The sequence below is a fragment of the Macrosteles quadrilineatus genome, unplaced genomic scaffold, assembly GCF_028750875.1.
Source record: "Macrosteles quadrilineatus isolate MER2022 unplaced genomic scaffold, UCM_ALF_1.0 Scaffold_3__2_contigs__length_128488019, whole genome shotgun sequence".
NCBI classification, from domain to species: Eukaryota; Metazoa; Arthropoda; class Insecta; order Hemiptera; family Cicadellidae; genus Macrosteles; species Macrosteles quadrilineatus.
Window position 1 is genome coordinate 65508336 of NW_026542596.1, and position 144179 is coordinate 65652514.

Sequence of the window (144179 nt, forward strand, 5' to 3'; positions counted from 1 at the left end):
AACTTCATAAGCATTCGCATGGCTCAATCACGTCCTGGTTGAAGTTCGTTCGCTACGCTCACTCACCATTTGGTTTCAAATTAGCTGTTGTCATAAATAAAAAAAATAATAGTGCTGCACCCTGTTGGTAATCCTTGTAACTTTAATGCTATTGAACTTCATAGAACAGAACCAACTTGTTTAATTGAAACAGCTGTTAAGATTCATTAATTTCTTTTAAATATGAAAAATCATAAGGTTAACATGGGAAACTCCAGAGCCACTGGGTCGGAGCCCGAAAGCCCGATCAGAATAAAAACTACTTAGTTTTCCTATTTAATGCCCAAAGAATCGGTGTACTGAATGTCAGCCTCCTAAGTATGGGAAGTGGGAGAATTAGCGATGGGTGAGTGAGTCAGTCAGTCACCAGTCAGTGAGGGCTTTGCCTTTTATATATTTAGATAAAAACATGGTTACTTTCATGCCAGTGACGTAATTTTTTATAATTACGATCCATAAAATTCTCTTTCTAAATTAGAATTCCTAATATTCGTGTTACCAGCCGAACAAATATACTGCACAGTTGGTCTTTACGTTAAGCCCCCGATAAAAAAAATACATCACATCTTTCACCTTAATTCGTCTACAATTGAATAAGGCAGAAGCCGAATTGGCATTGGCCACTTTTGCTCAGTAAATTAAATAAATGAACGGTGGCGTCACAAAAGATAATAATCATTAGAGTTGTTTTAACGAACTTTGAGTCCGGAGGGGGAAAGATAATTCTTCGTCGGCTGCGCATTAATCTGCGATCTCTGCATTCAGCTGAAGGGCTTTATGTATTTACCTGTGTTCATTAACAAGTGTTTAAGACAACGAAGATTACAGGCTCAACGAACAATTAATTAGTTCTGATCTTTCAGATTTTCTTCGGGAAAACGTTGAGTTGAGCCGCGTTTAAAAATATCCCAGAGGTAGAAAAAAGTTAAACATTCTTATTTTTTTTATTTTTTCCTTTTTGATTCGTATCATAAATTAATAATCTGGTTGTGAGCCAAAGCAAATTTGCTGGTCTTCTTCACCAGAAACGACACTTTTGATCAGTGTTTGTATAGGCTACATTTGATTTTTACATAACTAATTTTGTATAATATGAGTAGACTTTTAAGTTATTGTTTAAAAGCTGAAGCTTATTTTGATGCGTGTTTCATCTGATTAAATAATCATGTGATGACCAAATGGTTCTCACTTACTTTAAAGTACTTTGCAGTGTGGATCTCGTTCTTTGTTTATAATGGAAAGCAGAAGTTCACAAACACTGATGAACATTTTATTCCGTCGTTTCATAGTTCAAAACTACACATTCCTCGAAACAAAAATCCTTTACGGTAAAAAATGAAAAATAAATACTCCCGCCTCAACAACCCTGCAGACTAAGTGAACTTCAATTTGGCTGTTTGGTTTTTTGCTTAAATATCTTCTTAAGCAATAAATGTATTCCCCAATCAAATGACATTAAATTTAACCGTTGCTTAGGTTTGTTGCCATAGGAAAAGTCAACTGTTTTTTTTTACCAAACGATGGTATAGGATGAAATAGAAAATGCCATATTTGACCAACTTATATCCATAAAAAGGAAAACTACAACAGTTTTTATTTTCTCCATAAGAATAATGTGGAAATTAAAATTTACAGATTTTAGGAATTTTCTGTGTTACCTAATTGTACCAATATACAAAATAGTTTTTAGGCTATACACGATGATTACAAAACCAATTTTTTGAAAATAATACCCCCGCCACAGCAAACCTGCAGACTAGCGCATTCCCATATGCCTTATTTGATTTTCGCATAGTAAAAATGTAAATAACATTAGGTTTAATGAGTACCTAGGTTTGCTACTACAGGGAGGGTAGTAAAGTGTATTTATTTATTAAATATTAATAGCTTATTATAAAATGAATAAATTTGAAGGTGTGATAAAAATGTATCCATAAATAAGCAAATTACAACAGTTCACTTACTCCTTAAGAATAACATGGGAATTATTTGTCTAGAGTTTTTTTTCTCCATAACCAATACTCGTACAAATACACTCCAATAAGCTTAATTGTTTGTTTTTTATGCTCTTCAAATTAGAGATAAATTAGAAAATTGTATGTTTTGAGGGTAAAAAAATGGGAAGAAACCATTTTTACCCTTTAATTCTTCCCCCCCCCCATAAAACCTTTATCCCGTGGTCTGTTCATGCTGGTTTGCGAACTCATTCAAATTTATCCTGCCCTACATCTTCAAGCCAAACTTAATCAAAATTGGACAAATGTTAATCAAAGTTATTGCGTTCACGGACTACCGTGCCACAAACGGTAATAGCTATAGGAAATTAGAAAAAAAAAAACATAATACCCATGATCTGATCTTGCTGGTTCAAGCAAGATTTCATTCAAGTTTATCCTGACCTACACCTTCAAGCCAAATTTCATTAAAATCAAACCAAAATAACTCGGGAGTTTTCGAGTTCACGGACTCACACACATACAAATTTATGTATAGGACATACAACAATTTTAACAAATAGTGGTTTGGCCTGGACGTCAAAATGAAAAATTATGTCGGTTTTAGTTATAGATTTTACCGTACCAGCTAGGGCAATACCACTGACTATAGGACTTTAGAATCCAAATTTACGTAATTAGCTTGATTGATCTACCAACAGAATAGATTAATATCAATCACTAATTGCGGTAAACTTTTTCAATCATTCCAAATCAAAAGCATCACTTTCTGTTATATCAAATCTGTAACCAAAAACTTGAGAAGAAAATCGGATTTTGGCAGGATCACACTCAGTAAGTGGAAAAGAATCAGTTGTTGCCAGTTTTCGTTATAATCAGTTTACTAATTGCTATGAATTATCAATAAGGGTCAAGAACAAAACAAAACTGGTAAGTGTACACAACCAAGAACCTGCTTTAACGGCAAATAATACTTCTGACCTGCCTTGAGGAAGTTCATAGATACACCCATCCGAAACGTCCACACGTTTTGGACTTCCATTCCCGACTAAGGATGGTCTTAAATTTCCCAAACATTCTAGGCGATAAGTAGGTAATTATATTGCAAGATTTTTTTAGTTTTAAATTCTCATGAATGGGTTAATATGTTCACTATATTTATTTAGTATGTATATATTAAAGCGTATATATTACAATATTGATTACATGACACATATAATGCAAACCAATAATTGGAGAAACATGAAAAAAGCTCAAAATAGAATTTGGAAGAAGAAAGTGATGTGAATCAATGTGTACAACAAGGGTTGAAAGAATGTTGATAATGTGCAAAGAAGGCTATAAGTAAGAGAGATATTTCACTAGAGATACATAAAGACACACGACTGTTGGGTAAGAGGGGGGGGGGGGGGGTAGTCTTGGGGGTTGTGGCGAAGGCGCGCCCCAAATAATAATATAAAGCTAGAAAGCTATAACTCACCGCCTCCAACATTAAGATTACTAATCTTTAATCCTGGGGAACCCCTTCGTCTAAAAGTTAAGATTTACTGCTCCTTGGAATTATATTGTTACCGCTGCAGAGCGGAGTTATTATGATAGAAGACTTAGCAATCGTTATTATATGAGAGCGAGCTTATCTCCGCGGTCTGTGTATGAAGCTTTATACACTGTGGCTTTCCTTTTTTGGCGGGAGAATAAAATATGGCCCTCAGTTTCGCGCGCTTTTCATGAATCTTATTACGAGATAGGCGAGAAGAGAAGTTTATGATAAAAAGCCACCCTTAATCCATCACACCTCGGAGTTATTAATATAATATTTCATAGTTTATCTCCTAATAGTATCAACTACCCGGGAATAAATTCTAAACAAAACATTTCCCGCGTCTTTATCTCGGCAACACGAGTTTCCGCTGATTTATACGGCTATATACCACGCTGCGCTCTGCCTAGTATTTAAATCTCAGCAATTTTTCAAACTTAGAGAAAGTCTTTCTCCTCGGTTACCCGGTAATAAAGGATTGCAAGTTATGAACACTTTTATCACCTGTTACAACTCTCAGCTGGAAATGGCGGTAATATTTCGCGGGATTGTTTCACTATAGAGTCAATGCTTCATTATATCGGGAGAGGGTAAAGTAAGTATAACGCGTTGCTAAAAGTACTTTGCATAGTTGAATTTTTTAGGTACAAAATAATAATTTGTATCATTGCATATAAAATGTTCTAGATGCATAACATACTGCTTGAAAATATCTTACAATCCATTCTTCACTAGTTGATAGTAATCTTTTTTTAGCTACCACAATGGTAAAATATTTTTGCTTTAAGAGTTTCCTTCAATATAAACCATTTTTTTTTTAATTGGATATGGAACCAAAAATGTATACGATTATAAAATATTTTCAATTGCTCTAAATATTTGTGTTATATAATTACAATTCCTTAATTTTCATACTATAATTTCGCCAATCGTCTAATTCTTTACACAGCAGTGCGTAAAACAATCTTAAATGCATCAACATTCATACAAAAGTGGTAGAAACCAAATACTTTTGTAATATTTTGATTTGAAATACATTTGGCACTGTTATATTCGATACAACGTGACCTAACTTTCCACATATAAATCCCTAAACATAACCTAAATAACTCTAAAAACCAGCAGAAAGCCAATTAGAAGGTAATTTACCAATAAACCCACCTTAATGAGGTTCTAATTTATAGGTAAAGCATGAAACATTGCCTCCATAAACCTATCCAGCGAGAGGCGGCCGTTAAGTTTTTGCCCGTTATTAATCGTTGTCTTAAGACCACGGTGCGTCTTCATAGCTACGATAATCTTCAATAGACATAAATAAAGGTACCGGAGCCCCAACTAACTTAGGGAGTCTTATAAGTTCCGGAAAGGTCTTAGAGCACATTTTATTTATTGCGTAAGTCCCCAAAAATGATTGTTTACCGGTATACTGAGCCGTCTTACCCACTTTAGCAATATATCGATTCCCCAAAGCCCCTCTTAGACAGTTTTGGGGCAGGTGGACTTCTTAGGGTAGTTATAGTCCTTAGGTTATTACACGTACGTCGCTTAAGGTGGTTTGTTTTATGGTCGGGATTATTATATTAGTTCGCTTGTTCGTCGAGTGTAAGAGTCTTATAATGTTGTGTTTAGTTAAGCGTTCCTATTATTTTACTTTATTTGGAAATATCTGGAATATGAAGAGTTATATAACACGATTGTAATTAATTTCGGATGTCATAGTAATTCTTCAAACTGTTCAGCGAAATAAAATACGAGGGCCTAAAGTGACTCTTTTTGACCAGAGGTTAAGTTTTACGATCAAGGCGAAGCCGAGGTATATACATGTATAAAATAAATATACATGTATAAAATAAATATACATGTATAAAATAAATATACATGTATAAATTTATGTATATGTAACGATGTCTCGTATTTATTTTTATCTATCACCCCCGTCTTAAGCTAGGAAACCCCTCCCTCGTTTATGCAAACAATCCAATTGTTTTATGTGCCGTACATCACACCAATAAGACTAGTGATGCCTCTGAATGCACTCAAACTGTTGATAATTAAACATACTTACTCCAGTCATTTATTGAATCCGTTATTACTGAGGGAGGTTCGCCCCTCTGGTAAAGAAGTGGCTATCTCGATTTTAAAAGAGTCACAAGAAGTAAATCCAACCATCGTTGGGGATAACTTCACCTGCGTTCGTAGCATAAGTTCTTTTAAACGCTACCGATATCCATTGGGCGTTGCTAAACTACCAACGATTTTGGTAGCTGGACTGCCACAACTATTTAAGCTGTATCAGGCACCACATAATAACTGAGGGGTCTTTTGAACCCAGTTTATAAATTCAAGATCTCTAGCCATAAGATCAGTAACAATGAAGAAAATCACAATTGTTTCCGTTCCCGATTTGTACTTATCATGTAAGGAATTACATACATTCTACTGGGACCACACTACTGAGGTCTTTCACATTGTTTTCCTATACACTGAACTAATTTAATTGGTCCAAGCACCGTCTATCAAGAAAGCCGGGAACCCCAAGCCCCAGTTATAATGGGCTACTTCTACTTCATCTCAAAGAAAGCATTACACCCGGATAATGAACGTAATCCGATTTTTCCAATTAAAAAATATAAGAACATTTTTGTCAAGAAGTTATCGTAAAGCTTAACTTTTGTTTATTTCAATTTGATCTTTTCAAAGCAAATTTAAATATTGTATTTTAATGAACTTACAGGTGTTAAGTGTCCAGTATTGGACTTAATGCTTTGCGAATAAACGCCTTTTTGTAATTCGTGTTTGAATATTCTCCTCTCATTATATCAGTTTGAAGAACTTTCCATTTTATGTTAATTAAATGTCATAAAGCATCTTTTTATTTGAAAGTTTTAATTACAAAGTTGTTGAAGATTAGTTCTATTTGACTTCAAATTGACAGTTGGTTTTATTTTCATCAAATATTTTATGTATCAATGTTAAAAGTGTTTAAAATAACGTTTCCACAATTGGCACTTAAATACAACCATTAAATATTGCATGACATAATTATTTTAAAAAGTCATCCAAGGCTATTAACCAGTTTTCCATTGGTTCGGGGTTGTAATATTACAAATTGCACTGACAAACAACGGGATTAAGCTATGGCAATCGTGTTTTATATGAATATATATGTATAAATGCGAGATGAACGTGTACCTTGATTATGATTGTAGCATTAAACATGTGTTTTTACTTAGCCCATAAAAATAATCATCCAACTAGAGTCAGCTTGGTCCTTTCCGTAAGCTTCAAGACTTTTCTGCCTGAAAAAAAACAAACTACGACCTTTCAGATAGGATCACGATTATTACCCAGCTATCCTTAGAACTCGGCCTGACAGAATGGATTTGAAAAATATTTCTTGCTTTTGGTACTATTTAATAATATAATACGTACATCTTGTACCAGAATGGTGAATTCCTCGAAGCGTGGATAATTATAATTGATTATCAACAGCAATAAGGCACTCCCGGACATTAATGATAAAAATACCAAACTATACATAAAGATAGAGAGACGTTTGTTATATTTCTTGGAGAATGTTAAATTTAAATATAAGACTCTAATAATTTAACAAAGTACAGACTTGTTTTGTTGTAAGCTTGCAGTTACGAATACCATGTTTAAGCACCAGGTAAAAAAATATAAGATTCTCCTTTAGGATTGTTGGAATCACGAATGTGTACTTTGAATGTTGTACTTCACAACCTCACCCTCAATTTTCAAGAATAAAATCAAACACTTTTTAAGAGGGCGAATCGAGTCTTAAGCCCTGAGTATCTTCGGAGAAACGTCACTAAATACTATATTTCAACGTAAATTCCATTCGCTTCGCAGAGTTGTTTCCCATGTTATGTCTTGGGTTTAGCAGAAGCAGAGAGTTTGAACGAAAGAAAAGAAGCGAAGCTTTCTTCAATCCTGTTTGCAGTGATTTGCACTCTGCGATGAAAAATCCAATTTGAATGCGAAGGTTAACAGTTAAAACCTCGGTGAACTCCAGGTATCGTTGTTCAAGACTCGACACGAATGTATTTAACATTTATGTACACTCGCGCTGCTTGTTGAATATCAGAACATTTTTTTACACTTGCAGCTTGAGAGCGTTTGTTGAATGCAGTTTTAGCCTGAATGACGTGTAGAAAATTTAGTTTTTCTTTATCGTTGCTGATGTAATATCAAAGTATTGTCTGCCGTACTTTTATTTTATCATATTAACAGATAAAATAATTCTGGAGAGGGAAATATTTCATTTGATACGGGAGAAATTCATTACAAACACCACTTAAAAAATAAGCCAAGTTTATCGTAATTTTGGTAGAACATTTGCACATGGAAAGTGGAATTCGAAAATGAACAGTACTAAAATGGACGTTCAATGTCTTAATCTTCAATACCTGCTGGAGACAAATCAGATCAGCCGAGTCAAAAATCTGAAAAAAAACTAGTTGAGTGACTAAATAACCATTTCCACACATGCATGAATGCTCTATAAATGCTATATTGTATTTTGCGTCTAGGGTAAAACATCAGTATCAAGAGATAACATCATGTTTAGTTTTTTTAAAACTAAAATAATGAAGGTTTGATATTCAATATTTTTCACCTGTTATAGTATTATTTTCCAGTGACGACGACGACGGAAGTGGATTGTGGAGGCAGTGGTGGATCTGGCGGGATACCACGTGACAGTTCCGACGTCTGTTTTCGTCTGTTCTGCTGTCTGTCAGATTATGCGACTGCTAATTTTTTTTGTTGTACTGGAAAAACTACTGACCAAATGTTATTTTCTCACAGAAAATGCAATCTCAATTCGATTTAAGCACAAAAAAGATTGGGTGATTTCATAAAATTTAAAAATATCCATGAATGAGTGGGAACAATGAAATTGAGTTTAAAATAAGAAAATGATTATAACGTATAAAATACAACAATATTTACTTAAGTGTGGGACGAGCACTCTTTTTTCAAGTTTCGTTTCTGTAAACGATTAGTGTGATGCTCTCGACTGATACCTAAGAAGCCTCATGACCTACAAGGCTCGTCTTGGGGTTGAAAAGTGAAAATAAAATGGAGGGGAGTGCGTGTTCCAGGCGGATCAGGGGGTATACGGCACGTTTAACTAATTCCAGTGTAATGAATATGTAGGCAGAAGATGCAATACTTCATAGCATCACCCTTACTCGGCTATCTCCTTCACCGCGGGAACTGGCAGGGGTGGAGAAACAAGGGAAACACCCAAACAGCTTTGATTTTCAACTCTAAATTATTCAGATAGTTCTAAAATTTATGTAATTATTGTATAATAAATCGTCCAAATAATATTATTCTCCACTGTGGCAATAGCTGTTGCTTAGTTAGACTAGAATGACATCTCCACTCTAACCTAAATATAGAACCCAAAATAATCAATTAAAGTTTAGTTCGTTTTTCATCCCAATTTCTTCGGATTTCCATATTTGAATATAGTTGAGTCAAAGCAAAATTCATGCACAAAATTAGTTTGACTTTTCTTTATACAAAAGGCGGAAATGATTTTAATATCAAAAATAACATTGTGGACTAATTGTACTAAAATAATATTTTATATTTACAGTTTAGTGTTGCTTCAGAACAAACAATATTTAAAGGAAATTGATTATTTGTATAGCGTAGGTTCTAGTTAATTTTCGCGGTAAGCCAATGTTACTTTACCAATCCAATAGCTAGTCAATTGGTTACTTCCCGAGGCTCACAAGTCTCGCAACATTAGGTAGAGGCGTAGAGGGTAGGAGCACACAAGCGAAAAAAATATTATTACCTCGAAGTTTAAAGAAGGGAGAGCAAACAATTTATAATTTTAAAGTTAAATTAAATTAAAATTAAACAAAATTAAAACAATATTTTGAACCTTCAACATTGTGTAAACAGTTTTATCTTAGAGTATACATTTAGTTCTTAATCATTTTGTTGTTTGTCGTAACACCAATGCTATTTTTCCTGGTGTAATGAAAATAGAGAAGTTTGTACATTACATATTTTTGGTAGAGTTTTCGTTCACTGGACGACATCTAGTATTATTTATTGCGTTTTTTCAAATGATTACTTTTAAACCACGTTGCTTTACAATGACTGTATTTTTCGTTAGCATTTCCCCAAGACAATTACATAGATTTACATTGGTTTAGTACAACTTTGAAGGTCTGCAAGGGTTAGTTAGTAGCGAAAGACAGGCGTGCCATTTCATTTATAACTAAAAGATAAAAAGTAAACTCAACAAACGCACACGATATTTTACAATCATTATGTATACCCGCATATTTAGACACATAAAATATACTTATGACAAGATTAAGTGCACACACTTAAGAAGCATGTACGTGAAGACAATGAGAAAATCAGTTTGAAAAATACCATGTGGACAGAGTCCAAATTTACACCATACTCAATTAGTTTTACTTTTTAACAATAATTACAAAGTGACCCGATTTCCCGCGGTTATGTCAGTATTTTCGCGGCAAACTTTAAATTAGTTCCCGCATTTCTCCTCCCTTCCCGCGGATAAGAACGACAAGTAGCGATGTGGAAAATGAACATCAGCTGTTAAGAGGATCCTGAGAGTGTGAGAGCGTTTATCACTGCATCTTATACGTCTGCAATCTTCAATTAACTCTGATTGTCCACTATATCACGTCCGTGGTCTTTTAAGCTCCGTGATTTCCAAGATGATGATTGTCCGACCCTCGCTCTGGCTATAACTTTTAATTTACTGTTTCTCATCGTAGGAGTATTTCTCATCCAAGAATTTTTGGTGTTTTGGTATTTGGTAATTCATTGAGCTTGGTTTAGTGTTAGCCTATTGAGAGTATCAATTAAAATTTAGACTTGATGCAAGACTGGTTTGATCCCTAGTATGTCCAAAGAAATTTTAGGGGTTTGAACCACTACCACCCAAAGTGCTTACATGTTTACAATTGAGTACTGTTATTTATCACAATTTTAAGAAACAGTTTCAAGTTAAATCTTACCAGAAAATGATTTATATAAGGCTAAAACCGTTCGTTAATCGTTGTCTTAACTCATACAAGGAGGTAATACCCCCGCCGCAGCAAACCTGCCGACTAAGAGAATTTCCATTTGTCTTAAGTGATTTTCAATTAAATCCATTTAAATAACACTAGGTTTAACGAGTATCTAGGTTTGCTACTACAAGGAAACTAATAAAGTGTTTTAGTAAAGTATTAATAGCTTAGTATAAAATAAATAAGTTTGCCAAGTTTGGTAAAAATATATACATGAACAAGCTAAATACAACATTTTACAATATTCTCCATAAGATTAGGATGAGAATTTTAAAATTATATTTTTTTAAATTTTCTACGTAAGCTCTTAAAAAGGTTTAGAGATAAATGGGAAAATTTTATGTTTTGAGGGTCACAAATGAGAAAAGCCAATTTTAACCCCGTAAAACCCCGTTCCCATGGTCCGATCATGCTGGTTCACGAACTCATTCAAGTTTATTATTCCGCCTTACACCTTTTAACCAAATTTCATCAAAATCAGACAAACATTACTCAAGTTATCGCGTTCACGGATACACACACACATACACTGTGTTTTTGGCCTCTGGGGACATCATAATGAAAAAGTAAATCGGTCCCGGGCCTAGATCTTACCGTGCCACCTACGTAATAGCTACTTCGATAGGGAAATTCGCTAAAAATCGTAAATTGTAATGGATTTGACTGAATCTCGAATACTATCAGCTGTTGAATAGAGCTTGAGTTTGTTTATAAGAACGCACTACAGCGTACACAGGAGAAACATCGGCTCGATGATTATTACGTCCACATTTCATAACCCTGAACCGCTTAAGTGATCCTTTGTGTCTATTATCTCTTAATGTTTCACATAATATACCATAGAGATAGGTGAATATACTAATAGACAATAAGTATTGCATTTCACATATAGATGATATTCGCATAAACGTTTTTTAACATTCATTCACTTAAGGCGCGTGTTACGTGGGTGGTCACGTGACCAATGATGTCTGGTCACATAACACATAACCGATTACACGTGATTGTGCAACTGAACATCACGTGACCTTTGACATTAGCATCGGTTACTTGTCACGGTCAATAGTTAGGGCCTACATCTAAATGAAATTGTCTTTACATATGGTGATCATCTTATTTCGTAAGGCGATAAGAGTGTTGCGTAAAATTTATTTTGTTAAATATAAGGAAAAATACATAGTAAATTTAAATATCTATACTAATCCCTGTTAACCATTAACTCACGTAAAAACCTAGTCGTAACTAAAACTCGTCTTAATTTTAGTTTAAATTTGTTTATTTTCAATTACCTTCAAGGAGATTGTCCAAAACCACCAGGGCCATCCTAAGAAGGTAGTTATGCCATGCGGCCTACGTTTTGAAGCTGGTGTTAAAAGTAGTTACTGTAAATAACAGTAAGACAGTAGTACATCCTAACACGACTGACTTTTCCTATAGTAAATAACAATATTATACCGTTAGTAGCAAATTCGCACAAGAATAGAAAATAATGCCACAATCAAAAATTTCAGATAACTTAACAAAATTTCACATGCTAAAAAACACTAATAGGTCCCTGCACGAATAGGACATGGGAAATCTGCAAATCAAATCGGTACAGTACGAGTTAAGAGGTGTTAAATGGGATTTTTTTTTAACTACAGAATTAAGAAAACGTGTGTATGAGAGTGGTGTAAAACCTGTTAACGTGATAAATATCACTTGTTACAGTATTGTTTGGCAGTGTCGACGACGACGGAAGTGGATTGTGGAGGCAGTGGTGGATCTGGCGGGATACCACGTGACAGTTCCGGCGTCTGTCACCGCCTGTGCTGCTATCTACCAGATTATGCGACAACTGTGCTGCATTGTCAACTGACGAGCATTATTCGTTGACAGCTCAATTTTCGTCATCCCTCATGTTTTAATCAACTCACTTGAGCTTTTTTCTTGAATGGTGTGTACCTTTTAAACCAAAAGCTCTATATATCCCTATATTTTCTACAGTGTTACTGTGCGATATTATTTAATTAAAATATAAAATATATAATTTTTAAACATTAGTACATATGACTGCTAACATGGGTGTCAAATGTATCATCATAGTTTTTCGTGTACCTCAACAGTTTAGGATTGTGTAACACTGATTTGACAATATCTCTAAATACCGTATGTATTTTAATTTGCAGTTTATGATAATTTGTATTAATAATAATTAAATATTATTGGTGTGGTCTGAGTAGAGATGAACATAATTCGTCTTAAAATTCAACTTATTATCAAGAAATGCAATTGTATCCTGGGAAATAAATAATGAACAACATATTTTTTATTTATTACACGCCCGTAGTTTGCAGTGATTACATTTTTATAACAAATCCTGAAAATGATATTTAGAATAAACAAAAAAGACAGTACCTACCGAAGCACTGGGAACCGTGCAAGAATACCTTCTTTTCAGTGTCGCATTTATATCTTAGATTAGTGAAATGGTACAATCCACTGTCAAAATATTTTTAGTATTTTAGTCAGCACACTACTTGAAAGATAGTTGACACCGCCTAAACGTGAAGAACGGGACGAAAACCCGCTAGAAGCATTTTTAACTCTTATTTGTGTACAATAAAAAATATTGTGTGGTAAAAAATTGATGTTTTAAGATAGGGTTGCATTTACTTTGACATTTTAGCAGGAGGTATATAATATATTGTAGTTAGTGTACTCTATACTTCCTAATAACTAACTAAAGTAGTCACAAGTACTTTCTTTTGCATTAGGGAGTGTTGCACGCTGTGCTGTATAAAAATATGACCTGTCAAGTTTACGTTATAACGCGTTATTTGGAAGCTTATGTAAATCTCGCCAGTTAGATTACAAGTGACAGATTCTCAAGAAGCTATGAATGTTAGGTTTAAGATTTGATTTGACGTTTTTATTAAAACGTGTCCAAACTAACCAGACTCTATTGGCTTTGCATTGCATAAAAAGTCACATATTTAAACAAGCCCAAAACTTGCTGTTGATAAAAATATAGCGTGGAAATGGTTTAGATAAAATGTTTGAAAAGTTCATGAAATACAGACTAGAGATGATAAAGCGTTTCCATGATCTCTTGCTGTACTGTACTTGTACCGACTTTTTCATAGACTCATCGTATTATGAATCAACCGATGAAAATCTTCAGCTTAACTGTCAATGAGTGTAGAATGTTTTTATGAGATTTACTCTATACTTCTGATCGTTTCATGTACTTTATAACGTTTAACAAGAACGATTTATTTGTGGACTATTGTTTATCCTCTGTGCAACCAAGGAGCAAAGTGCGCCCTTTAATATGAAAAATGTGCAACAATATCAGTGCTTTTGTGATCTGTCATGAAGAACACGTCAATAAGAGCCTGCAATTCAGTAAATTGAGAAGTACAAATTTCAACCCTTGCATCTGATTGTTTAAACATGATGGATTTATAAACCAATAAACATACTCTTAAAAAAAAATATGGTTCACCCTTCAATACATTGTATACTTTTTGTTTAAAATAGCGCAATTTTTACGATTTTACGTGAGTTATATCATTGTTTAATCATTTTCTCTTATAGATGACTTGTTCTTATGCCCCTAGAGTTGTTCTTATGAGAGGTTTTGTTGTTCACCAAGAGCCGATTTTATCAAAATAAAATAATATAACTATAAAATGTCGTTTCCTCTGCTATAAAAATAGAACAAGAAAGCACAAAAATCCACAGCGTACAAAATCCACACACAAAATTAGCATGGTGCTTAAAATATCAGCAATGAATATTTTATACATTGTACCGATAATTGTAAATATATCTCGAATAAGTTAAATGCCCGCAACGTCCTTAAGAATTAATAAATTCTTCCCACGAAGTTACTGAGAAAAGGAGCGATAAAGAAGACGACTATCTATGCTGTTACGCCTCAGTTTACTTAACAGCTGGCCAGATAGAGTTTTCCGATGGAAGATAACAACCAATACGGGGCTGTACGTGATATAGACCCGCCCAGGCCGCTTACAAGACATCAGGCTTCTTTTAATTAAAGTCTTCAATTAAAAGAAATCGAGTTATCGATTAAAAATGCTACTCAAACAAGCAGAGCGGGTGTGCTCGTTTTTAAAATCAAGAGGCTTAACTCTAAGAACAGCGTCTTTTCGAAGAGATTTAAAAATTGTAAAGAGGGGTTTTGTACTTTTAAATATAAGCTTAAAGATTCTTTGTTAATTGCATGAAATGTTCTTCTTCTATGTTATTTCAATTTATTAGTCCTTCGCGACCACCCCCTCCCCTCTAACCAAATCTGGTCAATTCCTGTAATCACATTCAAGACGTCGAATGTACAGTTATACACTTGGGGCTGTAGGTGGTTGTATCGAAAACATAAATCGAATTATCGTTCCTACGGTTTTTTCACTTTCATATTAAAAATAACAATTTAAAAAAAAATATTAGCTACTCCAAAAGTGTACAATTCTGAGTAAAACAAAAAATTATGTCGGGTGAAGCATAATCGGGTAACAGCAAGTGGAAAATATATAATGAAAAATTATGATTATTTGTTATACCAATCAAAACATATAAAATGTCTAGCCTTGTGTTCTTTAAATTTTCTTATTAGTATAGTATTGTTGTTTACTGATACATACGACAGGTAATTCCAAAATATACTACAAAGCTATTTTTATACAAATTGTTATGTGGATCACAAAATAATATTTGCCCAAGCTAAAAAGTATGGCGGATATTCTTTAAGTAATTCTTATAAATTACAGTAGGCTTACGAATATTACAAATAGTTGGTCAATAGTTAAACCACAGATGTGACTAATAGTTCCAGTATAGTTTAACATTTTTATTTGATTAGTAAACAACTTAATGACATGATCACTTACATTTGCTACAAGGACGTTTTTCATAATAATTAGAAGTGTAACGATTCTGGCACTATTCGTGAGTTATGTGGTTATCTAACAGGTGACCTGCATTCACAAAACTCAAGGTCTGTGTGCCAATCAACATAGCATTCTGAGGAAGTGTTAGTGATGGTCCGGTGCTCAGGATGTTACCAAAGTTCTTGTATTAATACACCGTAGAACTGAGGAGCCAGCAGTCAGTGTGTGTGTAGCATCAGTGGAAGACATGGACTATCAGGTGAGTAATACATTGTTGCCATTGCAGTTGTTTTGAGTGTTTACATAATTTGAAAATATGAGCAATGTTTGCTTGTATGTATGCTAAGTTTATGTATCTCCAAAACGAATTCGACGATTTCCTTCAAATGTTCAAATAATTATATCCGGCCTAAAAACATGTTAACTGCAGTTAAAACTGCCAACAAAAATCTAATTACGTAAAATATTAAATTGAAAGTCAAAACAAATTTACATTTGCCTTATAGGTTGCCAAGTAAACATGTTGGTTGAGCAACATAACAGGGAAATTAAACAAAAGATTTGTAACACGAGTTTATAACAAGCCATCAACAGTATATTAACAAATTACAAAATACAGTGAAAAGCGAAAAACATTAGTTGTTACTATTGAATAATGATTACACTATTATTTACCGTACTTTTATCGATATAGGGGTACAATGGAAACAAACTATACCGAACCGTGGCTCCGTACCGTCCGTATATACCGTAATACATTTTATTGAACTGAATAGGGCCAACATATTTAGCACTTTAAATTACTATGCTTAACTTTGTTTTTTTTAAAAAGGTTGTATTTGTTTTGCTTTAATTGGATAAAGTTGTGAATAAAGACTTGTGATTTGTATTTATTATTTGAAAACTAAAGGACCTTTTTAATTTTAATTTATCAACAAGTATTTAGTTTAATTATTAAAAGAAACAAATAAATGTTGCACAGAAAATGTTTACTCTGGTATCATAAACCTGTACAATTCTTGAGCATTGTGATGATAATAAATTCAGTTTTATGAATTGGTATATTTCAAAGTATGTCTGCCAAATAATGTTATATAAAAACATCACCACTAATAATAATATTTGTGAAGCAATAAAAAATACTAAAAACATTGGTTTGTATCGTAAATACAATACGGATATGTATTGTTACAATTGTACTTATTACTGTAGTAGTAAACACAGTTAAGCTTATTCAAGACCAAATAAACTCTATTAAAATTTTTAATCTGTGATGACTATTATTTTTGTGTATATGTATGATTAACAATTTGTTTCCATTTCAAAACATATTTCCTGTGCGAAAAAACTTATTTTTGATCGAAACCTTATGTTTTTGTTTGGATTTTGTATGAAAGAATTTGTTTGGTTTTCAAAATCAGTTTGAATATAACCAAACGTCTTCTTCTTTAAAATATCCCTTAGCGATTACTCCATTTTTTTGCTATAATTTGTTAGGGGAAAATAAGTAAAAATAATAATTGTACTAATACATACTTTTCAACGTACCAATTAAATTAGTCAGTGAACTAAACTAAGCCGATCAAGAAATACATTTTAATATCAAAGTCCAAATCAGGGGAGGAGAATTTGGTTTGGTAAAACTAAGGTCACTTATACATATAAATACGTAAATAACACACATATTTTCGTAGGAAATATTCTGAAGATGTCTTGTTAAAATATAATGTGTTAACAATATCTTCAAAGATATCAGGATATTGTTAAACTAAATATTCTGTAGCATTGTTAAAATACACGCCTAGTTCAAACTGCATACATCCACAAATTTTTAATAAACAATTGATAAAATTTTGAAATAATTCAAAATAACAAAACAGTGGGTTTAATAAATTTCAACCATAGAAGTTTTCTAATGTTTTTTTTTTTACTTCCAGACATTTTTCTTGACTGTCGCTGCAGTGCTTGTTCAGCAAGCTGTATGTGCTCCAGAGTTTTCACTCTTCCATCCTCGACCTCTACACCATGGATCTCAGCCTCATCATCACGCTGTCCCTGTGGTACAACATAACGGTTTCCTAGCAGACACCCATGAAGTAGCAGCAGCGAAGAGTGCTCATCTGGCAGCTGTGGCAGCCCACGGTCATCATCAGTATCCAACTCATCATCAGGAATACTCTGGTCATCAGGAATACCCAGTTCATCATCAGGAATACCCAGTTCATCACCAGGAGTACCCAGTTCACCGTCAAGAATACCCAGTATATCATCAAGAATACCTAGTTCACAACCAAGAACTCCCAAGCCATCATCAAGAACTCCCTGTTCATCATTTTGCAGAGGAACACGTTCAGAAATACCATGGCCCCTTTGCCATTCCTATAGTCCTGCACAACGGTCATCTCGCTGACACTCCAGAAGTGGCAGTTGCCAAATCCCATCATCTTGCTGCCGTCGCTCAAGCTAAAGCCGACAAGTACTACAGCGGCCATCAAGAATACGGTTATGGAGGAAGTTACGGATACAGCGGATCTCACCACGGATATGGTATCCCTGTGGTCCTACCAAACGGTCACATTGCAGACACCAAAGAAGTCGCTGCTGCCAAATCTGCTCATCTCTTGGCAGTTGCCAATGCTAAGGCTGAAAAATACTATGCCGGCCATGGAGATTACGGGTACGGAGGTGCTTATGGATACAGCAGCTCACACCACGGCTATGGTATTCCAGTTGTACTACCCAATGGACATTTGGCGGACACTCATGAAGTGGCTGCTGCCAAGACTGCACATATGGAAGCTGTAGCTCATGCTAAGTCCCAATCTCATCATGAGCATGAGCATGAGCCGCTGAGTTACTATGTGCCTCATCATGCAGCTCATCCTTCATACGATCATTCCTATAATTATGCTAGCTTTTTCTAATTTATGAAAAAAATATCTAGTTGATCTACTGGTTACTCATAAAAATATTTATTAATACTAACATTTGAAGTTTGAATACTTGTAGAAGATCAATTTGAAATTATATCAAATTATTTCATTGCTCAATCCAAATAATCTAGTTGTATGTAATGATCAATATTGTGTTTTAATCTATATTAACTGATTGTAAATAATGTATATTTTGTACTGTGAATAAAATAACATCCCTTTGTAAAATTATTGTCTTTTGGAGAGTTTACCTAGTATTTGAAAAGTGTTTTCATTCGAAAGTTTCTGAAATGTGCCTTAGCTATAGGACTACCATTGACCAGAAGATGGTGGAAGGCTATGTTGTTGCAATGTGTGAGGAAGCAGCATGGTTGGATAGGCATGAGTGATAAGATGTTGTAGAAGTTGTGTACATTGCACATCTCTGAGCAATATACACTGGTCAGGAGATGATGCAATTCAACTTCCTTCTAGTTTCCTTACAGAGCTGCTTATTCTATTATAGAAACACTAATTTAAATACTTAACTTTGAGAGATAAGAAATATGACTTTAACCTTCTCCAAATCATTGGAACTGATACATAAATGCAAATAAAATATCTTCATATACAGTATATAAATCTACAGTAATTTTACGAAATAATAATTGTCGTCCAAGATAGGCCTACATAAGTGCTTGAGTGCAAAATATCATCTTAAGAGTTCTTTTTCTGGTAAAACTCATAAAACAGTCACTATACAATTTCCCCTATATGCAAAAAGCTATTTCCTATTTTGAAGGCGGCAGGGGCCGAAAGCACTATTCAAATTCATATATTTGCTCACTCAAAGTGATTTCTCAATGTGAACCATCAGATTTTTATAAAATTTGGTCAATTTAAAGATTACATGCAAAGCTGTTAAACCTAATGTTCTTTAAATATGGAATGGATCTAATAAGTTTAAGAAAATATTTGTCATAATCTTTTTTACTCTTCATATTTGTTGTGGGAATAATATAATTTTAAATTCGTTTTGTCAAGGAAAAGATTACATTACTAAACATAAACTTAACCTTATATATTTCATAATAAAATTTGTATATTAATCAAAAAATGATTTACAAAAAATTCCAATGTAGTTCTTTTGACCAATAGGTATTACCATTGTATTTTGTTACAAGTTCTTATTGGATAATTCTACCATTGACTATATAGTAAATGATTCTACTTTCTACATTAAAAACACCCTATTCAATATTCACTGTAGTAAGCACCCTATTGATCATTTTGATATTAGATTCGGATCCTAAATTTTGACAACCCTTATTAATTTATTTTGGTATTTCGAGTAGTTTAAAAAAATTTAATGTGATTTTCAGTTATTAACATTTTATAAGATCAAGGTCCTGTTACTTTTACCATCTCAAATTGTTGATTTCATTTTCTTAAGTCAGTTGAATAGACCTGAAGCAGAGACAAGGAGTGCCTGAAGTCAAGTTGGGTGGATGGTGCGTTTTAAATTTAGTTATAGTTTTAAAATTGTATTAGCACTTGAAAACCTAAATAAAAAGAGACAGACCTACGAAGCTATGATTTTTCCTCAATGAATAATTCTAAATTGATTTATGGTAAGGGTGAAAGAGCATAACACAATTAACTCCAAATAACTTTACTGTATATGTACAACATGTAACCATCAATCGTGTAGATACATTAACATTCAGGTATGGTACAATAATTCATCTAATTCTTGCATATAAAACAATCATCGATAAAACAATCAGCACCGTAAGGTGTTCTGCGATACTAAACATAACAAAGATACATAATTGACATTGACTCGTAAATTACACTTTGTACACTAAGTGATATCACTCTCAACAAGCGTAGACATCATCTTTGGTTTTAATTTGAACACAGTAATTAATTACAGTACATGTTTGCAAAGTTCTGATAAAATCTTTTAAGCGCCTAGTTCAAAGTTTAACACAAGCTAACTCAAGTAGAAAAACAAAACACAAACAAAAGCATAAAACTAAGGTACTAAAAAATCAAAAACAAAACATAGAATTCATAATGAAGCAATCTCACAATATCATCCATAAACGTGTACATTAAAGGACACAGCACAAAAACGTATTGTCTCCATGTATGTAGGTTTCCTTTGTACAAACTATGAATATACTGGCAAGCATTAATATTTGGCTTACGAGATCATTAAACAGTAAACCTTCGGTTTGGGAAATGTTACAAAGCTGGTAAAGTTTGTGCTTGTAAGATTTATGTTAACAGAAAAAATATATAATTTGTTTAATAGTTTCTTTTGGAAAAAAAATATATTGTAAGAAAGTGGTGTTATTTAAACCACACATATATATGGAGGTGGAATAACTAATAGAATCAAAGACTTTTTAAAATAATTGAGTAAATAAAATTAAAAACACAGCAATAAAAGCTCAACAAACAAAATGTGTATGTAGTTAGAAATACTATAGATCTTCGTCATTACACAAAAAATCTATAACACTTTGAAAAATCAATAATTTTCTTACAAATTAGTTGGAATGTTTATTTAGAATAAATTAATAACAGTATTTCATTGTAGTCCAACAACCAGCTTATACCAACATTTAACACAGTCGGTAAGTACGAATATCACAAGTTTTTCAAAATAATGTTTGATACATATTATTACATAGACGGAATGTATTTAGTCCATAATACTGTGAGGTATTACCAAAATTACCATTGACTCTTGGAAACTGAAGTAGACATGCCATTTATATGGATCAGTAGTAGCTAATTTTTTGTTTAAATAGAACATAGTTAAACGAACAGCTTGTGTAACGGCATTGTAACACAGTCTACAGTTTTTCTTACTGAGGTTGTTTATGTGATGTTAAAGAAGATAGCTTAAAATGAGTTTTCCTTTCATTTTGGTTGCGTTAAAAGGTTCCGTATTTGACAGAAACCAGTAATTTATATCGGCAATCTGCAGTGGCCCGATTCAACTATGTCCTATCATTCAAAAGCTAGCTACACCTTTACCATGAGAATGGAATGTCTACTCGTAGTCAAAGGTATCACATTCTCTTGGCTGAGAGCTCAGTCTCTGGGAGGGTAGTTTTCCCCAGACAGAGCGGCCGCCAAGTGTAGATGGTTGTAAGACTGTTGGGAAGCTAGTCCACTCTCGGGACTGTCAAACAGTGACATTTTCAGTCTTTTACACTTTGCTCGTCGGTTTTTAAACCAAAATTGAACATTCTTTGGTTCCAACCTCGGAAACTTTTGCCGGTACGGCATTCTGTTCAGATCATCGGTATACTTGAGGATGAGGTTGTGGGACGGGTGAGTGTTCATCGCGAACCACTGCTCCAACCGGGGGACTTCACTCACAGGATCAATGAAGGTCCTGTTACGTTTCCTTCTCTCGTCAGCCAAAGCGGAGAGATTCAATCCTTGTGGAGAACTTTGTGCGGGGTTGTGACCGGAGTTGAGGTTGGGCATGTAGTGGCTCATGTACATGATGCTGTGGCTGAACCACGGAGGCGGAGTGGAGTGAGGCATCATGGGGAAGCCAGCAGTGGATGTCCTCGGGATCAGCGATAGGTCCGGAGAACCTGGGTTTCTGAAGGCTTGAATCCTGTTTTCTTCATCGGGACTTTGGTTTTCTCCCGCCTTGCTTCCATCCTCTCCTTCAGATCCGACATCTTCCATTTCATCATCGTCTTCATTTGACATTTCGTTGTTCAAGTCCTTGTTGTTGTTGTTGTTATTGTTGTTTAGGTGGTGGTTGTTTGGAGACTGTCGGGAAGACTGTAATTCCTGGTCTGGGGGTTCTTGTTTAACTCCTTCTACCTGTAATTTATACATATAATTAGATAAACTTATTTTTCTAGACCAGCTTATATTGTTTAAAAGATTTTCAATTTTTTCACGGTTCTGTGCTAAATATTACCTATGATGAATCAAACTGCTCATCCACCGTCTCTGTGTAACTCATGTATTAAATCATTGAAAACTAGAAGCCTATTGTTAGAAGTTTACAGAAAATGTTTCCAGTTCATCCAAGAGTATTCCAAAGACTGAGATTGAAATTAATTAAAAAAAAACATATAGCCTATACAAGGGACAAGGGTATATATTAACAAACCAGTTTTTAAGGTTGAGTATTTTGTTTTTATTAAGGAGGAAAGAGAATTTTTTCTCGTTCCTTCAATCTATCCTCATCCCCTCTGGCTTTACACGATATTCCTCATTCCTTTCTTATTTCTTCCACACAACTAACAGCTGTTACCCCAACTCACCTGGTCAGTTGATGCAGGTCGCTGCAGTCGTGGTGAGGGGGAGGGACTGTTCCGGGAGGTGGTGGTCAGTGACAGAGGTCCTATGGGTGAGGATCTATCCTGGTCCTCGTCATCCTCATCCTCATGGACACTTACGGGAGACTTCATCATGTACACAGGAGAGCTAGGACTCTGACTGCTGCTGTTGTATCCGTTTAATGACAGGTGACAGTGCATACCTGATAGACCAAAAGAGTTAGAGAATTTGGAGCAGTAAAGAAGCATTACTACCACAATTAGTACTAGATTTTCTGTATAAATTACGCATAAAATCACAGGATGATTAGCCAGACATTGCTGTCTCAAAACTGCAAGTTACACTGCATTTGTCTCTGAAGGTACCGGTACTACTAGCTCACCCATGTCACAGTACTTTACTGTCAAACCCGTGGTGAATAGTAATAATGCAATAGAGCTAAAAATCAAATTGAAACCTCATTTATCTGCAGGGGTGGAGAAAAATAAATGGGGAGAATACCTGAGAATTGAAACCACTCAATTTTCACATTTACTTTGTCAATTTGCACACACAAAAAATACTAGTCATTCTAGAGGATGAAAATACTGAAATGTTGTTACACTCCTCAACAAAATGGAATTTTTTAACTTGTAAAATGCACTTGTCCTACATCTTATGAGAAAATATGGACAACTTCACTGGATGGTTACTCATATTGTGATAAATTTTGTAACCCCAAAAATATATAAGCTGATTGTTCTTACAATTCACCAAAGAAACTGATTACAAAAGATCTGTACTGATTGAGAAGTTGGGGTCAAGCTCATTCATTCTGGTTGATAAATTTACATGTGCATTTCCCTCATCGCAGAAGAGGTTACTCATTAAGGTTAAACCATCTAAAAAAAAATTTCCAGCTTTGACTGATAACTATTTTCCAATTTTCAATACGTTTATTCTAAACTGATAATCTTATAATGTTGTTGCAGTCTTTTTATTGATAGTAATAATAAGCTTTACTATCGATAATATTTGTAAAACTTTTATATTTTGTTTCTGAATGAATTTCATCAGGAACAACCTTAATATACTTAAAATGGCTTTACCTGGAGTCATATTTCTCACTTCCGCCCTCTTCTGGGCTGCTCTTGCGTTTTTGAACCAATACACAACGTTGTTCACATCCAGAGGTTTTCTTCCTCTTCGTGATTCTAGGTTGTTCAGTTCCTTAACATACTGCTGGATCTGCGTCACAAAGACAAAAGTGTAAGATGTTAATTATGCATGATAGTGTTTAATTTTCTCAACATTGTGATGTGCAAGTAATTTTCAAAACAATTAGATATGAGTATTAGGATAAACATTTTTCACAGACTAACACAAAGATACAAAAAACTCTTAGAAAAAAAATTGCATGTAGTCAATTTATTTTTGAAAGAATATATAGAATGAGGGGAACAGTTCAATTACTACTAACCCTGAGCTCAAAAGTTCTGGTTTGATATTGTACACTACACTTAATTATTTGTTTTCCATTGCATTTTTTAACTATGCAAAAGGGGTAAAACATTGTTAGTAAAACAATACAGTAGCCATAGCTCAGTGACTACTGTAAACATTTTCTAAAATTCAATACAGTCCAATTAGCAGTGAAATTTGTATTTTGGCCCATTTTTTTACAGAGTGTGTAAAATTGTGAATACTTAAAAATGTAATTGTGACTAAATGCAAGAATGTATTGCATGCAGCATAAAATGTTAAATTGTGATATCTGCGGATTGATTAAAAGAAATTGATAATTATTCTGCAGTTAAAGCAGGAATCCTGATCATGTTATAACCAAAATCATATTAGTTGTTTCTTTAATAAATTATTCACCTGAAGCAAGTGGTCTGTATACTTGAACCACAATAACTTTAAAAGTGACTTTCATTAAGCATTTAAAATGTAGAAGCATGAAAGTTTGCTAAAAATTTGGATATTTTTCATCTAAAAAAATTGAAATACCAAGACTCAAATAAATTTACCTGTTGGCGACTAGGATGTTGGTTTTCCAAGAACCATCTTTGCAATTTTGGAAGTTCAAGTTCTGGATCGAAACTGGTTCTCATTCGAGTTTTTTGTGTGGGATACTGGTTTTGGACAGTCTGTAAAAGAACAACACTAATTAGATATGGCTCCTAATACATAACCAACGATCTTGATGAGTGATATAGTATTGTAAAGAATGTGAAAAATGTAATCAATGAAGACTAACTTTAATTTACATTGAAGCTACAGTACTGTACATGCAAACTGATTAGTTGGAAATACCGATTTTATGTACCTATTAAATATACCTATATATACAAAATAATACTTTAAGTTTTTTAAGATATCCCAACATTACACAATGTTCAAAAAATAAAACAAATAGAGGAGAAAAACAAAATATCATCAAATTCAAAACGTGTATAAAATTTATGTTCACTATGGAATTAGCTCAATGAATCAGGTGAAAACTCTGTTTACAAACAAAGTTGGTGATGCTGTTTTAGCTGGAAATTTATTACTTTTGGCTGTAAACAATCCTACTAAAGTCACCATTAAACACACATTAAAAAACAATTTAGATCAACCTTATTACAATTTTTTCTATAAATTCATATAATTTAATGTTATGCAAAGTGAAAAAATTGTACTATCTAGTTCACAATAAGTTGGTTCATACTATAGTTTTAAATAACAGCCTTACATATTGTCTAAACATTGCTTTCACTACATTAGTTAATATCTCTGGAACCTACAGTTGATGGTAATCTAGTTTAAAAAGGACTTTTCTTTAAATTTAAATAATTGATGTTTATTTAAGGTGAAAAACTACGATCAATTTGAATTACTTAAAGCTTATACTGAATAATAGCATTTCCTCTCTTAACATTGTAACCTTAATTGTTGTTACTTTATAGTTACTATCTCTAAAACCTATCTCTAACATTCTTGTATATAGTTGTCATCTCTGAAACCCAAATATCAACTTTTTTACTAATTCCTGTAGGGGGCGGGTATATTAAAAATCAAAGCAGTATATTCCTTAAGCAAGCAGCCGGAGCTTGGAAGGTGAAGTGCTAATGCCAAGTTTACTCAGGACACAGGTGCAGATGGGAGAAATACTGACAAATCCCTAGGGATCTCATGATTTACCTGGGAGCCGGGATATTATCCCACCAATGACTCGCTCCTTAACTCCCTGAGCAAATCGTCTAATACACTTTAACCACTTGTACATAAATTTCCTTAATACTCTGCCGTTATGGATTCACTAGTTGATCCACGGAATTTGCTCAACAGAGTTTAGAAGTTATCTGAGGATTTGCTTTGTTTAGGAAACTATTTTTCAAATTATATATGGTTGGTTCAATCAAAAAAATTAAAATGTGTTTGGAATTGATTTCGTTATTTATCTGCACATTAACAAATATATTTGATATAACTTTAAGATTTCATTACTTAAAAATAAAATAAAAAATTATAAACCGTGGTAGTTAATCAATTAATACTGGCGTTTTGAGGAACCACAAAAATGATTGTAAATACTGTTGAAAATTAAGTTCTATGAAAGTTCGAAAATTATTTTTGGAGGTAAAAAGAAATACACCCAACCCAATTGGTGTAGTCTTGTTTTGTCATACAGTATTTAAGTTATGTGATATAATGTAGCCTAGAAGAAAATCAGAAGTAATATCCGTGAATAAGCATTATTATACAATTCGTGTTTCCTCTGTTGAAATATTTACCCAGAGATAAAAAAACAAAAGTGGTTTTTTTAACTGTGGACAACGGTTTTATGTTGGAGTAAAATCTATTTAATTGCATAGAACGGGACAAATTACTATGAGATTTGTTTTTTAAATCAACAGGTAATTGATGTTCACATTTTTAGCACTAGTTTTGGTGTGACCTAATCCAGGTCCTAAGCCGTAAAAAACCAACAGTACTATTTTTGAATGGCATCTAACTGGCTAAAATTTAGGCCTAGCTAAATATCCAAACATGGTTATAATTGATTTGGAGGATAGAATAATTTGATTTGAAAATATGGAGAAATTATGTCAAAAATCCTCTGAAACCTATATTAAATGTTTTTTCTAGGTACCTAATATTTTGTCTTGAAGAAACATATTGATAGTACAGGTATGTTTACCTGAAGCGCTGGATGCACCCTTTCCTCCACACCCCTCTCGTACTTCCTCTCAGGATCGGTGGGAGGGGGGGAGTGCCACTGGAACCTAGGTCTGGGGCTGAGCTGCTGGTTGAGCTGCATGGACCACCACTGGTCAAACTTACGACGCACCTCCTCCTGTGGCTCGAACATGTTGAGGGGTCCACACTGGTTGCGTACCAGCTGGGACAACGTCATCTGCACACATGAGTAAACACGGTTTAATTGTGTCCAAGTTGGATTCGTTTGCAGTAGAAAACATAACAAAACAATAATATAGTTCATATAATTCAATACTGTGCAAAGGGAACTACTTTTAACCATAATAAAGTAGTATTAATCATACAGCACAAATTTAAATTACATAGCGACCTTGTTAAAACTTTCTACTATTCCGATATAGAGTGGATATGGTTAAAAATAGTTGAGCCTGTTGATTGAACCCTCGATGGACTTTAAAAAAGAGATAAGACCGATGTCGTATTTATGCAATTTGTTCGGATAAAAATATTTTCAGATGATTATGATAATAGGTCTAAAAATATTGCGTGATCTGCTAACAAACATACAATCTCCTACGTTCTGTGAAGTAAGTCTTGGCTGTAAAAATATATAATTTTTATTTCGACCACTTTCAAAGAGTATTATGTAAACCTACATTTAACACGCGTTTTGGGGGATCTTATGGGAAGAAACCCTTAATGATTCTCTCATGAGCATTAATATAGCTATAATGAGGTTGTGCGTAAGAACTCACGTTATAATTCGACAAGTGATGCTTGATTCTTGATTCTTAGCGAAGCCACAGACAGAGAATCACATTTATCTGCTCATTATTCCCAAACAATTGAAGGAACAAAGGAACATCGGATCTTCTATTGAAACATCAAGTAGATGTAAGTAACTCTGGCGCGTCTTACATGTATTTATGTGAACCACATAAGATTATAAGTTGCCAATTAAGCGAGGAACAAACAGTAGAGAACGCCTCAAATAAATCATCTTGGATTTTAAGTCTCTTATTAAGTCCCCTTGTTGGGTTTCCTCAGCTGATTAAAACGGCAAAGTTTTATAATAATTTACAGACGCCAAGGTGAACTGAGATACAGGTATCTTCGCAGGATTATACTCTTGACAAACACAGCTACTGTTAAGCACAAACAGTCTCTAGGTTTTATCCTACTCTTACGACACTTAGCTTGTTTGTTTTACACTTTGTCATTCTTTGTTCGCTTTATATAGCTTGTAGGTTAGAATTTTGGGGTTTACACTCAATGTGGTGAGGAATACAAACTGTGAAAGTAAAGCCATTGCTCAATTTTCTTAACTAAAAACAATAAATGAATTTATAGTAAATTATGTTTGAGAAACCCCAAAAATATGGTAGATAAACTTTGAAATGTTTGTCTTTGTTTAGTTGCAAACCATAGGTTATTATTTTTGTACGATTTCCTTTCCCTTAAGCTCGATAGGAGGTTGGGTCTTTGTGAGAAAATTAAACCTGTACAATAGCAGTTGGATGTTTATAAAACTGCGATTATTTATCACTCACAATAGGCGTAGTTTCTTGGATGTATGTTAAAAACTAAATTCAATGGATACCGGTTTAATTTAACTTGAATAAACAATTACACAACTCTTACAATATTGTACAAATATTTGTTCTCCTAAAAACAGCATAGTAATGGGATCCAAAAAATATTAAACGGAAGATTATTGCTTTAATGGAAATTGAGCTAAAATGTAAAATATTATGAACAGTACGTTGCCATTGTTTGAATATAAAAAAGTTAATTGACCTCAATCATTTTGATCTAACTCAATATATAATTCTTATGCTGTTTATCAAAAACACATCCAATAGAAACCAAAATATAGATTGATAAATAGAGTGAAAATTTGTACTCTTATTATTTATTTTATTTTCAGTATGGTTATCAATTGTTATTTAAAAAAAAAACACAAACAGCTGAAAAAAATTAAAAAAAGAAATATCGTACGAGGAAAAAAACAATGAAAATATATTTTCAACACACGAAAATGCCGTTGCATTGTTTTCATATAAATACAATGTCTACCTACTTCAATTAATCCCAAAAAAATTAACTTCCCGCAGCAAAAAATTCACCTAAAACACCTAAATAACACGAGAAGTCATGAAAATGTGTCAAAAGTGACGCGAGCTTTACATTGTTTTCGTCACTGTTGATGAACCTAATCCATCAACGGGGCTCTCTTATTTAAATAAAGAGTCTTGAAGGATGAACTGAGATAAGACCCGGCTTATCACCTTGTTTGCTTATCACAGCCACGAAACCACAGCTTCTGTCCTCTGATTTACCTTCGGTTGCAAAACCTGCACGCGCTCCGTCAACTCGTAATTTACTACGCGCAGAATAATCTTCTGTTTGCTCGTGATTACAACCGATTCAGTTCGAAGGTAAATACGAGAATATATGATGTAACGGATCCTTTGTTTGCTCTCGCTTTGCAGCCTTGAAGCTAGAGACTCGTAAACCAATAAATTTTTCACGCGATTTAATCAGAGCGTTCCAATAAATTTTCCATCTCTTTGTAAACAGTATTTCTTAAGTTTGCTAATACCCTTATCGAGTATTGGTTGTAAATAGTGATAGTGGTTGCGCATAAGGTCTGGCTGTATTACTTTCTTGTTATGGTAAAAATGTTCTCGTTGTTTTGACACCGTTATGGATTTTAAACGGAAATGTTGTTTTGAATTTTTTAACGGAAACTGTAATTTTGTATTGTTTCCTTTACAAAATTTGTAATATTTTGATTATTTAAATTTGTATTACTCCGGAGAGTTATAGTAGGCGTTAAATATATCAAATTTTATAAAAACAAACTGAAAATTTTCGAACTTCTAAATTTATTTTTTGTAGTTTTATTGGTAGGGTAGACCCTCTAGCTATGAAAATTCGTTATTTGTTTAGGGCCCTATCAAAGCAAAAGTCAATGCAGTATTTACTACTTTTTTAAACACAATTTGGTATAACATATTAATTTCTTTAAATATAATTATAGATCTGGAATTGAAAAACATTCTGTGACCAAATTTTTGAGTTAGTTATAACTTGGAATTTATTGTATTTGGTGAATTACCTTTCATCCGTTTCTGAAAAGTTTTTTTCAGAAATATTAATTCTAATTCCACTTCGTTTATTATTTGTACCTATTATGTTTAAAAAGTTAGTAATGATAAGTTTGATTGGATCAAAATTTTAAATACTATTGACATTCATTCGTATATTTTATTAATGGACCGTTGATTATTTTTACTCCCAATTTAAAGGCTTACACTTTGACAACACTAAAATATCCAATAACTTTATTGTTAATGCGTTTCCTGTTATTATCCTCGTTGATTATAAACAAACGTTATACCTTAACATCCTTTGATAATAGTGAAAATTGTTACTACGTTACAAAGTAATCTCCCACCCTACCTTAGAAGGACATATTCCAAAAAAAAATAGTAAAAACTCTTTTCAACAATGCTATATTCACATGACATATCCTAAAAGTCATAAATAAATAAATATTCAAACCATCACCAACAATGTAAATATTCAAAAGCTGTTAATATTCACCTCATCCAAGGGACATCCTGAGGACAGTAGCAGAGCGTGTGATTGTACCAGCAGCAGTCTCAGCAGCTTATCCTTCATATCTGTCAGCACGCTGGTCCGAGGCCTACAATAGCATACACTGTACTGTCTATTGTCTAGACAAACAACCTACAGTATAGGATGAACTATAGCCTGTATGATGGGACCTGTCCCCTGATCTTCCGTCCACCCAGGGATAATCCCAGACATACGAAGGTTCGAGAGACAGATTGCGTCATACAGACTATAGATTATAGGGTGTCAATCTATTTAAACTGCTCAATATGACTTTACTATTAAACAGAACCGTATAAAGATATTGGATGGATAACAGACTTTTTGTTAGAGTAAAACATTATTTATAACTTTTGAGTCATTATTTTGATTAATTGAGATGCTAGAGGGATGGAATAAGTCGTTTCTAAGATATAACATGTTTTTGTAAATGGCATTGCTGTGGAAAATAAAAATGAAAATGAAATGAAAATAACACATTTCTCAGATCGAATAAGTTATTGCTTAGAGTAAATACGAATTTTGTACTGTAAGACATTTTGTCGGAATTTAAGACAATGTTTTGATAGAACGCTACATTTATTTAATAATAAGAAGTGTTTTCAATGAGTCAAATATTTATTCGATTTTGTCTTTTGAATGTCCTTAAACTTGAATCTGATTTTCTACTTTTGGCCTTTCCCTTTTTAAATTCTGTCACATACCCTTAGCTTTTCAGAAAGGACGAACAATAGCATTAGAGAATTCTTCCGGGTGTTAAATATAAAATTATATAACAGGTTTCATGCACATAAGGTTAGAAAGTTAATTTATTTGCAGTTTTGGAAAATGATCTTCTATCTTAAATGAAGGATACAAAGAAATATTATAATTAGCACACAGTAATAAATTATTGTTACAAAGTTTTTAGTAGCCAAATACTACCAAGGAAAACTGAAATTTGTATATTGCTGTCAGTGCACTCATAAATATTTAAAAACAACTTGTATATGTTTATTGCATTCATTAGTTAGCTTCAAGACATGGTAGAAACTATCTACAACTAGTAAAAGAGGTTGCATGAAACAAAACAACAATTAAGAACTCGTTTTAAAATTCTGAATTTTAATGCTAATTTAGAATGCACATGTCTTGTTTGAGTTACCAGGAAAAATAAAAACGCATGCAATTTTATCAAAATAATGACTTTTTATTAGGTTTTAAACGTTTGACAAAAATGCAAAAAGTAATTTCCGAAACTTGTGAGTTCGTCAAGATATATGTTGTCAGTGAATGGTCAGAATCTGTCAAATCATGCAGTTCAAAGCTACTAACAGATCTACAGGGTGTACCTGAAGATTTGTATCCGAAGAGTGGCCACTGTGGTCAGTTCTCCCAGTATATCTCCCACTGTGACTAGAGGACTCTCTGCGATCTTGTCGAAACTGAGGGGTTTCCAGTTCTTTATCACTACGGATCCTGCAAACAAAATGTTTCTGTGAGTCAGTCGCAATAGCGTTAAACGAATCTTGTTTGACTCAACTTATGATACATAATTGTATTGGCTACAGGGTTCTATATTATTTCTCTTAGGCTTTTTCAGAACAAATAAATGGTTATAAAACACGGATCTCGATGGCAATCAAATGAGATTATTGAGTGCCAACTGTATCTCGTATAATATAAAAGCAGACAAAACAAACACTTTTAAACATTGCATGAATCAACAAAACCTCTGAACTCCACGTGCACGAAAAGTTAGACATTTTCAACAAATTTCGTTGGAGTGTTAAAAAGTTGAAAAAGTAGTTCCAAAACCATAACAAAAGACCCTAATACATTTTGAAATATGTATATTTGTGTTTTTTTTTTTTTTAACTAAGACGGAAAATTGATTTTTAAGCGACTCATTTGTACTTTAACTTTATATCTTACAATACTGTGAGGTTTCTATTGTTGTAATACACGTGTTTACTCTCAAAAATTAATCTATCCCAGTCATAGATTGAAGAAGTCCCTTTGAAAGCCCATACTCTTCTAAATAAATGGCCTTTTCTCATACATATGACGCATGAAACCTGACCGCTAGTCATTTTAGTTCACTTCCTTTACGGGAAATACCTAAACAGACTTGACTTCAACAACAAATTTCCTAGAAAAGCTAGAACTTTCCTAACCTTTGGCCGCAGAAGCGTTCTCCTTGGGATACCCGAGTCTCTGGAGCGCCACCTGGACCAGGTCCTGGAATGTGGTGTTGACCGGGATGATGACGTAGCTGTCGGTCTCCAGGACTGTCCTGCGAGTGTTCCTGATGGACTTCCACTGCTGCAGGGACGCCACGGACTCCACGATGCAATGGACAGGCAGTGACTTGCCTGGAACAACGAGTCATGTGGAAACTATAGAAAAAGTTGGCTGGATTGTCAAGAAGGTCGTGCATTAATTGCACCAAAGAGTTTCTTAATTACACCTAACCCTCTAAGGGCCGCTTTCCCCAAATCAAGTTTAACTCTGATCGTGGTTTAAACTCTAATTTAACCTCAGATCCACTTTCCCCAAAATAATTTCTCCGTTTAAACTAGGTTTAAGTTAACCCTCCGGGTGAGGCTGGTTTAACTGGCGATTCATGGGTTAAACCAGAAGAGAAGAAGAATAGCTTGATTTTGATTGGCTCTTGGCTGACTAGTTACGTTCGGCCATAGGTGTTGGTTAGTCTATGGTTCGGCATGGGCAATGACAAAAAATATCCTTGTTTGACGTTTGTCTTGTCAAACATAACCTAAAATAAACTGAACTGGAAATAAATTAAGAAATAGCAAACCAGAACCCATGTAGACAATTAATTCATGACTATTTCAAATTAAAAAATATAAGGCTACAGATATAATGGTTTTAAGGTTTTTAAATGCGTAAAGTAGGCCTAAATTATTATATTTTCGGTAGGTAGTATTGTAGTTGTGTACAATCGATAGGTTACCTTGTCCACAGAAACGCAACATTGGTTGGAAAGTTTAATCGCTCATAATAAGCCTTTGGTTTGATTTTATTTCAACACGATTCTTACGTTACACAAAAGTAAATATTAGTTAACATTCGGGCCTAACCACTAGCCTATTATCATGTGTGAATTAACAACTACTGTAATAGGCCTAGGCCTGAAATTTAAATTTAGTTTAGAAACATTGATGGAACGTATCTAATGCTGAGTAGCCTATGCCTGTCATTACAAAGGTTAGGCTGTTAGGCTCTAGTTTTTAATCCACAAACATTAATTTTGCGTCTTTCCCAACATTTTATTTTCACATGATTGTAATTAATGCAGTTACTTTATGCGTGCAGTAGGCCTACTGTTTGATTAAGTTTGAGATTAATTAAACACAAGTAACGAAATGCTTATATAATAGAAGTCGCCTGCAAATAAAAATGTTTCTTTTTAATGTAAATAATTGGAGACAATGACACGAAACTTAATTCAAATATACAAATAGGCTAACCAAAACACGAGAAAATTAATGACAGATATGTTATAGTGGGGAGCTAAACAGCTAATATTGCAGACAAAATTGCATAACAGTGTTGCCAACATTGTTGCTTGCAAAGAAATCTAGGTTAAACCGGGGTTAAACTAAACTTTCATGACAAAATAGTGGGGAAAGCCATCCTAAGTTTAACCCACCGATTAAAGTTAACCGAGATTAAGTTAAACTTGATTTGGGGAAAGCGGCCCTAAGGGTCCCAAAAAATGCGTCAAGCCTAGTAGTCCTTGCCGGCAGAAGGAATAACCTTGTTTACGTGTCATCCTAACCTAACCTAACCTAACCTAACCTAACCTAACCTAACCTAACTTAACCTAACCTAACCAATTATACAGTCAAAGAGGGCCGCCACTTCCAACCCCGTCAATGAACTTATCGGGTGGCTCTTTGGAGTAGTTGGCGCAATTCAGGAATACCCGATTACCTGAGTCAGGTCAGTTGGCGCAATTAATGCCCACCGTTCAAGAACCGATCGTAAAGTTTCAGCAGATGATGAGCCAACTGGGACTGTTCTAGGACAGAAGTCCTCTTCGGCATCAGATATAGGTTAGAAGATTGGAAGTCACTGTGTGTATGTTATAAATTTTATGTGTATTACGAGTTGACGACTTTTCGTAGTTGTTGTTGGGAGTAAATTTTGTCGGTTGATTTTTGTTGGTTTACGGAGTGTTTAGTGATTGTTTTGTTAAGTGGTTGTGGAGGTAATTAGTTACCAAGGTTGTAGTAGTTATTCAATACTATGTCAGTGCAAGGCCTCCGTATGGTAAATGGGATTAAATGTCCACGAACCAAGAAAATGGCTGATTATATAGGTCATACAAGAAGAATATATTGGGGTGTAATTACAATATATAATCCTTATATACAATCAAAAACCAATAAAACAAAATTAACCAATAAAAAGTACGATTTCATTCAGTACGAATATCCTTTACGAAGTGAACATAAATTAACAATTAAATATAAGTTTTAAATTACCCTTGTAAATAAGCTTAAACTAACCATTTGAAATAAGCATCTTTGTCAATGGAGCAGATAACTCTTAACATCTAAAGAACACAGATGTCGAGTCTCACTTAGACAGAATCATACTACATAAGACGTTTCCCTCCCCATTAGTGAGGAATCATAATCAGCGATCGAATCTTTTCATCTTCTCCCCAGAGAACGCTAGAGTCCTCAAACATCAGCAAAAGGCAAACAGAATCGGAGAAAATATCGCAGTTATTGGTCGGTGCAATTTAATTAAGTATATAAAGTGAGAGAGACAGAGGGAGAGATATGTTGTTCCGATCGACTCCCTCCCCTCCCTCCCCCCCGTGATTACACCCTTGTCAAGATAGCAAATCCAGAAAGGAAATGGAATACAAAAATGTGTTCAGACGCGGTGAATTTAATGACTGCGAACGAGAAAATCATCGAGTCGCCGTATAAAACGAAGAAAGGCGACGTATTTAACGGAATAAAACCTCGCTATCTCTCGATAAGTTGCGAGCTACTAATACTCTGATATTTCAACGCGAGTTTTCTTCATTTCCTTTCCGCAGACGTCACGCTATCTTTCCATTCTTTCCTTCGGCTTATTCACCGCGAGTCGCTGATAGCGCAATATTGTCACAAGTTTAGCAAAAATAACATTTCCTAAGTTCGGTCCAGAGATAATGTCAACCGTATCAGCTGTTCCAAAGACAGCAGAAGTTGAAACGCCAACAACCCTTCTGGAGTTAAACTTTCGCTTTTTGTGTCTTTGACGAATTGTTAAATGAGATTCTTACTGATGGTTGGGAAGTTCAAGTTGATTAGAGATTGTGAAGAGTTTCTAAGTTGTCACAAAACGAATCTTTTAGAATTATAGAGAAAAGTCCATCACCAAGACGTAACTTGAAACAAGAGTTAAATGATATGACAAAAGTTCAACCTTTCATTTCAAACATATTTCGTCCATTTTTGATTTTCCATACTTAGATAGGTTTTGAGCGTGCAACGACCTGAATATGGTATTTTAAAAAAGTACAGGACAAAACCCTTATACAGACCATTGACAACTCAGTCACATTGTTGTTTGTAAGTGGTCACTCGAAACACCAGAGTACAGAATGAACAAATATTTTGTACTTTATAATTTACAACTATTTCGACAAATTATTCACCCTATAACAGATTGACACATGAACCAAATGCTGAAAACAGTATACACAAGAACAATTTATAAACATACATATCCTTCTCTCCAGAAAATCAATGACATTAGGCTATTTATGCTAATAATTGCCATAAGATCACTACTGCGTTTGTATTACTAAAACCCCTTTACATAATGATTTGCAACATTTTGTTTTGTGTCAAATTAAATGCTATTAATAACGCACAATTATATATCTTCTTTTACACTTTGTTTACAGTTATGCAGTTTAAACATTCGCGTAATTCAGTTTAACTGTACCCAGTGGGTGATGGAGATTATGTGGAATTTGCATAATTATTTAACCCGTCACGCTCATACCCCAGAACATAGTCAGAGATGGCATCGCTGGCTTTACACTGCAGAGCGCGCAATCCCAACTATAGCGACTAACAAAGGGAATAAGCCCACTTGGGAAAACTGGAAGTCGCTAGAACCACAGAAAACGTACTACTATAACCTAACTAGGTATAGTAGTACGTTTTCTGTGCTAGAACTTAACATCAAACTCATCATTTCAATCTTGTCAACATAACTATCCATAGTAAAATAGTAAAGCTGTTAATTTCGATTTCAGCTGGTCAAGATATCGGAGTCTTAACATAAAACGGGTGTTGGGAGTAACTAGAATAGTCCCAAAATTATATTCTAGTTTGGTTACATTTGTATAATAGTAACAAAGGAAAAATTATCGAACGTATGTTATAAAAGTTTGTAATTTGCGAACCAGAAAGATTTGACAAACCAACATTGTAATTAATAATTGTTCTGCTGAAATTATTTGACATCACTTCCATGAACTCAAATATTGAAAAGCATGACGAGAAGTAACGTAACGAAGATAACTTTATGGGTAGGTTTCAACACAAATCAGACTGTTTCTAATTTTTATCATGCTCAGACACATTTTATCATTTACAAAAATAGCTTTATTACAAACCAAAAACATATTTAATCGCTGAAATAATATCAACTGTGTAATGTGTGTACACCCGTTCCATAGATCATAGCAATTAGATTATTTGCAGTGACTTGAGTAACATTTCGTTGAAATATTAACCACTGACATAACTGTACACTTATATAAACTGAAATCTCATAGATTTTTGACGTTTTGAAATGGGCAGTAATAATGAAATGCAGCGGGAAAATGTGTTGGCTACCTGTAGGCTACAGGGACTAAAAGGGCATCTTTCACTCCTCGCGAATCAAACTGGATGTTTCAAGTGACCCCATTTTCTACCTGCCATGTTTCTGGATCAGTTTGGATGTTAAAGAACTACCCTCTGACCGTGGATCAGTTAGGACACACGTCGTGTGCATTTATGACACGTCAAACGGTTCCAATCATGAATATCCAAAATCCGCTGAAGGTGGAATTTGTTTCCTGAGCAGCTTCTCTCCCTTTCGGGTTATTTATTTTCGTTTCGAAGGTTTTCCGCGTTCCATTCTTAATCTTGAAAATTACCCTTGAAAACATATAACAGTAATATGTATGTAAACCAAACTGAATATAACTGTTCTTTAAAACATTTAGTGCAAACTAACCAGTACAGTTATTTTTGTTTACACGCATATCAAAATTATGACATTAAAAATAATCAGTTTTTTGTTGACTTTAGCTACAAAAAGGTATTGACGATAACATGGAAACTTTCAATGGCTATATGACCTTGTGCTTAACCCCAATCGATTTCTCGTAACCCTATATTAAAGAAAAAATCATTAATCCTCAGACATAAAAATGTGTCTCGTGCATGCGCTTGTTTTAGATTATAACATAATATAATAATTGATTAGTATCCCACTGTCAAAATTGATCAAAACGTCAATATATTCGCATTGAAAGAACAACATAACACTGAACGACTTTGACAATATTCGCTTTTGACGATAGAGTTTAACATCCCTCGTCAAACCTGCAAGTTTCAAAGTTGATCTCCAAGTTTGAGCCGAAGACCGATGTTTTGCCAAGTCGGATCACAAAAGACGCTAAACTGCGCCGTTATTTCATCCGAACGAAACAATGAAGTGTGAAGGATAAATCTCATTTAGAAATACAGGGTCGGGAAGGTATTAGCGAGTTCACTAAGGCCAAAATCGTCTTAAACGCGAGACAAGAGCTTTATTCAACAAGGATTTCTTCCCACCCCCGCTCTCGCACAGCGCCCCAGAAAGTTTTATAAATTCGAAACAAACTACTTACCTAATAATATATGAGTGACGATTAACAGATTCGAGGGGCACGAACAAGAACTAAAGCCTTCTTAATGCGATTTTCCGCTGGATTTGCGCTAAGATTCTGCGCCTTGTTGGAACATCGGTGTTGGGCGGGGCGAGGGAATTTCGTATAATCTCTCGACAAAGGAACAGCTAAGCTTTTTAGTTTAGCTCGTTCTTGCGGCAACTTAACCTTGTTTTGCTTATATTACCTCGCCGATTACCCGATACTGTACTTGGACTGTAACAATATTGGGTAAGAGGATTATTGTTTTATTTCACTCACCCGTGCCGTAACCTTTGTCTTGAGGCTTTCGTAGCGTTATAAGTTGGCACACCTGCCTCCTTCTCACACACGTTTATCGCACTCTCTGTTCCCTCTTAGTTTATAGCTGGCCTGTACCTGTTGTTTACACTATATAATATATCGCGACGAATATGTCAGAACCTACGTTCATACAGAGTTTCCACACATAAGGTGGTTCTGATTTGGCATATCGAAAAATAATTGTTTGAGCACAATGGTTAGGTAATTTAAGGGTAAGATTCTTTGCCACTATATAACGGCAAAAGTATTGTTGGGTTCAGATGTAACTAAGGTGGATTTAATTAAAATTTGAATTTGGGTTGATTTTACGTAGCCTTACGTGAGTTTGTTACTTTAAAATATTAATTGTGTATTAAATTAGTATCATTTACTGAAAGTCAATAATCAGGGACAGCATGGTCTAAATTCAAACCATAAATCAATAAGTCACCGATTCGAACCAGAGAAGAGCTAGAAGCTTTTGACAGATGCGATTTTTCACTAAAGAAACAGTTAATTTAACTGACAAAGCTTTACGAATAACCCCTCTCCACACACTTATCTTTCACTGATATTCCTCTAAGAACGCACAGAATAATGCGGTAAACCCAATTTCATACTAAACGTTTTCCAATTCCAAACACAAATACCAAGGTGAACATTAATCAGCAAATACATTAGACGAGCTCAAGTTACGGGCGAAGATTAACTGTAGAATGTCCGGCTCGAAGGGCCTTTATGTTACGAACTAATTAAAGCCACGGTCCGGCCTAATGCCACTTAATACTTGACGTCGCCGCCGTGGACCGCACAGCTGATCCGGTAATCCAGGTGCAAAGCTGGACAATCTGACCCCTTAATGAAAACCAAACCAAGGAGCTAATATCAACGCATACAAAGCAGTGTAGAAGCCATTGGAGAGAGGGGGGACTGACCGTTGAGGTAAAAATTTAGATTAGCTTTGTGTGTCGTGATTGTCGATTGTTTTGTCGTGTTTGCCACCTAATTTAGATATTGACCCCAATCATTTTATTTGTCTTTGAAGGTAGAACAAATTCTTGTAAATTGTCTATGATTTTTCTAGTTAAATAACCGAAAGTTAATAATTACTTCAATACACTTTTTTTAGGTTAGTTCAATTGTCAAAACAAGTTGGAATTTTGGATATTAACCTAAATAATGTGTAACATTTCTAAACTACTTCTTGATTAGCATTTTTACATGGCCCTACTAAACAACAATGAAACAATATAGTAATTGTATCACTTTTCATATATTTACCGTATTTTTTATGCTAACAGAATGAATGTGGATATTTAAAGAAATTTTGGAAGACGAATGTAATTATAAATTTACTAGTATTGTACACGTTATTCGTACGGGGTTAAAGTATAAGTAAAGATGATTATTGCAATTATACTCTTGCTTTGCGTTTCCAATAGGAGAGGACACGGTTTGAGAAAATTTGGTTCCTTTAATTTATGGTATACTATAGTATAACCTAGACTGTCAGCCGTGCTGCGGTTGCCATGGTTACCATAGGTTCCGGCGCACACCGCTGCAGTTTACGTAGCGCGTACGCCGTAACTACGGTGGTGCTCCAAGCGGTGTGCGCCAGAACCTATGGTAACCGCAGCACAGCTGACGGTCTATATTTAATTCTTTTTGTCTATGGTATAACACATCTACCATAGCCATAATGTAATATTCATAAGGTTAACATGGGGAACTACTGAGCCACTGGTTCAGAGCCCGAAAGGATTTTTGAGATAAGAATATGCCTCTATGTCAATCGGTAATGTGAGCTATCATCATACCAAATTTCAGCCCAATCCGTCCAGTTGCGTAAATGAACTTCAAACAAACAAACACACAAACTTTCACATTTATAATATTACTATGATATTGATATTAATTACTTTTATTACGTATCCCATTTCCATCGTTTTCTTTAGTTTAATAGTCTGTAAAAAGTGCGATAAAAACTACATTTTACACTGTAATGTAGAAAGATTATTACTAAGATGTACTTGTACACCTTACATTGGAAATGCTTGTAAAACTTTTGTGAAACTTTTGAATTTAAAATATTTTTTTCCTGATTTTTTACAACAAACTTATAAGGACCCCAAAAAAGTCTATAGCAAATTATTTTTAGCCACCCTTTCAACTAAACCTCGTCCGCGGTTTCTTATTTGTTTATTTTAGGCGGCCGCGGGGGGAGGAAGGGGGCGGATCAGGGCTAAAAGGTTTCCCGAGATTGTTACGTATGCAGAGTATTTCTTCAGTATAATCTCATTAGTCGGGGTTTAGAAGAAGCCACTCGCTTCATCTTATTTAGCTGTTTGATTCGGTAAAGGTGGTGGCCGGATTGGCCTAAGAGCCTTAGCCTTAGCGGAGCCGGCGACTCTACCCTCGGGGATTATGCAATGTACTGTCAATCTCATTAACCGACTTCGACCCGTAATGAGCTGGTTTACAGGTTCAAGTCTTGGTTTGTAACATGGTTTATGGACTAACTTGAGATTCTCAAGCGATTATGATTCGGTGGTTTATGGTTGGGATGCGGTGACTGCCCACGACTCTTAAAAGCAATTTGGGGCAGACGAGGTTAAGATAAGATAGGATTTTGTTTGGGTATTTTGATGATTTTTTTATGATAAAAATAAAAACAATATCCGAAAAAATACAATTAAAATAATTGAAGTAAATAAAGAGATTCTGCCTGGTATTATTTGTCCAAGAAGAAGCATACAGTACCCTAAAATGACAACGAGCAATAAACAAAAAAGTATAAATGAATAAAATAGATTGCCATACGTGTGTGGCTTACAGTTAAAAATATTATATACTAAAAAACGTTTGAAAATCTTATGACAGCTAGTCCGAGCACACTACTGGATCGAATTACACGCGATTGTTACCAAATGGAAGCTATTTTCCTGTAGATGTGCAGAATCCCTCTACAAATTAAAATAGGCACAACAATAAGCAAAAAAATGAATTTTTCTATTTAAAAATTATTAACATGGGTTGCCATGTTGGTGACGAATTAACAACAAAACATAAACAGAAAATCAAAACAAAATAAGGAAATTCCAATCACGTGTTTTATTTACAGCGTGGGTTGAAAATAGAGAAGTTTGCACAATACATACTTTTAGTCGAGTTTTCAACCACGGGGCGAGCTCTCGTAAATTAATAATACTTATCTTAGCATTACTAAAAATCTTTAAGGAATAATTTAATAGCCCATGACCCTACGACCAGAGACAAAAGTCTATGAAGGAATTATTTCCGGTAATCTGCAGTGTACCACGAATGTTTGGTTTACATTTGAACATGAATTAACTTTATTACGACTATATAATATCCCCAGCCCAGTTTTTGGGACCCTGAGGTTAGAAATCTTTGTTTTAGGTATAATTCTGTACTTTATTGTACATTAAAGATTAAAGATTAAATCTAATGCTTTGAGGTAATATTCCAACTAAAATAATCAACCAAAGTTTAACTTCTTCCAGCAGGATTCATAGTTGTGACTGCTAACCCATTAAAGACAATCTCATATCAAAAACGGGATTTAATAGTGGGAGAATCCCACTATAGCCTCTATCAAAAACACGGAGATAACATTCGGATCATGTAATTAATTAAGAAGAATTAGTGGCCGAAACTAGTTCGAGTTATAATTACGAGATATCTCTGCGCACACAACTCTTGATAAACATGTTCCCACATGAGAAAGCCATATTAATTACTTTTCCCAACATTTACAATTTTCGGCGCGTATTTCAAAGTGACCAACTAGGCGGCGCGTGGAAAGTAGTTTGTTGTAAAATGTGTAAAATTTGCATAATGTTACATTGTTGTTAGATTCCATAGTGTTTGCTTTCTTGGCTCCTTTTTTTTACATATTTTCGTATGCTTTTCCAAGTTAATTTTACAGTTGAAAATTGTATTATTTTAACTTTTTAGTGTATTCTTTAACTTCGTCTTTTTCACTCCTTTTTGATTTATGTACTGTTTTGGTGTGATGCACTTTTTGAATAAAACTCATGTCTCGTGTAGTGCTAATACAGTATATTGAAAATTATTGGAATTTATTTTCCGGGTGTATGTGTATTTCAATGCTTTTATCAAAAACGTTGGGTTATTATTAAACGTAATTACTTGTTATTTATTATTTTAACACAGTACAGCATTGTAATAATATAACAGATTTGGATTACATAGCCTATTATACAATCATTATCATACTTTACACAGTATTTTAACAAAATAATGGAATAAATTATGTTAATATTAAATTTATGAGTGAAAAAATATTGAAGGTAAACAGCTAAAATTTTAAATTAAAGAAAAAGATAATGTACTTTTAAATTAAGCAACGATAATACTGGAGAAATTTTACGTAGATAATATACTCATATGTGCGGTACAGTAGACAACTATAAACGAAAAGAGTAAATAGAACAGACTGTACTCGAGTACAGTCTGACGCAAATTGATTGTCATATCATAAGAAGGTGTAATTAAAAGCTCAGTAATAAGAGCATGGTGAGCGGTGGCGGCAACGCAGAAGCGACCACTGATGCTATCTGGCGGAACTACGGCGAACCGCTCCGTTTTGCATATTCTCACAATATGCTGAACCTAGTATTAACCTAAGGTATTACAATGCGTGCCTGAGATTACACTTGAACCGTTCTACGTACAAGTCTTTGTCCGTACACGCATCGTAGTCGCGTCGATAGTGTGAATCGATAAAGTATTCGGTTGTATCATCGGGTATTCGGTTGTGTGAAATAAAATGTTTTAAGCTGTTTTAGGGAAGTGGTGTCTGGTTGTATATGCTTGTTTCGGTTCAATGCATGACCTACTGAACCGGTGGGCTAAAATTGTACACGTCATAAAATCCCTAACCATAAACCGTATACTTTAAATTTTCGAGGAGGGACTTTTGGAAGTAAATATTGATTGGACAACGGACAAATCTACATCTGATTAATATTTTTAAAGCCCAGCTGTAACAAAGATTTTTATTTTAATGCCATATGTTGTGTAATTAATACACCCCCCACGACAAAGGGTGTTCAACAATTACTTACATCGCTATTCGATAAATATCAAAGTCGATTTACCAACAACCGAAAGACTACCGCAACCGATTACCGGCATTACGCATGCGTCACGGCCATATTACGCTATCGCGGCGCATCTTTCCGTAGATTAATGCGCAGGTTCAGTTACGCTACGCTTGCCACACATTATACAGTAAATGGACACATTTTAATTTAGACATCAAAGTTTCATTTTGCGGTTCGAAGGGTTTCGAAACTTTTATACACCTTATCTCTTTAAATAATGTTTTATTAATTGCGCTTGGGGCTTAATTGCGCAATAATGTGTGCGTAAAGTATTACGGCTAGTAACTAGTTAACTGGACAAACTTACAGTTACAGCAAAATCTTGTAGATATTTTTGTGAGGTTTACAGGTGTTATCAAGAAGTGATTGACTATGTAAATTGCCTCACTAAAACTATGAGTAAAAAAAATTAAAATTCACAAAAATGAAATCCGAGTATATTCATTGTTTACATTCATTATCATGAAGTACCTGTATCCGTCTCATAATGGTCATTAAGCTTACAAGTGTATTTAACCTAATCGGAAACACATTTTATCCTCCGCTGCAATTACACTTAAAACCTTAAAACTCAAGCCATGCAAAAAAATTAAACTAAACCAAAAATCCTTGTTAATAAAAGTGAAATAGTAAAGCAATAATTCATTTTTGCAAAGAAAAACATGTTTGCAATTCCTCCACATAGTCTAAACAGTTACACACCTACCCCATTCCACTACTATTACTATTGACTTAAAATATTATAAAGTATGTATAACTTTTCATAAAATGTAAATTACAAAACTCAACCAAACATAGATCTCACAGCAAAGAAGAGCGCTCCTTTTAAAATCCAAAATCAAAATGTTTCAGGTTGTAAAAATTACAAATTTCTTTATTCAAATTCAGACACACTTCGTTGCGAAGATATCAGGTTAAACAGGGAATCGTGTAAGCGACTTTGTATAATCCCCTGGACGACCCTTAGACGCGTAAGAGTCGAGTATTTACTAGAGTAAAGTCCAGATCAATGAGAGAGAGAGGGAGAGAGATAGAAAGAGAAGGAGGAATTATCTGTTAGAGAAGTCTGCATAACATCTTAGAGTCCAATCCTACAAAGGAGACCCTCAGCAAACATAAGCCCGGCATAAACCGGGAATAAATACTCAAACCGAGTCTTAGCACCGGGATAAAGCACTTTGGGCGTTGAAAAAGAACAGGAGTCGTGAACTGATCCAGAAAATACATAGAGAGAAGAGGGATTAGTATCCGGGAGAATAATACCTTTTGTTAAAGGCCAGAAGATTTCCATGGAATAGAACAAGAGGAATTAAAGTAGGGGAATTATGCGGATGCTATAACTGGCTGGGATAATGAATCCACCTGTTGTCTTCATCTTCATCCCTACAACCCCGGTGCTTCAATGCTGGGGATTACAGCGTTTATCATACTGGAGTATTTATAACTGTTTATAAACAATTTGTTAACGTTTTATCGGTAACGGCTGGATTGAATGTAGGACGTACTTGGGTTTATAATGAGCAATGATACTGATCGAAAAGTTAGTTTACTTTATTATAATCTTGGATTATAATAAGGTATGAAAATAATTTGCCCGTAATTTTAGTATAACTGGTTTAGTAGATAGAGCACGAGATCTCGGTCCTCGCGACCCAGGTTCAAATCTCGCCAAACACTAATGTTTTTAGCTAAGTGACGATGTGACCTAGTGGTTCGGAGCCCGCCTATGTGTGACAACTTGTGAAACAAAACAAGATGACTCCCGACCAGGAAAACGTTCTCAACTGAAAGAGGTAATATTCCGGTGGTCTTGATAGTATTATCATTTAATAGCTTGGTTATTTTTATTGTATTTCGTACCAGTAAAATAGTACTTTTAAATTTTTAATTTAATTCACAGAAAGTAATTTCTAATTTCAATTGATTTTAGACGATATTGAAAGTACAAATTTTAGGCATATTTTCAATACTTGAAAACAATTTATGTGCTAATATATTTAAAAAATACGGTGGTTTTAGCTAATGTCGTAATGATCTAAAACTATGTACAATAACTACTACTATGATATTTTTCATTGATTCATGCACTATAGGTGTGCAATCTTGGTCAAATATTCATTGGAACGTTGATTTAATCATTGGTTTGACTACATACAAATAAATCCTCTACTTCGTTGTAGAAGTTGACTGAAAACTTAACAGGAAAAGAACAAATTTAAATTAATTGTAAATTAAACATTGGAGGATTCGCTCGCAGTAGGGTTGTGCATGTTGAGTGGTGCGGCATCCAGTATTATACATGGAAATTTCTTATAAACTGTCCATTATTTATCTTCCATCGCCCTCGCCTCAATTAAATGCTAGCGGAAAGTAATTATCCAGTAATACAAGCCGATGCATGTGTAGAGTGTTACTTTATCCACCCAGCGCTCTTATCTAGAATAACATTACATCAAATAGGTTTTTGTTAATGTATATTCCAGTGGTATTTTATGTGAAAATATAATAATAGTGAAAGCTAACTGAAACCATCAAATTGTGAAACACCGGGAATCGAACGCGCCACTCTCGAACCAAATTCCGAGATACTCATCCTTTACACTCCGAGTTTTAGGGCAAGTGGTTAAGCCCTATATGAATAAGCAGGAAAATTCACCCAGGCCATCACAAGCGCAATGAAGTCAGAAATTTTACCATAATTCTAGTAACAACCCCAATGAACTCAATTAAACATCATTAGTTTCATATTTCCTATTACCATTAAAAATCCATATTTATCTGAATCGTTCATTAATGTTTGCAATAAATCTATTTATTGACATTATACCTAAAGGTGAACTTTAAAGGTACAACATTAATACAAACTGTACAGTTAGTCTGAAGGTGCATTATGTTTTTTTCTTCATTTGTTTAACAATTAATTGTGAAGCAACCTAATGGATTTGATTTTATAAATACGGTAGAATACATAGTACTCGTTTCGTTTGTATGTAATGGAAATTTAAACGTTAACACATCTTAAAACTATGTGGCGATGGATTGAAATCAGCGACCATAGAATTAAAATTGAAATAGATCCTAAGCTTGTTATTACTCATGGGAACGCGGCAGAAAACGCTCGTTACATCATTTTATGAATGACAGACTCCTCTCTATTAGCACTTGCATTGTTATTTGATAATCATTATGAAACTAAGTGTATTTTCTCTTTTTATGCCACTATTGTTGGTTTTACTACCGAAAATCCTATAGTAAACCAGGAACAACTCATTGAAGTCCAAAATTTTCGGGGAAAATTGATTTAACGTGGGTTTCTCATGTGTTATTGTCGACGTTTTACGATTTTCCTTGTACCATTCAAGCAATTACATCGTGTAACTTACACTACGCTGTAAGAAGTCCTTTTTTGTCCTAAGACGCTCTTATAAACCATAAACTCAAGTAAAAATAAACATATTTAGAATATGTTTCATACAATTTCCATTCATACACAAATAAAAAATATGTGTACCTATTTTTTTTTTAATTTAGATGTAGGTAGTAAATCACCACTTGATCAAAATTGAAATATCTTTCCACAATAAATTTGCATAATACAATTATGCATTATGCTCAATTATGCCCAATTATACATATGATATAGTGTAGCTCTATAAATTCTTGGACCGATTTATTTTATATTTGCACTAAGGATCTAAATTCGAGCATTGATAAATAAACATTAATTATTTTAAACGAAATAAGTCCCGTTGTTATATATTTGTAATTTTGGTTCAAAACAAGTTTTTGTAAAATTGGGAGTCACATTACACCACTAAATCTTATCGTGAACTTAGCCTTTAGCGGTTGTTTCTCTATTTCTCAAGCTATACCCTAGATTCTAGAGGTCTAGAGGACCTCACTCTCCGACTCCGTCTGATCCGGACATTCACGCCGGATCAGCGACGCCCGAGAGAGCTAATCCGGCGGATCAGAGAGGCAGCCAGACATCCGGTAAAGTGTAGCAAAAACTGAGCCACAGAGCCGCGGATCAGAATGTGGCTGATGAAGATACTGCAGATGCCTGGTAAAGGCGGAGCTATGCGGATTATAACAGGAGAGGCTGTAGCTAAAGCAGTGCATACTTGCATAGTTTGATTTAGAGTTGGTGATTCTTCCTACTCGAATGTGGTCAATAGAATAACAATAAAATGCAAAACGCATTTTAAAGGAGACACGAAGATAAGCAGGTTGTATATACCAATTCACAACTAATGAATAACATACAATCCAAAAAAAACAAAAAAAAAAACAACATTGCCAGACTTGAATCCCACATAAATATATCCCAGATCTTACATCAGTATGAAAAGACTACTTGCAGTATGCACAGCCGATAATTAAGTCTATTTCCTACTGTTTGCCTGTTATACAACGACAATGACAAGGGCTTCTTAATGGGATAAGAAGCGACCGGGAAGGGATGAGCTGCATGAATAAGACGTAAGCCGGCCAGTCATGGAACATGGCGTGACTGGTGATCAGGTGATCAAATTATCAGCTGACCCAAACATCAGCTGAGCGCTGTGCGGATTCACACTCCACCCTGCAGCAGAGGTCAAATGTTTCATTGGAGAAGCCGGCTTTGATACTTACACCTAAGGAAAGATTTTACAGATTTCTTCTTCTATTCATAATTGGGTTGAAATATGTAAGTTAAACTATTTTTATTGCTTAAAAGAGCAAATACATTTAGTAGATTGTATGGATCCTGTATACAGGGTTTGTCTAAAGAGGCTTCATTATATTCCCTACTTAAGTTTTTTCTTTAGCAATAATTGAAATCCCTAAACAATTACAACCATAAATTGTATTTCAGCGTGGGAGAAGACAAAAAGACATTCTGTGTTTTGTCAGCCATTGCTCAACAGACGTTAACGAATTTTTCATATCTCATGAGATTATTCCTTGCTAAAACAATTTCTCTCCACAGGTTGTGGAAATCTTTCAGCGTGCACGAATTTTACTTTTGAGTTTATTCACAAAGCTCCGTCAGTACACGAATCGTGAAACTTTTTGCTCGTTTTGGAGTGCATATTTCTCAAAGAAACCCAATCTACCTTACTGGAAAAGTTGCTATTGGTAAACCCTTTTATCGTGCTCAACCAAAATTTCTTGCTTTACTTTAGCTCTTGCTCATCAACAAGGGAACCTCCATGTGCAGGGTTACCAACCTTACACACGTATCCTAGTAATTAACATTAACTGAGGCACCTAAGTGCAGCCTGTATTTGAGAACTGAATCTAAACAGTGTAATTGTACAGTCAATTACACAAACTCGGTTCTAATGATGTTTCTGGGTGTAAATCCATGAATCCAGAGCCATAATTGAACAGAATAATCAACATGTGAGCAATTTAAAAATGTTTATGAGTGAGCTTAATTGAGTATACTTGCGTGACATTGAGCATATCATTGAAGGAATGCTTAGTAATTCGAATATATTATTAGGTATTCATATAAAATATGTTAATGTAATAATTACATTAACATTAGCAGTTTTTAAAGTTAAATATTGTTCACATTTTTTTATCCACACTATTGGTACTTTTTATTTGTTTAAGGAACGGTCCAAATCCTCGTCAAGGTTGGTTAACTTCGTTAGACTTTTACTTTAACATCAATAATCGACAGCTAATGGATGGCAAATGAATTATGGGCCCAGAACCTAGCTCATTTGGCAACGAACCAGTGACCTTACGTATCCAGACTATTTCTACAGCTATTTCTAACACTATGAAAGATATCTTATAACTATGGTGGTGTTATCGATGCATGTGCTCAGAGAGTGCAGTTAAAATTATTTGATATTTAATTTCTTGAAAAAAATTGAGTAATATTCTTATCAGAAAAACTGTGGATACGGTCCAATTATTCAATATTCAACAATAATTATAAATTATGATAAAAAATTATTACTTTTTAGGTACATACAGTACTATATTCTATGAATGAATATTAAAACAAACTCACACCAACAGAATGACGAAAAAACTATTATTTTATCAAAATTAAACTTCGACACTCGTTGGAAGTTTTACAAAACAAACAAACTAAAACTCTAATCCCAGATAAACCGGGATGAGCCGAATCTGTTCGCTAAAAGGCGAAAGGTCGATGTATCAAGGGATTTAAACAAAAACACGGGAATAGTTTTAGACCTAGTTGTAGGCTAAGAGGATCGGATATCCCTTCGTCCAACCTAAACCGATAAACTCGCTAAGCTTTGCCGCCGCAGGTCCAGTACAGCCTTCGTAATACGGACTGATCAGCTGATGATCAGGCGAATCAGCTGTGCTTACTCATTTAACATATGGTTAATATATTATAATAATACTATACTATATAATAATCTATACTAGGGTGAATTTTTGGACCCGTTACAATTAGTAAGAAGACCTGAGTAGATACAGTTGCAAGATCAATCAAGCCACTGAAGTGTATACACAATGAAATATAAAATTGTGTTATATCGCAAACTTAAGCAAGAAAAATCTGTTTACATTCTCCAGTAATGAGTATGGAAGAATTATATAAACTCAATCGACCTTTGTCAAGTATGTTGTGATGAAAATAATCTGGAAACCTGGTCTCAGCTGAGTTTCAAACCGAAACCGTTAAAATTTCAAACAGTGTCAATTGTATAGACAATGACGAGTGGGACTGAAGTTCTAATCCTGTAATCCACATCCTGCGGGTTATCACTCCCCACGCAGAGTCTTATCACACATCCTGCGGCGTCTTGTGGTCGGCCTCTGACTCTGGTGATAACAATGATAACACTCAGCCGCCGCCGTCTTGCGAATCTCTGCTGACAGAACCAGGGCAGTAGCGCGTCTGTTTCAACTTTGTGTCACTCAACATGTCAATACAAAACACTAAGAAATATTTTTCACTTGTTTGTCCATTTATTTTAGAAATTAACAATACTCGGGACCGAGCTTTATTCGAGGAAAATCATTGTATACGAGAGCAGCCTTTACACAATATTATTTATCCAAATATTCTTTTGTAATCCACCTATAACGGGTAGTATATTGTAGTCGACTATTTAACATAAGCAGCAGTTGCAATTTTTATGTATACTCATTTTGTTGTTATTTTATACAAAATGCTTCCTGGAGATTTTAAATCTGAAGCCCATAATGTTTTTACAAGGCAAATTTATTTGAACCATCACAATACGTAGATAAATATACGTTACTGCCGATCTATGATGGTTGATATCGATTGATATGATACCCGGATCCGTGAATATTTGTATGAAAAGATATTCCATTGTCAACTAACACATATACAATTAAATGTGTAGGAATTTAAACATTCCATCCTCATGTTAAAGTTGTCTGTCGCCAGTTTTTTTTACCCAGTTTGTCATTAGTTGATGTGAGCCGCCTACAGATTGCGCTGATCTAAATTACTGATTTCTGCCGAATGCACGATGGTTTTTACCAAGTCAAACTGATGGAATGATTTATTATGAGCTATAGCAACTGTTATGACCCAGCAACTAGGTCAGGAACAAAAATTAAGGTACAAAATAGAGTTTTAGATACTAGCGCAACCTGTGACTGGCTCACACAACTACATACTTTTTAGCAAAATTTGGTCAACCAACAAACCTTAGAGTATTTATTTCAAAAATATGAACATTCATGGTAATGCCATAAATACATAAATGTATATGTTTCGCGACCAATGAGTTATGGGAATGCGAGTAAAAATACTCATACTGAAAAATCTACATCTTGCAGCTTCAAAGCGTTATTCACCTCACACATGTACATATGTCGACTCAGCCTCAGTCAAACTCGGCTAAAAAATGTCGCGATATCTGAACCCAGGGTAATCCGTAAAGAAGCGGTACCAGGGGGAGGGGGGGGGGCTATTGAAAGTGGGTAAGCGGGCACAGATTTGCAAGTTCATTAGTACGGGATTAGGCCCGCCAGGTTGACTTGGAAAAACTAAGACTGGCTTTGGCTTAGGCCGGCTCATCCCCCCTCTGCGCTCTTTTATTTTACATGGCTTGTTTTAAGTTGGACACGTTTTCAAAGGTTGAAAAACTTTCGGTTTTGGATCTAAGTATGAAATATTTGACTCTGCACATTTTTTTCACTGACTTTATTAGAATTCATCATAATGTAGAATATAATTAATGTACTTAATGTAGAATAGTAAACACAAAGTAAACCAAAAAATTATAACATGGAATTTACCGTTGGTTACGAATTTCATTAGTATTTATTACTCATTTAGGTCTAGATATCTAAAAATGAGGTATGAAATGGTAATTTTCTATTTAGATCTACGAGTGATGTTTAAAAATATGTAAAATTAGCTTAGCATAATTTTCAGAAAACGAGATGAAACACACATAGTTACGTTCCATTATTTACATTCTGAAACTTGATTCTAAGATAATATTCATGTAAATAGTCGTAATGTGTTTAATTATTTATAATACCACATTAATTTACTGGTTGACAAGGTATCCTTCTATTAACTAAATGAACTTTACTTGAATCGTGTTTCTATAATTTTAATGCATTCACTAAATGTAAAATAAATAATATAATTGTGAAACACCTTTTGCATAATAATTTTACCACGTCATTTTTTATGTTTTCTTCTGATCTCCCAACGCTCCCACAGACCACGGTATGCAGTGGTTTGTGACCGTACCTCCTCTAGTACTAGGCTACAACACTAGAGACGGCTATGCTACAAACACGTGTATCTGTTTTGCATCTTCGGATGTGACGGGGCTGCCCGGCGACAGAGCGACGGAAACTCTTTATTGGAGTTGATTTATTAGATCATCAGCTAAAGTTATATAGAATCTATATTTTACAACATACTTTTCTTATATTTTGCAATATTACTAAACTATTTATATAATGACTTAATTTAAGACGGAACATACCGGTACCGTAATGTGTCTAGCATATCCATATGCCCCAGTGATAACTAACCTATGGAGGTTTGTTTAATCTATCAAGGTCTATACGTATGTTAAACTTAATTATTTATATGTATGCAGTGTGATTGGGCGTCGGTTTTAGTATGTACTGGTGTGGTATATATAACAACTATACTATTAAACGATAAGTATTAAAAAATAAAAAAAAACTCGTAAACGCGATTTGAACGTTTCAAAAAGAAAATAATTAATTTTAAAGGTAAACCTGATTAACATTGGTAAATATAAAATATTTCAACAAGTCGGGGACATTTTCTAGCTAAGTTCGTGACAGTTGGACCACCTGCATCTGAGCAGGTGACAAGTCACCTATCAGCTGATTCTTATCTTTGTCGCAGACTTTGGTCAGCAGCCTCAGCACATCCGGCTGATACTCTGCAGACCTATGATGTCATATTTTCTGGAAGCCCAGGTGTGGGACTGAGAATTGGCTACTGTAAAATATTTTGACGACTTTGTCAAAACCCATCTTATGTAGGCAAAATTAGTTTTATTTCACATACAATTGAACGCAACGAATAAATAACTTTGAAGATGATTATATTTAAATTATTTTGTGGGAAATGTACTTGTAATTTAATGTTATTTTGCAATAAAAGTCATTATTTAAATGTCCCAATACGAAAATCGAAGCAGTTACTATGCAATGGTTCGAAAAATACAAAATTAATATTAAGGTAAAAATTAAAAATTATCATTTGGATGTATATACCTAAAAAAGCTAATCTGAATTCATCTAATTTGTTTTCACAATCCAACCCCTTTCAATATTATAGGTCAACTATTTTGGTCAGAACTACTTAATTTATTTGATGTTTTTACCCAATGGAATTTTGTTTTGGTCAAGGTAAATTCATTAGTAAGCTATATCCCAGAAAACGTACTTCTGTGGCTATATGCTCTCAGCTGTGTTATAACACCATTACCCGGTGGTTTGGAATCTACCTTGGACTGTAAGTCTACCTCTGAAAAAAGGATAGATATCTTCGGCGAGAAATGTGTTTTAGTTGTACATAACTCCATCCCTTAATTAATGTGTAACAGTTAAAATTATATTTTCCCCATTAGGTTGATACTATGATACTTATAGCATAAACCAGATATTATATTTTACAAGTTGTTTCAGATTTGTTTAAACGAGGGTGTTTTCAAACAAAAAGTCATTAATTGCCATCAGCGCACTTTCTCAGCGTTTTGATTTAACTACTTTAATTTCCATTAACTCACAACAGCTATAACCAAAGGTAAGAGTGACTGGTCGGAGTGAAGAGCTAAGTGGAGTGACTGAGTGATTTAACAGTTGTATAGTTTAACTCGGTTGTCGCCGCGTCACTGCGCGGTTTTGGGAACCACAAAAACGCCAAACCAGCAACCACGTCTCGGAACAGCGCGCTAACCAAACCATCATGGTTTTTATCTCTAACTGCTCAATGGTGCTGGTTACTCGGTTTAACCTGCTGGTTTAAACGTGCCATTGTTTGTACAAAACGCTACTATTGACAATAATAATGTAAATGTAGACATAAATGTTGGCAATCGAATAAATGAATAGTAGCATTTTTGAATGAGGTTAAAAGCAAAGTATATTGGGAAGGTGAAATTTTATTCAAACTACTTAATTTTTATTATAATAACTGTGTGTTAAGAAAGAGTTGCAGTTAGCTATATTCATTTACTTCAACCACAAAATATATCAACTTCAGAATAAGTTTTTTTTTCAAGTTCATTTTTCGTATTTGCCAATTTTCTTGTAGTAAGCTTATGCGCGTTTATAATATTTTTTGTAAGTAAGAAACTTATTTTATTTTCGTCTAACTATGGCCATTTTAAATGGTTTTTTCAATATGTAAAAATTATTAAATTATAATTCTTTCAGATAATTTAACCATCACGTGATAACGTAACAATTTTAGACGAGTTTGTGAAATATTTTAAAAACCAAACAAAAAATATTCTATTTGTTCTTATTGTCCAGCTTAACAACTTACATTTACAAGGAATAATTTTATTTTCGTTTAAGACTTTTATTCTGTTACATAATTTCATCAATCACTTCGAAAGTACTTAAAACATTATCTTTTGAATTCAAAGACCGAACTTAAAACATGTATATTAACTAGTAACTCCAAAATAAAATATTGTGCGTCAATTGTATAAAATATTGTACACAAATACGTAGAAGCCGTAATCTCTATCAACTGACTTAGATTTTCCTCGAATCTCCACACAACATCCGACTGATTATGCTTTATCCGACCACATCCGATTATCCGTGATAAGTCACAAACCGCGCAAAATTGCCTATGACGTCAGTCGGAGATAGATATACAGCTAATCACGTTGACTGCTTTATATGGATTGTTGGAAATATTACAACAATTGTCATCGCGCGCACTGCGTTATTACTATTGTTATCTTTTGAAATGGGGACGCCACCTATGCGTATTTTAACCCAACAATGAAGGAAGGAAGTGTAGAGCTGAGATGATCCGTGAAGCTATGTCACTGACTAAGATCAGCTGTTTCATCAGTTAGGACCATTTATTTAAAGCCCAATGATCAGGAACAGCTGGGCCCAGCTTCGAACCATAAAAAAGCTAATTTTCTCAGGATCGAACTTGCGAGTTTGTAATAACTTTATGCTAAATAAAAAGGTAGAAAATCGTAATGCAGGAACTATGGGAACGTGGAAATCTAAATAATCGTAGATTATGCAACGGGACACAATTTCACAACACCTTGTTGTATAAATTGTCTTGCCTACGTGATTAAACAATGATTGATTATTGATTGTACAATTGAAACATCAAATTAAATGAAAGAATACAATGAAGGGTATTTTTTATATGTCTTATTGTATTCACAGAATAGAATTGAACTTGTACTGATTTTAAACAAATATTGAATAGTGTTTTATAGGATTTACTTCATTTTCATACAAAAATATTGGACAAGAATTCGATGCAATCGATTTACATAATAGCCAACCTCTTGAACTGAACAATATTATTCACTTTTAAACCTGTTCAAATACAGATCTTGTTGCTGTGCAATGTCCAATCAATTGAAAGGCTACTAACAATAAAATAATTCAAATTAATGCCATTGCTCCAAAAGCTTCGTAAAGAATTCGGGACCAAGGCACTCTTCCAAAATTGATGCGTTGCCAAAGAACTGCATTAAAAGCCACTTGTCCAAAAATGTATCGGCTGAAGTGGACGAAGTCCTAAAACAGCCTCAGTCCAGTAGGGTTTCAGCTCACTGGATTGGAACGTCACGAAGATCAGATCAGACAAATGTGTTTCCAAGCTGTGCCCTTACGGAGTGAAGCCTGGATCTCGAATGAGCGACAGAAGTACGTCCGCACGACTACAAGAGTTGACAAATTATTCTTTTAAATTAATTCAAACTTGCAGGAATATTGTAAAATACATGTATAAAGTGATACAAACACAGGTAACATATGACAGAAAGTCAGTTAGTGAAGTACGTGTCGTGCGTGTGTGCGTGGACCGCCAAAGCTTACCGGAGCTCTCTGAGTATCAGCGTAGGTCGGCGGCAAAAGTCACGTCCGTTTTTCTGCTATGTACACACACTTTGCCGTTAAGGAGGATTATATTGCGACAAAATCCTTACTCGGTCAGCTTTTCAATACACTTAGATAAATTCTAAAATCTCGTATACTATAGTCAGTAATTTGGTGGTCTATGGTTTACCCGCAAATGTAGATTATATTGTATTTTTGACTGTGATGGAATTTCATGTACAAACAGTTTCAAAAATTGTATAAATTTCAAACACCGATTGCTATTAGTGGTTAATTTAAACAATAATTAATATTCTATTGAGCTCAACCATTCTTGGCGAAACTATTTTTTGAACTCAACAACCATATTTTTCTACCAAAATTAAGAAAGATTATTATAATTATTTAAATATCTATGCCAGGGTGCGAGGCTTTAAAAGCATTATTCTAGCTTTTTCGAGTAGTTTTACTACTCAGCCGACCTGTGTGATAGTTTGATAGAGTATAATAAATTAGAAATAATGTAAAATATTATTTATCAATAAATATCCTAAACAGTATATTTAGTTACCCATAACCTAAGAGATCAACACAATTACGTGATTTGTACTAAATAATATCACGTTATCACATAATAAGAAAAATTATACTGCACTGTTTATATCTCTGTGAGTAAGCTTTCGCTAATCGACGATTAAAAATAAACAACTTTCCCAATAAAACTTTCCGATAAATACCTAAAATCCTCCGGAGAGAAACAAGCCCATAATCCTGGGTAAACAAAGACAAAAGTTGGTGTAAATAACAAAAAGGGTCTTTGTCCTGAGCCTAATCCAGCCGTAATTAAAGAAAGGATAAACATTGGCGCAAAACTTTATAATCCTCTGTTCCTCCCGCAGAACTCTGCACTTCCTATTTGGACTACAAAGTGTTGTACGATATGACAATTTATAATAATTGCTATGCTTTTAACATAAAGTATATCCTCGGTTTATAACTAACGAATTTGCATTCATATATAAAATAAATAAACATAAATACATCGGATACGTTAAAAATAAACACATTAATCCCTTCCAATAATAATTTGTGTTTAAATATAGTCAATTATACGAGGATGGAATTTAAAACAGGTACAGGTAAATATAGATAACTGCTTGAAATAGCACACTAGCATTAAGATGATCGCTAAGGTGGATCATTCTAGTATATATTAAGGCTTATGACGAGTCTTTTGACTTATATAAACATATTTTGACGTAAAGAATGCCAAAATGGTCTTAAGGTAATATTTCAATATGTTGGCTATAAGTTAAGTTAATTTTGAGTGAATATTTTATTTCAACTCTTACCACATTTTATCCAAGCAATAAAGGTAAGAAATCACACATTTTTACTGAACTGATTTATTTTATCCAGATTCTTTTTTAATCACAAAATGTAGAATAATATCAATGTTCATATAAATGAGATTGCAGTGTACAATACTGCGATTGTAATCAGTGGAATTATACAGTGTAGACGTATTAAACACACCGATAATATAAACACATCTCCATGCCTGAATAATAAAAGCTCTACACCCCAAACACGACAATCGCGGAAGCGGAAACGCGCGGCAAAGATGACGTTTTAATATTCAGATGAGTCTTGAGATTATTCAATTTGTATTGAATCCAGTCCCGGCATGAGAGAGGAGGGGGAGAGATCCCCCCCTGGATTAGCCGCCGCAACGCCGCTCCGCTCTCACTAATCCGGATAAAGGCTTTGCGAGGAAATCCCCGTCCAGGCCCACTCGGAGCTTAGCATTAATGCGCATTGGAATTATAAAGCGTGGCAACCTGAATCGCAGCAGCCAGCCGCATTAATTTATTTTGTTGGATTCCAACTTTGTTTGCGAGACTGCAAAGGAGTATTGAGATAGGTTAGTTACGAAGTGTTGTAAGTCGATTGTGTTGATATTAAGTATGAAAGAATTGGAGGCAAAAGAGTGCAAGATGAGTTGAGTGAGGGTAAGTAGGGTTGCCGGGTAATTGGTACGAATCCATGTTTGATGCAAAAAAGTTGAGGAAAAGATTAGATAAACGTCAACGTATTGAAGGAAATATTTCATTGGTCGCGAAACTTGAGTGATGTTTAGAGTGATAAGATACAGTACGTACGCGTGATGATAATAAGCTGTAAGGAGTTGAACAAATAAAAATAAAATAATAAATAATAATATAATATGTTGTGAAGAACTGTGTTTGAAAAAGTGATATGAAGCAGATACTGTGATATGATAAATAAATCGACAGAATAATTCGGTAAACCAAAAAATATTCACAAATCTTAATTGGTACAGTCAACGCCATTTGATACAGCACTGAAAAAATCCACCGTATAAATAAAAAATAAACATTAACTTCTGATAACTGTTGTTGTGCAATGTACTTTATTGGTTCTGAACTCTTAATGCATCTTAAAAATGAGTGAAAATTTTACGAGAAAAAGTTTAATCCATAAGACAAAAAATATATTCCCGAGTATGATTCAAATTTAACTGTCTCGCACTTTCAAATTTGCCAAGCTTAGTTGCAAAACCTTCCCTTTATCCACTCTTACCCCTGTCGCCGTCTGGTCGTCTGTCTGCTTTATTTCAGGTGACCCGGACATAACTATGGCGTGTACCAGATATGGCTGTCTTGTGGTTTATCCTCGTCTCCACTGGGATCAGTGGAAAGTTGAGTCACAGTTTTCAAATACAGGAAATTGGAATCGGTCGAAAGCAATCTATTTCACTAAAAAAATGTATTATGATTTTGATTCTTTTAAAAAATAAAGACGTTGAAATTCTAACATAATATTTCAGTAGATAATTTGGGAAATTCAAGAAATGGTACTGTAAAAGGTATTGTTAAGCAAAGGTCAAAAAATTGTTTTATCAAAATCTAATTTTTGGGGGGAATTTATCTCCTGAGTCTCTATATAACGTGTTTTTAGTAGCAAAACTTCAAATAATATTTTGAACATCGCATGCAATTTTCCATTTATACGGTGGTAACTTGAATTTAAGACGTTTTTATTTATAAAGTAAAGTATAAGTTAAATTATACAAAATAAAAAACGATACAAGTAATGTTGTAAAAAAATCGTTTTATATAAAACCCAAATAAACAAATTGTTTCTTGTTATGTAAAACTGTAAAATTATATTTGTTATTTATCTAGGCTACAAACAATTCTTCTAAGAGAGACAAACCATATTTACGTGACATAAACAACAGTATCTTGTGCATACGATAGATTGTATCGAAAAGCATAATAAAAATCAAACTGATGTTTCCAGTTCGGATAGTAGAGTTCGGATTAGGAAGAGTTGAGCGGCTTATCCTGCAATGATGGATGGATATCCTCAACGCAGTGGTTAATCATAAAACGTTTCCCCCCCCCCTCCCGTACTTCTCTCTACCTTCACCTAAAACTGTACAACCCCCTCCACAGAACGCTAAACATACCACGTGATCGCCGACACATTGTTAAACAGCTGATTACACGAGTTATGATTGGTATAGACTACTTTTACCGCATTTACTTTAAATTACGGTTTCAAAGTAGATTAATATAATATCCAAATTCAAATTGCTATAACACTAATAGAGTGCAATAATTATGATGAACTAGCAGAGCACCCGTCCTTCGTACGGGGTTGGCATATAAGTATAAAATGCTTATTGCAGTTATACTCAAGCTTTGCGTTTTCAATGGGGGAGGATAAAGTTTGATAAAATTTGCTTATTTAAATTCACGGTGCCCTATAGTAGGCTATTACAAATCTACCATAGCCATAATGTTCTACCACTTCACCTAAACAATAGAGGAAAATAAATTATCAAAAATTCACAAATATCACAATTATTCATGAAATTAAAAACATACACATAACTGTAAACAATCCTACTTTGACAGTTCTCATTGCGTACCGGTATCACAGTTTTTGTTGCTGCTTAGTTCAAATTAGCTGTTTTCATAAATACAAAAAAATAATGTGCTGCACCCTTTTGGTAAATCTTATAACTTTTTAATGCTTTTACATATCATAGAACCAACTTTTTTAGTTGAAACAGCTGACTAAATTATTTAATTCCCTTTAAATATGAATACTCATAAGGTTAACATGGGGAACTACAGAGCCAATGGGGCGGAGCCCGGAAGGATTTTTGAGATAAGAATATGCCTATATGTTAATCAGGAATGTGAGGTATCGTCATGCCAAATTTCAGCCCAATCCGTCCAGTAGTTTATGCGTGATTGAACTTCAAACAAACAAACAAACAAACACACAAACTTTCACATTTATAATATTAGTAAGATAAGATATAATACATGAAACCTTTGTATTGACAATTGACAACAATAAATATATCTCTTTATCTCCTGAAGTGAGTTTAAAGTTGTTTTACAATAATCAAGAACAGTGTACATAGTAAAGCAGTAATAACTATGGGGATCACAACCCATAAATTCTTAAACTAGCAGAAAACGATGACAAATAAAAAGTTAATCTTTAGATGCAGCGACAATATTTTTTCCAACAGTTATTTTCTGCAAACCACAACATTACACTCCCTGTATCCATAAGGCAATTGCAAGAATAATGCCTTGGAAAACAATAAATAATAATACAAACACAATACAAATAAACATGTTATGATAAATTAAACATTACAAAAAACGTTTAAATTAATGAAATCAAGCCGAACCGACGGAAGCGGATGTTTTCAGACTCTCCAGTAGAGCAGCGGATTATTCCAAGCGCTGGAGATTTTGGGAGATTACGCTAGTTTTCACGAGCTCCAGGCTTAATCTTTGACAAACTGTATTGAATTCGCTAATAACGTTCGAATTAGGGCACAAATAACTACAAACGAGCAATCAGTGTTGGTGTTTTACGTTATTAATTAAATTAATTGCATTATTCCGACTTGACGAATTTGTGGCGGATTAAAAGGACTAAGCCCCGAGGATCATCCTTTCTTGCTGATGAGATTCTAAATTAGTTCGAATCAAATTGAATTCTTCGCTGATTGTTTTAATTGTTTGATTTTATTACTATGGTGTATTAGGCGTTAATTGGATTAGCAGTCATATTTTTGTGTTTGTATTGTTCAAGTGATTATTATTAATAAATGATCCACAACATGACAATAGAAGATGGATGATGGATGTTGAATAATCTTATCAATTTCGTTTGTTGTTTCTCGGTTTTACTGTAGGCGTTTTAAGTATGTACAACAGGGGTTTTTATTGCATTCTGGGAGGATCTATGTTGAATGTGCGCCAACTGTGCATTAATTTTATCGGACACTATTCAGTAATTGTATGTGTAAAATTTTAAAATTGAAATCTTGTAAATTTAGTTACAAAGTATTAATGAGTAAAATCTTAACACAACATAAATTCCCGTTTATGAATTTTTATTAAATGGCGTTTCGTTAAACTAAAAATGGCGTTTCGTTAAACTAAAAACTGCACAGCATATCCAAAAAAGTTTTGGTCAAGTAGATAAAACCATTTGTTGAAACACTATTTTCTTCTCTAGGGCCTACTCAACAAATAGTTCTGGTAAATTAAACATGCGTTAAAACATAAACGACGTATTACAATATTTAAAGTTTTTTTTATATTTTAAGGAAAAGGATCATAGAACTGTGTATCAACCAATTAACATATTTATGTGTTTAAACACTAAACACGTACAAGTTTTAACTAGATTAATTTGGATAATATTAAATTTCAAAATGTGGCCAAATTATTAATTAATTGCAGCTGTAAAATTGCAACAATCAATGTTATACTTTATAATTTTTTTATTTAACTAGTTCCCATTTTTATTTATGCTTTTTAGATCTCGATGGTGGAAAATAGTCGATGTTCGCAAAATAAGAAAAAGACACCTTAAATCCTCAGTAATCCGTATCAGAGCAAAAATCCGTATTTAAAAATTTCAAAACAAAGATTTCGTCGCTTTTAAGTCTACACAAATTCATATCACACATTGCATTTGTGAAAAAATATACATTACACACATGACAAAAAAAAACTCAATCTATCGTGAATATATGAAAACAAGTACCTTATTTTCATCTAAGTAATTGGGGGTTACCTTAATAAACTCCATAAAACTCAACGATGAAAACCACCATAAATATTTTACTTTAAAGTCAACTTATCGGATCAACGTTTTCGACACTGCCAGTACAACTAGAACGGCGGCCGGATTAAGGAGGGGCGGATTAAGAGGGGTAAGGGAGGGGGTAAAGAGGATTATCTGCTCATGATTGATGAGTTTCTCTATGCATGCTCGCTTAATCCCCAACTGGACCAGTAAACACCCTTCTTCACATCCGCGCCAAACGCCACTACAGCCGTGTATTTGAGACTTTCGGGGATTTGATTGTATTCTAATGACAGGCCAATAATTATTTTAACACCTTTATATTAAGGCTTAAGATATAAAATATTATCGATTAACATGTCTCTCAATGATTTAGGAATTTCGTTTTGGAATAGACATATTTTATATAAAAAAAAAAAAAACACGTAAGTGTTAGGTAGTTACATCACTTTGATTTTAGATGGGTTTGTTACTGAAATAACCGGTGACCCAACAGTCTATTAATAAAACCACTACTGTGTCCTTTTACTGCACTTACGCGACCTATTTGATGGAGGTTTCTGATCCTTTAGGTCTGTATCAGATTTACACCACTTAAAATTTACAAAAAATAACACTATTGTTTTACCCTAAGATTTATACGATGAAGATTTGTACATAGAAAAGTTATAATTCAAGTAAAATACACCCCCCACCCCATATTTTTATTATATACATATTTGGGGGCGTGACATATTTTGTGGATACCTTTGCAGCCGAATTAAGTGTTTTACAACTAGAATTACTTTATTTATATTTATATATTTTAAGAGTGTATCAATACCCCTTTTTACCTTAAATTACCCGTTATTATAGTAATCAAATGCATGGATCAGACAAAACTTGGGACGGTTAGCCATAAGGGACATAAATTGACTGACATGAAGTATATAATATTAGAAGCAGCATTGAGAGTGAACCAAACGCTGCCTAGCATTCTTCGCGCTGACGGTGGCACTGACTCGCTATTACCATTTTTAATTTAATATTAATACGAAAAACAAAAATTATAGGTGTTCAATTGATTTGTTAGGGTGAGAATATTTGTTCGATTATTCTTAAGTACATCATTTTAAGTAAACTTCTTTCCAACGCCCTGTAGCTTACATATTTCTAAAATCACCCGTTGTTGGCCAATCATTGTTGCCTGTCTGAGATTACTTGACACAGCCCAAGCTACAATTAAGTCATCGACCAGTATGTATATAATATAGCGTGTTTAACAAGCGTCAAAACGGTAGTTTATTTCACGCCTCATCTCCTTTCCACTTCTAACGGAGTTAAAGGCTGGAAAATGCGTATCTCTACAGCAATTATAAATATCTAATGGGGCTGGCCACAGTCATGGTCTAGGGGGATAATAAATGGGCTTGTAAAATAATAGAAGTAATACTACTAGCTTGTGTAGCCTACAAAGCACACTCTAGACATGTCTATTCAAAGCTTGGAGTACGTAAATGACGGTAGTTCAATTTAATTCAAACCTAAACCTTTCGATATGAACTACATATTAATCAAACCAAGATGTATCAGCTTGACTTGTGGCAACAAACAGTTTTACTGTCGAACTTCATTAAAGGAAAAGTAAAGGTAAGTATTAAGTACACTGTTTAACGGCCTTCGTCAAATTTGTTATGGGATGGACACGATTCTATGCAGTTAAAGGATCATTCTATGCACATTTCGACACATGAGGCTACCTCAAGGTTTCCTTATATTTCAAAAATTAGAATCTATATTCATTATATTATATAACTTGTTTAAATTTTCAATGTGTATGTATACACAATATTAATCCTAACATAATTATAAAAACATTTCTGCGAAAATTCTATACTCTAATACAAGCGCGTGCACGGACAAACTTTTATTTTCGTCCAATGGTTTTAATGTTTTTGTTTATTATGGGGTATTAAGCAACGCTGGGAAAACCCCAGTGTCCGCCTTACAGCCCTACAGAAAGTGCCCATGTTATCTTCAATACATTTTTGTAGCTGCGGTTAACAATCCATAATTTATATCATTAATATTGACAATTAACTCATATAATATATTTAATGTTGAATTCTCCTGATACTGTAAATAAATCATTTTTATATACTTTTAACAAAATGAATTAAATATTCCTTCAACGTTTTTAATTAACAATTTAAAAACATTAATGGCGAGTTAAAATGCTATCAACCGTGTTTGGGAATTCACCAAATTACTGTGCTAAAAGATAAGTATCAAAATTTAAAAAAAAATCAACAAATTTCGTCGATGTAAAGGCAACATCAAAGACTTAATTTTTAGACTTCAACATCAGCTGATCCTGAGTCTAGGTTGAGGTTGACCTCGGCTCGATGACGTGTCCCGGGATAAAGTTAAGCCCCTGAGAGGGCTGTGGGGGGCGGGGGGGGGGATTATCCGAAAATTAAAACAACTCAGCCCCAAATAATTAATTTGGATCAGATAGGTCTGGTCACAGTATAAGTTTGAATTGTTTCGTTCCTTGCTCTTGGCATAGTTGGTGGTCCTTGTTTATCTTGCAATTCTAGTGACGTTTTTGGTTTTTAGTGTTTTTTTTCCACCGATAGTTGGTTTTCACTAGTTTTATTGCCTGCTTTATTTTTACTGATGTGATTTTTTACTGTAAATAATATTTTGGCACGTTGTACCACGTTTCAAAGTATAAGAAGAACATACAAGTAGGCACGGTAAAACAACACATGCTACAGTATATGCTATTTGTCACTAAAAATAGTATAAAAAGCGATTAATTCGCCCATCCGGAATACACTTTCAAACATTTAATCCTAAAATTTACTTTTTTATATAGCCTAAAAATTAATTTTTAAGTTGTCATCACACTTAAATAAGGGGTTTGAACAAAAACGTTTTATATAGGAAATCAAATATTACATTACCGAATGGTAAGAGGGAAAATGATTTGGGAGATTCGGTGAGTTTTTTTTTTTTTTAATACTAAATTAGAAATGTTAGAAAATCTTATTAACAAAGTGATCAGCTAGTTTTAAAATTTGAGTAACTACTCTGTGATGAGATTGCATTGTCACAATTGAAAGTTTACTGAAATATGTGGAATACAAATAAATTGTATTCAACGATTTATAGGAAAACCAAGACTTAAAAGCTATTATTTTATTTAAATTTATATATCTACAGGGTGTCTCAGAACTCTCTACCAATATTTTAGTGCATTGTTTATGAGTTAGAAACATATCTAATTATCATATTTAAAATGTTGTTAAAGATACGAAATCGATACTTTGCACAAACATTTGTGACAACTAGACAAAGCTATAAAAACATTATGAAAATTTTTCAAATTAATTAAACAAAATGGCAGACATTTAAAATGTTTGTAAAATCAACGGTTGATTTATTGAAAATTCAACAATTTAAATGGCCACCTTTTTGTTTTATGAATTTTAAAAATTGTCATATTTTTTGTAGCTTTGTGTTGTTGTCATAAATGTTTGTGCAAAGTTTCAATTTCGTATCTTTAATTTCTGTTTAGGAAAAAATAATAATTGAAAAAAATCGTGGCTGTGTGAGTAACTAAGGACTTCCGAACAATTTAAATATAATATTTAGATATGTTTCTTACTCAGGAATAATGCACTAAAATATTGGTAGAGAGTTCCGGAACAATCTGTATATAACTGCAGATTTACATTAATAGAGCGACAAGAAGTAATTTTTTTTAATCGGAAGTGAACATTAACACAGAACCGTCACAAGGAGGTGAAGTGGGTAAGAAATGTCGGCAGGATGGTTAGTAGAGCTCTTTTATTCCAAAGCTGGATTAGTCTGGAGAATTAAAGACTGAGCTGAACGGGCTGGGATTATACAGGGGGAGTCGCAATCCGCCAGACAGACAGACAGACACCGTGTCAGTATAGACTGTTGCTACATGTGATGCTGTGCCAGAGTCAGCTGGTGTTTTTGTCAAATGTTTAAAAAGTGTCTTTACTTCATAACCAATTGCATTTATTTACTAAGTTCTGTTATTTAACGAAGTGCATTGTTCAAACGTTTAACATTGAATTTGTATTGAATCCTCAATAATATATTGCCACTCCGTAATATATGGACGGTTGGTATGATGAAATTGATTTTAATCGATTGCAGGCCCGCTTCTCGTCATTTAAAGAATAAACAAACAAATTAAGCTGAATTATCTGTTAATGCATATCAGCATCACTAACTTAAGTAAAAATAGTTACACTGCAAAGCTATACCTCCGTACGCAGTCTAAAATAACATTTATAATTAATGCTGACTAGTTTCCATGTAAGCGTGACATTCTCAGAGCTTACAACGAAATCAGTTGCAGTGTCACTTTTCTTTAGAAGATTTGAACTGCACACGAGGGTAAGAATTTAATTTCTTTGCTTTGAGATTGTTCGCAAATTTAATTTAGAGCGTTTAGCATAGAAGTGTAAGTGTGCAAGCCAATTTCAACTTCAAGAAGATACATACCTCCATTCTTAGCGTCGTCGGTGAGGTGCGGAGGGTAGCCAGGGCCGGAGGCGGTCGTCGGAGGTGTGGAGGCGGTTGGGGGCGGTGGTGGAGGCGGCGGCGCCGGGGAACACCTGATAGAGGCTGGCGACTCAGGTGGCGTTCTGGACTCCCGGTTGGTGATCAGGGCAAGGGCTTGGTTCTGGAAAGAAATCCAAGAAAGTCAGTATGATGGAATATTGGAGTTCTTAGAAGACTTGAGCTGACGTAGACATAAAATGTGTTCACCTAATGGTGTAAGAACAAATCTATACTATTCTGTAAAATCAATTGACCTTAACTTTTAGCAAATTTTCCTTATTTTAAGAACACACTGTGCGAGAATTCTTTTGTGTTAATTTGTTTTAATGCTGGTATGTGATGGTTGTGTTCATTCTTATTTTCTGATTCCAACAACGTCAGTTTCTTCTTGAAATTATACCACCTATTTTACATCTTAGTTTTGGAACTTAAATCGTCTCAGATATTTGAGGCCGGAAATCGGTTATTAGTTTGTGCATGGAAGAATGTGAATGGGGTGAATTTCAGAAGAACCTTCTTTGCTTGATTGTCAAAAGAAATGGCATCGATGGACTCAACGTAGTTTGTTGAACAGAATAGCCAACCAACAGTGTTGAAATTAATTCGGCTAATTTGTCTTCTGATTCAACTAAACTAATTTTTCCCGGTTATTACAACGCACACCAAACCACGTCTTAAGACTTGGGAATCTAAACTTGTAAACTGCAACAATTTTACTATTCATACTCTAGATTTATCCCTACCCATTTCTCTCACACACGCTCCACAACTCACGCGCTTGTCACGATAAAGAAGCAAGAGAATCCACCGGATAACAAGTGCAATAATATTTTTTACACGTTTAAAAACCGATTTAGAAGCCGCCGACGTGAGACCTAGTGGACGGAAGAGTCACAATAAACTGGGAACCAATTCTTAGAAGTTTGTCAACTGTGGGAGTCAACGTTGTATTCAATTAAAGCACAATGGGCGACAGCTGTGGGAAAAGGGTGATCAAGATGTGAACGCTGAACTGTTAGATTTGTAAGTTCGCGTCGGTGACTATGATGAGTGGACGTTCGGACTGGGAACCATTGGGTAAACTATGTCAAGTTAGTGACTTGAGAAATGCCTGACTTCCTGAAGCAATAGAGACAATAAGCAAGATTTGACGAATAATGAATTGTTGGATTGGTTGGTTGACTTCGGTGATAATACAGATTGTCAAAAAAAATGCACAATCGTATCTGCCTTCTTAAGGCATCCATAGGTAATTTTTGAAACTACCATAGGATAGAGGAACTCATAACGTTTTTTTTTTACATGATGTCCGTGTATCAGCTGATTTATTGTTGTCACTCAACGCTTTAAACTTCAAAACATGACCTACAGTAAGGCAGACGTCAACGTGCAAGCAGTGTGTTTAATATCACGTTGAAAAAAATCTAACACAGTGTAATTTTTTTTGTCTGGGGTTTTGTCAAAAACCATGTTTACAAGCCGAAAATCTCCAATGTTGGAGAATTGAAATTTAAAATCAATGTAGCCTTCAGCAACATCACTGATGAAATGCGACATGGAGTGTGGTCAGAGTTAACCGTATTGACGGTCTTTCTGCCATTAATGGAAGCCATGTTGAAATTGTTTAATTAAACTTGTATCCAGAAAAACTTATGTGTGTTAGTTTATATTTAAAAACATTTGTATAGGCCTGTTATTGAAATATTTACACTTCAAGTACGGTACTGCAAAGCTGTTCAGTTTTTTTGGGGACATCCTGTTTGAATGGACTTTTGGGAAGGGAAGGGAATTGCCATGAGGTTTACTATGCTACTATGACTCGTCCTAAAAAGGGCCTAATTTCCCGATGCAATGAGTAAAAATGGATAATGCCAAAATGAGAAACCATTATCCAAGAAATAACAAAGCAGTGTTAAGGTTTGAAATTGTAAAAATGAGTTTTACGAGTCAAAGAACAACCTCTTCCTAGGATAACTGAGCTGCATAACATACATTTCATCGATTCCTGGATCAAATTATGCCTTATGGTTTTTTTGTTAAGTTCGCCCAAAGAATAAGAAGATTGTCAAGATTTAAGAAAAGTCCTTAGAGAATAGCTTCTCTTGATTATTGGTTGAGAAATGTCTATTCAAACGAATATAGATACGATTAAATTGTAACTTCGATGTATGTTTACTAGCGTATTGCTGGTTCATTACTAGATTTTTATTACAAATATCATTAATCTAAAATAACCTGATCACATCCTTATTATAAAGAGAAAGCTATGATAAGATTGCTATATACATGTAAGAATCATTATTATCAAAAAGATGAAAATGATTTTATATTTAGCATTTTCGATCCAAAGGCAATATCAAATAGATCCCTTAAAAAAAATAAATAACAAACAACACAACCTCTTAAAAGAAGTTTTAATATGTGTTGTAAAGAAATAAACAGGTAGTTAGGGGGGTAATTTAGACTATCGATAAAGCGAATGAATCGGTTCCTAAATCGAGGGTTCGGTTAAGTCCACCGGCCCAGGGGGTGGGTCTGACTATAGCAAAACACTTCCCAACAGACCATTAGAGCTGTAATGTGGCATTCCAACTCCAACAGGTAGCTGCTAAGAGGATAGGCGCTGTGCTTGTAGAAGACCCAGCACTTGTCTTACAAATGGTTGATAAAGTGTTACTACAGGGTGTCCACAGAAAATTTGACATTGATTTCCATGACTTTCCATGACTTTCCATGACTATCCATGACCATTTACCATTGATTGCCATGACTCACGAACTTTACTCAAAAACTAACATACACACACGAATGCCTAGACAAGTTATTTCGCAGAAAATACTGAAATATGTATTAACAGAGAATGGAGTACAATAGGTACAAAAATTAACTGATACAAACTCAAAAACTAATACAACTGTAATGAATTGAACGTCTAATTTGTGAAAAATCCTGAAAAATGCTACAATAGTCGGGGTTACGGCCGACTAGAGCATTGAAAGGTCCCCTCAAATCCATCCATCATTGGTGATTTCCATGACTTTTTGCCTATTTCCATGACTATCCCTGACTTTCCAGAATGTGGACACCCTTTTACAGTTCCAAATCTTCGATAAAACACTGTGTTTTGATAAAACTATTAGCAGTAGGCAAATAAAACTTGTTAAAATACAACATAGAGATCTCTACAACGTGGGCATTGCTCTAGATTTATTTTGCCTCGGAAACATGCTTTGGACGGATCCCTCGTTGGAAAGAGAATAGAGTCTTGAATTTTTTTAAACGCGAAATCATGTAGGACCTTTACTACAGGGTAATATAATAAGAGCGAATAAGAGTAAATTTAATATATTCATTACACCCGTCAAAGACTGAGCATAATACATATACGCTTTTAGTGTGCGCACTTTTGTAAAAATATTTACCTAACGAAGTAGCTTTTCAAGCGGGTTAAATCAGATGGATAAAAACAACCATTTTATTTTTATTTTTATTTTTTTGTAAAATAGCTTTATAGTAAAACCTCAGATTGGATTTAGGAGATATTATTTTTTTAAACATTAAAAGCATTTTTGTTATCATTCGTCAGATTTTACAAAAATTATAAAATCAATATTCATAGCTTGAGGAAATTACGTTTAATTAAATTATTTAAATCTGATTGATACAAACTACAAAGATTATTTTAGAAAACCAAACTGAAACGATTATTATTTTAAGGCTAATGTTTTGCAATGTTGAAAATCTTAATATTAAACAACTATGTAACACCCGTCATTTATCCTCAACAATATTTTAGTAAGCTGAGAGAATGTCCAAACACCTATAACAACAAAACCCACTGTAACTTACTATATGCTTTGCAAGTAACAATAATACTTATTGACTATTTCTTCGTCAAATTTTTGTCATGGAACCGGAAAATGTGTGACTTGCTTGTTCATCCAGTGTTGCCATAAATAAAACACTGAACCATGTCAACCTCACCTCGTGTTGCGGAGATTTTATCAGCAGTTGTAACACATTATCTGGCCACTTTATCCTCAACTTGTTTTCTGGATTGAAGAGACAGATTACCGGACGATTGGGTCCACTTAAACCAATACCACTTTCGGCCAATGAAACTTCGATGATAAACAATCGATACACACGTAATCTATACAAATAACGCAAAAGTTCCTTAAATAAATACTTTCAACATTTCCATTCCATATGATAGAGGAACTCATACAGATTGTTTTTCAACATAATGTCCATGTATCAGCTGATCCATTGTTGTTCATTGTTGTTGTGGTTTTGGATTTGTTATTTGTTGATATTGTTTTTAATCTAGAATGTAATTTACGTGTCGATTTAGTTCCAGTCACGAATGCAATAACAGGACTATTTTGAGCAGATAGGCTTTGGATTATAACAAGTATAGCTTTTAGGGCACTAAGAAACTGTAAAGTAAAGGTCCATAATCTACGAGTGAGATTGTAAAAATACAATTTTGTGACCTATGAAGGCCAACGCTATTGGTCTGACTGTTGTAATATGTCAAACCGCTTGTACACTTTTAACATGGTAACCAAACATGGGGTAGCAACAGGACAGTTTTTAAATCACAAAACAAATTGTGGCACTGTAATGTTACTAATATTATGTTGGTTACGGTTTCAACGAAGTAAACATATTAATGGTCAGTATTATAATATCACGGACATTACTCTAAAAGAAAATAATGTTAAACTGTTTGTAAACCTAAAATGCTGACCATAAGTACACATGACAATTCAAGTAAACTATTTTGTACCCACTAGACTGTAAATAAATGTTACTACGATGCCAATTTCAAGATTACCGAAAAAAACACTTACGATCTCTTTTCACACTACACACTACAGAAAGAAGATTGCCTCCAGCATTTTGAGTTTTGAGAAACCAGCGGTTTGCCCGGTCTGACTAAGCCAATTAAGAAAGAGTGAAAATTGGTCGAAGAATGAATGAGTCCAGCAGTCTAGTAGTATTTCTTGTACACCTGTCAGGACTTGTCGGCTATCAGCTTATCACAAGGACTATTAGCACTGAAGAACGCTTGAGGACCCGAAAATACCTTTGGTCGAGTTAGAAACGTATTTCTACTGGATTTAGCACCTAGATATGACTGATCCTGGTACCCGCTGAGTCATTTCCCAGCGTTCTCGAATTTTGAGTGGGCCGTAGTTAGCGCACTAAAATTGTTTTATGGATATTTCATCGATTTGAAACTTGTTTTAGGTTTAAGGTTTAAAATTTGTTCATTGTTTGCCTTTTCTCATTTTACCGCTCTTAAGTTGTTGTTTGACTTGTGTTTTCCGAACCTGCGCGGATTACACGACTAATCTTGTATTGTTCGCCTGAAGAAGTGATTAAGGTTTCATTTTCCGGAACGTCGTAACATGCGTCATTTACTTGTCGGTAATGAGAAACAAGTAAAATCATTTTTGGTAAATGTAATTAAATACGTATTTTAGGGATAAATCACTATCCCAACGAACTCTTAAAGGTTATTATTGTCATTTTCATTAAATTAATGTGATCGTGACTCATCAAAATCATACTTGAATTAACTCACCAGAAGTATGAGTTAACTCATTTTTGCCGCTTCCTACGTACTTCTTGAGTACACTTAAATATGAAAAAGTTTGAGTTAACTCATTTTTACCGCTTCCTACATACTTCTTGAGTACACTTAAACATGGAAAACTATGAGTTAACTCATTTTGCCGCTCCTTACATACTTCTTGAGTTAACCTAAACATGGAAAAGTATGAGTTAACTCATTTTTGCCTCTTCCTACGTACTTCTTGAGTACACACATGGAAAAGTTTGAGTTAACTCATTTTTGCCGCGTCTTACGTAATGTAAGTTCATCAGAAAGCACTTACTTCATTAAAACTGCCAAGTTTAAACAATTAAGACTGATCTGCTAAATGGGTCAGCTCTGTAATTGTGCGAGTTGGCTGGAGGCTGGATGGGTGTGAAGATTGCAAGGCTCAATGGGCGATGATACAGACGATTACTGTGCGTGTGAGCGCGCGCGCCCGTGTGTGTGTGATATGATCCACTATAAACGTGTTTACAAATTGTATGAATAATAGGTTATTGTATACTAAATTAAGGAATTGATCAGATTTCTATACGTGTTTTTTTGTGGCCGATAAGTTCTCGAATTAAAACCTTTTTCATATGCAACGCCGACGCAACTACTGAGCGTACGTAGGGGAAAATCTCATCTGTCTTAGAAATCTTTTACCACAGAAAAATAACTGATCAAAATTGTACTTATGGTTAAATAAAAAAAGTAAACAAAATGCGTCTAATAACACTCTTGGAACATGTCTTTACACTTAAATTGTTAACACACGAAACAGCATATAATTATTATAAAAGATGAATTAACCTATTGGGTCTGATGATTATTGGAGTGTCCAATCGAAATTGATCATCACTTACCATCTTTTATGTGTATTTACCGTCCTGTGAGTTAATAGGACAAGTGTAGAGATATGTTTAAGGAGTGTTTTTGGACGCACTTCTTTAAAATCTCAGATAAAGAAAAAAGTGTAACACATATTATTAAATTACAGTTCAGTAAACATTGTACTTTGGTTTTGGAGGAAAGTTAGGATTAAAATTTGTTGAAAAACTGCATAATATAAATCTATGTACATTCGTCTACTTGGAGTGCAAAGGTTTCATTGGTTAATTTCTGTCTTCAAGACCCAAGTTAGAACCCCGCCAAACACTTTTAGCCGAAATCGCCGCGATCCCAAGGATCCACCAATCTTAACTGTAGGTTCAGCCAACAAGAAAGATAAGTTGGGGTTGGCCTAACTCCTCACTCTGCCCAGGTAAATTGCCACTATTCAAGATACCCACCTGTATAAGTTCTCAATATCGCCTAATGTGACGTGTAAGGGTGTAAGCCAGAACGTGTTAAGTGTAGGACCAGAGGCGGCCGCGGCGGCGCGAGTGACCAGTTGACTCCACTTGACCTGCGGGTTTAGCGGGGATTACACGTCGCCGCCTACACAGCACAAACGTCACTTGGACACCAGGGTCGCTTCTACAGCTGGGGCATACCCCACACTATACCTCCGAGGCATACCCTACACTATACCTCCGGGGCATACCCTACAGTCCTATACTATACATCCAGAGGTTTGGCGTCTCTTGCATCGCGGGGTATGCTCCATACCCAAAACCCCTCGAGTTTAAGTAATTTGCCCCATGTTTCCCCTACAATCCATGCACTTTAAAGTGTCGAGAACTACCATTGTACGTTGTAGAGAAATCTTCAATAGTTAATCTACCACACCTCTCTATTTCTACAGCATAAGCTCTATTCTCAGCTTTACGAGTGCGATACATAACAGAGACGTGGACGAAATTATGGCACTTCAAACACAATTTTCAACAGTACATCAATGTAAAACATCGCAAATATTTCAAATAAAAATAAATACAAATTACGTGCCATCACTCATTTCATCAAAACTAAATATATCGCAATAATAAAATTCAGAAAAATACCCTAACCACTCACCCTAGTCATTCCTCCCTAGTCCCTAACCCTAATTATTCCAATCCCAAACTATTGTTTAAATCTCCGTGATCATTTGAAACTTGACATGGAGGACAAAATACACTAGTAGTGAAATAACATAACGAGTAAAGCAATAAAGGTTGGAACGCGACGCCTATAAGACATTGCATTGCTTAAACACTGAATCGCGGGCCCAAGTTTAGTCGAAATTATAGCACTCACATGTTGGTTTATATTGATATTTTCCCCAAGCCAGAGTTATGTTACACTATCTCTATTGGTGCACTATACTGATTTACATTGACGCTAAATAACTTAACTTTATTAACTTTATTGTTAGGGATTGTATTTAACTTTTAACAATATGACTGATTACCCTGCAGACCTTTTCAGTTTAGTTATTGGAATTTAAGAACACAGGCTACAGATATATTTAATAGCGCATCAGTAGATAACAAGTATCATACAGGTAGTTTAGTTATTGGCATTTTGGACCGACCAATACAACCACCTACAAATAAAAGTAAAAATACTAATAAAAACAACAGTTGGAATGCGCTAACTATTTTGAAAAATTTCATGGAAATACATGCGGGTTTAAAATAAAGCAGAAGATATTCAATATCCATAAACACCTATCAAACGTAGTTTCGTATAAAAGGAAACATTTAGATATTCACTTAACTCATTAACACTTAGCAAACCTACTCATTGTTCCAAGATGACACGGTAATAAATATTGCTGAATACAGATAAGAGAGATCAATTAAATTGGTGTATTTACGAAGATTAAATTAACTGTCTAGTTTACTGTGATTAGAAGTGAACTGACACTGTACCCGTCCATTCACAATACAAATCGACTTCCTGACGCCTACAAGTCCGTATTTTGATATCCGAAATCGAAAGTGACTGTACTGTACATCATTAGGACATTCCTTTAATTAGTAACAATGTGATAGTTAAATATAGGTTGGGTGCAAATAATGGTTTATCCATGCTGCTATAATGGATTGCTATAAGTATTGTAAATTAAAATTCCCAATTCAAACAAAATTTGGCACTCGTTATTTCGATTTCGGAATGTGAGACAGTTATAGTAATTTGAAAATAATGAATATGCCAGTCACATCGTAACAATATGAATGTACAATGATTTTTTTTATACAGAGAAAAATCTATTGAAGACTCTAATTTAACATTCAAAGAGATGAAAATTTGTATTCTGTGCCGTCTTACTATATTTTTACCTCTTTCAAACATTAGACTACTTACAAGACTTTTTTGTCCTAGAACGCTAGGCACGAGTCCGGGATGGTTTTGCACAAATTCAGGCTAGACTTAGGGGTTGCGGCATTATCACTTAGATAAAATCCATTGGTGATTTGGCGGGATTTGACCCCGGGACCTAGTAGGTCCTGCGCTCTAACCAGCTCGCTCCTCTATTTACAAGAATAGCAGGTACAAAAATAACAATTAAAATAATTACACATTTTGTGTAGAACATGTCAAATCTAATAAAATTTATGGTTCTTGAGATAGGATTATGCAAATCAACATGAATCAGTTCAAATAAAATTCTATGATCAATTTCCTTATAATGGACTTCTTTCTCCCAAAATACAATCTCAATTTTGCAAAGTCTTACACTTCCATTGAATTAAATCACCATATACATCTATCGACAAAACTATTGAGTGAAAGTAATTGTCCTAGATCGGTATTAGAATGAAAGAAAGAAAGTACCTAGGCCAGTATTAATTACGGGATACATAATTAAACGCTAATCTATAAATATTCTTCGGACCGTACTTGGTCTAGACGGTGACCGAGGTGGCGGCGAAGGGATTTGGGCAGCCGGCGGCAGTGTGGCAGAAATGGCTCCAGAAATATTGTCCAACACTTGGTCTGCTCATAGCTCTGCTCTAGCAGATTACATGAAGGTTGTTGTCGGACAAAAGCATCTGAAGTTTCCAACTTTAGATACAAAAAATCTATCGAATCTTTATGACAGAACAACACGCTTGCGTGCGTATTTAAGGCCAAATATGAATAGTATCTGCATTTATATTACTGACTATAATTATCAGCTGTCTCTTTACACAAGACCATCCATTTTAGCCCAATCACCCGGGATGTGGTGATCCATTCCGAAACATCAAAAAAGCTACTGACTGCTCTGGAACTGAACGCGGCGCGGCACGGTGTCCTGACATAATACACTCATTAAGCTACACTACTTGTCTTAAGGAACCACATTGAACTGCGACAATTAATAGTATTATTACAGTGAGTTCAATGTTAAGAAGTAAATATGCATAGATATACAATAATCTAACTGTTTAATTCAAACTGCTATACTGGCAAATCATTCATTAAATTCGTTGATTTTCATTTTAAATATTTTCATCAAATTAATTTTGAATTCATTAATTTCATTAAATCATTGCTGGCAAGATGTTGATCCTGAATTATCTCATTTTGAACATATGAGTTTGATAAAATCGCAAACACATTATTTATTTCATATGCGTAGTAGAAGTCACTGTCTATGAATCATTTACGAACCAATTGTATCAGAATCTATGTAAATTATCTAAACATTTAATTGGTCATAGATTTCTAGAAACAATTTCACAGGCTACTATTTTGGTATTTTAATTCCTTACAGGATTATCAGTATATAGCAAATATACAAATAAGACGAATTAGTGGATACAGGGAAGATGAAAATTGTTCAAATGAAGTATGGTATAAATAATTAACTTTTTAGAAAAGTGAAGGGAACGTATTAACTTGAAATTAAGAAAAATAATTGAATATTGTAAAATCAAATCTTAAAATAAAAATATAAGTGTCTTAATTAATATAAAATAAAGCCATAAACCACAACGCTATTAACACAAATTGCCGAGTTTAGATTCAATTCGCTAAGTCCCAGTGCGCTTTCATCGGATAGCCTTTGCCGGAATCTACATTTACATTAATTCGGAGCATTTGTCAAATGAATTCACTCCACCACGGGTGGAAGTGGAGTTCTTTACTCCCTTTGGCAGATTAAGTGTAGTGTGGAGCGGCGGATCCCACTTATGCCGGCTTATGCCTAATGATATCCCTAGGAAAGGGCACTACATTAAATCATACGTACAGGTAACTCAATAATTCCCGATACACAGTAAATCCCTTTGAACGCAGCCGGGCTTCCTTCAAAGATCTAATCCCGCGCCAACTTTGTCTCCCAAATACCTTCGGCCCCTCTCATCCCTCCGCCCTTTTTAAGTAGCATATTATAATAACCCCATATAATCCGGATCCCAGGTATTTATCTGGAGCAATCAATTTCGACCCGAGGTTAATTTCGATTTGATTGAGACGGGTAAGAGGAGGTTAAGCTGGTCAAATGATTGCTTTTAAATTTATCGGAGCGGATTAAGGGTGAAAATTTTCCTCAAGTTTGTTTGCCAGTTAATTTGATGATAAGTAAAATGGGTTGTGTTAACAAAATTACATTTTGTATACGGTAGAGTTGTACTAGGAACTACGTTTTGACGAAACCTATAATATATTAACTGTATGGATCTTAACTTATTCCCAAAAAAATCTTGCGATTCGAAATACTATGTTTTTTTACTGTCCTTTAACATATACTGGATTATTTTTAAATTGTTGTTAGCCCGAGCAATTTGTTGGGCTTACTATTTATCAAAACATTTAAGTTCAGTGTCGATTTTGCAAAATCGGTAAAAGTCAATTTTTCTACTTGATTTTCAAAATGTTATCAAGATTTCTTTTATTTACGTAGTGGAGTACGAACTTTTCCACATTGTGCCCAATGTTCAAACGCTCCTTGTAGCGATATCTCCAACATCTGCTAGTGCTAGGTCACCGATGGTCGTGGTCGTGGTAGACCGTGTCAAGTGTGCAGTTTCCCGGACTCCACACTCCGCAGGTCGCGAGTTCCCCTTGTTACCCTCAGGGGTCGCTCCAGCGCCGCTCCGGGACTTCTGCGTGTCATCCGCGACGCGACCCGAGATTGTCACCGGTCCCAATGCCTACCGTGTTATTACCAAAGTCTCCGTTGATATTTTGCTCACTTCATTTCCACGTTACGCTCTGTCGCCTAGGTACGCCGCCGCCTGGAACGCACCGGATGGACGCAATGATTTTTATAACCGCCCCCCACCACCGCTTCCGCTCGCCGGCGGACAACACTTATTATGCATTGTCAAAGGAGATAAAACACGCTTTGTTGTTTCGGTAATTTCGTCGAGATCTGTCAGTGGCGGTTTGTGGATCAAGGGTTATAGTCTGGGCACATTGTGTCTTGTGCCTGCGCGGCGCGGACCGTGGCTGCGCAGTCATCTACAGTACCGGAGTCACCGCGCGTCTTCCTTCTTCGCTAATTCCGCAGATCCTCCTCTCTTATATTCCGCGCTGGTCCTCGGGTAAACACAATGTCTGTTGGCTTCACTGTATCCTTTGTGCCTGCCGCTGGACAACTTCTCACTCTGGTTGCCACGAGCCCCTTTGTCGTCGAGTAGCTCCTACAATGGTGAAAAGCTCGATGCTTCATTCTTCATGGGCGATGCGGTTACACCTTGTAATATCTTGTGGGGAAAATCTTGTAAAAATTAGTTTCAGCGTTCCCTTTCCACAAGCTTATAGTTTAATCTGACTGCATACACAACACTTAATAAAATGTATACAAACTTTGCAATAGTTGATTATAATTTAGCAAAATATCCATCCTTCTCACCCCAATAGTTCCTCCTATTGCCGGCTTTTCCAGCCTTAACCAACACGAGTTGGTAGCAAACTATTTCCTATTGAATCACTTTATGACGTCGATATTCAACCAGCATCCAATTAACCTATCATCAACCTCTAGCTGACCCTCTAGAAGTTATGGCTAATGTGTCACTAACGCTAACCAAAACGGATTTTAGGTCATGTAAAAACGCATTGCGTACAAATTTTTGTATTTCGTTGAAATGTCGTTGAAAACACCCTGACCAAAATTTGTTTAGCAGGATATTGTTATGTAGTCAGGAGTGTTTGATATGTTTTCTTGCAGTCAGCAAGTCAGTGTGCACAGTGCACGTTGCACGCCGGTTGTCCGTTGACAAGAGTTTTCACGGTGGCGCGCCTCCCCCCACCCCACCCTCTACATCGTCACCCCTCGACGCACTCTTTACTCCCCTTCCTGTCTTGGCTAAGCTTCGTCTCCACTCATGCACTCATTACACACCTGTCCATGTCCCCTGGCTGTCTTTGTCTGCGAGTTCTACTGACTTTGTTCGAACTGACTTTTTATTCATACACAGAACGGTTTTGCAATTTCCAATAGAAAGTGTTGCATTCGCCGATAGAGTTAAAAACTTACCAAGGTGTGATCTCGTATTATTGAAATATGGTGACACAATCCGTTTTATAATTGGGATACTTTTGGGGAGTTAGGTTAGGTTAGGTTGGTTAGGTCGGGTTAGGTTAGGCTAGGTTAGGTCGGGTTAGGTTAGGTTAGGTAATGATTTTGGGATAATTTTGGGAGGTACTCCATAACGTCTTAAGGCAGGTGAATTTTTGTAAATCCAGCATTTACAATTGTCACACGAATGTCGGTTTTAGCTTGAAATTGAACTCACTCATATCGTGATTACAAATACAAATGATTATTTTAAGCAAGTAAAGTTGTAGCAGACTAAAGTGAATCGATCATATAAAGCAGACCATTATATTGTTTAAATATTGGTTGTTCGACAGTGTGACTTACATATTCACTACTGGGTGGCACGGGAATCACGGGATTATAATTAATACTAGTTGACGGCTGGCAGGGAATGCGTGGAAGAATTTACATAAAACTCCATAGTAGTTTACCAAACTCCGAACAAACTTTTCCTCAAAACGTGACAAAGTGTAATATTGAGTATTGTAAGCATTCCAAACACCCGTGGTCAGTCGTCAAAACCTAGCCTCAATTACCTAAATTAGGAATTAAACACCTAAGAGATTAACCGAACGAAACTCTCCATTTCGAATAACAAATAAGGAGCGGATTTAACAATAATAAACAACTAAATCCGCCGCGGTCTGTCAACCCCGCAGCCATCGAGCGTTTGTTTCGGCGGGAGTTGTTAGTCGTCTGTCAAATAGTTGGCGCGAAAACAACAACACCCGCCATCGAAGAAACCATTCAAGTTTACTTGTTACTCGGTCGGAAAGCATTTAAGGTACATGACTGAAGTGTATCAGTCTGTTTTTCATGGAATGACTTCAGATGCACCTCAATTAATTATGAATACTGTGTGATATGTTTGCAAGTGTATTAGGTGTTGGCGTACATTCGTACAAAGCAAGTTATTTGAAATTAATTAATTTGTTAAAGTTGTAAAAAGTGATACTTGGACAAAATCTTCCTTATAAATAACTGTAAATTCTCTTCACAAAGCTATTTGCAAAAATAATGATAATAATCTCAAATAATGTAGGCTGCGGTACAATAATGAAATGATATCCAATAACCACAACTCGATATTTTAGTAGGTTCATACTTTCTGTATGTTGGAATCGGACAATTTGCGTATAAAAATAGTACAAGAGGATCATATCATTCGATGATTGGATGATTTAAATCAATCGTCCCGACGTCACAGACTGGATATATACATAATCAACTATTTAAGAAAGCATGTGTATGATGGAATTTCTGCTAGTTGTTAATTAATTTTTCTAGTAGCTTGACAGTTGTTAAAAGAAAGTAGTTTAAAATAAGTCCAAACAGATAAAACATATTTATACACACACATTTAATCAATTAGCTTGTTCTACTGTCTACAAAAAAATTAACACGGATTACTGAACATATGGTTTAAATGATTTGCAAATGAATCTGCCGCTGAGTATCCGTGTATCTTAATCCCTCGGATACTGACGTTCGGATAACGGATGATGGATTGTAAGGTTAATTGTAATTTAATCCGATATTAAGTTATCCAAACCCGCTCATTAATACGTCACTGATCAGCTGGGATTATACCTCCGTCGTGTGACCGACATTAGAACCGATGCAGTGACAAATGGTTAAATAATTAGTTTGCGTACAGAGACAATACGACTGTGATTGTGTTGGTAGTTATTATTTCCGACTAGTTGATTCATCCAAAGCAAAGGAGTGGGGTAAAATATTCAATAATTAACAGATGATGTGAAAAAGTTACAAAGCTCTCGTACGTAGACTCAACTGAATCACTTTCCTTAAATTGATTCCACTGATTTAAATATTTCCGGTCGTGCATTAATTGCGCGAAGCCCTCAAAGGGTCCCAAAAAATGGTCCTTCGTTGCGCCAAGCTCAAGCTAGTTAGGAGCGAGTTACCGGCAGAAGGAATGTCCTTGTTTACGTGTCATCCTAAACTATCCTAACCTTACCTATAACCCAACCTTAACCTACTCAATTATACAGTTAAAGAAGGCCGCCACTTGGCGCAGTTAATGAATGTATCGGGTGGCTCCCTGGAGTAGTTGGCGCAATTGAATACCTGACTTTAATCGGTTGGTGCAATTAATGCCCAGGCCCACACATATTTCCCTATTCTTGTAAAGAATAATATCATCATAATGTTGACTAGAGTCAACAATATAGCTTGTTTTAGCCCCCCTTGGAAACTAATAAATCAAAAAACCCTCATACGGTAGGCATTGTTAAGACCCCTAACAGGAGGTTACACATATCGATATAGTTGAGGAATCGAACATTCTCAATAGTTGGCGGCGGGTTAATGCATAATGTACAAACACACATTTTTTTTGTTTTTCATATATAGGTTAATTTGACGGTAATTTCAACGTATGTGTTGACAGGAAATTGTGCCGGACAAAAAATGAAGTCCGGGATCAGTCAAGGCCGTGCATTCGCACCATTCGTTTTAAAATATCATTGTAATGTGGTGTAACATAGTTCCGATTTTTTAAATTCAATCATTAATTATAATAATTCAAAGTGGATTTGTTATAGACCAGCTGTGTTTCTGTAAAGGTGATTTGGACTCTTAAAATGTTTATACTTTTACTAGAAAACTTTATATGTGAAAGTTTTTTTTACATGTTAAGTCGTGTGATTTGTGTGTGACATGTGTAACTTACGATTTGTGCGAGTTTGTTGGGAAATATTGAACCGCCACGAGTTTTATGACCGTCCAGAGATACTTGAACCGCCACGATCATTAGAACGGATTATAAGGGTTAGTTTCACAGGGTTGAAAAACAGTTGAACTGCCACGCGGGTTCTGCAGGTAGCGAGGGAACTTTTTGAAATATTTATCCCTCCATTATCCCACTTAGATGTAGGATGGAATAAGAGTTAAGATATAAGGAACAATAATAAATCAAGCAACAAACTGTAGTTATTAGATTATTAGTACAGGCTATCATAGTACAATAACTCTAGTACAGTTATCATAGTATTATTATATTTAAGTGTATCCAACCTATTTCCAAGCGTACCCAGATTACGTGCATAATAAAACCACGCTGTTTTGTGTTGTTTGGTTTGAATCCTGGTGTGCGCCAAATCATGAATAGTACGACAAAGTATAAACCGTGTGACAAAGTAAGTAAATGCAGCAATTAGCAGCTTTCTGTACTATAATAAACATTGCAAGGAAGCCAACTTTGTTGGGTGACTGTAGGTAAAATCGTTTTCAACCTTATCAACTATACATCAAATATATCACAGACTGTGATATATTGACTGTGTAATACTGTATATCGAACTGTGATTATTTTTACTACTAACTGACGGACAATATGGATACAATTGTGGACTTAAGAATTGCGGCCAATGTAAATCATAACATGGTTCCTTTAATGCATTTAAAGCTAGCTTTGACATATTTTTAAGTTGTCATAATTAGTTCTTAACATGGTTATACAATTTATTAAAAACAGCTATCTTATCGAAAGTATTGTATCAGTTTTGCTCATTAGGTCATGGAATCCTGGAAAATAACTGGTTTGTTATATGTTTTAGTTGGTTTATAGTTGGTATATATTTTAGAGCCAAGAATTAAACAAGCCTGGTATAAATATAAAAATATCAAAGTTGAACATCCTATAGTTGATATAAGCTTGTTATCAATAAATAATTCGTAATAGTAAAGATGCAAATTGTATGTTGAGGATTTACGCGAAAACAAAATTTACCTGCTTACTGCATGCTTATGTTAACAGTTATGTACAAATCTAGGCATATACCGAATACCACGCCGTCTATACTATGCGTGGATTCTTCGGGTTGCCGGAAGATTTACCCCCTGTACGTATTTCTAAGATTTCAGAGAAATGGCGATGTACGGGCTGGAATTTCAACCCCCCCTCAAGAAAAATTATTTGTGTAGCCAAGTTGGAGTTTTACCCCCTGTACAAATTACTTTAAGTTTCGCAAAAATTTCGATGTACGGGCTGGAATTTCAGGCCCAAAATGAGGCTAACACAAAGACCGGAATTAACGTACAAAACGAATTCGGTCAAATTACCAATAATTGAGTTCTAGAATGTATAATGACAGCACATTCTGTAATGGATTCAAATTAACCTGGTTTTATATCAGAGCTCTTAGCCGTAATGGCGACAGTTCACTTAAAAAACAACGGGCAATATAAATATTGGTACTATTTAATATTCTGTTGGACAGTTTTATAAAATTGAAAATTTCTAAATAAGAGTAGTTATTAGTTTATTTGTAATATGTGATGAATTTTCGATTGAAAGTGTGCCTATTATGTGATAAAGAAGGCAATGATGGATCGCCAAACACCAATCAAAAATCCGTAGCTGTCTCAACCTAGGCTCTGAACCCGGTGTTCAAAAGCGCATGAGAATAGTTTTATGAATATAATTTTGTGGAAACGGTGGAAAAAATCATACCGTTTATATCTTTCAAATTATATTTTTACTAGCAGAGTACCCGTCCTTCGTACGGGGTTGGCATATAAGTTTAAAATGCTTATTGCAGTTATGCGTTTGTAATGGGGAGGAGAAAGTTTGATAAAATTTGCTTCTTCAAATTGACGGTATGGTATTACACATCTACTATAGCCATAATATTCTACCACTTCACCTAAAAAGTAATAAGAATAAATTATTAAAAATTCTCAAAAAATCACAAATTATTCATGACATTAAAAACATAAACATAACTGTAAACAATCCTACTCTGACAGTCCTCATTACATAAATGCAAAAAATATAGTGCTGCCACTAGGGTGGTAAATCTGATAACTTAAATGCTTTTGAATATCACAGAACCAAATTTTTTAGTTGAAACAGCAGACTAAATTCTATAATTCCCTTGAAATATGAATACTCATAAGGTTAACATGGGGAACTACAGAGCCACTGGGGCGGAGGCCGAAAGGATTTTTGAGATAAGATGCCTATATGTTAATCGGGAATGGGAGCTATCATGATGCCAAATTTCAGCCCAATCCGTCCAGTGGTTTATGCGTGATTGAACTTCAAACAAACAAACAAACAAACAAACACAGAAACTTTCCCATTTATAATATTAGTAAGATGTTTTTGTTAACGATGTTGAAAATGATCGCTTAAAATTGCGCAAACTAGCATTAATTATTACTCATAACGTTAATATTAATTTTTTTAATTTTCAAATTAGCTAGCAAAATACGAATTTTCTTAACGTAGTGGCTGTCACCAATAACGGTTTTAGGGCTATAAGTCCCTAATTCCATAATTTAGTCAAAATCTTTCCGCTGGATTTCAGGGTATATATTATATTCAGACAAACAAACAGACATATCTTGTATTATAGAGTAGGATATACGCAACATTTCTCTGCAACATCAATTGCTGTGTTTTAAAAATATACAATGCTGGAATAATAATTAAAATAAAATTCAAAAGTTTTAACACCATCCCACGTTATAAGAAAAACGTACGGTCATTTCCCTTGGAATGAAAAAAGTCCATGGGAGAATCAAGATGGTAACTCAAGTAAAAGTAAATAAAGAAACTAAAACCAAAACAAATCTAACAGCTTACGTATCTTCAATATTTTAAAGGTGATAAAATATAGAATATATACGGACATATAAACATCTTTGAAGTGTTTTTTTTTTATGTTGGCACACAAATGAAGTATAATAAACACGTAATATGTTTCTAAAAAAAAATAATAATAGGAAGTAACTATGAGAAAACGAAATCCTTAATACTTAACATTGTGTTTCTGTACTAGGAAGTACACAGTTTTTTGCTCGCAGTAGCCTTGAATCTTGACTCCTAGTCCATCATATATCTAAGTGGGAAACTGGAGGGATAAATATTTCAAAAAGTTCCCTCGCTACCTGTAGAACCCGCGTGGCAGTTCAACTGTCTTACAACCCTACGAAACTGACCCTTATAATCCGCTCTAATGATCGTGGCGGTTCAAGTATCTCGGGACGGCCATAAAACTCGTGGCGGTTCAATAACAGCCAGTTTGTTTGCCAAGTTACTGTAGTAGCCTAATTTGTGTTTTAGCTTCAGTAAACGACTTATGTATTTTTTATTCTAATAATGAGTTTGTATTAATCAAGATAATATAATAATTATTTTTTTCCTTTTCTTATACCCGACGAAGGTTGGAAACAATTGTGGTTTCTCAATGAATGATTTCATTGCTTTCCAATATACTAATTTTGAGTCCCCGGATTTATATTATATTGTAACATTATTTTGTTACTGGTAATACACAGATTTAACGCTTCAGAAATTGTAACGCAATCAATTAAGGTTGAATAACGTTAGGAAGGCAAGACATGATTCATTTCACCATTAGTTGTTGTAATTCTATTTAGCTCGTGACGGCCCATGACGGCTTACTCCCTAAAAATAAGTAGTTTTGATAATAGGCCTACATAGATGTTATGTAAGGCTTGATTTAATTTATTATTTCAATTTCACATTTGTTTTTTATTTCATAAATATTTCTGTAAAACGTTTGTAAATACTTTGAATGAATAAAGATATAATTCATTCACTATTACAAAATTAGATGTGTCCACCACGCACGTCCTGTCAGGTATCAAATGATCACCGAAAATGAAGCGATAACGATGACGTAATTGTAACAGTTTTACCACGCCTGAGCACGAGATGGACAGGATGAACTGGAAATCAGTAATCAGATGATCAACAGGATTAGGCACAGGAAACTGCGGCGAAAATTAGATCCGGGCATGCGACATGGCGACATCATCATGTGATACATTCATACAGCCATAGACAAAAAGAATTAAATATAGACCGTCAGCCGTGCTGTGGTTACCATAGGTTCTGGCGCACACCGCTAAGAGCGCCGTGTTGTTACGTAGCGCGTAAGCCGTAACTACATGGCGCTCCTAGCTGTGTGCGCCAGAACCTATGGTTACCGCAGCACAGCTGACGGTCTATGATACAGCCCATATATACATGTATATTAATATAAACTAGAGGTCGTCCAGTGGTCGAAAACTCGACCAAAATATGTAATATGACTTGCAGTATCTATTTTCACCACACGCTGTAAATAAAACATGTGATTGGAATTTCTTCCATTTCCTTAGATTTTTCTGTTTATATTTTGTTGTTATTTCGTTACCAGCATGGCAACCAATGTAATTTTTTTATATTTTAAATACGTTTTGTGTGTTTTTTAGCCTATTCTAATTTATAAAGGGATTCTGCACATTTACTGGCAAATATCTAAAAGTATGTGTAGATTTTTCCTGCGATTCACACGATCTGAGAAAAGAGGATTTAAAGAAACATGCTTGTCTATTAATATATAGGTTCGTACACAATACATCTTTACAGATCTGGTCTTATTATATGTTTCGAGAGTTTTTATTACGTAAAGATCAAATTCTTGATTGGTTTGCAATGAGGTGCAAAAACCAATCTTATTCCAACTAAATGCTTGCAAGTATTCCTAAGTGTTTAACAGCCAATTTAACAGTAGGCCTATATAAAATATTGACACACCACCCTCCACATGTTTTTTCAAGCTGATGGAAATTAATCTGAATTTACTGACGGATTACTATAAATTCTTTAACACGTGTGACCTCAAAATTGGTTGGTTAAGACCTTTTACATGTTTTATGTATACTCTGTCATTGGCCTATAATAGGCCATAAGATAATTGTGGTTACAAAATTGTCACCTGTAAATCCTCTAAGGTTTGCCTTTTGTATATATTTTAACTACGATTTTAAGAGCAGGTCAAAGGAAAGTGTATGTCAATATTATCATATTTTGGGAGATATGTAAAATATCGATTTACCTGTAATGCATTTTTTACTTCCTATGTTTACATCCTATTTACATTTCAAAGAATAGGCCCTAAAGAATAAACTTAGCCAAAATAACATGAATGGAAACATAAATTGACTAACCCCTTTTTATCTATTTTTTTTATCTATTTACATAAACATTCATTTAGGTATTTAGGTGACCATGCAAACAAAATATTTTAAACCCTACACTAAATCATGCATGCAAAAAATCAATTAAATTTAAAGACACGCTGCCTATTACACTGCCTAATTCCCCGCTTAATTCTACGTTACCCAACCAGTTATGCGATTGCGGTAGCGATCCATAAATCAACCAAGTGTAAAGCCCGATGAGAAGCGCGTATCATAAATAAACATCTTCAGATTTAGCCGATTTGTCTCTCTTCTTATCGCAATCAATTATATTGCTTTTAGTGAGATAAGCCAAAATTAGTCTGGTGATTATACGAATAGCTTATCCGTCTGACAAATCTCGCACATAACCTGGTGTAGGTGCAAAGAAAATATTTGCTTTACTGTGTAATTTAATGCTAAAGAAACACTTTGACAAATTTGCGAATTTACCGGGTTTAGAACAAACGGAATATTGGTTATAAACGTTTTAGCCAGTCTTATACGTGTATAATTTTAGAATCATATAATTCTTCGGGCTGATGCATGTAACAAGATTGTTTTACAAGCCCGTTTTGAATGAGAAATCTAAATTAAGTAACATTCTTGTCTTGATGAGTAACTTGAGCAATCTCGACATAACCATAAATGTCAGGAATTCATTCCGTTTCTTGATAATCATTCCTTGAATATGACTACTTCTTACATACTCGTCCAAAAATATGTCATACAAAACTGTATAAGAGAAAAGACCAAATTACAGGTTACTGCTTATTAATATTTGTTTGTAATGATACTGCAATAGAACACTTTTAACGTTTTTGTAAAATACTGTTAACTTATTTGTTGAGTCCAGTTAGTCTGTGTCTACGTTTGTTTTGACTTTTATTTGCATTGCATATTTTTTAGTGAGTTATTTTTTTTAAATAACACCAGATTAGTTACAAATAACAAGTTTCATTCGGTCAAAATAGTTTTCATAATGAAAAACATTTAGCAAACATAATAACGCTACACTGTAAATAAACATGCCTAAATATACAATAGTCGTAATTACAACTGAGCTTTTTGTGCAATTGAGCAAATTTTAAAAACAAAGCTGTGAGATATCTTATTAAAACATTTTAGTAGTGTTATATGTAGATTTATTGCGTAATTTATTAAAATTTGCTCTATTATTTTAAAGGAAATCAAAATTGTTTATCAAACGGAAACCATACAAAAGGATTTATAAAACAAAACTATTCTGACGTCTCTTTGAAACTAAGAACCAAATCACGTACATTTTGTCCCAATTTGGTTTTAGCTACTTATATAAATACAATACAATCTATCTATATATTAATAGGCAAGCATGTTTCTTTAAAACCTTTTTTCTCAGCTCGTGTGAATCGTAGGGAAAATCTACGCATACCGTTGGAAAGCTATTTTACTGTAGGTGTGCAGAATCCCTTTATAAATTTAAATAGGCTCAAAGATAAGCACAAAAAATGAGTTTAAAAATTTGAAAAAATTAACATGGATCTTATGCGTTGCTATGCTGGTTACGAAATAACAACGAAATATAAACAGAAAATCAAAACAAATGGAGGAAACTCCAATCACATGTTTTATTTACAGTGTGGGGTGAAAATAGATAAGTGAGTACATTACATATTTTTGGTCGAGTTTCGACCACTGGACGACCTCTCGTATACAATAAATACATAAACACTAGAGCTCGTTGTGGTCGAAAACTCGACAAAAAGTATGTATTGTACAAACTTCTCTATTTTTACCCCACGCTGTAAATAAAACATGTGATTAGAATTTCTCTCATTTGTTTTGATTTTCTGTTTATATTTTGTTGATATTTTGTCCCCAACAGTGCATTCTAAGGGATATGTTTTTTTATTCAAAATTCATTTTTGTGCTTATGTTTTACATATTTTAATTTATAAAGGGATTCTGCACATCTACAGGCAAATATCTTTTTAACAGTATGCGTAGATTATTTACCCTGCGATGCACAGGAGCTGGGAAAAAGGTTTTTTTTTAAACATGCTTGCCTATTAATATACAGGGTGAGTTTTAATTGTCCCCCCCCCCAACTTTTTTCTACATTTTTTCAAATATCAATCCCAGACCACTTCCAAACATTGTTGGGTAGTAAGTACTTCATTTTGACAAGGTAGTCATTTCCGGCCGCCATCTTGGATCCGCCATATTGGATGCAAAATTTTTTTTTCAAATGTAAAGGTGGGGTTGTGACCCATCATTTCGAACTAAATTTTTACCCTGATTACAATGCCGCAAACCGTTTTTAAAAATCTTGATTCATTCTAAAGTTATGAGGGCTTTTTAAAACTTTATTTTTAGCCCATTTTAACATTATGCATTTACAAACTAAGACCATAATCTCAAAATAGAGCTAGATAAAGATAAGTATACACTACCAGTGATTGTCGACCTATTTTCACTTGGTTATGACTGATGTATTTTTTTCGGCCGCCATCTTGGATCCGCCATTTTTAAATGTGATAAATTATTTTTAATATGAAGGGGGTGTTGTGACCCATCATTTTGAACTACTTTTTTAAGCTAAACTCAATGCCGCAATCCATTTTTTGTTATTAAGTTTTATTTATGAAATATTGCAATTTTTTTGTTAAAAATGTCAATATTTCAAAATCAAAAAATGAAAATGAAAAACGGATCACGGAATTAGGTTCAGATTAAAAAAGTAGTTCGAAATGATGGGTCACAATACCCCCTTCATATTTAAAATAATTTATCACATTTCAAAATGGCGGATCCAAGATGGCGGCCGAAAAAAATACATCAGTCATAACCAAGTGAAAATAGGTCGACAATTACTGGTAGTGTATACTTATCTTTATCTAGCACTATTTTGAGATTATGGTCTTAGTTTGTAAATGCATAATGTTAAAATGGGCTAAAAATAAAGTTTTAAAAAGCCCTCATAACTTTAGAATGAATCAAGATTTTTAAAAACGGTTTGCGGCATTGTAATCAGGGTAAAAATTTAGTTCGAAATGATGGGTCACAACCCCACCTTTACATTTGAAAAAAAAATTTTGCATCCAATATGGCGGATTCAAGATGGCGGCCGGAAATGACTACCTTGTCAAAATGAAGTACTTACTACCCAACAATGTTTAGAAGTGGTCTGGGATTGATATTTGAAAAAATGTAGAAAAAAGTTGGGGGGGGGACAATTAAAACTCACCCTGTATAGAATTAGCCCCATGTTAAATATCCATAAGAAAAGTTGAATTTCCATTTTTGACCCAATTAACATTAATTCTCAAAATACAAATAAAACCTGCACATATAGGTCCAATAATCTTTCTTTTGGTACAACCCGCGTGTAAATCGGTCCAGTAGTATGGTCAGGGTGGCTGTCGTAAGCTTAAAAATTTGGCCCAATGTTAAATCTCCGTAAGAAAAGTTGAATTTCCATTTACGACCCAATTAACATAAATATTCTCAAGATACAAAGATATGTCAGGCTAGCTGTCATAAGTTTTTCAAAGGTATTAAGGTATTTCAATTAATAATATTTGATTATAACATTTTAAGAGGAACGTTTTACCCTATTGTACATTTTTACTGTTTCCCACAGGTGTGACAGACACTACTGTCTGGCGTTGTTTCGCTCACCATATCCTCAGCGAAGCTTAGATAAGCTAAGCACTTCTACTTTGTCTTCAGCAGAGTCCACGAAAACAGTGACGTCATTATCATCGAAGTGTTATTAGTGAAGAGATTGTTTTGCTCGCGCTGTGCTGTGATTGGTCGAGCGGCGAATATGGGAGTAGCAGAGGAGGATAAACATCATCAAGGTGATGCCTCCACAATCGCCCTCCCCACCACTGGCCCTGACTACTGAGGAGGAATTTACCAGTTGGATTTAAAGGTTGTAGCACAGATTAAAGAGTTGTAGATGACCATTAGTTTGTTTAGAGTTAGAGGGTTTTACAAAAATACCATTAAGGGTTCAAAAACTTAAAAAATAGTAGTTATAAACTAGACTACAATAAATATTATATTTGTGCGCAAACATAAATTCATCTCTATATTAAATGATACACAAACCCGTAGTATTGAGTGATATTTTTTATTAACAAATTATAAATTTAAAATTTTTTTGGAATCTTTATTTTTACAATCCGAGTCAAGTTTATTTGTCATGGCTCAATAACAATAACATCTTCTCTTTATCAAATACCTGTTAATATTTATCTCCTTTTCCGCCCCTCATTGCTGTGCTGGACTCTTTAAAATACCTAATAAGCCGACTTTGCTCATATAACTTTGATTTAGCTGCATGTTAAAAATCTGGCAGCCGTGTAAAGAAGGAACAATGTAAAAAACTATACTTGGCTAAAAAAGGCGTCTACAAAAACCGAGTTTTATTTATGATTAAATTACAAGTACAATATAAAGGCTTGGAAAATTTTACTAAGTGGAATTTGTAGTTGTTTCAAAATAATATATAGGCAGTGGGAATCGTAAGAATATTATTTTATAAAACCGAACTTGTAATTGAAAATTTCCCACTGATTTTAAAAAGTAAGCGAATACCATTTGTTATGGCAAATGACGATGAGTGGTGTGTAAACGCATACATAATACAGAAATTGTACGTTGTATATTAAAAATACAAAACGCACCCGCTATAATCCGAGACAGTTTTCATCCCAGTTCTAGGAAGAAACCAAAAGGTAAATTAAACGCGTAACCTATTAATTTGTTTGATCTGTCGGCAAGGAAGGTAAAAAATCCCGAAAGCAGTTCCCAGGTCCTAGCGACGCCGGTCGGGCGCGGTCTCGGGTCCACTCGGGCTCAAAGCTGATTATCCCATATTAACTCCGGCCCCAGATGATCAGTTGGGGAGATTTGGAGCAGCGGGCGGCCCCAAAACCCAGGTAAAGAAACAATTTGGGGCTCGTGCCCCCGGGGCCAGGACTTCTGACGCCGGCAAGCCCAACCCCGGGGCCCGAAATCGCAAAATTAGCCCTTCGGATGCTTCTTTTACACATTCTTTTCAAACCACTACATTTATACGGCTGGTTCATTGTTTGATTTCAAATAAGGAAAAATTCAGTTGCAATTAAATTCATATTAAATTGTTGTACATCTAAATGAATGTATTTCAACTAACTATTGTTCAAAGATATTATTCACTAAATGACTAAAATGCGTATAAAATAATGGACTTTGACGATATGTTACACCATTTCACAAATCCCTCCTCAATAAAGAAGTTAGTTTGTTACATCTAACTAGTAAAAAAACTATTAAATTAAACTCGGTGGAATTGAAAAAAGACTCCTCGGAGTCGAATGAATCCCTCGCTTGATCGTTCCTAATATTTTTTATTTCCATCGCATTTTTAGGTTGTTATAACAGATTCGGAAGCTTTGCCAAATTCAAATGCATGTTGAGAGACAAGTATTATTTTAACATTAAAAGTGCCGTCGATTAACACTTTAGATCCTTACAAGATTAGATAACAGTTTACCCATATAAACCTCCTACTAAACTAGAATTAAATATATGCGACAACCCATCATCTCGCCTGCCTGAAGAGTGGATTGTCATAAAACCTTGTATATTTACCGAAACATTGCAGCAAAAACAATACCTAACTGTAATCGTACAAGGGACCAACGTCTACCTGTCGATTGTAAACGGGACAACACAAAGGGTGGTGCAAAGTAGACAAATACAACGGTACGACTCTGCAAGAGGTCGGCGGAATTTCAACCTTCAGCCAACAATATTTACATACTTTTGTCTCCAGCCTACGACAGCTTAGGACCATATATCTTCTGTAGAGTCAAAATTCACGGAAGCATGCGGCCCCGCCGGGGTCCGAGATTAGGGCCTTCCCGGACTGGATAATCAGAAAGGCTCGGTATTTGGGAATTCGGGCTGACCTCTTTATTCCAAACGTTTTGTTGTGTTCCTGGTACTGTATTTTGAATACTTGACTTTGACACCTTTGTCTTTACTAGGGTACAAATGTGTTTTAGAAATGCAAATACTATGTAGCTATATATTTATTGGGTTGAGTATGCCTATTATGTTAGGTCAACGCTTCTTCGCTGTGAGAGACTTATCTTATCTGTAATTTGAAACTTACCAAGGGGCCTCAATAGTGTCATATATTCCAAAACATATTTGAAAAAAACATATAATTAGTAATTTATTTATTGTAAAATAAGCACGAGATAATTCGAACCTCTTTTTTATGAAATACCGTACTAAGTAAACTTCAAAATACTATTTTCAATCATGTTATGAAGCTTTAAGTTGACGTTTAAAATAAGTACTTTAGGATTAATCAGCTTAGTCTTTTAGGTAAAGAAGTTAAATTAAATCTATTATCGCGCAGGTTCATTGAGCGTTTTACTCCAGATTTATGTTAATAGATTTTACCCGTATCTACTTCAAATTACAGCTTACAATCTCAATGCACACAATTCATGGACGACTGTAATTGTTTTACACTCCATACCACGTCCAAGGGTATGCCACATACCACCAACTAGTGTACACATCTGCGTAGCTACGCGAACGCGATTATTTGCAAACCATCAACTTTATGAGCCGATAACGAGCGACAAAATGTCTGCGTTAATTGTAATTACCAACCAATTACAATGCGTCCGAGAATTAATAATTAACAATGTAAACACACTGCATACAATTATGCGACTTCTGTATGCATTTAAATTAGATATTAGACCGACGACGACGCATGAAGTAAGTTAAGAAATTAACATATGACCTGCTAGTATGTGAACGGTTTTAAATTACTCCATTACAAGTTAATTAATTACTTAGGTTAATTAATGATTGATCCTGAGGGAAATAGTGTAACTAGTTGGCAAATAGAGGAAAATAAAGTGTCTTGGTTGATATTATGGAAAATTGTAATATTTCTATATTAACTCATAAACTGTAAGTTGATAAGTAATGAAAAATATTCAAAATTGTTTGATTAGTTTAGTTAAATATTGTAAAGTATTTAACGCGCAGATAAAATTAATTTAATGCATCTAAATTTTGTTTGGAATAGTTCGATTTGTTCAGTGAATGATATGAAATTGTAGCATTGTTTTAGAACTTTTAGCGGTGAAATCAAGTTGGCTGTAATTAGAACAATTAGAACATTATCTCCTGGATGAGTATGAATCTATCATATCTGTCTTCTTCAAACAACAGTAATCTGATCAATTGATTATGATAGCACTACGTAGTCCTCCACATTATCTTTTACTGATATTTGTCAACACTTTTTAAAAAAGAGTCTCTTCACGTTGCTCACAACCAAAACTCGCAGAAACATTATATCAATGGAAAATTCATACGGTTTTAATCGAAAATGATCGTTTAATCAAATTAGTCATGTAGTTCACTCATGGTAGTTACTTAGTTTTAAATTTATATGATGAAAGCTTATTTATATAATCATGGCTAATTTTATTTCTCAAAAAGATTTGCAAAATTATATTTTTCAGTATCCAAAACTGTTTCGCACCGAATAGTGATGTCACACTAAAATAATGCAATATGGTCAATACACTACTTCTCATAGACCGTCCTAAGTGCTGATGATAAGTTGGCGGTGTTTTTCTGCGGATGTACCGAAAGAGTTAATGTAATGTTTGACAAACTCACCACATTTTTTAATAAAAACCCAGCCAAATATTAACAATAATCGCAATCCTATATGATTGTGGTTAAAAGCGCCTCTATTAAATATAGGTATGTAGTACACTTTGGAATATAGGAATTACTTCAATTCACTTCCTTGTTAAAATAACACGCAGTTAAAATTCAAAACAATGCAATTATTTAGTTGAAATGTTTTAAGTCATACAATGGCAATTCTGGAATGAAATGCAAACTCAGCCCCTAAGAAAAGCGAGAACCCGCAATTCTCTACATCTTATCTTTTGGCCCGTTTTCGTACCTGCTAGTGTTTTTATTTTGTGCTTGTAAAAATATTGTGTCTATTTCGTGACAACAAAATCCATCCCTGATTAAGTAACATACGAAGAAAGAGGGAAAGAGGTAATCTTGTCAAAACGTCGCTTGCAGAAAGCTTGGAGATAAAGACTTGAGTTTGCATATGATGGATAAACAAAGATTATAGAAACTACGAATACTAGAAAAATACGAACTAATACAAAGCGGATTGTGTTTGTTAGTACTTTAAATTATAAAATTAGTTAATATTCGGGTCAATATGTTTACCTGATTACTTATAAATCATTCCAAAGCATGTTTCAAACAATTAAGTTTCTTACAAAGCTGTTAAAGGGTGGCTTATGTCTACACATCAACAATAATCTGTTTATAATTAAATTCCTATAAAAGTATTTATGTTTATAACTAACTTCTTAATCAAGCTAAATTTTAAATTCATAGTAAAGAAAAACTGTGTTTAAAATAGTTATTAACTTTGTTATAGGTAAAAATATGCTGCATCTATGGAATATTTTCTATAATGAAGACCTTGAGTAAATATTCTATAGTTTAAATTAATTCCAACATTTAAACTATACTGTCAACAATCTTTTAAGGTAATATACTTTAAAATTATTGATTTAAAATAAAGTAGGCCTAATGACAACAACTATACAAGTCTGAACTTAAGACATAAGTGTAAATGTTTAACAGCCGCGGTAATTTATTTTCTAATGTTAAATATTTCAAATTATTTGACACTAATTTACAAATACAAACAAATCTTCAAAACCACTTAAAAATATCACTACAAATTAAATCAACCCCTAATTAAATTTAAGACAAAAACGTCAACAAACTAACCTGAGGTCCATTTTCAGCAGTCTTGGTATTCGCGGCAACCCAGGCTTCAGCAAAAGTCTCCATCGCACTTTGAAAGTCCATGTTGATCAATGAGAGTCAGTTTGGTCGCGGCACATACTGCGTGTGGCACGTGAGTGACGGGGCGCACGACGCGATGTTCACCCCACGACGGCTAGCAAGCGACTGAACCTATCTAGCGAGTAGTAGAGACGCGCCGACACTGTATATACCGCGCGCACCCGGGCCCACCCCTGCAGTTTTTCAAATTTTAACTTGTCCGCGGGGCGGGCCGCGCCTGCTCGCCGACACCAGGGGGCGGATGATAATATTAACACCGGGGGCGGCACCCGTTTATTTTTATTAATCCGAAAGAACCTGAAGGAGGGGCTTAATCCCGCCAATGTCCGACTACGCGGCTAAGGATAGGAAATTGGGCGATTTTGGTACTGGGAGTAAGTGGAGTTGTCACCTCTGGGAAGTTAAAAAGTGATGTTTCAAATTTCAATTTATTTCCTAGTAATGGTACACAGATACATAACATATTATACGTACGTTAAGAGATGAATAAGAGGTTACCATCAAGTAATTTGGGTACGATGAATTTCAAGTAAATTTTTCACGTTTGTGAAGTTACCAGTATTGTGGTGGATGATGTTATTTATTTTCTTCAATAAAATTTCAAACATACATATTATAGTTTGTACATTATTTTGAAGATGTACAGATAATTACCCTAGATTGATTTAAGTTCGGTAGATTTTAAGTAAACTTGCCACCTTTGGGAAGTTTTATACTAATGTAGTTGAAAATGTAATGTATACAAAGGGTGTTTCCAAATTCTCTGGACATATTTGGTGAACTTGTTCTTTGGGCTAAGACAAACATAAAATGCCATATAGGTATGGGTCTAAAATGCCTAGATTTCTGTTTGTCGGTCTGTTTATGATTTTTTAGAATTATATCTTGAACATTTCAAGATAGAAATTCCAAAATTTGTATAAATGTGCATTTTAGTAGGTAAAAAGAGCTTATAAAGTTTCGTTCCAATATTTCAAGCAATATGGTGGCCATTTAAAATCATTAATGCAAAATTTCATGAAAACCGTAAATATTGAGAAAATTGTTTTTCATATCAAAAAGATAGAGAATTTAAATCCAAATCAAATGATACCGTGTTTGTTAAAATCGGATGACAAACAACCAAGTTATCAGTTTTTTTATACATTCGGTTACGCAATTTAATAGGACTATTGTTACTGCTCTGTAAAATAACAAATAATAAACAATATGGAAGTCCACATATTGTCCAACAAACAATATGTGTATAGGTCATATATAAAATAACAAAGGATTTACTCAATCCAACACTAAGAAGAATTTCACTGTAGAACCTTCTCATTAAACTAAACCGGAGTTTTACAGACTTGATTGTTAACCCCATAGTCGAGTTTATTATGATCACCTCTGAGCAAGTTAATAAACAATATATAACGTTTCTTGTTCTCCCGTCTAACTTCAGGTAGCTGTGTCCTCAATAAAAACACAGTTTTATCATAGATAATTATCGGACGTGAAATTATGCTAGCCGATATATATGCTGCATTAGATAAAAATGGTTTTTTATTTATTTTTTACAATGGTCAAATTTGGAGATTTCTTACCGCTCATGATTGCAATTTTTAATTGAATTGATTTCTTAATTATTAATATTCATTAATTTAGAACAATATAACCAGAAAGTAAAGTAGTAAAATAAAATTATTTTGAAGTTATTTTATTGGTTCCAAAAAGCTTAAATGTAATTGCAAATTACTTTACATCAAAACACATCGATATGAAATAATGATTTATTCCACCATAATTACATAAAATACAAATCAAATAAAAACTCGGAATTATTACAGTACTGTACTAAATATGTTATTTATATAACAAAAAGACAACACAGTGAGTGCAATGCATCCGATACTGATTGTAAATTATAAAAATAGTCTATAAGTTCTGAGAAGAGTTAAATTCCAGTAACACTGGAGGATGGCCTATATATATTTATATATCAATACAATAATGCATGTATCGACTCATGAATACTGTATTGTTTTATCAGTTAAAATAAATGGAACACCACATGTTGATAACAGTAACCATATATTAAACCTACTCACTTAAGAATAACAATTTTTGTTTATCTTTATTTTTTGTTTAGATTTGTGTGGAAATAGTTTGATACATGTGGATTTAATATGGATAGCTACTTGAATCCAAATATAAATCCCAACCCCCATAAACCATATACTTGCCCTTTAAGGTCATAACTCCTTTCTAAAGGGAACTTTCCATATACCTAATCTTAAAAATACCTCAGCTGTACTTATTTGTATGTTTTTCTTTCAATTTATCACCTTATTAAAACAGGTGTGATTATTTGTTTGTATTACTGTATTCTGTTTTGTTTATTTCAGCTTAACTTAACCAATCAATAATTTTATCAATACGAAGTCAAACGGGGTGAAGCCCGTGGGAAAACAGCTAGTGTCTGATAACACTTAATTGTGTCAATGTCTTCTCAATACCTTTTGGTTTTGGTAATTTAAAAAATGTAACTTTCAAAATTCAATGGTGATGAAACGAAATCAATTGAAATTATTGTTTGTGTTCTGTTATTATTACCAAATAATGAATTTCATATGTACAGTGTACATTTACTCGAAAATAACCAGTAAGTTTTACTAAACAGCAACCTTTTAGTGAAATTAAATGTACAACACACTCAATATAATTTATGTCTGCTTGTTGTCTCTAGGAGAAAAAAGCAGGCTGTGTATTTGCCCCAAATAAGAAATCAATGAACCCAAATATTACCGGGCATGAAAAACATACCTACGTCAGCTTCTGGTTTTACAAGTATGTGAGAAGACATCTTTGCATTATACAAAGTATAAAGGGTTTGGAATAAAAATGGATTATCTTACTATCTTTAACTATATTATTATAAATGTGAAAGCTTTTGTGTTGGTTTGAAGTCAATCACGCATTACTGGACGGATTGGGCTGAAATTTGGCATGCTGATAGCTCACAATCCCGATTAACATATAGGCATTTTCTTATCTCAAAAATCCTTCCTGATTCCGCCCCAGTGGCTCTCTGTAGTTCCGATGTTATTTAAAGGGAGTTAAAGAATTTAGTCAGCTGTTTCAACTAAAAAAATCTGGTTCTATGATATGCAAAAGCATTGAAAAGTTATAAGATTTACAACCAACAGGGTGCAGTACTATGATTTTTTGCATTTATGAAAACAGTTAGTTTGAACTAAGCAGCAACAAAAAACTGTGATACGCAATGAGAACTGTCAAATTCGGACTGTTTCCAGTTAGTTGTTTAGTTGAAGTAGTAGAACATTATACCAAAGAAATAAAATTTTATCAAACTGTGTCCCCCTATTGCAAACCCAAAGCTTGAGTATAACTGCAATAAGCGTTTTATACTTATATGCCAACCCCGTACGAAGGACGGGTACTCTGCTAGTTATACCATAGTAGCATACATACAAAGCTCCTGACATAGGTGTAGATGTAATGAAATGTTAGGTTATAATAGAATAGACAGAGCTCGACCGTCATTCACACGCACTAGAACCAAGTACAAAGGAGTGTTTGGATTCGAACGGTCACTTTTTACATTATTAAACCCTAACGATCGCACTCTGTTTTATATCTGTTTAATGTCCGACTTCTTTATATTTTAACCCATTCGGTTTTAGGATCTCGGGTTATGGTTATGGTCTGGACTTGGTAATCTACTTTCTAAACCCAGCAATAATTCCAACCGTCGTTAAACCCAAAGTCATCTTTCTACAAATATATTACGACTTCATCAAGATAGGTTTATAGGGGTTTTTGTCAGCTGAGAGATCGATTTGTTTTGTTTCTAGACAGCTCACCACGGATGCTATGTTCATCTGAAAAAGATTGAATCCACACTTACAAATTGCGAACTTAACATTTCTCGATATTTTACTGAGCATTATTTTGTCAACTTTAATTTGCGTATGGCAGAGTTGATTGGAGAGAAACCAGAGGTTTACTGCAGTTTAAGAAGCAGAATATGATACAATATCTAACTCACAACTGTTTGAATTTGTTTAATGTGCATTTAACATTAGAAATGGTTATTTTGTCGTCATTATGTCTTTTCATGCTGGGAAACCTCAAATAATAGTCATCATTGTACTTATAAGTGTTGAACAGTAAAATTAATTTAAAACATTTCATGACTACTTTAGCTATAAATAATCTGGCGTAAAATGATCGTTTCGTTTTCATTCCATTTCATATAGATAAACATGTCTCATATCATTTTACTAAAACTTTGTTAAATGTCTTAGATTCCTTATAAGAACGTATTGACAAAATGACATGCAAAATATTGAGATATTTACCATGAGAAAACAAGTTATCACATTCTCGATTGTGTTTACTGATAGTTGTATGTATAAAATGCATCGTTAGACATCTAATTATCGTTATAAAATAACGACTATCATCTACTGCACTTAGATGCACCTAACATCGGCCATTAACATTGTGCAAACTTCCCTTGTTCTAAATATGTTTAGGATAAGGTTTAACACTTTATAAAATCAAAATTGTACCATTGTTTACTCTTTAGGGGTGCGGATTTTGAAAAATTTATTGCATCTTTGTCATCAGCTTGTTTCTAACAACAGTCTTTAACGACGATTAAATAACATTGTTGAGAAAACCCATCAAAATATCTTACAACCACATATCATTTTAAATCCGTTCATTTTTAGACCACGTTCGATTTAAAACCAAAAACTGAAAGATACAGTTTGGAAAATAGTTATTGTACTGTATGATGATAGGAGGTTAGACTATTTTTCATATTCTCTACGAATATAACAATGGTGTTGCACGGAACATATTAATGTTCTAATTTGCGATATCTTCATTAAATAATTATCCATCAAGATGTTTATGGAAAATTACATTGTAGGAAGGACTACTTGAAGCAACTACGAATTATAAAAGTGTTAAGAACAACATCCCGTTATGTGTAAAAGCAGCCTACTGAACAAGCCTAAATAGCAATTGATTTTTTAGTGTACGGTACAATAAATTATTATTCTATGACAATTTTGCAAAAAGTTGTAAAAATTATCCATTTTACACGCCCTTTGATGGTATTACTTTTTAAAAGGGTTCACAAATGGAAACTTTACAGCAACAATATATTTTACCCTTTATTCGTTCCTACGCCCCAGCCCGCCTCAACCCTAGCTAACCCCCTCTTCACACCTAGGAGTGGTATACCTGATCCTTGTAAAATAGAAAGTTTTACAACTCTTTTGTCCCAAAAACTGAAGATTTCAAAACCCCTTTAGAGGAAGCGCTTGCCGCCCTGACTCCGAGAAAACTTTACAGCCTTCGGCTTAGACCCTTTAGCCCTTCAGACCCTAGGGGCGTCCTTCGAGGATATAGGATGACAGATTTTGACAACTCCTTGTCTCAAGTTGTAAATGATCTTCACATGTTGACGTGGGAAGAAAAGCTAAAAGCTTCGAGGTATCTAAAATATTTGCGAAACTAATGCTAATACTGGTGATCTTAGCCTCTTTTAGATTGTTATGTTAGGTAGTCTAAAATATGAGTATGTACTGAAGAGATTCATGATTTTGAAGTGTTTCGGATATTTTCAAAGCTCAACAGCCTTACACTCAGCCTCAACACTTGAGGAGAATTAAGTGAAAAACATGTCAACTTTTGTTCTCAAATCATTAATCTATTTGAGTCAAAATGATAAAACAAAACACATTTTGTTGGACACACTAGCTGAGAATCAAGTTTTAGAAACATGAAATGTCCCAAAAAAGGGTGGAGACAGAAAATGTCTTGTGCATTATATCACTAATACCACAATCATCTTCTATTATATCCGGGATAAAGTTAGTTGCGTCCCCAACCCAAATAGTAAAAACTATGCACTGCCAGTTGAAGACCTCAACTTGTACTTAATAACAATCAAATGATTTGATTAAGTAAACGTACAATTTTGAGAGGATTTAGAGATTTATAAACGAAAGTGTTAATCATAAAATATTTCTAAGACAGTTATAAATGCAGCCTACATGTAGGGGGCCTACTACATATACACTTTTACCCTCCCTGTTGCAGCAAACCTAAGTTCTCGTTAAACTTATTTGATTTAAATAGGGAATAAATGTGTTTTTTTTTTTTCAGGAGACATTTTAGTGTAAATCCAATTTAGGAAAATGGAAATTCGCTTAGTCTGCAGGTTTGCTACGGAAAGGGAATTTTTACCATTTTGTAGTTTACAGTATACGATCTGGCAATAAGAAGCAAGCATTTCACGACAACGTTAACTACTTATAAAAAGGTTAGATCCATCTCAGATCTGCCAATGAACCGTAAACGATCAGTTTTATCTATTGGTAACTGTTTCTAACGATAAAACTCCGTTCCTTCAAAGGAAAGGTTTCAAGAAGAAGTTTATAATTGGATTTTTCATAACTCTTTATAGTTTTATAGTTTTATCAGTTTGTTTACCTAGTTTAATTATACATATTTATCCTGTTAATTAACCAACCAATTGGTGTTGATATACCAGTTTTGCTTATGAAATCTTAAGTGTGAAAGAGTTTAATTCGAAAATTCCTACCAGAAGAATATGTAAATATAAGGTTCGCAAACTTGTTATAAACGTATACACACAATTTCTCACTAGATTTGTTGTTGTTAATGTTGCCAATTTTGATATTTTAAAAGCGTTTAACCAATTGAACTTTTTAGAATCCGACTCTGTTTTATTTCCATACCAGTACTGTATTTTTTAGAACTATTCTATTTTATTTATATCAAATTTAAGATTTTGGTACATACTGCTTGTCTATTGATAGATAAGCTGTTTTGGATATGATGTTTTGGAGGAGATATCTAACTCTAAAGGTAAGTGTAGATAACCAAAAAGACATATAAGGAATACAAATGTAAAATATATCTTAAAGATTTACATAATTGCATATTTAGTCTCAGCACACACGTTCTCTTTGACCTGGCTGCAAAATGTCCATAAAGATAGTTTTATTTGAGATTACAAAAGTTAATCGCGTTATATTCTGAAATGTAAGCTACCATAAAGAAATATTATTTACTCAATAGTAATATTGACCTACTGACCAACCAAATTATGCAGAGCTTCCAGAGTTAAAATATTCCTTGGTGTTATTAATCATGACAATGTTACATTATGAAATAAAAGATACTAAAGAGAATTCGTAGGTGCTCAAATTTGTTATCTACATTTTATTTACATATCTCTAATCGTCAACTGACCCCACAGCTAACACAAAACTCCCAGATTTAATTTCAATCCTTTACTTTACCAGAGTTAATTGCACATAACTCATTTTCATCGATTGGCATGTTTAGATGCCCTCCACGCGAGGTACGTGCCTACTGCCCAGTATCACCCGGCAGGACTCTCAGTTCGGCCACAGCACAGGACACTTGACAGGACCAGGCGGCGAGGCAGGACAATGGGCTATAATTGCCAACCTGGATAATCTGCCGATTTAGACCCCGGCCATGTCGCCTAAATTCCTCCTCATCCACATTCCGATTGTTTCGACTCCCGGATTTCCAGGTATTCAAAATTCCAGCGCCCGGCTAATTCTTGGGACGCGCATAAACTATTTCTTTTTGGGATACCTCGATAAACGGAGGCCAAAGACAGTGGCTGCGCCGCGGCCCAAATCCAAAAAACCACCGGCCCGCCCTCCTCCGCCGCGCTTAAACTCCGTCTTTTTATAGGCCACTAAATTCTTTAAGTCCTCTGAAGAAGCCGGTTTAGGAAGGCTAATCTCCAGGCTCACATGGAGGGATTGGGGCTGATTGTGTGGATTAAATATTGCGGTTTTTGCAGCGAACTGTTGAACACATTTTGCTCTTAATAAGTAAAACACGTCAACTCAGTAATTCAGGGATGGATCATTGTTGAATCATTACTTTCCATCTTATTAATATTGACTCTCTGATTTACCCATCGATATATATCGATGGGTTTACCTGCTGAAAAGGTGTATGGTAGTAGAAATGAGCATGTAGTAGGTCACAAACTTTGATGTTTAAGGTTTTGAAATATTTCTACTATCATGAATTTAACTATTTATTTTTACTACGATTGAATCTTTTAAATCTACAGTACTCTATTTTACTATTGTGCCTAAATGAATCATAATCTAATATCCATCTTCTGGATCATCATGTTACTATATAAATAAAAGTAAAAAACGATTGTACGAATTTTATAACATAGTTTTTTGTACACCAATAATAATAATAATGATATCATCATTGACTATTGGATACTGAAATAGACATCCCATCTATAAGGACCAGCTGTAGCAAATTTTTTGTTAAAAGGAGCATAGTTGTGTGAGCCAGTTACAGAATGCGCTAGTGACTAAAACCCTATTTTATACCTTATTTTTTGTTGCTGGCAAAGTTGATGGGTCATAACAGTTGCTATAGCTCTCAATAAGTCATTCCATTAGTTTGAATTGGTAAAAAAGGTTGTGTATTCAACAGAAACCAGTAATTTAGATCAGCGCAATCTGTCGGTGGCTCACATCGACTACGACGATTTTGGGTAAAAAAACTGGCTACAAATATTAACTTTGGAATATATGTTGTAGAGTACAGCAATATAACCAGAGGAGAACGATCTTTTCAATGATATAGATAGAAAGTGGAGTTTTGGTAGATCATTGTTATTGATATTTAAACACTTCTTAAACTATTTTCTCTAAATATTACAACATATTTATTGGCTAATGTTTATCCTCTGGTATGTTTACAAATAAAAGCCGTCAACCCTAAACAAGAGAAAAAACATTGAATCCGTATCAGCCGAATCAAAACGTCGCGAAGATAAAACACCCATCAAATTATGATTCAGCTTTTACATTAGGAGGAGAAGTCTAATATTGTAGTATTTATAGTCAATTTTGTGAGAGATATGTGGAATGCCACAATTCGGTTTTAACTCTGTAGTCATTTACCTTATTAATATCGGTAGAGTTAAACATAATCACATTTCTTTTAGGGGGTAATCAAGGTAAACTTCTTTTTAAGGTTGTTATAATCTTACATACACTTTAAAGCAGTCCCTCAATCCCCCAATAATACACTTTCTCAAGTAAAGCAGCGGCGTCAAGCAGAGATTTGCAAACATGCGGTTACGTCGTGATAAATCGCCAGGCGAGGTGCGGTAGCAAATTTCACAGGTTTAGGAATTTGGCAAATCTGGGCTCGAAATGCGCCTCAAACAGCGCCCGTCCTGGCGTATATCACTGCACAAAGGGCCCCAGCGGCAATACATCACATTCTTGTTGGCGATTTCCAGACAGAAAGTTCCTAATTAAACGTAAATCCGCTCAAATTTGGCCAATTTGGTTCCCACAGGAGGATTCAGACACAACAGCCGTATTCTAACTTCAATTAAATTTAGTTCAAACAAGAATTTGCTTTTCAATACATCAGATTGTCCGTTTTCTTCAAATTATAATTTATTAAAGAGAAGGAAGTTTTCTAGAGAGTTTTAAACGTAGAAAATATTTGTGTATATGATTTTTCTAACTAGATTTCGAATATATATCTTAAAACGTTTACAGTTTTCTACTAAACAATATAAAGTCTTAAAAGCAGTTTGCAATATTGGAAATTTTCTTTAAGTATTGTTTCTACCAAATTAAAGAGTAGTATTAACATGATCTAAAAATTTAATTTGTAGTAGGAATACCGAATGTTTGTAAATTATTTTTCAGGTTCTTCATATTTTCTTCTTCTTCTTCTTCTTCTTCTTATTATTATTATTACTATTATTATTATTATTATTATTATTTTCTTTTTTAAATTCTTCTTCTTTGGCCGCTGGGGGCCTTAAAACGAAAGTAAATTAGTCCCGGGTTCAGGTCTTACCACGAGGATGGTATTAGTCAAACCAAATGTTATTTAAATAATAAATATCGCATGGTTAAGGAAATATTTTATGTGCGATAGTAAAAAACTGATCAGAGTACTATGAGTGTAACCATTTATTCTGTCCTGTAGCGTAACAACCAGCGAACACATAACAAAATAGAAGCGCTACTCGGAGCGCAGGAGCGTGGCAGTCTTACTAGCCGGCGAAACGGACAAAGATGGCGGCGCTAGCCTACCTGTCGGGGAAATAAATATGTGCACTCGAGTTTGAGCCTAAATATCTCAGAGATGAATAATCCAATTTGTTGAAACAAAAATTAAATATAAGCTGGTTTAAATACATTTTACGTGGTAGCAATAAAAAAAATCCGTTATCCAGAAAAATGTATATTGTTGAAGGATCCTAAAAAGTACCGGTTTTTAAGAAACTCTGCACTAACACTGAAGTTTGAAATTTAATTGTAAACAAACCACTGAGCCAATCGGCCTGCCAGTTGCGGGAGAAATTTTTGTGTACAAATATATATCTGTTTAAAAAACACCTTTGTTCGCATTATAAATCTGTCATATTGGTGTTATTTCTTGTGTCACGACAAACACGATGGTATTTTGAACGAAATTTTTAGCGTCTTATTAACGATGTTAGCATACGTTTTAAGAATAAACATCAGCATAAAAACTATCGTGAGTAAACATTTTAAAATGCATGGAACTGTTAACAATAAATCTACCAATAAGCCATAAAAATTTCAGAAAGATTGGCTCAGTGGTTTGTTTACAATTAAGTTTTAAACTTCAGTGTTAGTGCAGAGTTTCTTAAAAACCGGTACTTTTTAGAATCTTTCAACTATAAAAATTTTTCTGGTAAACGGAAATTTTTTTTATTGTTACTACGTAAAATGTATTTAAGCCAGTTTATATTTAATTTTTGTCTCAACAAAATCGGTTTATTAATCTCAAGAGATATTTAGGCTCAAACTCAGCACATATTTATTTCCCCGACAGTAGTCCCGGCGTGTGCAGCGCGTTAGTCGTCTGCTATGCTTGCTAAGAATAGTGTAGATATAAAGTTAATGATATTAGTGTAAAGGAAAACAATGTAATTGAGGACTTGACGAACAAAGTACTTGGACAATGTGTAGGAGTAAATTTGTTTCCAAATAGTACATATTTTTTAGGATATGAAACAATATGGACAAAAATCATTTTTGTTTAGTACCTAATTAAAATTATTGCTAAAAAATATTTCAATGTTAGAGTTCGCTACTACTGTAAAATAAGTAACGAAAGTCTTCACAAAAATAAAATCAGGCAACATCACAATAAAACTGTAATTTTTCTGGGACAATAAATTGAGTGTAATTTCACAAATATATTTGGGAAGTTTAATTTAACTTACAGAATTATCTTTAGTTTATCTTGGATGATATTGAAAGCTAATTAGTCCTTAAAAAGTTGTGCTAAACGGTTTAAAATTCTTCATAGACAATATATTTGAAAATTTCTTTAATACATACAATATTACAGTACAACAGTATAAATAAAACATTAAAACACTGCACGCTAAATGTATAGACGACGGCCCGGCGGCGCAGCGGGCGTGGCGCGGAGCAGCGGCAATGGATCCCTTTTGTACCTGATTTTTTAGAAAACCGAACATGATAAAAATTTTTGGTGAATCGGATAGTTAAATTTGGTTATTTATCCACAACTTTCCCGCTGACGAAATTTCTCTGACCAAAAAATAAAAAATTTCCTCGCAATACAACTTTTTCATGTCTGAATCTGAAAAATTAAACTACATAAGTGTTAAACATATTTATAACTCAATTACTATCATAACTAATAACTTTATATTACCACCATCGTTTTCCTCAGTATCATATCTACAAGTGTGCAAAATTTCAGAATTTTTTGTCAACTATTAATGTTGTTTATGATCGTGTATTTGTCGCGGGGTTTTTAATGCGAACTGAGCTCGCGGCTCTTGGATTCAGGCTGTATGACGGACCAAGATGGCGGATTTGGCCACACTTTCAGTGCATTTGGTTAAACGCCGTGTCCTCTCTATTATTATTATTATTATGTGCTCGCTGGTAACAACCTAAAGTATTGTAAAGCTCCCGTTTCCGCATCACATACCTTCACAGCTGTCAGTGACAGGTGACTGGTCAAAGTGTGATTGTTGACAGATCCCCTCAGTCTCTGACAGGTGTCCAAACACCTCCAAACACGCACACGCAGTCACAGACCGCCAAAGTGAGCGGATATCAGGAAGGGGTTGGCAAAGATTGGCTTAGGACCGTATCATGAGTGCAAACTCTCGCTGAACCAGGCAAATATGTCGAGTGGGGGATCTGCATCATGGATTTCTTCTGTGGACGTTTTTGAAATTACGATGACAATGTATGTCTCATAGACCGATAAGTTGGAATTTTCAAAATAATAAGCAATAATTTCAGAGGTTCGTATTAAGTTTGTAAACTTATGCTTAAAATAGCTTATGAATTCACTTAAACTTTTGAATATGTTTCAATCTGAATTCAAGTTAATTCCTTACATCCATAAAAATGCATGGATGAATTTGGTTATGTAAAACAATTTATATACAACACAAGCAGAGTGTTGTATGTTATATTTTATAAGAGAAGTGTAAGGCATACAAAACGATTAAGACTAAAGCTTGAAATGTCGATGTTTACTAAAAAATATAAAACTATCTCATCTCAATATAACTTACCTGTAAACCTAATTATATCTATTACTATTCATTAAAATTAAAATAATACTATACTTTGTAACCATACACAAGAAGACAGAGTATTACTAACCATATAGGCCGTTTCATTCCAAGATCTTATAATATCCTTTTAATTGTATTTGGTCGACTCCCGAATTTACAGCGTACAAAACTTAATGACAGCTCATAACCAGAATACGAGGGGAAACATCAGATAATTGAGAGGCTCTGGAATAATCAGACAACGAGTGCTGCGCTTGCGTGCTGCATTATTTATGATGGGTAAATAAAGCAGTTATGCGATTAATAATACTTTCAATTTAATGTGGGCTGCGTCTATCACCCTGAAGATCTGCATAATTAGCTAACAGGTCGGTGCCCCACGCACAGTGCGTGGCGGCTTACATGTACCGGCACACGGGGCGATGATAGCACTTGGCAGACATTGTGTGACTATAGCAGGCTGGGTAATGGTTAGCTGGTCCCGTAATCCGAGGGTCGAAAAAGGTTGGGGCAATAAAACGACTCAACTGGTCCCGAGAGGTCCAGGTAGTTTTGGGGCGGCTAATCCAGCGGGGTAATGAGGTATGAAGCGTGATGTAAACAAACAATAAATACTTGCAGTCCTGTCCTCGGCAATGAATGGTGCGAATTTTGGAATTCCCTCGTCATCATCCCATCGCGTGCAATGCATCACTTCGCTCTACACGTCAACAACAGCAAATACTTGCAGCGATCTCGGCATCAAAGAATGTTGCGAATTTGGGGTTTTGTAACACTCACCTACCATAAGGGGAAGTCGATAAATATACCTTTAAAAATTTATGAGAGAAGTAAACAAAATGGAGTACAAGAGGTAGTACTGTAATAAGCAAAGTTAGTAGGGATATTTATGTTCAAAATCAAATGTTATGGGGAGAGAAGGAACGTGGAGGAACAAGAAGACTGTAGCAATGAAATACTTTATCGACAAAAAGCTAGAATCTATTTCAACAGGGGAGATCACTTTTAGCGAATTTCCCCTATAGGGAATATGCTATTACCGTACTACTCATGGTGAGACCTGGACCCGGGACCGATTTATTTTTTCGTTTTGAGGTCCATAGAGGCCAAAAACGCCATCCGTTCAAATTCATATATAACACCACACCGTCCGTTAGCGCGATAACGATAACTCGAGCAAAAATGTTCCGATTTTGATTACATTTGGTACAAACGTGTAAACTTATGTTTATTCGAGCGAACCAGCATGATCGGACTATGGGAACAGGGGTTTATGGGGGTTTAAGGGGTAAAAATTGGGTTTTCCCATTTTTGACCTTAAAAACTTTAGCAATTTCTTTTCAAACCATTTCGTAGAGCTTAAAAAAACAAATAATATAGTATATTAAAGCGTTGTTATGCGCCTTATTGTTACGGAGAAAATTCCAAAAATCTGTTATTTTTAAATTCCCATGTTATTCTTATGGAGAATAAGTTAACTGTTGTAGTTTGCTTGTTTATGGACAGATTTTGATCAAATTTGGAAAATACTAAACTATTAACATTTTACAAAAAAAAACACATTGTTACCCTCCCTGTTGCAGCAAATCTAAGTAATCGTTAAACTAATGTTATTTAAATAAGGAATAAATGTGACATTTTTAAGGAGACATTTTAGAGTAAAACCAATCAGGCAAATGGAAATTCGCGTAGTCTGCAGGTGGGTTCGGTTTGCTGCGGCGGGGGTATTTTAAAATGTGTATCAAACGTTTCCTTACCAAGAGAGGTTTATTTGAGGGGAATAGAGTCTGTAAATATAGTTTTTAGTCATTTGTAATACGGTAGTTTGTTTGTAAAATCTTTGTAAGCATTCAGTTTGTCGTATTTTTCGTATATTTTATGAGTTTTTTGTTTCGTTATCAATTGTAAATATATCTTTACAGCAATTTAATTTCATATATCATCGTATTTGATCTGGTTTTTTATCAATGTTTATGTCAATTTTTGTGTTAAATATGTTTTTAAATGTACTTAGTAATTATTTAATCGTAAATATTCATCTTTATTTATGTACTAGCTGAGTGCCCATTCTACGCACGGAGATCTTATAGTGGTCAGTTGAAACCTTCCTACATGTTATTGTACCTCTTGTATATAAAGAACAGCAGTTGGTTTGCATATTTTCAAATATGCTGGCCAAACTATTATATATAAACAAATACAGTATCCGACGGTTTCAAAATGCGTAATAGAACTATAAGGGGTACACTTCCATATCTGTTGGCACAAACAACCAAATGAGTAATATTGATTATTCGATTGTTTAATTCGATATATCGTTTGGTTAGTTAGGTTATGTTAACCTTACCTAACTAACCAAACGATATTTAGTTAAAATACTATACCTCAACCTCACTATTAATTATTAAGGTTGGAAATTTCACTATCAAAGGTGTTCTTGTCCTGTCCGTACGGAACACTGAGTAATATAATATGCGCTACCAACTTATGAATAATTGTTTAGGCCTACGAACCCAAGAGATAGGCAATTGGTCTATTGGCTGTATGGTCCAGCGAGCAGCACATAGCGTTGAGAAGACACATTGGAAAAGCGATTTGAGCATAATCCGTAAACCTCTGTTACAATCACCCACTGCTGTTGTCACTTTACACTTTACACAACCACCATTGAAGTGCTATCAATGAGTTGAAACCTTTCATGCAAGCTATTGGTAATGCTTATGTAAAAAATGTAAGTTTCCCAGCCTTATAAAACACAGATTCAAGGTTTTTTTCCTGGTTATCAAAACTCGAGAAAACTGTTATACTCAAAGAATCTCTATTTTCATTTACGGTTACCCTACAAATTATTGAACTTGCGATTAATTAAATCCGTTATGTAAGGAAAAACTGTTTTAATCCAATTTGGTTTGGATTTGCTTTTGAAACGTGATCGGAAATGATTGCGGTATTTGTAAACAACATTCAATGTAAACATATCAGTGACATCTAGAGAAAAATAATCTTGATCCGAAGGGCTGTTCGCTATTTCATAAAAATTGGGAGAAAACTTGATAAAAATTGCTCAAAATTGGGGTTTTAAACGTCCGTAAGTTTATTTAAAAAGTAGTGAGGCCATATTTTAATAGCTAAAGACACTCTCGTCAATCCAGTGAAAACATTAAAATGATTCGGATCTTGATAGGTAGGTACTCTCGTTTTTCAGGAGAAGGCCGCGTAAATGGCTCTTGGGCCGTGACAGACGGAAGACAGGCAGACAGAAATTGAGATGAGACTTGTTTCGGCTTCTTTAATGTATAAAACGTAAAAATAACCTAAGAATTTATGATTCTGAGCAATGTACAGACAAAACTCTAGTTTTATTTATATAGATTGTTTTAAACACATGTCTTTGTATATTTTTCAGTTCTTTTCTTAACGCATTTGTATTTTATAATAAATATTTTCAGCATGAAATAATCGAAAATTATTCACAACACTGTGTATTAGTATCCCTAGGAATTAAAACCCAATGAATTCTATAACCTGCCATATTACTGAAACTCATTCGCTGAATCACCATTTAAACACTCACAAGTATATAAACATTAATGCTGTACTTTTTAATGGTAACACTATCTAAATCTATCAAACACTCTCAAAACATGTGTTTTTAGAGACAGCGAAACACCTCAGGTCTCTTCCTCCTACTGATGAATGAGCATTGATAGCTATACAAACACTAGCTGTAATCCTGTTAGACAAATTACAAAGGGGCTGCCGACGGGACCAGTGGAAGTGCGGATTTAGAGACCTTACTTGAGACTGGGACCAGTAGAAGTAGGGTACCTGGCTTACGGGACCAGTTGAGTCTGCCCCAGCAGGCTCAGTATAACCTGGATAATGGCAGACAATGTGTGTGAAGACCTGGATACTGGCAGACAATGTGTGGGGGCTGAAGACTATAGCAGGCTCAGTATAACCTGGATAATGGCAGACAATGTGTGTGAAGACTGAAGACTATAGCAGGCTCAGAATAACCTGGATAATGGCAGACAATGTGTGCGGGCTGAAGACTATAGCAGGCTCAGTATAACCTGGATTCTGGCAGACAATGTGTGAGGGCTGAAGACTATAGCAGGCTCAGTATAACCTGGATAGTGACAGACAATGTGTGCGGGCTGAAGACTATAGCAGGCTCAGTATAACCTGGATAATGGCACACAATGTGTGTGAGGACTGAAGACTACAGCAGACTCAGTAACCTAGATAATGGCACGAAATGTGTGTGAGGATTGAAGACTATAGCAGGCTCAGTATAACCTGGATAATGTCAGACAATGTGTGCAGACTGAAGCCTATAGCAGGCTCAGTATAACCTGGATAATGGCAGACAATGTGTGTGAAGACTAAAGACTATAGCATGCTCTGTATATCTTGGATAATGGCAGACAATGTGTGTGTAGACTACAGCAGCTTACTGGTCTTACCACTAACGGGTGTTAGTGGTTTATATGAGATATTAGCTAATATCTCATATAGGATTGGGTAATCCTATATGAGATATTAGCTAATTTTTCGTACATCTCTAACCTTTATAAATTATCCCCCAAAATGGTTTCCATCTGATTTTACTGGTAAAACCAAACTGCCGATGCCAAAGTATTAACTGTTTAGCCTCTTACAATTCGTGTCCCCACATATTGTCTGGTTCAAAGTTTAAAATATGCCTGCTGACAATATTGGTTGATACAAAGAACATATCATAAAAAAAATACAAAAATATTAGCTAGAATCAGTATAAGATGACAGTAAGAAAAATATACAACCCCCGACTGCAGATTATTGATTATCTTTTACCTAAGGTATACAGTGGAAGCTCGATAACAAGTAGGGATGAGCAAATAAGACTTGTTATCAAGGTCGACTTTGCTATTGAGGTTTGCAATAATGTGTAATTAAGGGTCAAGGATTAAGGGGATCAATTAAGGAAACCAATGTTATTTGAAACTGACTCTTGTTATCCACTTGATAACAATAGATATAAAATCCCTAACGAGATCGAATAAATCGACAGAAACACTGTTTTAACACGATTAACACGTAGTTTTACCAAAAATATGTACAAAGGAACGTTGCACCCTTCATGACTTAGGTCTTTGTCCAAACGATTATCTAAAGTGCTACAACACATTCTGGCAATAATGCTTCAAATGCGCCCACGATTTATAACGCAGATAATATCAAGATATGTACACAGCAGTCAAATTAAATCCACACTGAGGCCAATTATGTCGGTGACGCCTTAATGTATTCAACCGTCCAAAAACCGTCCGTTCGATGCTAATTTAATTGTTTAATTACAATTTATAAACAAACAATGGTTTATCGTCGAGGACTGTTATTTGTAAATACCTACTTTGTGTGAGAGAAATTTGGTTATCAGTGTTTCATCTCGGTTCTTGACACGATTTGAAATTATAACTACGTTACTGAGTTAATTGTTTTCGGATGGTTAAGAATGATTTATTGCACTTTAAGTGGTTTAGTAGTTCATAGCTTTCGACCACAAAATAATTTCCTACTTAACTGAGGGATGTCTTGTTTAGTTATTTAAGTTAATTGCAAATGCATCACGAATGTTCCATTTTACGATTTCAGTACAGAATCGTAAGAACTGTTGGCGAAAATATCTGTGCAGACGAAGGTTAAATTAATATAACCAAAATTAATCAAAACATCACATCCTGACTTTTAAAACAAATAAACACATCACGTAAACAGATATACAACAATTAATTTTTATTCAGTACCATTCACATTTTGTGCAATAGTAACGACAATGAGTATTTGAGTGTATTGCCAGCATCCTGGTAGCCTTGCCCGTCCCCAATTAGTCGAAGGTTCAGGAGACAGGTTCCATCATACCGACTATAGTAGATAGCACCTCGTAAGGAGAAGGAACGGGGTCGATCCCAAACAAATCCACTAACTTTGGCATATACCACTTACGGTTGAAAGAGTTTGTTGCTCCTTCATTCAAAAATACTATTGGCAAAGATGAGTGTGTAGCTTTTGTTCCGCGGTTGAAGACTAATTTCTTCACATCACTTTTGTTCCAGGGGTAAGCATGTAGATTTTGGGGCTGCCCGAAGCATCGCTTTTGTTCCGCGGACATCTCTCTTGTTCCGTGAGAGAGGGGGCTGCAATCTCTCCCCCAAATCCTCTCATTTGCTCTCCTCCTAATTCTTTCTTCATAGGTTAGGTTAGGTTATGTTTAGGTAACGTAACATTATTTAAATTATTTATATTTTTGTTGAGTTTCAAAGCTCGCATGAAAGAAAGAATTAGTAGGAGGACGAAAGAGAGAATTTGAGGGAGGGAGAGTGAAGCCCCCTCTCTCGCGGAACAAGAGAGATGTCCGCGGAACAAAAGCAATGTTTTGGGCAGCCCCGATATCTAACTGCAGATCCCCGAAACTAAAGTGATACAACCGCATAGACAGTTTTTTTTTGTCTTCTGACGCTAGGCACGAGCCTGGGATTGTTTTTCACATTACTTCAGGCTAGACCTAGGGTTTGGGGCATTATCACTTAGATAAAATAGCCGCATAGATAGTAACGAATATAAGTGTAATCTTATTAACCTGAGTCACATAGAGCGAACCCACCAACAGCATTAATTGCATAAAAAGTTAGTCGGCCGCTAAGCCAGTTTGCAGGGGTTGATGTTGATATGATTGGTTTACCATGAGTGCCCCTAGACCCTTGGCTGGTAACTCTGTTGTATCATATGTAACACTGTTACTGACCGATGCGAACAAGTTCCAGATAATAGGTTACTACTAACAACTACAAACACATCGTGTTCGGAAGGGAAAATTGAATATTAATTCAGTATATTAAGTGTTCAGTGTTTCATCGTCCAAACATTTTGAATTCACAGACAGATAACTCTTGGATTTGTTTAACTGCGCATCATTTTTGGGTCGTTCGGTTTATGTATTTCAAAAGTCTTTGTGGATGAAGATATTTTGTTAAGTTCTTGAGTAAAAATTGACATTTCTTTATAACGATGACTTTTACACAAGAGAAGCCATATAATTGCTTGAATTCTGATTACAGCCAATTTTTTTCATTTTTTCATTGTATTAGTTCAATAAACATCAAAGTGTTTTTATTCCTCGCGTCATTTTCCATTTACTCAATCGACTATAAAAATACTAATATGATGTAACATACAGTAATAGCATTCCAAAAACCTAACTTTTTACAAAACCTTAACCTTCTCTAGAACAAGGGTAAGGTGATCTCACCGACTATTTTATGTTGGATTTTCTTCAACCAATAAACAAAAATCAAGTTCTCTGTTACATAAATCAATTAATTAAAAGTGTAAACTTATTTATGATTAATTATCTTACACTCACAAGTTTCAAGATTATCCTCATTCAACAAATTGTTCCATTTTTCATAGAGCATGAGAGAAATTTAAGAGTAAACTAAACATTCTTTCTTTCATAAGTTAGGTTAGGTTAGGTTAGGTTAGGTTAGATTAAGTAAAACTATTTAAATTAATAATTTAACGAGTTTTAAAGCCCGCATGAAAGAAAGAATTAGGAGGCTAAACATAAACTAAACTTTGAGGGCAATTTTTTGTCACCCCGACATTGTAAGTTGGGTAGCGTCTCACACGACAGGCAAGTCAGCTGATCAATACAAGCGTTTTAATCCAACCCTTTTTGAACGCCTCTCCGGGGGAAGGGGGTCAGGAAAGGGTAGCTAATTGTGTTCTTGGACGCTGAGTGCTCTGTAATTGTCCCTATCTCACTAGGCCAAGACAACATAACAGGGTTACGTCACGGCTTTGAGCTCTAATAGACCCAATAAGACACGCTGTTTCCTTAGGTGATAATTCGCTTAGAAAAAGCTACTTCTGCAAGGATTGGTAAGTTTGTTAGCTGGGGTTCAAGAGTAAAGTGTTTGGAACTTGTAGTACTAGGAGAAACGTTTTGTTTCGGGATGTAGGAATTTGAGATTTGGGTTTGTACATGTTGTGGGTAAGGGTGGGAGTGATGTTATACATCTTTTACAACTTATAAGTTTGTAATTCAACTAAACTATAGAAGAGCACCGTGCAATAAACTGTTGTGCAATGTATGTTTAAGTTGCACACAGCGAGAACAACGAGTAACAATAGTCAAACAAAATATCACTACACATAGATCTTACTAATGAAAAATAAATTGTCTCATGGAAAGTATTTTATGTTAAAAAAATAAAAGGGGTATTAAATAGTCAGTCATGAAAATTTGAACCAAAAGCTAGACGTTTTAAACGAATATAATTAAGGAAGGATACTTTAAAACATTATCTTAAATAAAATGTAAATAGTTGATCGGTTGTTAAGTAGAGTGAACTACGTGTAAAACAGATCTATAAGTATAAAATTTTTGAAAAAAAAAAACCTAATGACTCCAGCAATTTCACTTTGATTTCTATTTGCCAAGGAAGATTTGCAATGTCCCCAATAAGTCAATAAGTCATTTATTTAACCAAAATAACATATACATGCATTGGTCATGTCATTTAACAAAACATACAGTTTCTTAACTTCAATAAGAAATAATTAACCATACATTTGTTCGAAACAATTCAAAAAGATAAATTGCATTTATTGCATTCATTTTTTATCACGTTATTTAATTAACTATTTTTATTTTTTATAAAAACTCCTTACAAGGCCAAAAAATAGCTATAACTGTTTTTTTATCTTCTACAACAGCGAAGTAATAACAATTTATTTCCGAAAACCATTACAATGACAATATTTACCACTGGAGCCACAGTTTCAATATACATTAAAATAAAATTTACAGCCCCAAGTTAATAGGATTAGATATTCACGGGGTATCGAGACACATTTGTTTGTCTTTGAAGGCACTTTACTTATGAAAAGTAGGCTGAATATTCAATAAAGGGTTGTTTAAACGCTATATAGACTCCGGGCACGTTTAAAAACATCCCTGCAGCGAGCGCGGCCGGCAAGCGAGACATTGAGGCAAGCCCCAATATTCATTTATCATAATTGCCAGAAGCCAGCGCCGTATGTGTGAGCTATGGCAACTTCATTGCACACACGCCGCGCGGGTCTTACTGCTCTTGAAGGGGCAATTCCGCTAAGCCAGGGAGGCTCTTCGTTTTCTCTTTAAAATTTGGATACAAATACGTTTTCAAACTTTTTTTAATAAAAACATTTGAATGAGAGTTGTTGATTTATTAGCTTTCATTATTGATAGAACCTGTTGGCACCAGCTAAGTATTATAAATGTACGTAGTTGAAGTGAGTCACCGACAGAATGCGCTGATATCAATTACTGGTAGAGGATAAAAACTTTAGACCCGTTTCAAACTGTTTTGACGACTTAGCATTTAATAGTCAATGCTTCAAACATTAGGCCTACTCTCTCCTTACCGAAACAATTAACTATGGGAGAGAATAGGAATTAGACAGTAGCCCACTCTGTATATATTGAGAGTATTATATTTTTATTGAGAGTGTATATTGTACATATTGCTCTACGAGGTGTACAAAATATGCTTCAGCTGGTCCATATAGATAGGATGTATACTTCAATATCACAAAAGTAATGATATAGTTATTTGTGTAACTAGTGAGCAAAGTGGCACTTTGCTGCAAATGAGATAAATGTTATGCTTGTTAGGAGTGGTTCGCGAGTACAGCAAAGGCCATTTGCGCTCGTGTTAAACATTATATTTTTTTTACAGTCACTATAAAGCATATAAATAATTAGTCTTTCAAACACTATACAACACGTTTTTAGGTTGAAAGGTTAAATCAAAGCGTTGAACGGAATGGGAAACACTGCACCAGCTGATTGTAGTCCCGTAGTATCTTTAGGTGTTACTTATTTTCCAGAGTACACTTATTAACAGTAATAATCAGTATAAACATGATAAACAAGTAATTTTGTAACTTTCTTACTTACGCACCAAGAAGAAAACAGTTCGTATGCTCGTTCATACTTCTTTCTTGATTTTTCAAGAAACAGGTTTAATGAAACATGTTTTGCAGTTTGTGCTACATATGTCTTCTGGTGTAAACATATATATATATTCACAATCACTGAGTTCATTATTCTCAAACATGTTAGGCCCACTTATAATTCTTCTTTCAAATACTACACTTTAGGTTATGTTCAAACCAAGCGTTGAAAGAAAATAGTATATAAACACGAAATGACAGGTTAAATCGCCAATAGTCAATCAGCTGATCATATTAAAAGTATCTTTTAAGTGTTGCCAACCTATTTTTAAGTGTACTCGGATTACGTGCATAATAAAACCACGCTATTTTGTGTTGTTTGGTTAGAATACTGGTGTGCGCCAAAGTATAAACCGTGCGACAAAGTATAAACGGTGCGACAAAGTAAGTAAATGCAGCAATTAGCAGCTTTCCGTACTATTATCAGTGCAAGGAAGCCAACTTAGTCGGGTGACTGTAGGAAAAGTTCTTTGGTTCACCTTACGTTTTGGCGATGGTAAGTTTATATCTGCAACGATCACTCAAATTAAAACTTTTTTACACTATGTAACACAAAACAGTCAGAAATTAAAAATCTGCGATTTACAAACGTGAAAGTTGGCTCTAAAACCTGTTCAAGGAGCTTTCTAATTTACATAAGGTTCGTAATTTTTATAATGTCCTTGTTTAAAATACGTGAGATTATTATTCTTCTGCCAATATTTTGTAGTTCTGTACAATTATTTTCTAGATTTTAAATCAGGAGCTCAATTGGATGGTTTTGCTGGCACAAATAATATTAATTTTACATGTAGTCTCATTCAAATTAAAACTTAAAATTATATAGGCTTGCTCACGTTCTACAAAAGTTAAACATAATTGTAAATTTTTATATTTAGCATTTTCGCGTATGTCTTATTTAAGATTCATTGACGGAATTTCCTGCATCAAATGGTGTAGTCTTTATAACCTTATTTTCGTGACAATATATACAATTCATCATCTGGACAAACTAAAGCCATAAATCTAAGGGTTTGTTTCTTAGGAACATGGAGATAAGAGATAAAGAAGAGTGTTCGTTGTGCATAGTAAGTGGTCACTCGTATGGTAGGAAGGGGGGAGGTTGGTCATGTATACAATAATAACAGTATGCTCAAATAAATGTATCTTAGTCAACAAACGTCTATACAACTTTCTAACTTTAATCAAAATAGGAAAAAATTCAAATTTTGGCTGCCTTTCACGAAAAATTCGAGTTACTTCTTTAACTAATTCAAAATTCAGAATCCAGCAAAATTAACTTAAAATAAATTACTGCATGCAGATAAGCTCTAAGATTATTTTGTACTTAGATACACAAAGCCAACGAGTTTAAAAAATGATTTGTAAACTTTTGAAATGTGTCATTTGGGCATTGAAGTATCTAAAAACACTGTAACAATTAGGCCTAGACATCGAATATTATTTATTTGTATATTTTAGCACCACAATAATGTAGAATCCAATCGCTTTATGGTGTGCTCAAACACTTTTAAAACAACAGAATACTATTTACAGAAGAAGAAATGGATTAGTTTAGAACTAAAATTAAACATTGACTAATGCATATTTTACATCCATAACCTACCTTAGGTTATTGTTTACTGCCTGTTTTTGTTTCATGTCTAGTTGTTTAATATTATGTTGTTCTTCCAATGAATTACATAAAGCCTTAGAGTAAGATATATGTTTTTGGATGGAGTTTCTCTAATTTCAGAGTATAATATGGAAAGAAAAATTCGTATTGACAAAATAAATGTATAAACTGTAAAATTTTTCAATTTTAGTCATTTTTTACTTTAATTGTAGCCTCCGATGAGTTGACTGCAAATTTGGGACAATCGTCAATCTAATTACACTAAAACGTCATAAACATACCAAGTTTAATTCCTTAAATTATCAAACCATGCAGTAAACGTTAAATTAGTTTAAACAAGTATCTGTTATACCTTCCCATTCAAATTAGAGGTTAAAGTAAAAAATTTTAATCTCCAGAATCTAAAGCCTCTATTGGTCCCACACAATCAAGAAGTTGCAGCACATGTCAATTGTAATGATAATGACCATTAGTGTGGAATTGAAACGTCTCAGAAAACCGCTCAAAGACATGACAACGTTCTTAATACCCACCTGGCCTTCCGAAGAGTTTAAAAAGATCCATCTTTGATGTTTTATAAACTGAATATCGTAATTATTTATTTTTCAGAGAGTCGCTCGCAATGATTGCGCCCGATTCAGAGTTACACTTTTTTCAGTTCGGTTGAGTTAAGCAGTCTGCGTTTGATTCATCTCCGGAGCAATCGGCCGAGCTGGTTTATTTTTCTTCCACTCAGGCTCTTGCGGCTTTCACAAGTTCTTTGTACAATCGATTACTTGCTAAGAAAAAGTTTAATGATTTAGAGTTTAATGTTCTGTTTTTTTTTACACGAGGAAGGTATACGGAAAAATTGTTAATTTTAAAAATATTAACGCTTTATTAATTTAATAATCATCCTACAAGACAAGATTTTTATTATTCACTCTTATTCACTTAAATAGCTTTCCTGACAAAGGTCAACTGTTAGGGAATGAGAACAGTTTTGACTTTTTGGGAAGTTCTTGTGGGTTTTAAGCATTCCATGGGGATTTGTGGTGGTTTAAAACTGGACCTAACTGTTCTTGGTCTGGCTCTAAACAGCTGATCTACTAGTAATCCTATAATACGAGCGAAGTCTGTTTGTTCGTCTGTCTTGGTGTAGTATATATCTCGAAATTCAGCGGAAGAATTAAAAAAAAAAATGGAATTACGGACTTATAGCTTTAAAAACGTGACGGACGACACTACCTCAGAAAAATTCGTATTTCGCTACACAACTCATTTGAAATTTGAAAAATTTAACATTTGCCTTATGGGCATTTTATTTTATTATGCCAAGTTACTATGTTGGTTGAACAAAAAAAAAACACAAGTAAAAATAAACAAACCACTTGTACTATGTGTTTATAACAAACCATCCACAGTATACTAGTAAATTATACAATACAGTACAAAGTGATAAACAACAGTTGTAACTATTGAGCAAAGATTAAACTGAAGATCAATCAATCAATCAATTATTTAGATAACTCAATATAGGGGAAAATAGAACAAGTCAGAGTTGATGAGTGGCGAGTGTTTCGTGTTGGTTCCGTTTGGGTTTATTATGCCATTTATTCATAATAAATTGAAATTCCATTGAAACTTAAATAATAAAAGCCAAAATTAGTTGCAAAAACGTGAGTATTAATATCGCTTTTACAATCGAAATAAACTATACCGAGCCATGGCTCGCTTCCCCGTCTACAAAAGACATCTCTCGCTAATCTAAACTAATTTTGAAATAATATTCAGTTTGAAATACATACTAAGAGCAAATCGTTGACTAAGTGAAACGATTAAGCGTAGGCTTCACACCCACATGAATGGTGGTGTTTCCTTCATATCGTGGATGCAATAACTCAGAAACTCCCAAAATTACACTTCCTTAACAAATTCAATGCGATATAATTATCTAAAGCCTTTCGGTCGCTACGAGGTATTTGTGAGACAAAAGTCTCGTAAACAAGCAAGTAAGTCCCAGAGGGCTAAAGCTTGGACCGAGACAACAAATAAATCCATAGAATATCTCACAAAGCGGACATGTATGTCATCCCTGATCCTGGCCTTAAATTAAACGTCGCGTCTGTCTGTCTGAGGTTCCCTAGGGACCCTGTCGTTGAGCTCTCCATGTTTTATCCCGTCCAACAATCTATTTCAACTCCCCCACAAGTGGTTTATGCTCATTATATATTTATGCTGGAGTTCGTTTTTATTAGTTTCCGTTTATCCTGGTAAGCTTTTTAACTAGGATGGTGGGTTTAAATTGGCTCAAAGTTAAGTAATTATATATAGGTTTTAAAGAGACTACACTTTATATAATTACTTATATAAAGTGATAGCAGACTTTAAAGTTTTAGACATGCACAATTTTCCGTCCAGTTCGTATGGTAACACTGATAATTTTGTGCTCTAAAGTGTTATTTTTCCTGTTTTTGTAATTAAATTTATATTTCGTGTGGTTTTAAGCATATTCATCTCAAGATCCTTCCTCTAACAGCTGAAACCATAGTTTTGTGATAATGTAGGTATCTAAAGGTAGAAGTTTTTCTGTAAAAATGGGTAAATAAATCAAACAGTGATAGACAAAAGTTATAACCCATGCCTCTACTCCAGAATACACCCTTATGTGTGGTTTAAGAAATAATTCTTTTTTATTTGACACTCCTAACTGTTGGATTGATTGTATCATCTCACCGTGTGCCTCAGTCACACAAGTGTAGGTATTTATTGTAATTTGTTGGCATTGAAGGGAATGGGAGTGATGTCGTCCTCATTTTCTGTTTAGAGTTCTTAACACAGTCCATTTCCATCAGTTCACACAAACCACACGCCTTATGTTTCAATATAAAAACATGCAACAGTTAACTGTACAATTGTCAGTGTTGCCAAAATAAAAATAAAACTGAAATTGTGTCGTTGTTTTTTAATTTTGAGGCAATAGAAAAGCAAATTAATATTAGTTTGTGGAATGTTATACAGATCAAAAAAAATTTTAATTGATCTGATATCCACGGATATCTATGAAACAACGTATTGAAATATTGTAATTGAAAGATCTTGTTTTAACTAGGCCTATTCAAGCTTTTTTGATATGAATATTATGACCAGAGATATTTTGTATTATTATACAACTGATAAAAAGCTATGGTCAATTAACTTTTAATGACAAAGCAGAATTCTTATCTTTAACCCGTGACACCGTCCAGATATCTCCAAATAAATATGTCTAACTGTTTCATTTAGACTGGTAAAACGTTTTAATTTTTACTTTTTTTGTATATACTACACCCGAGTAATGTCACAGAGAAGCCTGTGCGTTTTCCCACAAAAATAAGCTTCAACTTTCTTATTGTATGAATACATCCATTCAGTTATTAAAGTAGTCAATATAAGATGAATTAGCACTTCTGCAACATTTCAGCTGAACTCACAAATATCCATACTTTACCGATTATAATACTAGTTCTCTAAATAATACTACAGAAAAGGCACATCAGTAGAGGCAGTCTTTTGTTACTTATGTAAATTTAATTATACTAAAGAAGGTAGAATAGGCATACACAGAAATCAATAAAATATTAAAATTAAATGAATAGTTGGTAAAAGAATGAATTTATCAAAACGAATCAAATTGTAAAACTAGAATTCTGCATCACTTAATGCATAATTATACAGCTGATACCTGTATAATTATTACGTTGAAGACTTTCTGAGAAGGTAAGAATCTCGCAACTAAATACTTCTTCATCTCGAGAAGACCCGTTGCATATTAATCAACTGCTAATACTCTTCCCTTTTATGATATCACGTTTTTTCTCAACTGGGACGGAAAAGAAACATTTATATTGGCGGGCCATTCTCCGCCGGCAAACGACATTTTAATCTGTGGCAATTCTTAAGCCCTTGTCTTTCGACTTAAGCCCTCTGCCAAAGATCTTGAGGATTTTTCTTCTCTTTCTCGGGGAAATAAATGAACTAGGGTGAGGGAAGGGTGGGGTGTCTATTACAAACAGAACACACTTTGCTCCCTTCAGACGATGCTGATCGAGATCTCCATATTTTACGTTTTCTTTTATACTTTTCCTTTTTTTTGATGAGTTAAAGCATAAATATAAAATGTCTGGGTGTCTGCAATTATGCTCCTTTTAGATATACTGTACTCTCATTCTCCCTATTGGAAAGTACTATCCTTTTAGCGAATTTCCCATAGGGAATAAGCTATTAACGTAGGTCTCATGGTAAGAACTGGACCCGGGACCGATTTACTTTTTCATTTTGCCGTCCTCATAGGCCAAAAACACCATTCGTTCAAATTTGTATATTTACGTCCGTAAACGCGAAAGCTTGAGTAATTTTTGTCCGATTTTGATAAAATTTGTTTTAAAGGTGTAAGGTAGGATGAACTTGAATGCGTTTGTGAACCAGCATGATCAGACCACGGGGTTTTCCGGGGGGTTTTATGGGGTAAAATGGTTTTTATAATTTTGGACCCTTAAAACATAACATTTCCCAATTTTTCTCTAGACCTTTATGAAGAGCTTAAAAACAAATAATTTAGTATATTAAAGTGTTTTGTACGGTTATTGGTTACGAAGAAATAGCAAAATTGTAGATTTAAAATTCCCATGTTATTCTTATAGAAAATAAGTAAACTGTTCTGTAGTTTTCTTGTTTATGGATATATTTTGATCAAACTTGGCAAATTTATTTATTTTATGCTAAGCTATTAATGTTTTACTAAAAAAACACACTTTATTACCCTCCCAGTAGCAGAAAACCTAAGTACTCGTTAAACATAATGTTATTGAAATATATTTAATTGAAAATCCATACGGACAAATGGAAATTCGCTTAGTATGCAGGTTACTGCGGCGGGGGTATTTATTCGTAGTACATTTAAGTAATCCAATTGTCTGCCTTATTTGCTTATGACATAAATAAGCTACATATTATGTTTCTGGTAATAACAAGACCAATGTCTTTAGTCTGAGTTTACTACGTGCCCCAGTTCTGGACGAGAGAGATGGAATGTTTGTAACTAGATGATTTTACTGTCACCACTGTGAACGTAAAGTTTTAAGTTCCTTTTAAGTTTAATAAGGTTGCTACTATTTGGTTTCCTCATCTTAAAAATAATTAGTATCACTATGAAATAAGTTTTTAATACTCCATATTTTGATTTGCTTTAAAGAATATTTGGCTGTATTTTTATACTACTTTTACAGCGAGTAGTTCGATAATTATTTCTATGTATAAAACTAGTAACGCTATTCTTTACTCTACACTTTATACATTTTGAATAAATCATTTCCCATTATGATCCCGCAAGACTCAAGGGAACCCCACATGTATAAGATTTCAATTTCATTGTGGCGTAGCATCTGTATCATTTTGATACAATGAATAATATTAAATCATATTACGTTTTATCAAGAAATTCTTTTGAAGTAGTTAAATTGCCATATTGTCTCCTAGGCTCTGGATGGATTCATTTTCAAGTTCACGAGGACATTACACAAGGCAATCCCCTTCAACAACGTGTGGAGATTTGTCATTCAAAACACAGACACAAAAACTTAATTTTAGTGCAACTTGTTTTTAATCGTGGCCACTCTGTGTAACATAGCAGCCGTAGGACCGTAGAAACCATGAAACGTTTTGGCTGCAGAGGGCCACGGCTAGCAGCCTCAGCGGGTCCTTCAACCAATACAACAACACAATTAATTGCTCTGCGAACTTATTATAACCCGTCTTGTTTACAAGTAATTTCATGTTATGAATGTGGATTAAACTATTCATAAAGCTCTTCAATTCGACATGCTCAATTTGTGATCATAAAGTTGATCATGTGTCTTAAAATAAGCATCAGTTATAAAATAACATATAGTTATTTTAGTGATAAGTGATTTAAAGGTCAAAGGGTAAGACAGAAAACAGTAATTGGCCTCAGCATAACATGTTGATAGCTTAAGTTAACAACGTTTTTTTTTAAATCCAAACATGATTCAACTGCTGAGTTTATATCAATGGTTTTACCTTCTTGTGATATTGTACCATAGATTAAAAGAAGTAGACACTCCTTTTATCTATGATTGTACTAAAGTAGCATGACCTGTGCCTGGTCTAGCTTTGTTATGGACAGTAAACAACCATATTACCTCATATCAACAGAGATATAGGACATTAAGTGACAATCTCAATGCGTAGGCCTACTACATGTACTGTACTACTTATAACTTACTCAAAAGTCTAACTCAAAACTCAAGTCTCTTGCGGTTTGACCAAGACGTTGTCTTACTCACAATCCCATAATCTGGGGTAAGGCGCTTACTCACTACTCAGCCTAGATACCAGTGAACGATCCTTCTGGATACTCAGTGTTACATTTACACTTAGCCCTTTACCCATTCAGCATTACCAAAGGTAACCCTTTATTCCTCACCAAGTGGGGATTGTGGAATAACTTCATGATTTGGTTGAAGGTTGCCGTGCGAGACAGTTTAAGATTTTTGAGCTTTGGCCTGAAAATTTGCTGTCAGTGATTCGTATTCAAGCAGTAAAAGTTTGCTAAATGAAGAAGTTGTCTATTCTTTGTTGATGTGCCTGAGCATTCCAGTGGATATTTTCGTGGTAAATAGAATATTTTGTTTTAAGACTTGCTGTAAAAACTGTAGAAAACTCTTACGTACATGATATCTGAAAAGCTTATCCAAAATAAAATGTCATTTTAAATAAATATGGGTACATCATAAAAATGGCATTGCATCTGCTGTCCCTAAAAAAACGAGATGAGGGAAGTACATTTAATCGGTCGAAACCAAACAAAATGAACATTTCAAAGGATAATTAATTGGTTAACATCAAAGGGGGATTTTTCTAAACCTCTTGTTAGTTCAGGTGCTCGAGTGGTGAAGATTCCAAGTTTCTTTTAAGGAAGACTTCTAGTTTTCTTAGACTTCTTTGGTTCATTTGTGGCGTCTTTTTTATGATTATAACGTCAGGATTTAGGTTGAAAAGTACCTATATTTAACCCTACCACGTGGAAATTAGTTTAAGATCTTCAAAATATTATTTAAAAAAAGATGTAACTAATATTTTACCAACTCCCTCTTCACTTATTCATGATAATTTAACCATGTAAGTTACTTCACGTTGTTTGACGGTGCTTCAATGTTCCAAGTACCTACATTTCATAGAAGGTATAGTGTATATTTCAAGAAGTAGATATTGCAGTGTGTATTGAGGTTCTTATTTTACTTTACAACGGATAATTATTTTTGTTTACAAATTCGTCTACAGAAAGATAATATAATGCCAATATTCTTCATTGCTGTCTCAAACCGTCCCCTGCATTGTTAATCCTCTAGTGTAGGGTTTAGCTTATACCAAGGGTTTGGGGTTTGCTTCGTTATAACTTTTATTTAGACATTGATACTAAAATTGTTACCAACTGTATTTACAGTTGTTCAAATTGTGGGATGTGCAGCATACAGAATACGTCGGCATTGCCAAAAAATCTTAAGAGTTTTTCTCAAGAACGCTTATTGTAACTAGTATAGTAGTTAGATTGCTACTCATCCTCCCGAAGGCCTTTAGCCAATCACCAACACATTTGATCTATGTAATAATACCTTGGTCCGGTGTTCAGAGCCAACGTTAGCTACAGGTCAACTTACATGGAAAACATAAAGTATGTGTTTCAAATGAAAAAAGAACTCGCTTAAACAAATTGAAATAATTGTAGTGATACTATTTTTTATATTAGCAATGTTCTGTATGACTTCTGAAAGAAAAAAAATTGTACGGCTACAAAAGAGAGTTTTATATTTTTATCTTGAAATAGAAAAGGTGTTTAGGCTACGCATGGGTTGAGCATAGTCACTGTGTAGTTTTTTGTTTTATTTCACATTGTCATTCTTATATGTTTTTCATTCCTAGAACCAAAAGTGGATTTTTCAAAGCACACTCAAGCTTCTTGTGCTAGGTAAATCCTAACGAGCAAATTTCACCTAGAACAAAGCCTAAGATGAGAATAATTGGTGTGTCTGATTTCGGTACAAGTTATGATCGATACTTTTCATCACACAAAAAGAATGACTTACCTCTGATTGAAAAATTTAGAGTAAGAGGTTTTTTGCTAGCTCTAACAAAAAGCTTTGGACACAATTATTTTCTTTGTTGCAAAATAGCTACTTTCCGTGCAGTGTGATGGAAATCTAATTTCACATCCATACAAATCCAAGGTGCAGACGACATTTGCACAGAGTACAAACTATATAAACAATGCATGAATCAGATGCGATGAGGTAAACCGACCTGCTTAAACAGCTGAGACAATGCTTGGGATTCACTCAACAATCTGCACTCAACACTCAATGTAGATCTCGTGGTCCGTCCAAGACGTTGCCTTACCCACAATCCCCATAATCTTGGGTAAGGCGCTTACCCCGCCTCGATACCACTGATCGAGCACTCTAATGCATTACCATTACTTATAGGTTTAAAAGCTATTGAACATAGTCAGCTTCTAAGACATTGTCTTTGCAGGCGTCCAAATCTTGTGCAATGAATGATATTCACGTCTTTGGTCAACCCACTAATAATTCCAATGTCAACAACTCATTTGTTCACGGTATTTTATGTTTGAATTAATGTAAAATGTGAGGGTAGGTTTGTGCAACAATTAGTATATGTTTACCGTACATTAAATTGTTTTCCTAATCGTTCAATGCAGAGACTGAAAAACATGCAGAAACCAAACTGCAGAACTGCTGGTCTGATTGGAGGGGTGCTTTGGTACTATCATAGATTAAACATACATGTTTAATCTATGGTACTATACTCATCCTACACTCATCTCCATTCATACTTGGCTTAAAATACCTACTATGTATGGTCGCCATTTCATTGAAAAGTAAAGTATACGAAGGGGATATGGCAGTAAAATCATTATTTTTCTTTAAAAACATTTTTATTTTTATAGCTTATAGATTAAAAAATAATAAATACCTGTAAAAAAATTTGGGGGGAGGGTTTAGGCCTTATTTAAAAAATACGGAATCTGGTTTTGAAAAAGTCGGTCGATCGACTTATTTCAACACATAACGTATTATATAACTTTAGTTGTAGTTGGAAGATTTTAATAATTTCAAAACGAGATTGTAGGGGTTAATTTTATAAAAGTATTTTAGTAACATAACAACTATAGTCTTATGAACAATAAATTTTACAGATATTGTAATAAAATTTAAAAAAAAATACCTATAGACTTATTATGCACTCCATAATTATTTTTTGTATGTCTTTATATGATCTTACATGAATAATTCCACCCAAATATATAGATAATGATAGCCCAATCTTATTTTCAAAATGTCAACAATGCAGCTCAAATGGTTTTTGAGTTGTATCAATTTATCTAGCAAAAATATTTAAAATCGGAATTGCTTGGATTGCGTTGCAAACCGCCTAAATCTGTTGTGAACAAATTTTATATTTATGTAAATACAAACAAAACTATGCATTTTTTACACATATATTATAATTAAAACTAGGTAGGGCCTAATAGTATAAACGCCTGCCTTCAATGGTCAGCTGATTCACAAATAAACAAAATGAAACAGCTGCTAAAGTCTTTTTCAACGCGCAATTCCCAACAATGGGATTTTTGCATTTTTCAATCTTAAAATAGATATAACTAAAAAAACTATTATTACCAAATCATTCAAATGTTTACTAATGGTTTCGGGTATTGTAATTATCTAAATAATTTAAGGGAGCCATTAGCTACAAAATTATAGTCTATTTTCTAAAATCCAACTAAAAATTTGTAATAACTAAAAATCAAATAACACTTGTAATATATTTCCAAGTATTTTGGAAATATATATGGAAGTATACTGTTGACTCTCAAGGTGGTAAATTTATAAGCAAATACACAGAAGATGGTAAGTTGTGATCGATTTCGATTGGACACTCCAATCATCATCAGATAGGCGAATTACGTGTGCTTATTTTATCAAGCTCATTTTATTGGAAATATTTATAAAGTGATTATTATCCAAAAGGAAAAACAATTTATTACAATTGGAATATTTTTTTGTTATTAGTTAAATATTCGTTAACAAATGTTCATAGCCAAATACCATTTCCATAAACAGGGCGGAACCTCTTCAGCTGATCGTGAAGATATCCATTGCAAAATCCCATGATCCCATCTAAAAATAAACACCGAAGAGTAGTATTGACAGTGTCAAGATGTATATGGACTTAGTCATGATGAATATTCTGCGGAACTACACGTGATGCAAACTTTGCCATTTGCGAAGATCAGCTTGTAGACGTGCAAAGTTTGCCGGAGTGCTGTCTGTGTAGGGCTGAGTGTCGGATCGGCTAACAGCCCTGAATATGCAGCGAGATTGGTAGTTTGACACAGTTAATGCCACGTAAAACTGGTAATTTCAACACAACATTGATTTATTTTAATTTACTTCATACTAGACGTGTTACCAAAGTATTTATGAAGGTTGCCTAGCACAGAAGACTATTTAATAAAGGATTACTGTAGTCTGCAAAACAAATTTTTTTTTTAATTTTTTTTTATTGCTTAAACCACTCTATTTCTTATCCGTGCTACAGATTTCATCTGGGGCGGTGTTGATTGCTACAATACGATTCTGTAGAGCAGTCGGTCGGTTTTGAACCCGCAACGTTTCGAATCAGCTCAGGACGTAAAACTTCGTGAGGGTCGTGAGAGTACTAGTGGCTTATTTTGGCCGAATTACATTTAAGAAATGCGTTAGTACTATCAAGAAGACATATTTTAACTTAGCTAGTCAGATGTGCTATTAAAAATTAGCTTATGTATAAAAGCACCTGTAAACCATGATGGTAACTATGTTTAAAATGTTTTTCAAAAGACACTTGCCAAAGTGCTCCCATACTAAAACAATAAATTAGAAAATCTAAAATAATTTCCATGTGTATACAGACATGCTTATCACTAATCTACAATTTTGTTTTAAGAAATTAATTTCATATAAAATTATTTTTAATGTAACCCATAAAATGAGTCCAGTAAATAGGAAGGTAAAGGGTTAGGCCTAATTTGGAAGTTTACTCATAGTTTTTTAGCTTGAAATAGAATGTAGCTTTTTTGAATTCTGATTTATAGTTCTAGCATTTTAGAAGTTGGGTTGAAAACATATATTTTGAATATTGAGTAAATATGAGGGTGAACCATCGCACACATTTCCTTCCTAAGGGGACCCTTTTCCTAAAGGGGCTAAAATATGTCAACAATTAATTGTGACGTATGATAAAAAAAAAACAGCACAAAATTAACTTTAACATGGTTATAGACCAGCCTACACTATCTGCGCTAATGTCTCATTTTAAAATATATTATAAAACTGTATACACTTAGTAAAACACGTCGACATAATTAAGAAATTCATATTTCACAAATATTAAACAAATGTTCTAATGTCTCCTTAAAGTACTATTTTTCCTGTGCCACCAGCATTGTCAAATTACACTATTCAAAAGTAAATATTTTAAGATATTTACTGACAATCTAACTAGTTTCAACATAAGTGGTAAAACCACAGTCAATAAATTCCACTCAACTTTATAACGATATTGTATCACATCAGGGTACACAAGCATTACATGTAATCAACCAATAACCACTCCGTACTTACTCTATGTAGTTTGTTTACCGGATAACAACAGCAGCGCGCCACGCGGCGGATCTGCCAATTAATTACAACCAGGCGCTGAGCGCTGAGCGGTCCTTTGAAGACTCAGTTATACATTGACCTCTCAAATGTGATTAGCTCGTCTGTTTTTACCAAAGGCAAACAGTTTATTATCAAATGGACGGCGAAGTAATTAATGTGAGCGAGATTAGAGGCGGCCATGTTTGTACGGTGCTCAAACGGAGGATAACTTGGGAAACTAATAACAAAATGTGATACTCCATAACCTGTCTCCACTTCAGTCTCTCAGGGTAAAGCCGTGGTCTGAGGACGGTTTTATGATTGAATTATTTAATTTGTGTGGCTGTGTTACTTCTGGCGATCTTTCAAGGGAGTTTGAAGATTGCAAGAACTTATATTTTACTTTCTCTCCCTATAGGCCCTACCATATGGAGAAAGTATTGATTTCGTAAACATTTTCTAGTTTGGGTTTTGAGTGAATATATCCGTTTTGGGTCCCCTTGGACCCAAAAAAGTGGTTTTCTAAGTGATGTGTGTATGTATGTGTGTACAGAGCTACAGACCACACCTGTAGTCCGATTTTGATAACATTTGGTATTTAGGTTCTAATCCATGGTATCTCCAGGCGTTTTTTTTTATTTTTTTGAAGTTTGGATTTTTAGTGTTGATTTTCCTATAAAACCCCATAAATTAACGGAAAAATAAGATTTTCTCAAAAACTGCCCGAACGATTTTGATACACATTTAGTAGGTTGTAGCATTGACTATTAATACAACAAGTCAATGGTTGTAGTCCTTTAAAATCTGAAAAAAATGGTATCACTCCCACTTCTGAATTACGGTTCAAAAGTTATTGTAAATTATGTTATTTTCCTATAAAAACCCCATAAAATAACAAAAAATCTTATTTTTTGAGAAAAGCTGGTTTTTATCAAAATTAATATTTTATGGACCTTATAATTTAAAAAAAATTCTACAACACCTATTACTGTAACAATTAAGATTCAAAACTTATTGCAACTTTTGAGATTTTTAACTATATAATATCATATTTACTCTTACCGCTTAGGCCCTACCCATAATAAAGTCTGTTGACGAGCTTATGGGAGAACATATATGTCAGAATGCTGATACCGTTTATTTTGTGGATGTATATGTTAAGAACCTTAAAATAAAATAATTGTCATTATTTTTTAGGTTGGTTTACAAGTATCCAAAAATGTATCCATTCCAATGCAGCCTTGAGAACCTAAACCGAACAGCGATTTGGCGTAATTAAATTTGTAATCGAAAGATTTAATAGCTGAAGCAGAAGAATTGTTTTCAGTCGAGAAGAAAATATTTTGCCACAAGTCCCGACCTAATCCCTGACCCAAGAATCGGAAAGGGTTTGTAATGACTTGCAGAATTAAGATGGCTTTTATAAGACAATTAATTCGATCCCAATGTTCATTTGGTGCGGCTTCGCCCAGATCACTCGGTTTTAAACTCGGGGTTTTATGTCTCAGAAGAAGTCAGACGAATTAATTAAAGTCAGCGTTTTCTTTAAGATGAATTAAGTTATTGAGATGAAGCGTCGCTGTTTTAATTAGATCTTTTTATTTTTACTCGGATCATTTCACGACCGGTTGTAAACAGATCTTACCAATGGAAGCACATAAATTAATTTATTGCATACGGTTTATTCAAGTATTAGTGGTTTGTTACGTTTTATAATAAAAAGTAATTCATAACATACAGCTTGATTTTATCTTATTATAATAGTTTGACCTTTACTTGCACAATATAAATTACGAATACATGTTTCTTAAATTCATTTTACTGTGGAATAAATGTAAAACTTTTCATACTCAATAATATAAAAATATCCAGGCCAACAAAACAAAAAACAGCTTTGTACTTGAATTTTTAAAACTCATTTAGACATAATAAATTATTTTAACATTGATTATAGTACGTATATCGTCAAAATGGAGTTCATCCTATACATGTTCATTTTGGGCAGCGATGAAACTGTAATATGAACGAAATAGCATGTAGTGGACAACATAATACATTTATTTATACAATAAAGGTTTGCAGTTGACATATTTACATGCGAAATCGCTCGGGTTCCCCTAGTACATTTTAAACCGGGATTAAAATATATAATTCAAAACATATCTTGAGTTGATGAAATACTATATTTGAAGTTTAAGTAATATGAGTATAAAGCATACATATGTTAATTTGTTTTAAAAATCTTTAAAATTCTTAAGGTAAAAGTTAATTGCGCTCATATTCTACCAAAAGGTGAAAATACATTAAAATTTCTTGAATAAGAGATTACTTCAAGAGCTGTTTAATTTACATTGTAAAAATTTCACTCATTGTCTCCGATCAAAAACTCTCCCAGCCTTTTAACGAACAAAAGCTAATGTCCCCAGAAACCTTGCAAGTGTCAAAGACTCTAAGGATAAAAGAAAATCCCTCAAAGTTTTACTAATTACCCAGTAATAGTCTTAGGGGCCAAAAGATCCAATGATCTTAAGATACGTAATCTTTATTGGCTATTGTCGTTAATGAACGCTTCGTCAAAGACGCAATTAATGGTCCTGACCTTACTCTAATCCCACTTCTTTGAAAAAACCCACTTAATATTTTCCTCCGTTTTCCATCACAAAAGACTCCTTAAACCCACCTTCCCGGTTTCATAATTAGAAGCGTGACTCTATTTTTCATGGCAGATCATATTTTAAAAGCAAAAAGAGCTTAAGCGCTCTATTAAAACGAGGAAGCCCGCCCCGATGGTATCCCTCCCCCCGCCAAAGAGGATTCCTCCCGACCCTTCTTCTTTGTCCTCTATGTCTTTAACTTCGCATTCCGACGAAGAGTCAATCATCCTGTCTTGACAAAGTTCCAGGACAATCTTACAGAGGTTCATCATTATCACCGTTTCGTGCTTTAAAAATCTTGATTTATGTCAAAATCTTGTTGGAAATTCTTATTTTGAGCTTTTTAAGGATTGAAATCCTTTAAATTCTTTAGTTTGGTTAATGGTTACGATACATTTGGTTGGACAAATCAGCTAAAAAAGTGCATAGTATTATGTATAAGATTGACAGTGTTTACATGTTTTAACCGTGATTTCCGTGTCCAACCAGGCTGGTACAGTAAGATTTTTAACACTTCACAAGTATTCAAGGTAATCTGTAATCTTTAATATTATCAAGTGCGTTGTAAAAACATGCATATAGCAAAACTCAATTAAAATCCCATAACAAAAATCTAGTTAACATTTGAATTTATTATTCACATTTATATAGCAATCAAGGGGATCCAGTAATCGTCTCTCAATTCAAATACTGTAAGTGAAATGTAAAGTTTTCAATAACTATTAGGCAGTTTACAGACTGTAATTTCAAATAAAATATTTAGTAGGTAACTTAATGTAGTATGTAGGCTCATTATAAAACATGTTCAACAGATTAAACACACACATTTATTCAACCTTTGAGCCCTTGAGGTTTTAAGTTTTGGTAATGGTGAGAATTATGTTATCTAAGACTTATTGCAGACAGTTTCTGCAATACAATGCAGAAAATGCATTTTAGCTTGCAATGGAATTGCAATAATCAAGTGGTTGAAAGTGTCCACAATGACCCCTTTCTTGGCTTATCTTGTGTTATCTCAAGTTCTTGAGATATTTTATATAGCAGCTTAACAAAATTTAAAGGCTAGTACTGCTCGGTTTATGGGCGTTGGGTTGTTTAAAAACATTTAATTAGAGACATTATATAGCATTAAAGGAGGGTTTTCCATTTGAATACAAAATTTAGTGAAAACGTTTAACAAATAATACCACAATTTATATTGAATTGTAGAAACTGTCTCATGGCGATAAAAAAACACAGTTTAAACAATGCTCTAAAGTTTAACAAATGTTTGTAAACGTAGTAAATATGAATCAAATTGACATGTTTGTAGATACAATCAAAGGGTGGCTGGCTAGGGGAGGGTTGGGGACGGAATTGCCATTCACACGGTTTTTAACCCTACGGGGTAAGGGGCAAACCGCACAAGGGTTAGTGGCGTGTGGCCTACATTGTGTGGCTACTGATGTCGTATTAAAGAAGGCAATTGTAAAAAATTGCAAACGTACGTTATTGTGTTTCCTAAACTATTTTACTTTCCAATTAGATTGAAAAAATTGTATTACTGATCTTTGAAGAATAATTTCTTCATAAAAACGTACCGATTAGAAAAAAATTTAGAAATATTCTGAATAACAACATTGTATTTAAGTAAATTGCAATAGGTACCCCGTTTGTAAACCATTATTTTAATTGCTAAACGTCAAATATATTATGTGTGATTATTTTTGTTATTTTGTTTACAATCATATCTACAGGGTGATTGATATAAGTGGGTCAGCCGTTTTATTCAAAAACTATAAGAGATATCAAAAAAAGTTAAATGGTAAGTGCCTTGGATTTTTTATTTGAAAAATTTCAGTCAAGTCAAAAAAATTATTTTAGCCGCCATTTTTCCAATATGGCCGCCAACTTTGATTTTTCTTACGGAACACCCTGTATTTTATGATGTATTCTGGTAGAAAAAGTAATTTTAAGACGATTTTATTCTTGTGATTTTTTTCATAAACCTAACCGTTTCAAAGATAATAATGGTTTAAGTTGTGAAATATTGAATGGTTTTCGAGCAAAACAGCTGGCATGCTTGATTAGGCCTTTATCGAAACTCTTTCTCATGCAGAAATTTCAAAACTTAAACCATTATTATCTTTAAAACGGTTAGGTTTATGAAAAAAATCACAAGAATAAAATCGTCTTAAAATTACTTTTTCTACCAGAATACATCATAAAATACAGGGTGTTCCGTAAGAAAAATCAAAGTTGGCGGCCATATTGGAAAAATGGCGGCTAAAATAGTTTTTTTGACTTGACTGCAATTTTTTTAATAAAAAATCCAAGGCACTTACCATTTAACTTTTTTTGATATCTTTTATAGTTTTCGAATAAAACGGCTGGCACACTTATATCAATCACCCTGTATATTCAGGGTGTCCCGTAAGTACACAGACAAACTCTGGGAAACGGTTTTATGAGTCAAAATAAAGAGAAAATCTAGAATAATGTTTTTTCCACAGTCGCTTTCTTAACCAGATATCGGCCATTTTGTTTGTTTCATATAAACATTTTTATCTTTGAAATTATCCAACCGATCATTCATCCTATAAACAAGTTCAAAATGGGAAAAAAAATTTTTTAATTGAAATTGCAAAAAAATTTTTAATTTTATGAAAAAATGCCTATTACACTTTTAATTAGAATTTAATATTTCCTATTTCTTATTTAGTTTTATAATGATTATTGTGTTTGTTCTATTAATTTTGAAGCGAATGATTCTTAGGTTTTACTAAACTACAAAAATCACTGTCAAACAATTAGAGATAGCTTCCTTAAAACACGAGATTATTATTCATTAAATACGCAGATCATTAAAAATTATAACAATCTTTTACATAGAAAGGTGTGTTAACAAAAATTCACACATGAGAGGCTTGTATCGTGTAACAATACAAATAAAAACAAAACAAATTTGGAATACAAAAAAGGCCATCAACGAACCTTTTAGCCTATCAACGAAGTAACTATTAACTGCCTATTGGTTTTTGAAGAGAAAAAAGGGCAGTATTGTTCTGTGTTTACTATATATTTTAAAATTCGTAGGTTCCAAGTTTTAATTTATGCCTTTAAAGCAGGCTACAATGTGAAAAAAGGTTAGGGATTGTGAGGTACATAATTGAAAAAATCGTTCCTAGTTTCGTATTTTTATTACATTTTTATTTATTTATAGCCTGGGACGGGTGGCGTCGTCATGTAATCCAGCTATTAGGAGGTCACGAATTGTGGATATTTATAGGCATGCACTGTGGATGCGATACTCCCTGGTGTGGATTAACGTCCGCACTAGTGAGTACTACGACTATCCGCAGTACTATCCTGATAATTAGACCAATTTGTTAATAACAAGGAAAAATGTGGTTCGGATTCCACTATAAACTGTAGGCCCCTTAGTTGCCATTAGCTGTACGGGCTATTAATTAACAGTTGTGTCTAAGGAATAGGTCGGCCTTAGTCACTAACAAGGCTACAAGATCACGCCACTCATCCTACACTAATATCCATTCAAACTTGGCTTAAAATACCTACTTTGTATGGTCCATTTAAATGAAAAGTATTAAAGTAAGCATTGAGTAAGTATTGAGTAAGCTATTAGATTTTTTGCGTATATTATGCTAGTCACATTCCTTCATAAAATATATGAATTGACATAGGATATGTCAAAATTATAATATGTTATACAGTATCATAATGTGTAAAATATTGCAAGAGGATTAATTTAATGCTAAGTCAATAATCAATGTAATAAAATTAAATTTAAAAAAACTATCTAATTACCAGACATGTTAAATACTATTGCACTTTCATGTGTTAGATCAGTATTACATTTTTAATTCATACCACAATAACTTTTTTTATTTCCGCTATAGCTTTTCTCCGACAATAAAATTAATAATTCTGAAAATGTCACTTACAGCAGTGAGACTTGAACAATATCCACTAAGCTCATGAAAGACAGTAACTAAGACGTTGCAAAAAATTCTAATCAAAAGAGAATTTTTGAAGAGCCCCGCTAAGCCGGGACATTAGAAGAGCAAGCGGAGGACATTGTGATCACCGCCTTAATCACACCATCTGAATATTTGATCCCTAATGGAAATTGGGTTTAAAAGAACGGGGTCGGAAGGCGCCTTAAATATGCATTGGAATAAAAAGACGCAATTAGAAGAAAAGCCATCGAACGTCGCGCGGCGTCTCCATAGTATATAAATGAGCGAGCACGGCAGTGTATAATCCACGCTGTTAAGACGAGATTACTGCATGTTGATATGCAAGGGGATAATACGGGGTTGAGGAGTAGTTGTTGTGTCTACCCTTACCCTCGGACGAAGGAGGTGTATTTTGGACAGTTTGTGTGTGATGTGTTGGCAAAAACCACATTTGAAATTACTAACCGTGTGTTTTATTTTAGATCCTTCTAGGATTATGAATGATAATAGTATTGTCATTTTTACGTTAGATAAAATGGTTAAATACGTCACACATTACTCGGAGATTGAGTTTAATCAAGGCTCCTCCACCCGAGTTCGAAAAAAAATCCTACGATCTTTTATATGCCATATGGTAATGTGGTACTCGAGTAGGCCTACTATATATTTAGAGAACCTCTCACAGGTACTTACATGCTCGGCTTCATAGTTTAAAAAATTCAACTAATTATTACACTGTATAAAAGAAGATCATGGCGTTTTTACGCAATTAGAATGTATATAGAGTAACGTTTGCTAATTAAAATCGGCTAACCCATTCCCAATAATGGTAGATGCGCTTTCAACACCAGCGTTATCCACCTTATTACCTTATTACCTTATTACCGATTCTTCATCTTTTACCCCATGGGGGATTGATGGCGTCATTAAAAATATAAAATCACTTATTTACACATATATACAATTAAAACTAAGGCTGTGGACAGGCATACTTCAGCCTAGGCCTAATAGAGGGTCTTCAAAGTACTCCTTCAGCGAGTAGTAGGCTTTGTCTTTGAGATACGCTGTAACCATCTTAAGGAGTTTCCTTTTTTCAAGGTGCAGGATGGAGTTTGGCAACTTATTGTATATATTTATTGCTCCATTACTGAAGGCTTTCTGAGTCCTTGACAGCCTAACTCTAGGGACATCTAGTCGGGTACGATGCCTAGTAAGATGTTGATGTGTTGCTGCTCTGGTAGGAAACTCCTCGATATTGTCTAACACATATTTAATGCAGGCGAGGATATAGTGACTAAACACTGTAAGTATACCTAGCCTGGCAAATATAGGCTTGCAGTGAGCCAAACCATCGCTGAAAGTGATTATTCTCAGAGCTCTCTTTTGCAGGATCAATATTTCTTCGGTCATTTTTCCCCACAGCAAAATACCATAGCTCACATGGCAATGAAACATTGCGTGATACACACTCAGCAGGTATTTCTCTGTGACCAGATATCTTAGTTTTAGAAGCAGGTAGCATACCCTTGATAGTTTACTGCAAACTTGGTCTATATGGTCACTCCAGGTTAGTTTTTGGTCGAGTGTAAATCCCAACAACTTCACTGGATCATTCGGAGGAGCACGTTTGGCTAGACTGCAGACAAGAGACTGTGTTTTAGTTTGATTCAGCTGGAAGCCATTGGCCTCAAACCAGTTTGAAGCTTCTAGTAAATGTTGCTCTGCTCCCGCTACAGACTGATCAACGTGCAGTCCTCGTGACACAAGGGTGGTATCGTCAGCAAACAATACAACATTTCCAGTCTTGTCAAGGTCATTAATCATGACTAGAAAGAGAAGTGGCCCAATTACAGATCCTTGCGGGACTCCATAAGCTACCTCTAGAGGTGCTGAAATCGCCCCCTCAATGGAGACCACCTCATGTTATAATTATCATTATATTCAGACAGATACGAAGTGCTGTATGTTTTTACCTAAATACGAGTGAAAGATGGGTGTCGATTAAAATAATATACTTTGTGGCATTTTTGACTAGGGTTAGCTGTTGCTTGAAAAAAAAAACTGTAGCATTTTAATAGTTTATTAGCTTAGTAGACAAATTTAACGAGTATAAATAAACTAACCTTCCTTAACGTAAGATCAAACTTCTCATCTCCTGTAGTTGGAGAGTCAATGTAGTTAGAAAAGACCCTCATTGATCAAACTAGACAAAAACTTAAAACTGAAATTTTAAAAGTCTGAAAACATTCTCTCATCAGCTTGCAATTGTTCGTTTCTTAATATTCTGAAGTAGCCATCTTCTGTTACTTTTGTAAACTATACTATGCATTCTAAGTCGTGGAAAACTTATCATTTCCTAAAATGTTTTATCTTCTAGATCTTCAACTAAAAAAAAAAAACTGAATAGTATTTTCTTTATTTAAACTCATCCATTACTATCACTACTTCAACTCTGTAGCAGTCAAGAAGCAACCGAACGATTGTATAATAATCGCACCAGTGACAATGCCTACTGCAACGATTATTGCCGAACGATAATCGTCCAACGATGATCGTCCAGCGACTGCAGTTCCAGCCGCACCAGTGACAACGTACCTTAAGCTAAGACCATTTATTATAGCTTCAAACGATCGTAGAAAATTTTTGTACTATAACAAAGTTAGTACGGTATACAGGAGATTTTAACGCAACACTGAATACCCAGCGAGCACTGAAAACACTATACAGTATAATCCACCTATTTAATTTGCTAACGCATATCAATATCGTTTGTAAAATTCAATATACAATTGTTTGTTCTGCAGTTAGCTTACTTGACACTTGAGGTTGGGAGTAATGGATAGGCTGTAACAGATATTATGATGCAACAATCACTGGTTATCTCTGTGTAGCCACACAAGAGTACAACTATCAGGCTAGGTAAGTTATCTTATATTGTATTGTAAAATGATAATCGTTATACATTTTACCTACGACAGTTTTTTAAAGTAGCCGTTTCAGTTCAGTTCTTAGAATTGAAAAGTTTCACATAACAGCATTATTTATTTACATAACAACATAGTTTTAACAACACGGGTAACGGACCAATGAGGTTCAAAGATTGAGAGAAAAGTAGTAAAATTGTAATGAATTGAACTTCAACTAATCAGCTGTTCTGGCCAGTTTAATTGTTAAGTGGTGCAATTAGTGATTGGTACAACGTTTCGTTGCATCACTGTCAGTGGCAATGAGAGGTTATAAACGAAAACATAACATCCCTTAGAAGTTATGAGTAGTGATTTTTTGTAATTAAAATACTGTTGTCGGTGGTAGTAGTGTACGCATCGCGTAAATAGTCTTAGCGACACTATCTTTACACAATCGTCGCGTTAAGTACTATTAAAAGTTCAAGCTCATCACATAAGTCGAATTAGTTAGCTTATAGTACAGTCTTAATGAATATAGGGGTTTATTAATTATTGGTGATGTCTACTATATACGCAAGTATAGTTAATAGCGTAAATAGCTCATATAAGTTAGTTTTTTCGCACTATAAATCAGTTTAGGACCATTGGTGAAAGGTAAAACACTATTATCTTAGTTATAGTACTGTATTTTTGTACTTAGCTGTCCGCCTAGTGAAAAATCCCGCATGGATTTAATAAGAATTTTAACGAATCAGAATAGTGAATTCTACATTCTAACATATCTACACAGATCATCTCATACTAGACTCATCCTTCACTAATATTTGGGTTAAAATACGAACCTAGGTGGCGACCCCATCTCAATGATTGATTGGTTTTGAACAAAAAAGTAAAATAGCATTTGCGTAATAACACACAAATTTAAAGGTTGAAGGTCTAGTTATTCTAAGTGAGTTGTCTAATATTTCCCCATAATTAAGATTGTCTGATAGCCGAATGCAGGAGTGATTTTCCCTACGGCGACCCCGCTTCATCCCGCTGTACTTAAGGTCTTACCGAAGAGAATGTAATTTTTCATTACGTGCCTGGATCAACTTTTCCGATTTCTTTGCTCTTTTTTATGTCGCTGCTAAGAACAAGGAAGGGGCTTGTCTTGAAACAGGGTCAATTTTAAAAATTCACTGTTAATCCCCGACTTAATTTCTGCTCTTAATTTTTTGCTCCCACTCCCCCTCGGAATACTTCTTTGAACCTTGGACAAATAAAACTTGAATTTTAAATCAGAGGGGGATTGTGGGATCTCATCATTTTTACGTTCGTTTACATTAATTGTTGATCTCCTTAAGAGAGCAGAAAATATGAAAGATTATTTCATATAATGGAAC

General features: G+C 34.4%; 2 protein-coding genes across 2 annotated transcripts; one reads left to right on the forward strand and one right to left on the reverse strand.

Moving 5' to 3' along the window:
• Positions 1–15718: 15718 nt before the first annotated feature.
• Positions 15719–18605, forward strand: LOC128990694 (histidine-rich glycoprotein-like). Its single transcript, XM_054413215.1, has 2 exons — positions 15719–15779; positions 17458–18605. Exons 1-2 carry the CDS (start codon positions 15768–15770, stop codon positions 18442–18444), a joined length of 999 nt encoding a protein of 332 aa, XP_054269190.1. The 5' UTR covers positions 15719–15767; the 3' UTR covers positions 18445–18605.
• Positions 18606–20868: 2263 nt separating this feature from the next.
• Positions 20869–97347, reverse strand: LOC128989897 (homeobox protein dve-1-like). Its single transcript, XM_054412024.1, has 10 exons — positions 97110–97347; positions 67189–67369; positions 32742–32939; positions 31917–32043; positions 30553–30655; positions 26924–27139; positions 24768–24887; positions 23847–23985; positions 22743–22960; positions 20869–22293 (listed from the first exon to the last, which is right to left on the reverse strand). Exons 1-10 carry the CDS (start codon positions 97188–97190, stop codon positions 21541–21543), a joined length of 2136 nt encoding a protein of 711 aa, XP_054267999.1. The 5' UTR covers positions 97191–97347; the 3' UTR covers positions 20869–21540.
• Positions 97348–144179: the final 46832 nt, after the last annotated feature.

What these genes read in the sequence shown, in the direction of transcription:
- LOC128989897 (XM_054412024.1), bottom strand. Translation starts at nt 97,190, where the DNA reads ATGGACTTTCAAAGTGCGATGGAGACTTTTGCTGAAGCCTGGGTTGCC. An exon ending in CTGCTGAAAATGGACCTCAG is followed by an intron (nt 67,370 to 97,109) that starts GTTAGTTTGTTG and finishes ATTTCTTTCCAG; the next exon opens with AACCAAGCCCTTGCCCTGAT. An exon ending in GGGTGCATCCAGCGCTTCAG is followed by an intron (nt 24,888 to 26,923) that starts GTAAACATACCT and finishes GTTCTTTTACAG; the next exon opens with ACTGTCCAAAACCAGTATCC.